The sequence below is a fragment of the Pistacia vera genome, unplaced genomic scaffold, assembly GCF_008641045.1.
Source record: "Pistacia vera cultivar Batoury unplaced genomic scaffold, PisVer_v2 Contig521, whole genome shotgun sequence".
NCBI classification, from domain to species: Eukaryota; Viridiplantae; Streptophyta; class Magnoliopsida; order Sapindales; family Anacardiaceae; genus Pistacia; species Pistacia vera.
In genome coordinates this window covers 1,067,716-1,209,486 of record NW_022196359.1, presented here as the reverse complement: position 1 = coordinate 1,209,486, position 141,771 = coordinate 1,067,716, and the positions used below count along the sequence as shown (strand labels likewise).

At 34.9% G+C, this 141,771-nt stretch overlaps 16 protein-coding genes, 1 non-coding gene and 2 pseudogenes across 20 annotated transcripts in view; 11 read left to right on the top strand and 8 right to left on the bottom strand.

Annotated features, from left to right (window-relative positions):
* The first annotated feature begins 4,276 nt into the window (after window positions 1-4,276).
* Window positions 4,277-7,312, top strand: LOC116106750 (perakine reductase-like). The gene is made up of 7 exons (XM_031393076.1): window positions 4,277-4,421; window positions 4,517-4,684; window positions 5,840-6,040; window positions 6,126-6,298; window positions 6,411-6,507; window positions 6,607-6,760; window positions 6,836-7,312. Exons 1-7 carry the CDS (start codon window positions 4,362-4,364, stop codon window positions 7,030-7,032), a joined length of 1,050 nt encoding a protein of 349 aa, XP_031248936.1. The 5' UTR covers window positions 4,277-4,361; the 3' UTR covers window positions 7,033-7,312.
* A 2,679-nt stretch (window positions 7,313-9,991) lies between these two features.
* On the top strand, window positions 9,992-13,680 carry LOC116106753 (probable aldo-keto reductase 1). The gene is made up of 7 exons (XM_031393078.1): window positions 9,992-10,220; window positions 10,383-10,550; window positions 10,740-10,943; window positions 11,089-11,261; window positions 11,550-11,646; window positions 11,819-11,972; window positions 13,022-13,680. The coding sequence occupies exons 1-7, from the start codon at window positions 10,176-10,178 to the stop codon at window positions 13,225-13,227; spliced, it is 1,047 nt and encodes a 348-aa protein (XP_031248938.1). The 5' UTR covers window positions 9,992-10,175; the 3' UTR covers window positions 13,228-13,680.
* A 153-nt stretch (window positions 13,681-13,833) lies between these two features.
* LOC116106749 (probable aldo-keto reductase 1) lies at window positions 13,834-16,739 on the top strand. The gene is made up of 7 exons (XM_031393075.1): window positions 13,834-14,335; window positions 14,827-14,994; window positions 15,121-15,324; window positions 15,421-15,593; window positions 15,793-15,889; window positions 16,056-16,209; window positions 16,380-16,739. The coding sequence occupies exons 1-7, from the start codon at window positions 14,126-14,128 to the stop codon at window positions 16,580-16,582; spliced, it is 1,209 nt and encodes a 402-aa protein (XP_031248935.1). The 5' UTR covers window positions 13,834-14,125; the 3' UTR covers window positions 16,583-16,739.
* A 19,151-nt stretch (window positions 16,740-35,890) lies between these two features.
* On the top strand, window positions 35,891-35,961 carry TRNAG-GCC. The gene has a single exon. It is a non-coding gene; the product is annotated as a tRNA-Gly (tRNA).
* A 165-nt stretch (window positions 35,962-36,126) lies between these two features.
* LOC116106771 (probable aldo-keto reductase 1) lies at window positions 36,127-40,620 on the top strand. Its single transcript, XM_031393097.1, has 7 exons — window positions 36,127-36,242; window positions 36,703-36,870; window positions 37,259-37,462; window positions 37,600-37,772; window positions 38,099-38,195; window positions 38,605-38,758; window positions 40,109-40,620. The coding sequence occupies exons 1-7, from the start codon at window positions 36,180-36,182 to the stop codon at window positions 40,294-40,296; spliced, it is 1,047 nt and encodes a 348-aa protein (XP_031248957.1). The 5' UTR covers window positions 36,127-36,179; the 3' UTR covers window positions 40,297-40,620.
* Window positions 40,621-41,918: 1,298 nt separating this feature from the next.
* LOC116106757 (probable aldo-keto reductase 1) lies at window positions 41,919-46,123 on the top strand. The gene is made up of 7 exons (XM_031393082.1): window positions 41,919-42,125; window positions 42,601-42,768; window positions 42,991-43,194; window positions 43,364-43,536; window positions 43,858-43,954; window positions 44,322-44,475; window positions 45,741-46,123. Exons 1-7 carry the CDS (start codon window positions 42,063-42,065, stop codon window positions 45,926-45,928), a joined length of 1,047 nt encoding a protein of 348 aa, XP_031248942.1. The 5' UTR covers window positions 41,919-42,062; the 3' UTR covers window positions 45,929-46,123.
* A 58-nt stretch (window positions 46,124-46,181) lies between these two features.
* On the bottom strand, window positions 46,182-48,887 carry LOC116106756 (hydroxycinnamoyltransferase 1-like). Its single transcript, XM_031393081.1, has 2 exons — window positions 48,323-48,887; window positions 46,182-47,128 (listed from the first exon to the last, which is right to left on the bottom strand). Exons 1-2 carry the CDS (start codon window positions 48,869-48,871, stop codon window positions 46,208-46,210), a joined length of 1,470 nt encoding a protein of 489 aa, XP_031248941.1. The 5' UTR covers window positions 48,872-48,887; the 3' UTR covers window positions 46,182-46,207.
* A 3,784-nt stretch (window positions 48,888-52,671) lies between these two features.
* LOC116106761 (peptide-N(4)-(N-acetyl-beta-glucosaminyl)asparagine amidase) lies at window positions 52,672-61,655 on the top strand. The gene is made up of 17 exons (XM_031393086.1): window positions 52,672-52,827; window positions 52,906-52,959; window positions 53,055-53,222; window positions 53,350-53,448; window positions 54,131-54,217; window positions 55,120-55,202; window positions 56,177-56,290; window positions 57,159-57,213; window positions 57,294-57,380; window positions 58,168-58,223; window positions 58,338-58,397; window positions 58,543-58,630; window positions 58,755-59,516; window positions 59,624-59,684; window positions 60,402-60,504; window positions 61,112-61,246; window positions 61,325-61,655. The coding sequence occupies exons 1-17, from the start codon at window positions 52,750-52,752 to the stop codon at window positions 61,404-61,406; spliced, it is 2,172 nt and encodes a 723-aa protein (XP_031248946.1). The 5' UTR covers window positions 52,672-52,749; the 3' UTR covers window positions 61,407-61,655.
* Window positions 61,656-62,574: 919 nt separating this feature from the next.
* On the bottom strand, window positions 62,575-67,034 carry LOC116106765 (PITH domain-containing protein At3g04780). Of its 2 annotated transcripts, none has more exons than XM_031393089.1 (8): window positions 66,959-67,034; window positions 66,505-66,591; window positions 65,777-65,900; window positions 65,149-65,197; window positions 64,998-65,055; window positions 64,838-64,884; window positions 64,662-64,739; window positions 62,575-62,834 (listed from the first exon to the last, which is right to left on the bottom strand). In XM_031393089.1, exons 1-8 carry the CDS (start codon window positions 66,995-66,997, stop codon window positions 62,783-62,785), a joined length of 534 nt encoding a protein of 177 aa, XP_031248949.1. In that variant the 5' UTR covers window positions 66,998-67,034; the 3' UTR covers window positions 62,575-62,782. The 2 variants fall into 2 exon arrangements, with proteins under 2 accessions (XP_031248949.1, XP_031248948.1); XM_031393088.1 differs by lacking the exon at window positions 62,575-62,834 and adding an exon at window positions 63,494-63,753.
* Window positions 67,035-68,404: 1,370 nt separating this feature from the next.
* On the top strand, window positions 68,405-86,613 carry LOC116106758 (probable ribose-5-phosphate isomerase 3, chloroplastic). Its single transcript, XM_031393083.1, has 2 exons — window positions 68,405-69,374; window positions 86,389-86,613. The coding sequence occupies exon 1, from the start codon at window positions 68,542-68,544 to the stop codon at window positions 69,370-69,372; it is 831 nt and encodes a 276-aa protein (XP_031248943.1). The 5' UTR covers window positions 68,405-68,541; the 3' UTR covers window positions 69,373-69,374; window positions 86,389-86,613.
* Window positions 70,677-72,334, bottom strand: LOC116106760. The gene is made up of 6 exons (XM_031393085.1): window positions 72,177-72,334; window positions 71,895-72,074; window positions 71,550-71,633; window positions 71,309-71,434; window positions 71,150-71,218; window positions 70,677-71,023 (listed from the first exon to the last, which is right to left on the bottom strand). Exons 2-6 carry the CDS (start codon window positions 72,058-72,060, stop codon window positions 70,947-70,949), a joined length of 522 nt encoding a protein of 173 aa, XP_031248945.1. The 5' UTR covers window positions 72,061-72,074; window positions 72,177-72,334; the 3' UTR covers window positions 70,677-70,946.
* On the bottom strand, window positions 76,782-77,628 carry LOC116106759 (mitochondrial import inner membrane translocase subunit TIM23-1-like). The gene has a single exon (XM_031393084.1). The coding sequence runs from the start codon at window positions 77,518-77,520 to the stop codon at window positions 76,975-76,977; it is 546 nt and encodes a 181-aa protein (XP_031248944.1). The 5' UTR covers window positions 77,521-77,628; the 3' UTR covers window positions 76,782-76,974.
* On the bottom strand, window positions 85,381-86,246 carry LOC116106747 (annotated as a pseudogene).
* Window positions 86,614-87,695: 1,082 nt separating the features above from the next.
* Window positions 87,696-89,319, bottom strand: LOC116106746. Its single transcript, XM_031393072.1, has 6 exons — window positions 89,190-89,319; window positions 88,914-89,093; window positions 88,569-88,652; window positions 88,328-88,453; window positions 88,169-88,237; window positions 87,696-88,042 (listed from the first exon to the last, which is right to left on the bottom strand). The coding sequence occupies exons 1-6, from the start codon at window positions 89,317-89,319 to the stop codon at window positions 87,966-87,968; spliced, it is 666 nt and encodes a 221-aa protein (XP_031248932.1). The 3' UTR covers window positions 87,696-87,965.
* Window positions 89,320-93,891: 4,572 nt separating this feature from the next.
* Window positions 93,892-95,405, bottom strand: LOC116106745 (annotated as a pseudogene).
* A 19,151-nt stretch (window positions 95,406-114,556) lies between these two features.
* Window positions 114,557-117,257, top strand: LOC116106724 (trihelix transcription factor GTL2). Its single transcript, XM_031393054.1, is given in 2 exon segments — window positions 114,557-115,275; window positions 115,663-117,257. Coding segments are annotated over 2 exon segments (1,890 nt in total). The 5' UTR covers window positions 114,557-114,802; the 3' UTR covers window positions 117,080-117,257.
* Window positions 117,258-130,084: 12,827 nt separating this feature from the next.
* LOC116106775 (serine/threonine-protein kinase Nek2) lies at window positions 130,085-137,369 on the top strand. The gene is given in 15 exon segments (XM_031393098.1): window positions 130,085-130,381; window positions 131,173-131,284; window positions 131,428-131,494; window positions 131,890-131,955; window positions 132,407-132,453; window positions 132,565-132,610; window positions 132,756-132,836; window positions 132,932-132,974; window positions 133,054-133,103; window positions 133,199-133,280; window positions 133,391-133,440; window positions 134,528-134,601; window positions 134,933-134,984; window positions 135,669-136,112; window positions 136,235-137,369. Coding segments are annotated over 14 exon segments (1,857 nt in total). The 5' UTR covers window positions 130,085-130,381; window positions 131,173-131,198; the 3' UTR covers window positions 136,904-137,369.
* Window positions 137,370-138,556: 1,187 nt separating this feature from the next.
* On the top strand, window positions 138,557-140,297 carry LOC116106744 (protein IQ-DOMAIN 14-like). Its single transcript, XM_031393070.1, has 3 exons — window positions 138,557-139,104; window positions 139,192-139,440; window positions 139,623-140,297. Exons 1-3 carry the CDS (start codon window positions 138,733-138,735, stop codon window positions 140,295-140,297), a joined length of 1,296 nt encoding a protein of 431 aa, XP_031248930.1. The 5' UTR covers window positions 138,557-138,732.
* Window positions 140,287-141,771, bottom strand: part of LOC116106777 (multisubstrate pseudouridine synthase 7) — an 8,126-nt gene continuing 6,641 nt past the window's right edge. For 2 of the 3 annotated variants that reach the window (XM_031393100.1, XM_031393102.1), the window contains exons 19-21: window positions 141,495-141,771; window positions 141,249-141,381; window positions 140,291-140,934 (exon numbers count right to left, since the gene is read on the bottom strand). The exon at window positions 141,495-141,771 is cut by the window's right edge and continues 75 nt beyond it. In XM_031393100.1, coding sequence (XP_031248960.1) covers window positions 141,352-141,381; window positions 141,495-141,771 — 307 coding nt within the window. In that variant the 3' untranslated portion in view covers window positions 140,291-140,934; window positions 141,249-141,351. Of the gene's footprint in view, window positions 140,935-141,248; window positions 141,382-141,494 lie in introns of all 3 variants that reach the window. The other variant, XM_031393101.1, reaches the window with a different exon arrangement.

The following is a 141,771-nucleotide window of genomic DNA, read 5'->3' as shown; positions in this document are numbered from 1 at the left end:
TGCGAATGCACCAACCAAAGAAAGTTCTACAGCTACTAATAACATGTAAAACTTGTGGGATTTGTATTATAAAGAGCCATTCAAACTTAGATAAGTCAAGTTTTAATGGTTGTAATATTCTCTTCTGTGCATATGTTGGTCATGATCTTACAGCTGAAGGTGTATATATAGCATACTCTACAAGTTAATTAGTCAATGAGTAATTTGCGTTGGAGGTGTTTGTGACATCCAACAATGCTTGAGAAGGAGAGGTGATGTCTAGTTATTTACTTTATGATCTCTTAAATTGTTTAAAATGTGTTTTGGGTTGAAACCAAGAAGCAAAATTGCGAAATTTGTGCGTCTGAAACTGATAATATATTATAGTAATACGTGCGTATTTAATTTGACAACATATATTCTCGACCAAAGAAAATTATATGCTTGTTTTTGTATTCAAATTAAAACGTTAGCATAGTCGCGTTTTTGACACACATTCTTGACAAAAGAAAACTACTATTGATTTGAGTCATAAATTCTTGACAAAAGAAAACTATATTGAGAAAGATTTTGATTTGAAATCATATAATCTTGACAAAAGAAAAAGTATTATTGATTAACACGTATATTCTTGACAAAAGAAAATTATATTAATTAAGATTTTTTTTATTCAAATTAAAATGTTAGCATAATCGCATTTGTGACACATGTTCTTGACAAAATAAAATTATATTGAGAAAAATTTTGATTTGAAATCATATAATCTTGAGAAAAGAAAAAAAATATTATTGACTAACACGGATATTCTTGACAAAAGAAAATTATATTAATTAAGATGTTTTTTGTATTCAGATTAAGATGTTTACCATAATCAGATGTTTTGAAACATATATTTTTGACAAAAGAAAATTATTTTTTATTATAATGTTTTTGTATTCAAATAAAAACTAAATATTTAGCATTTTGATTATACATGATAAACAAATATAAACTAAAAAACATAAATAAACTTAAAATACTTTAATCTATTAAAGTTAATCACATTCATACTCAGTAAAAAAAAAAACCAAAACAGTAAAAGTAATGTTGTTAGTTGATTAAACGTGTGGATTGTGTAATATCTTCAGGATACGTGAGGTATTCCAATACTTTTGCTCGGGAATATTTTCTTTCTAGTAGTCCGAAACCTTGGCTAACTAAACAATCTGCTTATTATGCAAATAATCTAGTTGGTTCGAATTACACTCCAGTCTAATCTTGTTATTAGTCTTCTGAGCCTAGGTACAGGTTTGAGAGTTACAATATTTTCTCTGAATTATTAGTTGATACACTTCTAAACAGGGACGTTGTCAGAATTTTAGTGAGTGGGTTCAAATATATAGCTTTTCAAAATCTAAGAATTTAATCTTTCAATTTCAAACTCATTTATTAAACTCAACAAAAACATATTCATGATCTTTCATCAATTAAGAAAGAAACAAAAAAGCCCTAAATATATCAAAATTAAACTAAATCCCAAAATCTGTATAACTTAAGATTTTATCAATTCTTTAAACCCATTCAAAATTAACTTAATAACTAACCAAAATTTATTAAATCCAAACTTAAAACAACAATTAATTAACCTATTATCAACATAAAAAAGATTAAATTAAAACCCACATCAAAATATACGAATTTAATCTTTCAATTTCAAACACTTTTATTAAACTCAACAAAAACTCATAGTTTATGATTTTTTATCAATTAAGAAAGCTAAAAGAAAAAAAAATTTAAAAAAAAAAAAAAGAGAAAGAGATGGAATAATCTTTCTTGAGTAATCTAAATAAAGGAATAAAAAAGAGAGAAAAGGAAAAGAAGGGGTTAAGATTATAAATTTAATAATATATAAGAATTTTTTTTTTTTTTTTCCAAAAGTTGAGTGGGTTCATTGAACCCACAATTATGTACGTGGCTATGTGCTTGCTTCTAAATGATAATAATCTCCAGAATATCTGCTAACACAACCAAACGATAGTCCTTAATTCAGCTACTGAAAGCATGTAAAACATTAAAAAAAATGAGTAATACTAGCCTTACAAAGAGACATACAAAAAGTCATATAAAGAGTCAAATTCAACCCTTGAAATAAAAGAAAAAAAGAGAAAAAAAAAGGCAATAATGAATTTCAATAGTTAGATTTGACTCTTTATATGTTTCTTTATAAGGTTAGTATTACTGTTTAACTATTCGTCTTAATTAAAATATTCCCTGTTGAATGCACAATAATATCACATCAATTATTTAATGTAATTAAGCTTGCTGTGTTGATAGCATTACAATTTACAATTAATATTTCTTTAAGTGTAAACACATCAAACCAAGATACGCATCTTATCTTATTCAAATTTACAAATAAAACAAACGTCGATGCCAGGACCTTATAGTCATCCCGTTCTTATTTTTCAGTGCTGGGAGTGGGACCAAACATTTTGTTATACCTGACAAGTAAGCAAAAGGATAATCAACTTGACATTATCATCAACCGCCATTTTTTTTTTTTTTAATGAAAACTTTTACCTTTTTTATAAGTTTAAACATTAGATTTGATAAAACTCCAATCGCTCGGAACTTGTAAACATAAAAAAATATGAGGTAGGTGAACGTAAAAAGCTCGACCAACTGAAAAAAAGAAAACTGAAAATCATCTCAAGTAACCAAAGGTTGACTTTGTCGGGGTTGTTGATCACTTAAACAATAAGAAGCCACGTAGACCCATTTTGGGGTATTACAATAATATTGATTCAGTTAGACGTAACCTATTAATTGGATTAACCAAGATAAAATCGTTCATATTTTTTCTTTCTTTTAACTGTTTATGATTTGTGTGTTTATTGTTATTTTGATTTTCGTATCTCTTTATTCTTTTACATTTAAACTATGAGGGATTCAGGAATTTATGTGAAAGGAAGCATCATAAAATCTCAATATTTAAATAACATTGCATGTAACATAATTAGTTCTTTATAATGCTATAAAAAATGTTATATCTAAAATTTTAATACTGAAAACACGAATCTTTTTTTTTTTTTCCTAGTAATTTTTGACATATCAATGATTAATTTTCCAAGTGTAGAGTAAAAATAAAATAATAATAGTAAAGAAGCGAAAATGAAAATTAAATTATGATTACAGATTGTCCATTAATGCTCTTCAACTAGATTTTATTTGAATTATGATAACAGTTTAATAAAATAAATTAGAAAAATAAAAAATAAATTAGTGTATGATATAAACATAAATAATTGTGAGGTAAGATATATATTATTTTCAAACATGAAATGAAGAAAAATATCAAGGGCATCATGACGTTCGCTGTTTATGCGGGGCTGGTATTTGCTTCTTGGATGCTGCAGACCCTGCTTATGGGATGTGTGGCTGCTGCAGTCCCCTCTCTCGCGGCAGATGTTTGCTTGGCTGATATGTTTTGGTTGCTGCAGTCCCTGCTGTTGTGGGTTAAGGTTTTCCGGGTTTTGGTTGGCCTGCAGTTGTTTTGGCGTTCTTGGGTTCTTTTTGTTGTCTTTGGGGGTTGGCAGATTTGTATGCTCTGTCCCCCTTAAGGGCCTTTTGTATAGACACCTAAGGTTTTCTGGGTTTTGGTTGGCCTGCAGTTGTTTTGGCGTTCTTGGGTTCTTTTTGTTGTCTTTGGGGGTTGGCAGATTTGTATGCTCTGTCCCCTTTAAGGGCCTTCTGTACAGACACCCTTGGCTGCTTTTAGTTGTTTTGGGGTGTGTGATGCTTTGTAGAGAATAGTATTATCCCAACTCTTGTTTGTTTCTTTTTGCGCAGCGGTACTCCTTTCTCTTTTCAGGGGTCGTGCGGCTTGGGGGCTTACCCCTTTAAGTGTAATTCTTTATTCTTTATTAAATTATCAGTTAAAAAATATATATATATCAAGGGAATTACATTTTTTAAAAGGGCACAATTAATTAATTAAGAAATTAAAGGGCTTCTATGAGTTTTCAAAATTCAAGGGGAGCCTGGGTCCCCCTTTTCGCGTATGTAGGTCCGCCAGTGCACGTTAACACTAAACATAGGAGATGCACAAGACAATTCCAGGAAATTTTATGTTAGAATGACAGATGCAATTAGAAAATATACTGGTAGTGAAAGTCATAGAAAACATCAGGATTTGATTCATGGCCACATTTCATTGACTGTTTCAGGGAAAAAAAATTAAATAATTTTATGTGTAAGTTAAAACAATTCCAGTTGAATGAGTCCAAGAACAGTTGCATTTGCCATCTCTATATATAGCTCTACTTCTTGCTCTTCAACTCACTGCGAACCCAAAAAAGAAAATCAAATTTAGCGGTATCAAAAGCAGGAGAGAAAGAACAAAAATGGGTGAAGAGCATAGAGATGAAGTTCCAAGAGTGAAACTGGGAAGTCAAGGATTAGAGGTGAGATGAATGTAAACATGTATATAATTTATTTATACTCTTTCTATGTTTTTGGTTTCTGATTTAATTTTGTGATTTGTATTATTATGTTAAAGGTGTCGAAGTTGGGATTTGGTTGCTCGGGTCTCACTGGAATATACAATGATCCAGTCCCAGAAGAAGAAGCCTTTTCACTTGTCAAACATGCGTTTGATAAAGGAATCACTTTCTTTGATACTGCAGATGCCTATGGAAACAATGCTAATGAGCTTTTGGTTGGAAAGGTTAATTACAGGAATTGCTCCTTAAAATTTTTTAGCAGTTTGGCTGCAGTTAATCTTTTAGGGCAATCCTACCACTACCAGTTTGGTTCTTCCAATTCTAATTGTTGGGTTTGAAGACCAAACTGAACCCAATAACCCAAACTTATAATAAATAAATTAAGTTTAAAATAAAATAAATATTTATTTTATTATCTTTATATAACCACTAGTCTCATAAAAAAAAAAAAAAAAGTTATTATTCTCCTCTAAGAAGTTTCGAATTTAATAAATTCAAATTTTAGTTCTATATTTTTAATATTTTAAAAGGGTATTTCTTTTGTGTTGTCGTCTTATTTATATTGTCTAGTGAATTTTTTGTGTTAGACGACTAAGTCTAGTCGATTTATCACATTAATATTTTTAACTGGAAGCATATTAGGAAAATATATATATATATATATATTTTGTATACAAAAATAATACTCAGTTTGGAATTTAATAAATTCAAACTTTAGTTCTATATTTTTAATATTTTAAAAGGATATTTTTTGTGTTGTCGTCTTATTTATTTGTCTAGTAAACTCTTTGTGTTAGATGACATAATTCTAGTCAATTTTAACTGGAAACCTATTCGAAAAAAAATATATATTAAATATTATATATACAGATCAATTCCGAATGAATATTCAAAGATTTGATGCTATTGACCCCCACCCTCACCCATTAAACCTCTGCTCTAAATTTAGAGGTTCTAAATTTATCCCAATAAAATTTTTAACATCTAAATTTCTAAACAAAAGACACTCATTTCCAAGATAATCCTTATATTTAAAAATAAATAAATTTACTTATTTGCAGTAAATTTAATATAGTATAAAAATATTATATTTGTAATAAATTTAATGTAACTATGCCTAAAATAATTATTTTGAAATAAATTAGATAAAAAAAGTATTGATTTAATGATTTGTAATAAATTTAATTTTTAATTATATCTAAAATAATTGCTTTTAAAATTTATAATCATAATAGATATTACAATATGGATTAGAATGAATTGCCCTATTCTTTTAATCTATATAGAACTTTCATATTGTAAAGCTAATTCTCAGAACAATAAGAATGAATCACGTAAGATTATTTTGAGATTGAGTATTAATTTTTCATATTTTTCAGGCTTTGAAGCAGCTACCAAGAGATAAGATCCAGTTAGCCACAAAATTTGGTGTCTGGCACCAAAAGACTGGTACAATAATATGTGGTACACCTCAATATGTGCGAGCTTGCTGTGAAGCTAGTCTGAAGCGCCTCGGTGTTGAATACATCGATCTCTATTATCAGCACCGCGTCGACACATCTGTACCTATTGAGGATACCGTAAGTTCTGCATGCAGTGCATCATTTCATCGGCAGTTCTCTTTTAGGCCTTAGCTCACATTATGTTAATTTATCTTCTTCCCAGGTGGGAGAACTTAAGAAGTTGGTGGAAGAGGGAAAAATAAAGTACATCGGATTATCTGAAGCCTGTCCTGATACTATAAGGAGGGCACATTCAGTTCATCCCATTACTGCTCTGCAAATGGAGTGGTCTCTCTGGACTCGCGATATTGAGGAAGAAATTGTCCCACTTTGCAGGTTTATTTATATCCGTTAATAAACCGTTCTCATTCTCATTCAAATTTCACCTGCTGTTCAAAATTAAATTATTAATTATCTGTGGTTAATTTGGATATGGTGAATTTTTCAGGAAACTTGGAATAGGAATAGTGACTTACAGTCCACTTGCCCGAGGCTTTTTTGGTGGTAAAAAAGTTGTGGAAACTGTGCCTGAAAGCAGTATTGTGGTATAGCTCTATGCTACTCATCCATTTCTTCCCTTATAAATGTTCATCAGTCTTCAATATTAAATTTTTTATTAATTGGATGTTCAATCTTTCCTGAAGGCATCACATCCTTGGTTTGAAGGAGACAACTTTGAAAAAAACAAAATCTTATATTCGCGCATGGAAAAGTTGGCTGAAAAGCATGGATGCACCCCTACTCAGCTTGCACTTTCCTGGATTCTTCACCAAGGAGATGATGTTGTTCCAATTCCTGGTAAATTCTGTATTTCGAAACAGGATTCTTCAACCTCTCACGTCAGTCTTTAACTCCCTTTTTTCTTTTTTGCAGGAACAACAAAAATTAAAAATTTTGACAACAATTTTGGTTCTCTGAGGGTGAAGCTTACAAAGGATGACTTAGAAGAGATTTCTGCTGTGATTCCCATCAATGAGGTGGCGGGGAGTCGATTCAAAGATGATAATTATCTTCGTGTCTCCTGGAAATTTGCTATCACGCCAACAAAAGAGATTCCTGCAGCTTTTTAAAATAGTTAGAATTTGTATTCATGAGCTGTTAAGCTTGGGATGCATCTAATGGTAATTAAAGAACTGCAGGAATTTGCGTATCTTCTGTGCAACTAATAACTATAAAATGTAAGAATAACCGACGTGGAGTTTGGTTTCTGTTTGTTTTAACAAGCCACTGTCGGGTATCCATTATGATGTTTTCCTTCTTTTAAATAAACCTCCATGGATCGAGAAAAGTATATATAATGTACTTAATATTTATTATGATGTTGAATATATGACTTTTGAGTTTGTTGCCCTTTCTTTTTTCTTACTATAATCTTGTTTGCGTACTTTGCAATCATCATCGCCTCCAATGAATTCCTTCCTCAAAATTTTTTATTTTATCATAGACCTCAAGCAAATGGGAAATCAATCAAACTAAATACCTATATAACTAAGAAGTCAAAATAATCTTATCATTCTATAAACTCTTAATTATGGGTATACAAAATCACAAACCTACCCACCGATGGATAGCCCGATGATAAGAGACGCAATTGGTCTTGGCTTTGTCAGAGATTCCAAGTTCGAGTCCCTATCAGCACACCCATGTATTGACTAATGGGTTGTGGTGGTAGGTTCCTGCAGCCCCTCGAAGAACTAAGCAGGTTCGGCTACAAGTGGACCCGCAATGGCCTGGATATCTCAATTATAAAAAGAAAAAATATATCCCAAACAGCATTAGCATTGATATCATTTTGTCATGCCCCTTTGACCATTTCCATGTTGAGGGCGTGACATTACAAGGAATTTCAAGCAAGTTATCTCCGGAACCAAAAGTTTTTGCTTTACTTATACGAAGTTCTTATAAAATTTCCGAGCACAAGTTTATTATAGAGATCTTAAAAGAAGATTTTTTTTTTTTTTTTTTCAACCCAATAGTAAAATAATTTTGCAAAATATTGAAAATATATTCTTCAAAAACAAACTTGTATATATGGGAATTTTTCTAAAATTCGCAAAATTCTTTTTGAGGTACAAATTTAGATTCTAAATCATACGTGGAAGAACACGAGAACTGAGAAACAATTTAGGAAAAATATTGGTATTTTGAGGGGTCTTAGTGTATTAATGCACGTGACTATCACGTGCCTTCTCTGTTCTGCTGATGTAACGTTTGAGGTTGGGAATTTTACACTTCATGAAGTCTTATCTTCTTTATCGGGCAAATTATTCAGCATGGTGATGCAAAATGTACCAGTAATCTATGAAAAATACAATAACTTTGACCGATGAAGAAAAATTAACGTAGATGCAGATGACTAACATCTTCACCATTGGAAAAAGAAGCAAGTTATAGGATCATATGGGAAAGGCTTCAGGATATTAAGTAGCGTTTTTTGTTTAAATTTTTATCCCATTCTGGATCCTATTTTTCAAATAGCGTTTGGTACAATATTCTCAAAATTTACCCTATTTTTTTTAATTACATTTTAACCCCATAAGTGTATTAATTTTACTAAATACCCCCTGAAAAAAAAGTTTAAAAATTAACAAAAACACCCCCATTAACCCAACTTGTCAGATCGGCAACCACCGTCGGGTGATAGCCGGAATCTGTACAACGGCCAAACTTCCAACCAGAAATGGCCGGAAGTTCGTTGTGGGCCTTTTCCGGCCAGATCCACCACGGATCTGGCCGGAAAAGGCCAGATCTGGCCGTCAGCGACGGCCAAAGAAATGGCCGTCGTTGACGGTCAACGACGGCCAAATCTTGGCCGTCGTTGACCGAAAACGACGGCCACATCTTTGGCCGTCGCTGACGGCTAAAGATGGCCGTCGTTTGGCCTTTTCCGGCCGTCGACGGCCAATACAAACCGTAGATCTGGCCTTTTCCGGCCAGATCCACCATGGATCTAGCCGGAAAAGGCCATAACGACGTGTTACGGCACAGATCCGACAAGTCTGTGCCGTAACGAAATTTTCCGGTCAGATTCCGGCGGTGGTGGCCGGAATCTGACACTGCAGATGGTGGGGGTGTTTTGGTCATTTTACATGTTAGGGTCTTTATTTAAATTAGTAAACCTAAGGGCTTTTTTATAAATTTTTAAAATTTACCTCGTAATACTCCCATATCCAATAACCCAATACTATCCCTAAAATCCTATCCAAAATACTAAACCAAACGCACCCATAGTGTGTTTGTTATTTTGTTTCTCTTTTTTATCTTATCCTACTCAAAATATATATTTATTTTAATATTCTTAAAATTCAATCGGATTCTATTTAATTCAAAATATTTAGATTTTTTAACCTCTAAGTTTGTTAATTTTACTAAATACCTCCAACAATAAAGGTTTATAAATTAACAAAAACACCCTCACCCACACACATATTCCCGACAGCCGACCACCACCATCGAAAGGTGACCAGAATCTGTCAGAATGACACACGACCGGCTGGATGTAGCTGTCGTGCACCAATTTGAACTTTTCTGGCCAGATCTATGGTAGATTTGGCTGGAAAAAGTCAAATCTACGGTCAAAGACATCAAGATCTTTGGCCAGATCTAGACGTTGACGATGATATCGTCAACGACGGCCAAATCTAGCCAGTCGTGCATCATTTTAACGACTTTCGGCTACCCTTTGGCTGTGGTGGTCGGCTGCCGGCATTTAATGGATGGATGGGGGTGTTTTGTTAATTTTTATGAATTTTCTTTAATGGAATATGAGTTTCATGAATGTTCTTATTGATTTTTTTTATTTTTTTATTTTTTGGGATGACAGAAGATGTATGAACCAGCTTACGTCTACTTCAACTAATTCTCCAAAACTTAGAATTACCAATCTGATAAAAGCTTTTATGGTTACCCTTATTATGTTACCTTTATTAGCAAGCGAGGTAGGACTCAGAACTTAGATATATCCAAGAGCCTTTATCAGAGACTCGACTATGCAAAGGTAGTTAATGTTCTTATTGATTAATAAACGAAGAAAGGATGGCCAAACAGTAAATATTATATGCCTCACTATAGAGATAAGGACTGGTTTAGATTTGGCGATTCCCGAATAGTTAAATAAGGCAAGTGCATTGGCTGTTTCTTTACAAATTACAGGGAGAAAGTCTCAAGTTGGTGTCAAGAGCAGAACAGGGAGGAGAGAGCAGAGTTAAAGAAAATGGGTGAAGTTCCAAGAGCGAAACTGGGAAGTCAAGGATTTGAGGTAAGATTTAATGTCCATCGGGGCAAAATGTAAACAATTTGTTTATTCTTATTGCTTTTTGTTATTTCTATTCTTTAAGTATTGGTTTCTTTATTTGAGATTTTGAAATCATAAGGAGGTCTGAATATATTTTTGTTTCTAATATGATCAACTGTCTTAAAGGTGTCAAAGTTGGGATTTGGTTGCATGGGCCTCACTGGAATATACAATGACCCAGTCCCAGAACAGGTTGGCATTTCAATCATCAAGCACGCATTTGATCAAGTAATCACTTTCTTTGATACATCAGACGCCTATGGACCCCATACTAATGAGCTTTTGGTTGGAAAGGTAAACCACATTTACTCCAAAATTCTCCATGGTTGCAGTTATTTTTTTGAAGTGATACAGAAATTAAACTTCCTAATCTCAGTATGGTAGTAACAATGAACTTAATTATTCTGGTATGCCTCCATGTTTGTGTTTTCTACTTGGGATGTAAGAGTGGTTAGTGATTTATTAAATTCTGCATATTTTCAGGCTTTGAAGCACCTACCTAGAGAAAGGATCCAGTTGGCCACAAAATTTGGTATTGTCAGATTCGATAATAGTAAAGTCATAATATGTGGTACTCCTGAAGCTGTACGCTCCTGTTGTGAAGCTAGTCTGAAACGCCTTGATGTTGAATACATTGATCTCTATTATCAGCACCGGGTTGATACATCGGTACCTATTGAGGATACTGTAAGTTCTGCTGCAGCGTTTCTGTTTTTGTTCTCATGAACGTTCATTAGCTGCCCTTACTTATTAATCAATTCTTACTGTGAAATTGTGATCATCTTTGAGCTCAAGTTCAAATTAAGCTAAAAGTGTATATTTTTTGTCCTAGATGGGTGAACTTAAGAAGTTGGTGGAAGAGGGGAAAATAAAGTACATTGGCTTATCTGAAGCTAGTCCTTATACTATAAGAAGGGCACATGGAGTTCATCCCATTACTGCTGTACAAATTGAGTGGTCACTCTGGACTCGTGACATTGAGGAAGAAATTGTCCCACTTTGCAGGTTCTTTATATCTGATAAACCAAATTTCTTATGAAAATTAAATACTTTCCCTACATGCATGTTACAATTCTCGTTTTTACTCAAAGTTTACTTGTAAACTGATTACAATTTGCAGTCCAACATTCTGATTCTGCTTAATTGATTGCTCTTTTTCTTAATTGTCTTAGGATCCATGAACTTTTCCTTGAAACTCTTATAGGCCTGCAATGTATGTTTTTCTGTTTCTAGTTAAATTCTGTAAAATACTACTTAGTTATAGTTGTCGTTTGGTTATGGTCAATGTAACAGGGAACTTGGAATTGGTATAGTCCCATATTGTCCTCTTGGTCGAGGGTTTTTTGCTGGCAAGAAAGTTGTGGAAAGTGTGCCTGCTAAAAGTTTTCTGGTATGCCACTGGGACTTATCAATTTCTTGCCTTATGTGTTTATTTAACCTTCAATGCTTTGTAAATTCAAGTTAACAAATGCATGATTTTTTTGGAGTTAGTGCATTTTGATACTGTCATCTTGTTTCTTATGCAAATAATCTTATTAACTGATAGCCAACCTTTCCTTTAGGAATCACACCCTAGATTTCAAGGAGAGAACTTTAACAAAAACAAGATCTTCTATTGGCGTATGGAAAAGTTAGCTGAAAAGCATGGATGCACCCCTGGACAACTTGCACTTTCATGGATTCTTCTTCAAGGAGACGATGTAGTGCCAATTCCTGGTAAATTGATCTTTCCTCTTTCTCTTCTTCGACTTTACCAAACATTCTCATGGATTTCATGGCAGCAAAAAGTTATTTTTTTCTGTTTTGTTATCCAGACAATGCTGCTGAGTTTTTGACACAATCTAAAAGGCTTCAAATTTTCTTTATATATATAATAAAACCTCTCTATAGTGACACTCTATAGAAGAATAACCTCCATGTAATCATGAAAAATTATAGTCTCAACTTGGATCAATTATAAATAAGAATAAACTCTACATTGTAATAAGTTATAATTTTTCTAGGTCCCATCTTAAGGAACTTGTCTCCATATAATAATAATTATCTGTATATTGCAAAAATTATATGTTATGTTATATTAAAAGTTTAAGATGAAATAAAATATTTATCTAAAGTTATTTGGGACAATAATTTATGTTTTATAGTTGTTACCACATCTTTGAACTTACAGGTACGTAATAACTCGCTAACATGGCACTTTCTTGTCGAAGCTAATGTATTTCTAGATTCTCAAGCATGTTTAGAGTTTTTTGGCATAAAACTATGTCTATCTCTTTTATCAATGTCTATACCTTGGATTTGACATGCTCCATTAATTAATTAGTAACGCAGTCCATACTTTACCTCTATACCACTTGCATTGAGGATAACTAAGTCAAAATAATAATTTTTTGTAATTATACCTCTATTAGGTTATAACATTCTCATAATAATAAAATTAGTTTGGTTTTACCATTATGACTATAGAGATGTTTTACTTGTATATAAATATATATATATAGTCCAATGACCCTTGCTAGTTAGACTATGCTGGAACTGATACTCTACCCTCACTTCATCCAACTTACCCTTCAAGTGATGTGCAATTGTTACACTCAAGTCTCATCTTGTTCATACCTTCGGAGACTGGAATTGGTTTGCAAGAGTTGCAATAATTTTCTATAAATTATTAATTGATACACTTCTAATGAATGAACTGTGAAGACATGTACAGTTGTAACATCATTTTTGAACCTCTCTTCACTTCTTAAATTTTGTCTGTGCAGGAACAACTAAGACTAAGAATCTTGACAATAATATTGGTGCACTAAGAGTTAAGCTTACAAATGAAGATTTAGAGGAGATTTCTGCCGCTGTACCCATCAACGAGGTTTCAGGGAGTAGATTTATAAATGATAATTTTCTTCTTGCCTCCTGGAAATTTGGTAACACACCAGCAAAAAACAGTCCTGCAGCAGCTCAAAGGATCTAAAACTTGCAAAAAAAAAATTGCATGATTGAGCTATTCAGCGGAGGATATACCAATTGATGGTTAAATAAATGCAGAAACTTGCAAATCTCACATGCAAAGGAAACACCTATGTGGAGATCCATTTCTGTTTGTATCAATAAATGATAAGGGAAATGCTAGGTGGCTGTACATGTTTGGTGCAATATGAATTGGATATCAGTTTGTTGTATTGGCAGCAATGATGTTACATTATGAGAAAAATGTGGAGATACAAGAGAAGTTTCAACAAGTAATCACCGTAATCAGAGAAGGATATTCACTTACATCCAAAGAACCTGCGGATTTTGTTCTGATATTTTTTGTGCAGATCCTAAAAGTGACCTTATAGCCTTACTTCCAAGGTGTAATTTGTGCTACATATACCTCGTTAACCTTTTTCTCACAAATTTCCTTGCTATCGTCTGTCAAACAATTATTCCCGAATATAACTATATGATGAGTCAATTAACATTGGCTCGAGCCAATGTTGAAAGACGTCAAAATGTTAAAAAGGTAAAGCCTTTTGGTTCTGCATCAACTGCATCATATAAACCAAGCTGAGCTACTTAGTAATGCAAACAAGGTGCAAAATTGTCACTCTCAAATTAACTGATGAAAGATGTGGATGTATGCAGTGTGCCCAACATTTTTCTGTTCGTCAAAACAGAGGGAATATCCAAGAAGATGTCGAAAAGTAATCAGGGAAAGGATAAGAAAGATGACACATGCACTTTGAAGACATGTTGGTAGCAAACATCATGAATTAACTTTTTCATCTTCAATATTTCATATACATTGAACCTGTGTCATGTGTTTGACTCTTGGTTCTCATATATCTTTGACTAGTAATAGGAAAGAATAGTCTAAACAATAAAATATTATGACCTCAGTAAAGAATGGTCCACCAAAGCCCCCTGTATTTGCTATTTCCTTACAAATTTCAGTCTCTTGGTTCTCATATATCTTTCAGCAAACTGCTAGAGGTCTTAAGTCATACAAGACAGGAGAGGAAGAACAGGTTTTGAAGAGAATGGCCGAAAAGCAAAGAATTATAGTTCCAAGAGTGAAACTGGGCAGTCAAGGATTTGAGGTAAATTGATGATCTTGTCCTTATATTCATTAAAATTCTAAGCTATTTCATCTTTGCAATTCATATTATCTTAGTTTTTTGCTATCTTGGCTTTATTCTTTGAAGTGTTTGTTAATTTCTTCATCTCTAGCTACCTTTTTCTTTTCTAAGTTTATAGGAAATTGTTTGAATTTATTGATAAGCAATTCCAAGCTTTTCATCTTGAACTTATCTAGAAGATTTTACATGAACTCTGATTGGTGTGAACATTTAACTTTTTTCCTTTCCTTATCTGTATAAAATTTGCAGTCAGATGATTGATCTCTCTGCCTACTTTTGTCCGTTTTCTCAATCTAAAGATTGATAAAATTGATTGATCGCAAGTTTTATCCTATTTTTCATTTGAAAGCAAGAGCAAGAGCCAAGAACTTAAACACTTCATCAAAATTGTGCAATCATAAAGAGAAGTTTCTGTTCCTCATCTAATTTCTTTAATATATAATGTCTTAAAGGTGTCAAAGTTGGGGTTTGGTTGCATGGGTCTCACCGGAATGTACAATGATCCTGTCCCAGAAGAAGTTGGCATTTCGATCATCAGGCATGCATTTGATAACGGTATCACATTCTTTGATACATCAGATGGCTATGGACCCCATACCAATGAGATTTTGATTGGAAAGGTAAATGCACTTGCGAATATATTCTCAAAAACAATGCACATTCGTCGGAATGTGTTTATGTTTGTGAAATCTACCTGGCATTTAAGATTTGCGTATGATGATGTTAGTAAATTCTGCATATTTCAGGCTCTGAAGCAGCTACCAAGAGAAAAGGTCCAGTTAGCTACAAAATTTGGTTTTGTCAAATTTGATAATGGTAAGCCCATAATATGTGGTACCCCCGAATATGTTCGCTCCAGTTGTGAAGCTAGTCTGGAGCGGTTTGATGTGGAATACATTGATCTCTATTATCAGCACCGGGTTGACACATCGGTGCCTATAGAAGATACTGTAAGTACTGCTGAATGCCATTAATCATCAATCATTGGCGTTGGTCTTTTAGAATGAAGTTCGAGAAAGCTTATAGTACATTTTCTTCTTTCCTAGATGGGAGAACTTAAGAAATTGGTAGAAGAGGGAAAGATAAAATACATTGGGTTGTCTGAAGCTAGCCCTGATACTATAAGGAGGGCACATACAGTTCACCCCATTACTGCTTTACAAATGGAGTGGTCACTCTGGACTCGTGATATTGAGGAAGAAATAATCCCACTTTGCAGGTTCTTTAAATTCAAGCCTAATCTGCAAAAAATAAAATGAAGTATTCTATGTTGATTCTTGTGCTAAAGTTTCAGTGAATTCAAGTTGTTTGCATCTCTTTCTCTTTCAGTTTGTGTAGTTTTCACTCTGTATTGATTTTCTTTTCTGCTTCTGACAACTAACATAACAGGTCATCTTTGGATATTATGAATGTCACAGGGAACTTGGAATTGGGATAATTCCATATAGTCCTCTCGGGCGAGGTTTTTTCGGTGGCAAGAAGGTTGTAGAAAGTGTGGCTGCAAACAGTTTCCTGGTATGGCTTGGCCACTCATTCACTTTTGGCCTTATAACATCAATCTTCAATGCTTCATTAACTTGAGCTCATAACTACAGTTTTAAAGAGTTGGTTCAATTTGATAATTTCATCTTGTTTCTTATTGGAATAATCTTGATTAACTGATGGTCAACCTTTCCTGAAGCAAATACATCCTAGGTTTACCGGAGAGAATTTGAACAAAAACAAGATTTTATATTTGCGTATGGAAAAGTTGGCTGAGAAGCATAGATGCAACCCTGCACAACTTGCACTGTCATGGGTTCTTCACCAAGGGGATGATATAGTACCAATTCCTGGTAATTGATCTTTCATTTTTTCTCCTCAGCTTCATTAAAGATGTGCTGCTCAAACTAACTAGTATCCTCATCGTGGATTTCCTGGAAGTAAACATTGAATAATCTCTCCACTCTCTATTACTGAAACACATTTTTTTAATCTCTTCTCACTTGAGCTTTTTTTGGAGCAGGGACAACTAAGATTAGCAATCTTGACAATAACATTGATTCATTAAGAGTGAAGCTCACAAATGAAGATTTAGAAGAGATTTCTGCTGCGATACCCATCAGCGAGGTGGCCGGGAGTAGATTAAATGATAACTTTGTTGGTCCTGCCTGGAAATTTGCTAACACACCGGCAAAAGATAGTCATCCAGCAACAAAAAGCAAGTAAAATTTTGATTTTTGTACTGATGAGCTATTCAGCTTGGAATATACCTAGTGATGGTGAAATAAATGCAGACCCAGAAACAGAAAGCTGGAATTGATTCCGTCTGTTTCAATATATGACAAGGGAAATGGGAGGCTAGCCAATAGCCATTGTAGTACAGTGTAGTGTTGAATGTTTTATTTAATGGAAGCTAATTATTTTGGTAGCAACACAACTCTTCCTGAATTAGAATCTCATACACAATAGTCTTCGTCAAATTTAATTAACAGATGAAAAATGTCAGTGCAGTGACCTTACATTTTCCTATTCCTAATAAGGAAGTAAAAGGGATTTTCAATTTTTTTTTTTTTTAAGAAGGATTATTAACTCTTTCTCAATTGTGTTGTACATTGAAATTAAACGAAGATTTATACAGAGAATGGTGCCGCCCACCCAACCAGTGCAAATTAAAATCCTTTTCTTCCCATGAGATACGTGTAATACTTGTGTCCTTTGGTCGCACTTCCATCAGGTGGAAAATCCACGTGGCACATAACAACACTTTAAAATTTTCGAACCTGTATATGTAACAAATATGAGGGTTCATCCGTTCATGTGACATAGGAAAAAAATTGACTGGAAAATATAGGTGGTGTGATAAATAATTCCAGGAAATCGATACACAATGGAAGAAAGAAAGAAAAACCGGATGGGGTTTGTGAAGCTCTGATAATGTCACTTAATAAAAGAGTAATACTATACTTATAAAGAAATTTTACAAATGTATTCATACAAAATGATGTAACAAAAAATGAATGGAAGAGTGAATATAATGAGTTTGACTTTTTGTTTCACTCTTTCATTCATTTTTTACTATCTCACTTTGTATGAAAATCTTTGTAAGATTTCTTTATAAGTATAGTATTATTGTTAATAAAAATAATAACCTATAAATAGGTAGTATACTGTATACATCATAATAAATAAAAACAAGGGAGAACAACTATACCCCACCCAAGGTTTGGCAAAACGACAATTTCCCACTCGTCAAGTTTTAAAACGACACTTTCTCACCCACCGTTATATTCCATTAGAAAAATCCGTTACTATTTGACTATAAAGACGAAAATACATTTTACTATTTAATTTAATATTTTTTTTGTTATTTTATGTCATGCAACAAAGTCAATTACCAATATAAATTTACTTTCCCATTAACAATAACAATACCTTGTAATTGAGCAGTAATAAAAGGTTGTTGGGCGAGTATCAAAATAAGCATTGAGAAAATTCTACAGAGAGAGAAGAAGCAGAAACATGACAAAACCAGATCAGTTTTTTTTTTTTTTTCCTTTTTGATTGGTTCATGTCTGCCCTTTCACTGCTTTACTACCCACACCACACACGCTTTCTGGAACAATGACAACATTTTGTTGAATCAAATTTTTATTTTTCTAGTATTCGCATAGACCATAGTACCCACTACCCAAAAACCTCAAACGCACATGGCTTCTCTAACATCTCTCTTTCATTCTCCATCCTTAATTTCTTGTTGTTCATCATCTTCTTCTTCTCCTTCCTCCACCAAATGTATTCTGCCCAAATCTTCTTCCTTCACCAAATGTATTATGCCCACATCATCTTCTTCTTCTCTTTCCTCCAACAAACCCATTAAAATTTCCAATCTCTAATGATATTATTTAACTGAAATTCATATACATATTTTTTTTAGGAACCCAAACAACACAACATAACAACAAACCCATTGAAGTTTTTTCATCTCTACTGAAATTTAATAATTAAAATTCATATACAAACTCTATTCACAAACCCACACAACACAAAATTCAACATCCGACAAACGCAAAACACATGTTTCAAAAAAAGAATCTTCAAATCCTCCTGCCACTGAAAATCCACAAAAAATAAGCCCCAAAATCATAAACCCACAGACCATAAGATCCAAAAGAAAAATTGTGTGCAAGAAAAGAAAGGGGGTTACGGTGTCAACGTCAGTGTCATGGTCAAGCTAGGATTCTGTGACGCTGCCTTCGGCCGAGATTTGGTTGGCTGTGAGCTGAGTTGGTAGCGTCACAGTCAGCCCAACTCATGGCTGAAGGTTACGATGCCGCCAGCCTAGCTGGCAGTTGCAGGTTACACTAGTGTCACAGCCTCCAACGTAGAAGGAAGAGATGATGGCCAGGAAAAGATGAGGGAAAAAAAAAAAAAGGAAAGAGAAGGAAAGGAAAAAGCATATTTCAATTTTTAAATTTTGACTTACAAGGCTTCATATAAATTGACCATCTTACCCTTCTTCAGAACGGATTTTCTTAACAAAACATAACGATGGGTGGGAAAGTGTTGTTTTAAAACTTAACGGGTGGGAAAATGTCGTTCTCCCTAAAAACAACAAAGTCCACCACTAGCCTCAACTCCTATAAACTAGGCAAAGTAAAACCACTTTCTTTTCATCACTAACTAAATGACTATAGACTCCCAAAATGAGCAAAAGAGCTTCCAAATAAATAAGTAAATAATAACTCTTAACACCCTCCCTTAAACTGATATTTGCAAAAATCAGTTTAGGAACAAACGACTTCAACAATTCAACAACACTACTAAGCTTCCTCTGAAACAATGTCATTTGAAGAGCATACGCCAAGCATTCTTCTAAGCTTCACAAAGGCAGAAGACTTAAGGTGCTTGGTTAACAAATCTGCAATCATGTAGAACTGGATTCTTTGAGAGCTTTATTGTAGAAAGATTATCATAGTAAATTAAAGTTGGACCTTTTTGTTGATTGTGTAGAACTCCAAGTAGCCTTCGTAACCAAATAGCATTACATGAGCTTGATGTTGTAGCAATGAACTCAGCTTTAGTAGTTGATAATGTTACTATTTGTTGCTTCTTTGATGACCAAGTAACAACTCCAAAGCTCATTATAAACACGGAACTAGATGTAGTCTTCCTATCATCAAGGTCTCCAGCATAATCACTATCTGAAAAACCTGTAGTTTAAGCCATATAGTGATTTTCACATTCCATTGTCGAGATGCCTATTTTAAGCCATATAGTGATTTTCACATACGACAAATTGTATTCTCCCTAGTCTATGAAGACCCGATGAAAGTTCCATACAAATTTCCTCATGAAGATCCCTATGAAGGAAAGTATTATGAACATCCATTTGGTGTAGTGGCCAATCCTGGACAAAGGCAACAGAGAGAAAGGCTTGCACAGTGACATGCTTGGCAACGGGTGAAAAAGTCTCCTTGTAATCAAAACCTTCTTGTTGAGTAAAGCCCTTGTCAACAAGACGGGCTTTGTATCTTTTAATGGTATCATCAACGTGGTGTCTGATTTTGTAAACTCATTTACAGCCAATAGGAGTCTAATGAGGGACACGAGGAACTAAATCTCGTGTACAATTATCAGCCAAGGCATTAAGTTCAGTGGCGATAGCTTAACGCCAATGAGAGTGTTGAACAACATCGGAGTAAAATGAGGGCTCTCGTTCAGAAAAAATCTGGTTAACACAAATCCAGTGTGTAGGAGACAATTGGTCAAAATTGACATAATTGGAGGTTGGATAAGTAGTACTTGAGGACTCTAGAATGATGGGGTAGACATAACCAGCTGTCCAAACAAGAGGTCGAATGCGGCGGGAGGATCTCTGTGGGGGAACTGTTTCTTTAGGACAGGAGGCAGTGCCAAAGGATTGTCATCAAAAAAACAGTTTGTTGGTGTATCAGCAATGACTAGAGAAGAGTCAATATGGATGACTGGAGATCCTAAATCTGGTAGAGTTAGTGGACCAAGAATAGGTACCATGGTAAGACAAGGTCCTGGTAGAGATGGTGAGAAGTCATCATCCATGAATGTAGACAAATGTTGAGGAGTTGATTGGCTAGTGTTGGTGTCTTTAAAAGGAAACACATTTTCATGAAATGTAACATCTCAAGAAATGAAGAATTTGTCAGTATCTAGATCATATAGTTGATGACCTTTTTGGAGCATGACATACCCCATAAATATACAACAACTAGCCCGAGGGCCAAATTTGTCATGAGAACTAATAATAGCGAAGTAACAAATGTAGCCAAAGACACAGAGATGGTTGGTGTCAAGAAACTTGCCAAAGAGAACTTCATGAGGTGTCTTTCCTCCAAGCACCCAAGTGGGCATGCGATTAACTAGGTAGGCAGTGTTGACCACACATTCTCCACAAAAATATATGGGAATTTGGGCTTGGTGTTTGAGGGCTAGTGCACTTCTAACAAGTGACGATGATTTCATTCTACAATCCCGTTTTGTTGTGGGGTATAAGTGCAAGAACTCTCATAAAGAATTCCAAGGGAAATGAATAAAGAGCAGCATTGAGTATTAAAAAGTCATGGGCATTATCGGTTTTAATACGTTGCACTATTGTGTGAAACTGTGTTTGTATTTTGGATAGGAAATTACGAATATGGGTAAGGGTTTGAGTTTTGGACTGCATAAGGAATACCTATGTCCCCGAGGAAAAATCATTGACTATTGTGAGAAAAAATCTAGATCCATCATGATTTGGAGTATGAGATGGTCCCCAAATATGAAGATGAACTAAGGCAAAAGGATGAGTAATGGAGGTCGTACTTGTAGGAAAAGTGGTACGCGATTGTTTGGCAAGGGGATAGATTGGACATTTAGGCTGAGGAATTGATGCACTATGACCTAATTTTTGATGGAAAATAAATTATTTTTTTATTGATATTTGTATTACAATGAGAATTTTTATTTTGTGTAATACAATTATTAGACTCTAGAAAAACTTCGAAAAATCCACGAGGTGTCCAATAGTACAAACCATGATGAGCCCTACCCAAGCCCATCAGTTTTCCAGTCAAAGGGTCCTGAAATACACATGTAGTAGGAAGAAAAATTAAAACACATCTACTATCAGTACAAATTTTTTACACGGAAATAAGATTAAAATGAAAGGCAGGAACAAAAATGACATTTTTAAGGATTAAATGTTATGAGAGATGGACATTCCCTATATGAAAGGCTAGAGCACTATTCTCGTTTGGCATGCGTACAGATGTAGATGGTTTGGCGAGTTTAGTGGTTGTAGGGAAAAAATTTGGGTTGCAAACAAAGTAATCACTTGCCCCTGAGTCAATTATCCAAATATTATTCGAAAAAGAATTCAGACAAAAAGATGTACCTGCATAGGATGCCGAGGTATTTGCCTGCGGAATATGATTTAACATTTGAATTAGTTGATTGTATTGTTTTGTGCTAATCAGAGGTGTTGAAATTTGATTTGCTGAAGGCATATTCGTGACTACATGATAAACTGAAGGATTTCTAGTTTTATCCTTGTTGGACGTATTGGGTCGCCCATGTAATTTCCAGCAAGTGTCTCGGGTATGGTTTCTTCGTTTGCAGTAGTAACAAAATAATTTCCCTTTATTATTCTTTGACCCTGGCCCATTAGACCCATTACCATTGGATCTATTTGCATTAGGCCCAATTGACCCGTTTGACTAGAGGCATGTCGTGGCATCATAAGAGCCGCTGGATGATTGTAAGAGAGAGATGACCTTTTGGCTGTCGGATTACTTGGACAAATCCTGGTCATTCATGCCCCCATATTGATATTCTTGTCAAATTGATCCATTCTAAATTATGAATTCAATTTAACAAACTAACTCTTTCACTTGAGTGCCAATGTGGTTTTGCAAGAACTCAACAAAACTTAAGGCTAGAGTGGGTGGAACAACTCAATAACTTCAAGATAGTAGTAAGTGTTGAAAATGATTTATTATGCAATAGGAAAAATCCCAAGAAAAACTGGAGGGGTCACAAACAGTCGCACTTAAAACTGAGTCTCCTTGGACTTTTATCGTCTTGTTTACATAATTTCCTAGACATGCATATAACCATATAACTAGCTACTCACTGTCCTAAACTTAGGATAGGGTGGGTTGGCAGAGTTTGGAGTCTAGCAAAAGCTTGGCCAAAACGAATGTTTTGATACCACATCAGAATAAGGCAAGAGAGGCAAGAGAAGACTAAGCAAAGATTGCCTAAGTATGTTGGAGAGAAAGAATGGAGAAGAATAGTTTTCTATTCAATTGTGTTTTCTTGTATAAGTATACATTGTTAATTTATACTAAAGTGTAAAGGAATAAAAAGGAAATCCAATATTTATCACAATGTCATGATCATACAAGGAAAGGTAACGGAATATTGATATTAAACATAATATCAATCAATCCTTGATTTACTCCAACATATCAATCATTCCTTGATTCATTATAGCATATCAATCATAACTTAATTCACTCCATCAACTATCAAGTAGAGAAGAGAAAAAACAAGAATGGTTGAACAGCAAAGAATCCTAGTTTCAAGAGTGAAACTGGGAACTCACCGTTATTACTATAATTTCGTTGGTTGATGTGGACTTCATAAGTAAAACATGCACATGACCACTCACCTCCTTAAAAAATTGAAATCTTCTAAGATTCCTTCTCTGTTCTCTTAACGTATCGTTTAAGGTATCTTAGGAATTTTTTACTTATGTAATCAAGTCTCATATAAGTCATCTTTCTTTTATCTTATTTCGAAGAGTAATGTTAAATGTACTCAAAAGAGCTTATGAAAATTTAAGATTAAGATTTGTCACTGATGAAAATTTAATTTTTTGGTCTATGTTGGACATCTTGGGTTCGAATCCCCATTTGGGCACTCGCATCTTGCCTAGGGGACTATAGTGGTGGAGTCCTGCGGTTCTTCTCGAGGATTAGGTGGGTTCAACTTGCAAGCAGATCCAGATACCTCGGTTAACAAAAAAAATTAATTTTGACGCAAATCATATCGTATAACTAATATCTTTCTTATGGAAAATGCTCGAAAATACTTCTAAGGAATTATAACTTTATATAATAAATACAAACTTTTATATATAAACTTATTTAATCTTTAAATAATCAAATAGTAAAAATAAAAAATCAACTCAATTAATAAAAACGAAATATATGATAAAATAAAAAATCCAATTCTATACAAAAATTAATACGTATTAGCTTTGCTTTTATTTATAGTCAAAGATGATGGCATGTTGACTTGGCGGGTTCTCTTATCTTTGAGTAAAACTATGCTTACTCACGAACTTACTAACTATTTTACTCATCTTTGTTAAAATTACATATGGTATCCATACTATGTTTATGATACCCGTACTATACTTTATATTTACAAAGGTTAGTAAGATGGTTAGTAAGTTCGTGAGTAAGTATAGCATTATTGCTTATCTTTTGGTAAGAGCCCGTATTGTGAAACATCAGGATTTTGTTTACATCAGAGTTTCTTTATTTAAACAGAAAATGTGTTTCGTGCATACTGTTGATGAATTTTAAACCCTGGAAATTATGTTTAAAGAATGAGACAAGAACCATTCTACCGTTATCAATTCCTGAATGGTCAAGGCAACATTGACGTTTCTGGGTTAGTGTCAAGAAGAGAATAGGTTTGAAGAAAATGTCGGAAGAACAGAGTTATAGTTCCGAGAGTGAAACTGGGAAGTCAAGGATTTGAGGTAAGGATTCATCCACCAGCCATCAGAGGAAATGTAAACAATATGCTTCATCGTATTGCTCTTCCTTGTGTATATTCTTCTAGTGTTGATTTACTTGTTTCAGATTTTCCATTTATAAACTGCTTAATGCTTGCCATGTTGGTAACTTGTGCTTTTGGTAAAATGTAATTACATTTCTTTAGTATTGTTACCACTGGAAAATAAAGGGCTGACGTAGGAAATCACATGATGGGGGGGGGGGGGGGTAGGTGACCTGCTCCTGTCAGAACGGTAAACCCACATCAGGCCTGCCAATAGCTATGGAGCTCCGACGTGTCCTTTTCTCTGCTCCAAATCGCGTAAAATCAGTTTGGAAGGTGGGAAATGTGACATAAAACTGGATTTACTCCTGACAATCACACTAACCCATGGATTTACTGATGATTACTTGCACTCACCTCACTATAAAAAGAGGAAGACCCCTTTATTAAAAAGATTCAGCTATTTTACACCTGAGATCAGCTCTCTCTCTCTCTGTGTTAACTTTGTATTTACTTTTCTTGCCAATCATTTGTAAGTCAGTCCGCTTTTGCGACCTGACCCACTTTATTAATACAAATCAGTGGATGTAGGACTTGCTACCTTAGCATCCGAACCACTTTAAAAGGCTCTCATTGCATTTATTTCACTTTTTACTCACAATCACGTGTGTCTCTTGATCAATCAACGTTACACACGTGTCAATTAGTTGGTGTCCAAAATCACGCATCAACAGTTTGGCGCTAGAATGAGGGCCCAGATTTAGTGTTCATCCTTCATCAGGAGAATCTCTAACCTACTGGTCCTACAGCAATAGATGGCCCACCAATCTGAACCTGAACAAGCTAACCAGCGCGTTGAGGGAGTTCCCCAGACCCAAGGGGATACCCCTTCCAGAATACTTCCATCCCCACAAATTGCTGCGGTGGATATCCCAACAACTTCGCAGCTTGACCCCGCCATCAGAGGTTACCTGGAGAGGTTCGACAATACTCTCCAGACGGTCAACCAAAGGTTGGATCGTCTGGACCAGGGCATGCTCTCTAGAACAGTTGGGGCGGTGCAACCGTCAAAAACGCCTACAGGTTGCGTGAAAGCGTGGCAAAGGGAAATAGCCCGTGCCGCGAGCACTGCAGCGCATAGACGTAAGGGTAAGCAAGTGGCAAAAAACAAGCATACAGGCTCCAAAGGGCCAGCGAACACAAACCGTGCCCCGAGCAGGGTGCCGGCAAAACTGAGACTCGACGAAAAGATAAATCCCGAGCTGTCCCATGCCACGTCGCAGGTGAACCCGAACAAAAGAGCTTGACGGGGCGATTCTCATCACCGCCAGCGGAATGATCCTGATCGCTATCTTAAGGACATTCCTTACACCTCACGGGGCGGTTCGTACCACCGCGAGGGTCGTGAAAATACCCCGCACCATCCATCGCCTTCACACACCTCCAGCCAGCGTGTGTCGAGAGCGGCCGAAAACGCCGGCCGGGGCGAAGAGAAGTCCTACCTCTGGACTCTCCTGAACCGTAATCGCGAGGGCCGGACTCGCGTGGGGGAAAGCAATCCCCAACTGGCTCCGTTGCCGCAAATTGAGGAGTTACAGCGAGCTTTGGACAGGCTGAGAGAGCAGCAAAACGAGCAGGCCTAGGTCGCCTCAGCATCCTCCTTCTCTCCCGAAGTGTTAGTTGCTTCACTCCCACCAGGTTTCAGAATGCCCAACATGCGGCCGTTCGATGGGAACCGTGACCCGCAGGATCATTTGTACGAGTTCAATGACCTGATGGAGCTCCACCAGGTTTCGGATCTTGCAAAATACTATTGCCTGGCTTTGACTCTGACCTCTCATGCCAAACGGTGGCTAAGGTCGCTCCCAACGGGAACGATCAGTTTGTGGCCTCAGATGAGCACGACGTTCCTGTGGCATTTCCAAGCAAATCAGAAGTTTTCGATGCCTTTGAGCTATCTCAGCAATATAAGGCAAGAAAGGGACAAGTCCCTACAATCCTATATCGACCGTTTCCACAGGGAACTCAACAAGGTAGCTCACGCCCCTGAAGAGTCCATACGAACTCTCATAATAGCCGGAGTTCGCCCACAAACCAACCTGTGGAAAGAATTACAGGCTGAGGACGATGTTTCCCTCACCATATTCTACAACCTCGCGGAAAAGTACCTCCGCATAGAGAATTCATTGGTGGCACTACGACGTCACGATCATGGAGCTTCGGGCAGTATGTCTGGTCGGGGAGAGGTAGAAGAGCTGATTGCAAAAGAGATAGTGACGATCAACGAAAATGAAAGAAACCTCGCTACGAGCACAAGAAATCTTATGCCCCGGTTCCTCGTCGCGACCGCAACAGGCCCCAATACACCCCGCTGAACGCCTCTGTATCAGCCATCCTTGATCAATCCGAAGAAGCCAGTCTGCTTGGAGAACCTGAACCCATGAAAACCCCTACGACAGCCAGAAATAATAAAAAGTATTGTCGCTATTATCGGGACAATGGGCACCATACTGACGAGTGCCGAGCCCTGAAACAAGCAATCGAAAAACTTATCAAGAAAGGGCATTTCAAGGAATACATCGATGACTCTGCTCCCTCGAAAGAAAAAGATCGGGGGGAGCCAAGTAAGAAGCATTGCGATCAGAAAGGGGTGCTCGGTCTCAACTTGATTTTCGGGGGACCACATTTTGCTGGAAATTCACGAGGTGCCTAAGAAAGGTATGCTCGTGAAGCTCATCACGACCCCATTAGAGTAATGAGTGTGGATCGGCGACCACAAAAGATTCGTCGGGAGGAAGAGATTTCCTTCTCCGAACAGGATACGGCCAGGTCCACGATGACGCCCTTGTAATCACTCCCCTGATAGGGCGCTATAACACCCAGAAAATGCTGGTGGATAACGGGAGTGCTATGAATATCCTGTTCGCATCTACCTTCTAGAGGATGAATTTGGACGAGGCCGACCTGAAGCCTGCCTCGCTCCCGCTATACGGATTCACAGGAGATCATCTACTCCTCAAGGGAACAATCTCACTCCCAGTCACGCTGGGCGATTCTGACGAAGTGACCAGAATGATTGAATTCTTGGTGGTGGACTGCCCATCAGCCTTCAACGGGATCCTTGGGCGACCTCTACTAAGACAGTTCAAGGCGGTCACTTCAATTTACCATCTGAAAATGAAGTTCCCCACCCCGACAGGGATCGGGGAAGTCAGTGGCTCTCAGCACGTATCGCGCGACTGCTATGTAAAAACAGTCCAGATGGCACACAAAGGAAAGGGCATTCCACGAGATGCACCTCGCCAGGCCATGACGATCAACAGGATCAATCCACGACCTGGCCCGGTTGAGGATAACCTAGACCCTCGCATTCAAGACTGCCCCTCTAGTGGGCCAGTTGAGGACCTGACTGAAGTCCAGATCGATCAGAAAGAGCCGAGCAGGGTGTTAAAAGTCGGTAAAAATCTCAACTCCTAGCTCGCTAACGAACTGACAGGTTTCCTCAGGGAAAACGTCGATATGTTTGCCTGGTCGCATGCAGATATGGTCGGGATCAGTCCGGATGTTATTTGCCATGCGTTAAACATCGACGGTAAGGCCAAGCCAGTTCGCCAAAAAAGAAGAGCAATGGATCCGGAGCGGTATACTGCATTGAAGTCAGAAGTGGAAAACCTCCTCCGGAGCGGATCCATCCGAAAGGCACTCTACTCGACATGGGTTGCCAACCCGGTCCTGGTAAAGAAGCCAAACAGAAAATGGCGGACATGTGTTGATTTTAGCGACCTCAACAAGGCCTACCCGAAAGACAGCTTCCCTCTGTCGAGAATCGACCAGCTTGTGGACGCCACCTCGGGGCACGAGCTGCTAAGTTTCATGGATGCATATTTGGGATACAATCAGATCCCCATGTATAGCCCAGACGAGGAACACACGTCCTTCATTACAAACCGGGGGCTGTACTATTACAAAGTTATGCCTTTCGGCCTCAAAAATGCTAGCGCAACCTACCAGCGGCTGGTTAACCGGATGTTCGTCGACCAGATCGGAAGAACAATGGAGGTCTATGTGGACGACATGGTCAAATCCCAGGTCGCCTCAGAACACATAGGACATCTCGCTGAGATGTTTGACATCCTCCGGTTCTACAGAATGAGACTGAATCCTCTCAAGTGTTCATTCGGGGTATCATCAGAAAAGTTCCTGGGATACATGGTTAATCAGTGAGGGATAGAAATAAATCCCGAGAAGGTTCAAGCTCTGCTCGATATGGAGAGCCCGACCAGCAAAAAGCAGGTCATGAGCCTAAATGGGCGAATAGCAGCACTAAGCCGCTTCATATCTAGACTAACAGATCGTTGTTTGTCATTTTTCAATGTGTTGAAAGCCAATAAGAAGTTCGAATGGACTTCTGAATGTGAACAGGCGTTCCAAAGTATAAAAGAGCACCTCGGGAAGCCGCCTCTCCTCTCTAAGCCTCACCCACAAGAGATTTTTCCTTTGTATCTGTCTGTCTCGCAGTCCGCGGTCAGTGCAGCCTTAGTTCGAGAAGAAGAGAAAGTTCAATGGCATGTCTACTACGCGAGCAAACGTCTGTCGAATGCCGAGATGTGGTATCCTGAAATGGAATGATTAGCTTATGCTCTGCTGATCGCTTCCAGAAAGCTACGACCTTACTTCCACGCCCATACAATCCATGTAATGACTAATTATCCCCTCAGGCAGGTCCTCCAGAAGCCGAAAGCCTCGGGTAAACTGCTCAAATGGGCAATGGAATTAAGTCAGTTCGACCTGAAGTACAGGCCCCGGTCGACCATCAAAGGGCAAGTTGTCGCCGACTTTATTTCAGAATTCTCCTATCTCCCTAACGAGTCGGACCAACAGCCCAGCGAAGTCATCCAAGAGAGCGTCCTGAACCTATCGACCTGGAACCTCTATGTCGACAGATCATCGACCCGAAAAAGGGCAGGAGCAGGTCTCCTCCTGTTGAGTCCCGAAGGGGCTCGCATTCACAGCATCCTACGGTTCGGATTCAAGGTGACCAACAACAAAGCTGAGTACGAAGCTCTGCTCGCCGGATTACGGTTGGCCAGAGAAATGGGCGCAACCACAATCAGCATACATAGCGACTCTATGCTGGTCGTCAACCAAATCCTAGGAGAATACCAAGCCAGGGAAGAGAGCATGGTCCGTTACCTAAAAAAAGCCAAGGCCGCGCTCAAACAGTTCAAGCATTTTACGATCACTCAGATCCCCAGAGATAGTAACTCTGTGGCTGATGCCTTGGCAAAAATAGCCTCGTCGTTGGACTCTGAGGCACTTGATAGCATTCCTGTTCGGTTCATTGAGATCCCGACATGAGTTCAACCGAACAGGCCGTGAATGTAACATAATTAAACTCTTGGATGACGCAAGCTTACAGGTATCTCAAAGACGGGACCTTGCCCGATGACAAGGTCGAGGCAAGGGTCCTGCGAACAAGATCTGTTCGTTATACGCTCATCGGGGATCAGCTGTACAGAAGGGGATTTAGCACCCCTCTCCTCCGATGTGTGACCAGCGAACAAGCAGATTATATCATGAGAGAAATCCATGAAAGGATATGCGGGAATCACACCGCCGCACGGTCTCTAGCGAACAAAGTGGTTCGCCAGGGATATTATTGGCCCCGGATCCAAGAAGATACTCAGAATTTTGTCAAGAAGTGTGATAAGTGTTAGAGGTTCGCGAACATTCCACAAGCCCCCTCTCACGAACTGGTAACGATGTCTAGCCCCTGACCATTCTTTATGTGGGGGATCGACCTCATCGGCCCCATGCTGGTCAGAAAGGGAGGAGTTAAATATGTCGTGGTCGCGGTAGATTATTTCATGAAATGGGTGGAAGCTGAACCACTAGCCGCGATCACGACCAGAAAGCTGAAAGACTTCGTTTTCAAGAACATAGTGTGCCGCTACGGAATTCCTTACACCCTCATTTCGGATAATGGGAAACAATTCGACAACGAGGAGTTCAAGTTCTTTTGCGACGAGCTGGGCATTCATAAAAAATTTGCCTCAGTCGCCAGACCGCAAGCAAATGGCCAAGTTGAAGCTGTCAACAAGACTATCAAGCACACTCTGAAAGCCAAGCTCGGGGCGGCCAAGGGAAATTGGGCCGACGATCTCCCCGAAGTCCTATGGCCATACAGGACAACTACGAGAACCTCCACCTCAGAGACGCCCTTTTCGTTAGCCTATGGCTGCGAAGCAATGATACCGTGGAGGTGGGAACTGGTTCTCTTCGAAGAGACTTGTACGATGAAGTTGAAAACGAAGCACTTGTGAGGGCGAGCCTGGATTTTATTGAAGAGCACCGCACCAAGGCTTCGCTAAGGATAGCAGCCTACCAGCAACGTGCGAAAAGGTTCTTCGATTCAAAGGTCAAGCGAAGAGACTTCCAGGTCGGGGACCTTGTGCTGAAAGAAGTTCTCCTTGGAACCAGGGAACCAAGTGCGGGGGTACTAGGACCTAACTGGGAAGGCCCATACCGGGTCGATAAGGTGATCAGGCCGGGGACTTACCACCTCAAAAGGCTGAACGGTTCCAAAGTACCCCGAGCTTGGAATGCCGAGCATCTTCGACCATACTATCAGTAATCCCAAACTCAACCCTTGTTATAAATTAGTTTGATTTTGTTAAGTTCCCTGTAGTTGTAAAAGTATTATCCTGTTCGCTTACAACAGTTCAAGTTTATTCTACTCGCTTGTAATTCGTGTGTAATATTGCCTATGTAAACGAACTAAATTGCGAATAGCACTCATGTATGATAAAGCGAACAACAATTGAAAGACAAATGTATTCTCATTTATTTACAACAAAAGTTAGGACCCTGTTAAATCAAAAAAGGGGTCTCATTACACTATGCCTGGTCGGTGGGGGGATCCTTCGAAGCAAGACCCGAACCCTCTGCCTAGTTGGACCCCCGGGCGGCTGCTGTTGCTGCTTCATCATCTTCCTCTGCCAAGATCTGCAAGGTCTCTTGCCACCCCGGTGGGAGGTCGAACATGTCCAGATCTGGGTTCTTTGGTCGCAGCGTGTAAATAGACCCGATCGCCCAGTCGGTGGCCTTATCCTCAATCTCCTCAGACTGAATCTGGATTTCCTCGGTCAGGGAAGCAATTTTTCTCTGACTCTCCTGGAGTTCAGCCTCGAGAGCTATCTTTTCGTTTTGAAAGGCCTCTCTCTCTTGCTCCGCTTCCTGAGCTCGTATGAAGGTCGTCTGGAGCTCCTGTTCTTTCTCTCCGACCTCCTTAGAGAGCCTAGCTGTTGTCCTTTGGAGCTCTCTTATCTCCTCCACACATCGCTCAAGCTCTGCTTTTTGAAAGTCAACTTTCCTCATGGCAGCCAACTTCTTATTCAGATGTTTGTTCGCTGCCTCAGCAGACAATGCTCTTTCAGATTCAACGTCGCTCAGGCTCTGTTTGAGCTTCGCGATCTCATCTTTAAGGTCGTTTTCTCCCTTCGCGGCCCCCAGCCGAGCCTTTTCCAGGGACATCCTCATGGCGAGCAAAGCCTGCGAGCAAAAAACAGTTACAGCACAGAAGGTGGACATTCTTAGAAAAAACAAGTCGTTTACCTTGCTCATGTGTTGAAACGACGTGGTCATCAGGTCAACATCGCCTGAATCCGTGAACTGATCATATGACTTCGATAGCCCACACTCGAGCAGGGGGTAGAATACTGGCTGCAGGTACTCAGGCAGGTCCCCAAGTGCGTCCAGCACCGGTGTGTCCTTCTCGGCAGCCACCGTCTCTTCTTCGGGCTCCTTGCCCGACCTCCTCCTAACTTCTCGCCTCGACCTCAGTGGCTCTTCCTCAGTCTCAGTCTCAGACTTTTCGGCCTGAATCTGCTTCTTCTTCGATCGCTGGGCCTTCTGCTTTGTACGAGTAGGTGGTTGAGCGACCTTTTCTGATATGGTCGCTTCTTACTCAGGACGAGTCTGGGGAGGCACGGCAGGTCGCGCCGGTTGTACCGCCGTGGGGCAAGCAGCTTCGGCCTCTCTCTCTCTCCTCGAGCAGGGGAATTTGAACGGTGCTCGTCGGGGCTGTCCGGACTCCTTCGGAGGCATGGTCGCTGCATGTGAATACGTTAGTAACCAAACAAAAATTATCTTGCGACCAGAAGGGCATCAGCGTAACTTACATTCCAGGGACTTTAAAGATGCCTTCTCACTAAGAAAACCGTACTTCCGCAAGTTTGCGATTGTCACGAGCTTCCTCGCGTCCTGGCTTTCTTCAGGAAGAACTCCAAATGAGACGAGCCTGTCCGGGTCGGTGAGCAAGTCCTGGCTAGTCGTCTTGTTAACTGCAAAGTAATGCAGGTCATTAGAATAAAGGAGGCTTACAGCCAATAAACCTAGCGAAGAAAGACCTACTTGGGTTTTGAAAGTGGCAATGGCCATCATAGCAGAAAAAGAAGAACTTCGTCTCGTAGGCCCCTGCGTTGCTGGGATAGCTATGTATCCCTGCGGCGATGGTAGGTCACCGGGAGAAGTAGTAAGAATCCTTGTCCTTACTTTTCTTGAGAAAGTATGCGACGCTGAGCTCCGCTGCCGTTAGCTCGCCCAAACCACACTCGCGGCACCCGATGTACATCGCGACTGCGATGACATACGCGTTTGGCGTCAGCTGCATTAGTGTGATCCCGAAGTGGTCCAGGACCGACCTAACAAAAGGGTGGAAAGGAATCATCCCCCCACCTTGAAGATCTCCTCGGAGATCGCAGCTAGGCCATCGGCAGGATGCCGGGACGACCTGGTGGCGTCGAGGAACACCTCTGCTCGGACGTCGAACTGCCTTTTTATCCGATTGAACTCCTCTCGGGTGAGAATCGAGAAGACATCGAGGGATACGTTCGCGGGGACATCCCGCGAAGACGAACCAGCTCCTTCCTCAGGTCGAGACGTTGAGGGTTCCATTCCAAAAGTCTGCAACATCGACAGACAAGGTCATTTTAGCCATCGTACGTCGCCTAGCACGGCGGCGTGGAACAGTCCCTAAACCCTAACAGTAGCTCGAGCCGCCATTCACGACTCGAACCTGATTCCGGCGTCGCGTCTCTGATGAAACATCAGAAGACCCAACGCCGTTGCACCCCCAAATAAAAAAAAATAAAAAAAATAAAAAAAAAAAAAGAGAAAAAGAGAAAAAGGATCCTACCTTTTAAGGCGCGCGACCGAGGACGGTTCTTGTTTCAGATATCGTAAAAGAAAAAAGTTNTTCGGGAAGAACTCCAAATGAGACGAGCCTGTCCGGGTCGGTGAGCAAGTCCTCGCTAGTCGTCTTGTTAACTGCAAAGTAATGCAGGTCGTTAGAACAAAGGAGGCTTACAGCCAATAAACCTAGCGAAGAAAGACCTACTTGGGTTTTGAAAGTGGCAATGGCCGTCATAGCAGAAAAAGAAGAACTTCATCTCGTAGGCCCCCGCGTTGCTGGGATAGCTATGTATCCCTGCGGCGATGGTAGGTCACCGGGACAAGTAGTAAGAATCCTTGTCCTTACTTTTCTTGAGAAAGTATGCGACGTCGAGCTCCGCTGCCGTTAGCTCGCCCAAACCACACTCGCGGCACGCGATGTACATCGCGACTGCGATGACATATTTGTTTGGCGTCAGCTGCATTGGCGCAATCCCGAAGTGGTCCAGGATCGACCTAACAAAAGGGTGGAAAGGAATCGTCCCCCCACCCTTGAAGATCTCCTCAGAGATCGCAGCTAGGCCATCGGCAGGATGTCGCGATGACCTGGTGGCGTCGAGGAACACCTCTGCTCGGACGTCGAACTGCCTTTTTATCCGATCGAACTCCTCTCAGGTGAGAACCGAGAAGACATCGAGGGATGCGTTCGCGGGGACATCTCGCGAAGACGAACTAGCTCCTTCCTCAGGTCGAGATGTTGAGGGTTCCATTCCAAAAGTCTGCAACATCGACAGACAAGGTCATTTTAGCCATCGCACGTCGCCTAGCACCGCGGCGTGGAACAGTCCCTAAACCCTAACAGTAGCTCGAGCCCCATTCACGACTCGAACCTGATTCCGGCGTCGCGTCTCTGATGAAACATCAGAAGACCCAACGCCGTCGCACCCCCAAAAAAAAAAAAAAAGAGAAAAAGGATCCTACCTTTTGAGGCGCGCGACCAAGGACGGTTCCTGTTTCAGATATCGGAAAAACGCCGATCGTAAAAGAAAAAAGTCGCCGTTTCGCAAAAGTCTCTCACTCGAGGTAAAAAAAAAAAAAGAGGTTTTGGAGGCACCATCTGAAAAAGTTCAGCTTTTATATGGATTACGAAACGACGGTTACCACCCATCGGAACCGAAACGACGCGCTTCTCTCTCTCCGCATTAAATGCGCCCCACGCCACATTCAATGTTGTGGTGAAGGTTGTCGTTTCGGATATATTGCACAATTAATGCTCTGTCAAAGCAACTCTGGGTTAGCACACAATGCATTTAATGCGCCTGACACACGCCTGACACGCGCAGAACGCCTGTCAACGCAGAGACAACCTCATTTAGTTCATCTCTAAAGCAGTAAGGGGTGCCGGATGAGGCTAGCTCGCTTAAGCGATGATTGTCAGGTCGTTCGGGCGAAGTTTGCGTGAAGATGTGTTCGCAAAAGGCCTTGACCGGAGCTCCTTCCATTCAGGTCGGAATTATCCAAATCTCCAATTGCGGAATGATTTAGTTTCCAAGGTTCAATCCTCAAACCTTAGAAACTAGGGGACTTCTGTTACCGCTAGAAAATAAAGGGCTGACGTAGGAAATCACGTGATGGGGGGGTGACCTGCTCCTGTCAGAACGGTAAACCCACATCAGGCCTGCCAATAGCTATAGAGCTCCCACGTGTCCTTTTCTCTGCTCCAAATCGCGTAAAATCAGTTTGGAAGGTGGGAAATGTGACATAAAACCGGATTTACTCCTGACAATCACACTAACCCATGGATTTACTGATGATTACTTGCATTCACCTCACTATAAAAAGAGGAAGACCCCTTTATTAAAAGGATTCAGCTATTTTACACCTGAGATCAGCTCTCTCTCTCTCTGTGTTAACTTTGTATTTACTTTTCTTACCAATCATTGGTAAGTCAGTCCGCTTTTGCGACCTGACCCACTTTATTAATACAAATCAGTGGACGTAGGACTTGCTACCTTAGCATCCGAACCACTTTAAAAGGCTCTCATTGCATTTATTTCACTTTTTACTCACAATCACGTGTGTCTTTTGATCAATCAACGTTGCGCACGTGTCAATTAGTTGGTGTCCAAAATCATGCATCAACAAGTATCAACAGAAATCCAACTCTGTATTCATTATTTGATTTTGTTTGGTGCAAAAATATTCAAAGTTCACAAATTTAAATGGCACACTGCTCATATTAGAGAAACAAATATTAATTCTACCTAGGACAATTTTACACTTATAATATAATCTCACAAACTTTCTTTTATAACTTCGATATAATATTTTGTAATTGGTTTCTATGAATTTTCCTATCTAACCAATTACGTATTAAACAATTATGAATTATCATGCCAAAGTTATGAAAAATAGTTTATAAGATTGATTCTACATCAATAAGCATAGAATCCTCACGGTGATCAATTCTAAAATATACTAACGGTGCGGCAACTTAAAACAAACAATATAGAAAATATTAGAATAATTAGAATTTAAGGTCACTCAACCAAAGAAGCACCAGTGGTCTAGTGGTAGAATAGTACCCTGCCACGGTACAGACCCGGGTTCGATTCCCGGCTGGTGCAAAGGTTTTTTATATATTTTTTTTCGTATAACCATTCATTTTCTGGGTTTGGATATAACTGTTTAGTTCAGTTGTACACTTGTACTTGTTTTAGATTTTTATCATTTTCAGAGTTCGGATATTTTCGGTTTGGAGTTGTGCTTGTTCAAACTGGGTTTGGATATCATTAGTTCAGTTGTACACTTGTTCAAACAAGAGAAGAAAGTTTCAACTTAGAAGATGGCAGAAGAGAAGATAAAAATCCGAGTTCCGAGAGTGAAACTGGGCAACCAAGGGCTTGAGGTATACCTGATTGCCTAAAGTTTTCTCCTTTTAATGATATATTTAATTTTAGATGATGAGGCTCTTTTTTCTTTTGGTTTTATAATCAACCATTTTGTATGAGTTCTGATATGGGGATTTGTGGGGAAATGAGCTCCAGTCTCTTTTCCCATGTATTATATATCAGTTGATCACACTGTCAATATTATTTCTTTATATTATGGTCAAAATCACTTTTTCTTTTTTTATTCATATCTGGAAACTGATCTTATGTCGTTGGTGATAAGTGATAACTTTGTTTCTTAAACCCCATTTTTCCCAAGTGATAACATTAAAGGGCAATGAGATTAAAACAAAATTTAGCCATTCCATTTCCTATCAGCATGTAAATGGTAATTTAAGGCTTACATTTTTTATTTTAGTTTTTAGTTTTCTTTTACCCTAATTGTCTATTTATTATCTAAATTTGTTTGCTTTATAGGTGTCCAAGTTAGGTTATGGATGTATGACCCTGAGTGGAGGCTATAATTCTCCCCTCTCGGAAGAGGAAGGCATTGCAGTAATAAAGGATGTTTTCAATAAGGGTATCACCTTCCTTGATACGGCTGATGTATATGGACAGGGAGCTAATGAAGTTCTTGTGGGAAAGGTTCATCTGTTTCTCTCCTTGTCAATGTATGAAGTTGGTTGAGTATAACTGTAAAATCTTGGGAAAAAACTTTGTTTTTGGGATCATGCTGTAATACCTGCCGGTTAATTATTGAACGGATATTTTGGTAGCAAGTGATGATATTTTATTTGTAGAAGTATGCATAATAGTTTCCATATATAACCAAAACCTAGCTACCTATAACCAAAATATCAGTCCAACAATATAATTGGATCTAAGACTACTCTTTGTTCAGCTGCTTTCTATATGCTTCACTGTCGTTAAGAAACTGATATATAGCTATCTCTGCACATCATTGGGGATACTATAGGATGGAATTTTTTGTTAAAATACTTGGATGTTAACTTGAAGAAGGTTCAATTTTCAGGCCTTGAAGCAGTTGCCTAGAGAAAAAATTCAGCTTGCCACAAAGTTTGGCATTTTAGGACTTGGATCTACTGATGTGAAGGTGAAAGGTACACCGGAATATGTACGCTCAGCTTGCGAGGGTAGCTTGCAGCGCCTTGGTGTGGAATACATTGATCTGTATTATCAGCATAGAATAGACACATCAATTCCTATAGAGGAAACAGTTAGTGATTGTCTCCCTCTTTGAGCTATACCTCTAAATTTATGAAATTTTATCATCAATTACGATATGGATATATCTTTGTAAATTTATTGCTAGATGTTGATGATTGACGGTACTTCAGTTTCCTTGAATTCTAGATTGGTGAACTTAAGAAGCTGGTTGAAGAGGGAAAAGTCAAGTACATTGGATTATCTGAGGCCAGCCCAGACACAATTAGGAGGGCACATGCTGTTCATCCCATCACTGCTGTACAATTGGAATGGTCCCTTTGGTCTCGTGATATTGAGGAAGAAATAGTACCACTTTGCAGGTCAGTTCAAATTGCAGCAAAAACTAATCACAGTTGTGCCTCTTCTTCCAGATACCTTTGAAGAGTGTATGATGACACAAATATTCATTGCCCATCTAGAAGTTTGCATGTTTGTATCTAATGTTCTAATGCCTGCAAATTTGTGTTTTCTAACTTTTTTTACTCTAGTGGATTTCCTGTGGAAAGATGTCTTCTTTGTATTAACTTGCTGCATAAAAAGATTAATTTGGTTGTTGATCTGTCTTCGATGCGGTTGCAAATCATATGTAGTCCAATACGTTTTTCAGAAATATGAGGCTTCTGAGTTCATGCATTTAATCATGCAGGGAGCTTGGCATTGGAATAGTTCCATACAGTCCTCTAGGTCGTGGGTTTTTTGGTGGCAAAGGATCTCTGGAAAGTTTGCCTGCAGTTAGCTCATTGGTATGTTTTTCATCAATATTTATCCCAGTAATTTTGTTTCATTGGATAATGGTTGTGTGAAAGTTTCAGGAAGCAACACTACTGTTTCATTTTTATTCAGTTTAAATGCTCTATATATCCTAGAAGTTGTTGAAATTCTGCAAGAAGTTTCAATTATCTTCGAATCAATAAATGCATCATTACTCCTGAAAATTATTTCCTTTCTCTTAGCAATGAAATCCTATAGTACAATGGTTTTTCATTGCAACAAAATGATCAATTTTGACCATAAGTTGTTGGAAACTTTTTTTTAATAAATAATTCATTGTTTAAATTATGAACCTAAATATTTACCAATTTAAACACTTTCTCCTTTATGCCTAAGAAATTTATTTCACTGTAATTACAATTAGTTTTTTTGTTTTGTTAGAACACACATCCTCGGTTCAAGGCAGAGAACTTGGACAAGAACAAGAAAATTTATGCTTCCATAGAAAATCTTGCTAAAAAGCACAATTGTACTCCTTCTCAACTAGCTCTGGCATGGGTTCTGGGACAAGGGGATGATGTTGTACCTATTCCTGGTGAGTAGCTTTTTTTTTTTTTAATTATCATATGTTGTCATATAGTTGATACAAGAAAAGTAGAAACCATAGTAAATATGCTGTCAAGGTTCTTTTACCATGTAATCATACCAATCCATAGTATAATCCTCCAATTGAAATGAAGAAAATGTGAAGGAAAAATGTCCAGCTCTGTACTGTTACTCAATTTCAAACATTGTTTATAATTTGAAAATATTGCCGCAAATTTTTAGCAATACAGGAAGTCCAGATGGAGGCTGTGGTTGTGTTTCCTTGAAGAAAACACTGGCTTTATGTTTAGCCAAAGGAAAGATCCATATAGAGGTGCTCATACACCCACAGGCCAGTAACAAGACATCTCTTGAAACAACCTTTTATCTCTTTGAAGCACTTCTGAGGACATGGGAGAGGACCATATGTAAACTTCATTTAAATTGACTAATTTACCTTCGCATAGGAGAGCTCATTATTCTGAAACATTGACTCCATACTTAATTACCCAAATAACTTCAATTTTGTCAAATGGTTCATTCAACAGCTCAGTAATTTCCAATGTCACTAATCATTGGGAAGACCTCTTATTTTTGGGCTCCTGAATATCCTTTAGATAATGAGATAGCTGGATTGTTGCTTTATTGGTTTTTAATATCTATTGATTAGATGTGGAAGGATAAACTTAGGCAAAACTCTTACATCCTTTAGAAGTTAGAAACTTTCTTGCTTGTACCTTTGAAGGTGTTACAAGATACCGTGAAATGAATTTGGTTTTGCCTTCCATATTCAGATGTGAACATTATTTTAATGTAATTGCTGAGTATGATGCTGTGCTTAATGGGAAAATGCTTGTCTTTTGCTGGTTCCGCTATCCTGTTAGTTAGTCATCAGACCTGTAACTTCTAGAGACCACATTCACATAAAAAGAACAAAAAAGGTTTCTAGTAGACCATGACTTGGAAAGTTGTGTTTTTTTTCTAAGTTTCAAATAGGGGGTGCTGAATCCTAGTTATCCTGAATTTATTATTGTGAGGGGAAACTTCTACCAAACTATAAGTTTATGCTTTATTCAAGTTCATGAAATCTCCAACTATTTATTTATTTATTTTTGTGTGTGATAGCAAAAATTTCCTACTAAACTTGCTATTAGTAAAACCACCTCGTGTCACTTTAGTTTCTAGAAAAGACAAACACTGATCATGCAATCTCATGCTACTCTAAGTTCCTTGTGTTTTGGAGTTTGTCAGCCTTTGATATGATTTATTTATGTCTCTGATTGTCTTCTTTATAAGCTGTTCACTAATCAAGAGAATACCATCTGAATATTTTTACGGTTGATTTGCTTTTGAGTTTCAGGGACAACTAAGATTAAGAATCTGGATAACAATATTGGCTCTTTGCTGGTGAAACTTACAAAAGAGAATCTGAAAGAAATTTCAGATGCTATACCCATAGCAGAGGTAGCAGGTGACAGAGCTTATGACAGCATGAGAAATGTAACTTGGAAATTCGCAAACACACCTCCTAGAGCAAGCAAGGTCTGAACCAAAAATACTTATAACGCTACCTTACTTTTGGATGAAAAATTTGATTAAGAAAAGGCAAATAAATGCCAAAAATATGTACATAGTTACTTGGTACCTCGCTTTGTGAAATGTTTTCATCATATATTTCTCGGTTGTGGCTTTAAATATATGATGAAAACCCCCCAGTTTATCCTCATACCAAAATGCACTGAAGCCTGATTGTAAAGAAGAATATGAAGTTTGATAGATTACATCCTGAATAGAGCAAAACGTTGTGATAAAAGCATCTCAATTTTTTCTCTTTGAAAATAAGTTCCCAAATTTTGGGTGCAACTTTTGTTCTGGCTTGGGTTGATCAAGTAGTACTTCATAGGCTGATAGTTACAAGTTTTATCAGCAATACCTCTATTGTCTTGCAGAAGGCTAAGCATTAGTCTCAAGCTTACTTGATCTTTTATTCAGAAACTGAAAGCAAACGGCCTGTAGTTTTCCATTGAGGAAAGTTGGCTCCAGACACCATTGCATGATCCTTTCATAAATTGACAATGTCACCATCACCATGCCTGCGAGTCCTCTGCCAAAAGCATCGCCGGTAACAACCCTTCACCTTCTACATGACAGGCCTGGTGCTGTCATGAATGGTCCAGGACATAGTGGATCAATCCCCATGGTGTGTCCCATGCCAACTCATAAATGGTCCAGGACATAGTGGATCAATCGCCATGGTGTGTTCCATGCCAACTCTGATGAGTCAAGGGCCATTCATTGTAAATGATGGTGTTTACTTCCCTCCCTCCTGTAATTCAAGCCATTGAAAAGCTGACCAAAACTCCTCTTCCTTGAGACAGACACATGGGTTCCATTTCTTGCTCATTTATCAGACAGAAGAGACAAATGCACAGTGCCAAAATAACCATATGAATTGGAAACGGGTGAGCATAATTAAAACTAAACCAAACCAGTCCCTATGAGCAAAACTATTTCAAGAAAATTCACTATCCGAGTTCGATTTCCAGATTTCAGCACCACTCCAAACACAAAAGAAAGAACGGTTATTTGATACAATCGTTGCGTCTTTTAAAAATCAGCTGTTTTGGGCGGTTGTATGGCCCTTTGATACGTAATAAATCACTAGCTAATCAAAGTTATCCGACCAGTTTATGCGTAATTCAACTAATCTCCAGGGTTCTGAAACTTTCAGGTTTTTTTTAATCACTGGGGGTATCCGGGTCAACTTATATACACCTCAACTAATCTCTGAGACCCTAAAACTGTCGGTCAGATAAGAGTCTCAGTGGTCATCCCTCTTAATGTTTGGGGGGATCGAACTCAATAACTCATAGAACCTTATTTTACTCTTTTATCGTCGGGTCATCTAGTGGTTGTTATCAACAAAGTTTTTTTCTTGTTCGTTTTAGACTAATCCTAATCTTATCTCGTTTAAGCTTTTATATAATATCAAAAGACCAAAAAATTCTTGCTCCTTTTGATTTGAGATAACTACAGTTAAAATTCGGGGTGTCAGTATTAGTTTCAGAAACAAGTGGGTCGCCAAGTAATCATTTAGAACCTTAGTGGTGTGAATGAATTTTCTCTGATTCTCAACCAACGTACTGAATACACAACTACCACCAAAAGGAACCTTTCTCACACCTACCACCTTCACCTTCCCCACTCCATCAAACTCACCAACTAACAAACCATCTCATTGCTTCAGCTCAAACTTGTCATCAAGCTCCAAAGCAATCAACCGAAACAGAAGAAAGCTAGCCGCAACTTAGAAGATGGCAGAAGACAAGAACAAAGTCCAAGTTCCAAGAGTCAAACTGGGAACCCAAGGACTTGAGGTAAATGAATTCTCCTATCACTTCTTTCAACAACCATTTTACTTGTGGATGTATTTGAATACTCGCAAGAATGTATATTTCTTTAGTTAATGCTTCTGTGAATCCGAGTTCGTTTCAGTTAATGGGCAAAGATTACAAAATTTTCCCTTCAGTCAATTTGCAAAGATTGTAGAATTTTCCCTCTCTTTTTTTATTCTTGGTGATCAAACATTTTGGATTGAGTTTTGATGTAGGGTTTTATAGAGAAATGAGCTCCTATTCCTCATATGTTTAACATATCCCATCGACAATCTTATTTCTTGACAGTAAACTTCAAATGACATTATTTATTGATATCTGCTAGTTGATTTTAAGTGGCATCATTCGAAGTGATGCGATTTAAAATGCTATGTAATTAGAACAAAGTTTAGCTATTTTAGATATTTCAATGCCCATTTGATGTCAAAATGTACATGGCTTGTTTGTCTTACTATAGGTCTCAAAGTTAGGCTTTGGGTGTATGGGCCTGACCGGCATGTATAATGCTCCGCTCTCCGAAGAGGATGGCATTTCAATAATTACAGACGCCTTCAGTGAGGGGATCACCTTCTTTGATACTGCTGATGTATACGGAGCCCATTCTAATGAAGTTATGGTTGGCAAGGTTAGTTTTTTTATTGTGAATTTATTGAGGTTGTCATTTATAATAGCTTCAAATTTTCACATATTTTTGCTTCTACTGGTTAATATATAAAAAAGGTAGAATCTCAGAGAATTACCTTTGTTGTGGTGCTTTACATATGTTTTACTCGAAGGATTGAGGATACTCTAAGATGAAATTCTTTGTTAACTTTTTGGAAGTTAGTGAAAAATGTTCAACTTTCAGGCCTTGAAGCAACTGCCAAGAGAGAAAATTCAGCTAGCCACAAAGTGCGGCATTGCAGGAATGACACCTACAGGTATGATTGTGAAAGGCACCCCCGAGTATGTGCGTTCATGTTGTGAGGCTAGTTTGAAGCGCCTTGGTGTGGAATACATTGATCTGTATTATCAACACAGAATAGACACAACAATTCCTATAGAGGAAACTGTGAGTGATATTTGTCATCTTCTTTCAGCTATACCTCATCAATCTTTTGAAATTTTGTCATCAATTACAATATTGAAATACTTTGAAGACTCATTATTCCATTTCAATGATGGTGGGAACTAATTGGTAGAATATGTTACAAACTGCTTTTCTTTTTCCTTGATTGTAGATTGGTGAGCTTAAGAAGCTGGTGGAAGAGGGAAAAATCAAGTACATTGGCTTATCTGAGGCCAGCCCAGACACAATTAGAAGGGCCCATGCAGTTCATCCCATCACAGCTTTACAAATGGAATATTCACTTTGGACTCGTGATATTGAGGAAGAGATAATACCACTTTGCAGGTTTGTTTAAATTGCTTTGCAACCATCCTACTTAGTATCTCTTCTTCCAGAAACCTAAGAAGAGTGTGTCGTAACATATTGATCTATTCCCATTTAGAACCTTATGTTTTTGTATCTAATTTTTGGGAACATAAGAATTTCCTAAATCTTTTACTCGAGTAAATATGCTGTGGAAAGTTTTCTTCTTTATATTAATTTTCTATGGAAAAAGTTTAGTTTGGTGGTTGATGAGTCTTCAGTAGGGCCTGCTGTAAATCCTGTATATTCAAATATGTTGTTTAGAAATATGAGGCTCAAGTTTAGATGCGTTTAAGCATGCAGGGAGCTTGGCATCGGAATTGTCCCATACAGTCCTCTTGGTCGTGGGTTTTTTGGCGGCAGAGCTGCTGTGGAAAGCTTACCTGCAAATAGCTTATTGGTATGTTTTTCATCAATATTCATCCCGTGGGTTTGTGTCATAGGAAAATGGCTGCATGAAAATTCTCAGGAAACAACTCTACTTCAGCTTCATTTATATTAAATGTTCTGCATATTCTAAAAGAAAGTTATTAAAGTCTTTCCAAGGAGTTGCTATTAGCTTCAAAAGTGTCATTACTCCTGAAATTTAATTCTTTTCTCCTCAGAAATAAAGTTCCGTATAATGGTTAAAGAGTTTTCAGTGAAACCAAAAGAACCTGTTTGACAATATTTAGAACCATTTTCAGAATTATTAGCAAATCAAAAGTTCTCCCTTTCTGCTCAGAAAATTATGTGACTTAATGACAATTAGTTGTTTGCTTTTTAAGGCCTCACATCCTCGTTACAAGGGAGAGAACTTGGAAAAGAACAAGAACATTTATACTCGTATAGCAAACCTTTCTGTAAAGCATAACTGCACTCCTGCTCAACTAGCTCTGGCATGGGTCTTGGAACAAGGGGATGATGTTGTACCTATTCCTGGTGAGTAGCTTTCTTTTTCTAATTAGTAGATGTGGACAGTGAATATAGGAGAACCACAGTAAAATATATTGTCAAGGTTCTATTACAATACAATGTTGCCAATGCAGTGTAGATTTTTGAAGCCACTAATTGAAAACATGTTCAGAAAAAATTGGTCCAGGTTTTCACCGTTATTCATTTTAAAACTAATATTTATAATTCATTAAAATGCTGCTGCAATTGAAAGTCCATATGGAGTTTATGGTTGTGGTCCATTGAAGAATTCATTGGCCATATGTTTAGCCGAAGGAAAGATCCATTGAAAGCTGGACATACACTCACATGCCAACTACAGGACATCTCATCTAACAAACCTTCTTTTCTCTCTTTGAAGTGTTCTTCAGACATAGGACCATATGTAAATTTCATTGAATCTGACAAAATTAGCTCGGTTTAGGGAAGTTCATTATGCCAAACCCAGTAACTCCATAATTGTCAAATAACTTAAATTTTGTACAACTGGATATGATGGTACAGGCAACAGGTCTGTGATTTTCAATGTCAATTATCATTGGAGAGAACTCTTTTTTTGGACTTCTGATTAGCCTTTTGATAATGAGATTGTTGGATTATTGCTTAACTGGGTTGTAATATCAATTGATCAAATGTAGACGGGTAACTTGGTATAAAACTTGCCCATCCTTTTGAAGAAGTTATAAACTTTCTTTCATGCTTGTACCTTTAATCTTTGAAGGGTGTACAAAACACAATAAGATGAATATAGTTTTGCCTTCCATGTTCAGAATGTGGAAATTGTTTTACTATAATTGCTGTGTGATACTATGCTTGATGGGCAAATACTTGTTTCTGGTCCCCCGTTTCATGTTAATTAACTGTCAGGAACTTAAAAACTTATGGCAGACCACATACTTTGAAAGCTGAGTTGTTCTAGTTAGTGCTGACTCCTCATCTTCCTGAATTTAGTATTGAAATAATAAAAACTTACTAGTTTATAAGTTTATGCTTGATTTCAGGTTCACAAAATCTGTACTTTTTTTCTTATTTTCATTTATTTATTTGTGTGTTTGATAGCATAAATTTCCTAAAAGATAAAACTGATCATGGGATACCATGTTATTCAACGTGTCTTTCGATTTAGGGGTTTGTCAGCCTTTGATACAATTTAGTTTTGTCTTAAATTGTCTTTATTATATGTTGTTTATCTGACCAAGAGAATACTATCTGAATATTTTTACTGCTGATTTGCTTTTTAAATTAAATTTTAGGGACAACTAAGATTAAGAACCTGGAAAATAACATTGGCTCTCTGCTGGTGAAACTTACGAAAGAGGATCTGAAAGAAATTTCAGATGCTGTACCCATAGACGAGGTAGCGGGTGACAGAACTTATGAAAGCATGAAGAATGCATCATGGATATTTGCAAACACACCTCCAAATGCAAGCAAGGTCTGAACTTAAAACGTTTATGGATGCTACTTATCTTTCTTTCGGATGCAATATTTCATGAATAAGAGGGAAAAAAAATCCAAATTATATGTACCTAGTCACTTAGTATCATGTTTTATTAATGTTTTGGACAACTATTCTCGATGTGATCACTTTCAATGAGGAATGAAAAACCTCCAATCATCTTGAGGCTAAAATTCAGAGAAGCTTAATTTATATTGCAGAAGACTAAGCATCTATCTCAAGCTAACTTTTTCTTTTATTCACAATCTGAAAGCAAATAGTCTATACTTTTCCACAAAAGAGGACTTCTGGCTCTAGGCACAAGATAGCTTGATCCTTGCTCAACTTGGCAATCTCTTCCTCTGGCAACGTCACCGTCACTGTTCGTGCACGTCCTTCTGCCGAAGGCATCACTAGTATCAACCCTTCACCTTCCACATTCCCCACATGACAGGATACATGGACAGGCCTGGCACTGTCAAAGATTGCCGAGTACATCACAGATTGATCCCCGACAATCATGTGTTCCATGCTAACACAGGTGAGTTCAGGGCCATACATTGTAAATGGTGGTGCATACTTCCCTCCCTCCTTCTGTGATTCAAGCCAATGTAAAGCCGACCAAAATTCTTCTTCTTTAAGCCCCGACACATGGCAATGCACCAACTCTGCCATGCGTCCTAAGTCGCCACATTCTATTTCTTCCGCGTTTATGGACAGAAGTGAAAAATATAAAGCATTGCCAAAATATCCATAAGGAAGTGGCTCTTGCAATAGCCTTCTAAAGTCTACACAGACAGACAGGGAGTGTGTACGATCATTTTTAGAACCCTTTAAGTGCAGAATCCGCGTCGAAAACAATGCTGCTAGCAGATCAAATGGGTTGGCATGAGGGCATTTGTCATGGATTCTTGATATGCACTGCTTGATGATGGAATCAGAAAACTTGAAAGTGGCTGTGGCCATTTTCACTGGTGGGGTATGTGCCTGTGATTTTGCAGCCAAGTAATTGGTTGATTTGGTTTCAATGTTTGTAGACGGAGGTTGAGGTGTAGGTGGGTGGAAGGACGGCAGGTAGGCAATGGGTTGACGGCGGTTGGCCTCGGACCATGCTTTGAGGAGTAGAGCAAGGCTGGTTGAGTCTGCATGCATGTGGGTGCAGCTAACTCCAATGGCTAAACCTCCTCCTTCAAAATCATTAATCTGCAAATTGATTTTACAATAATAATAAGAAAAATATTACGTTTATAACTCAATCTCACAACCTTCTCTTATAAGTCTAATGTGGTAGCAAATTGGCAATGTTACGTGAACTCTTACCACACCCAAGGTACTACTAGAAACAGACAATTGTCATAAGAAACAATTATTCCTTATTAAAGAACGATTATTCCTTCCATGAGAAACGGTCATTCCTTCGTAAGGAAGGAATGACCCTTTTTTTTTGTTTAGTCAAAATTATTTTAGTGTTTGGTGTGATGAAGGCTGACGTGACATTGTCAACTCAACTGTCACGTCGGGATTATATGAAAAATTTATAAGAATAAGTTTTAAACGTAACATTACTCTCATAATAATTGATATAACACATAATGAATGGATGACTTTATTCTTATTGTAAACAAGAATCTTAGTATCCGCTTGAGAGTTTCATGGTAGTTACTATAAGGGTAAACCACCGTAACGGTTTTGAGGGGTTTTTAATTGCGGTTTTTAAAACACCCAACCTGTGCTTAGGAGTTTATTTTCAAGCGGTTTTGATAGTTTTTTTAAATGATAAATTTACATATATGCCCATAAAATTTACACCAACTTCAATCAATACTTGGGAATTTTGTTTTTTCAATTACAAGGTAAAGGTTTTTTATTTGTTTTCTACTTATTAGTATTTTATAACTTCAAATGTAATAAAGTCTCCTTATTCTTCTTCGCCGTTCTTTACAGCATTTAGAATGATTGAAAAATTATAGTTTTACATCTTCAAGAAAGCATCTATAAATGAGATTTTAATATTTTTTTTTTTTTTTATGTTTGTTTAAAATTATTTTATATTTAATATGATTGGAGACGCGAATGATATGGTTAATTTTTTTAATATAATTGGGATAGTTTTGTAGTTGGTAAGGTATTTGTGGAATAAAATTTTAAAACCAATCAAAACACTCTAATTTGGGATGTTTTATAAACTCCTCAAAAATACACTGCACTGGTTTTGGGGGGTTTTTGAGCCAATCAAAATCAGTGCATAAAAAATCTGATAAATAATGGTTTTATAACACTTCAAAACCAGTTTAATTAAAAACCGCTCCAAACCAGTGAAAAAATCCTCCTAAGCAAACCCTTATAAACTATTTGCAACAAAGAAAATCAAACCCGGTCCAACTAGAAATGCATTACCTGAACCCGGAAAGGGGACCACGTACTAGGAGACTCAGGCATGTCCTCCCACACCGTTAGATCTCTTTCTTCAGACCCATTAGCAGATCTCAGCCATTCATCAAGCGTGACACCAACTCTAGCCCTTAAAACCCGAACACCCGCATCATTACACTTAACCTCCCAATTACCGGCCCCATCTCGGGTCAATCGACCCGTAGCAAGCGGGTAGAGAGACAAAACCTCCGATAAAGACTCCCTCATGGGGTCCACGTCAAACGACCCAAGTGGGCTTTTCTCATAGTAGAAGATGAGATGGATCGTGTGGCGACCCATGGCGTGGCCCAATTGGGTTAACGGGAAAGTCTTGACCGCCCCGAACGGCCTGCTGGACACTGACGTTAAAATGGAGTGAACGTTGACCCGACTCCTTCCGTCCTCCATTTCTGACAGAGAGATAGAATTTAGAATAGAAGTAGAAGAAGATGGCGCGAATGAATTATATAGTGGTGAGGTGGTGGGTGGCAGCCGGGAATTAAAGAGGGTGCAGTGAAGTTTGTTGAGGTTCATTAATGGCGGGTTGGCTTTATGCACGCTACGCTGCATGTAGAAGATGAGATTACTTCAAAGTGGGGTCCTGTGGTGTTATTATATTAGAAGAGTCATATTTGTTGTACAAATTTCTTAAATGATTTGAAATTACAGATAAATTAAAAGAAATTATATCATTACCTATATTTTAATGAGTTAACGATTTTTTCACATCTAAATAATGATTTAACGGTACGATTCCACTAATAAATTTTTAAAATATCACTTTATTAGTTAAATTTATATTTTCGTGACGAATAAAAAGTAAATTTAATCGAGATTGTTAGGGTTATTGAAGAGAGGAGGCTGATGAGTTTTTTCGTAGTGAAAGGTTAAATTTTGGTGGTTGAGATTGATCGGAATTTGATTTGAAAGCAGTGACAAATTCAGAAATTTCACTCTATGGGGCAAAATATAAACCCAAAAAAAAAAAAAAAAAACAATCATAACTACACTTTTTTTTAATTACGATGAGCTTTAATAAAAAATTATAAAATACAAATAAATATCTTCAAAAAACACAATTTTTGTAAATATAAAACAATTTTTTTATAATTGTCCTTGACGAGTTTTCATATTCTAAAAACGTTGGATAATCATTTCATTGTCAATTGTATCAAATACATCTTTCTCAATATAGGTGACCAAGTAATCATTCATCCATTGATCTCCCATTCGATTGCATAATCGATTTTTCACAAAATTCATGGTCCAAATTGTTGGGGTTGTTGAAGAGAGGAGGCCGATGAGTCTTTTGATGGTGAAATGTTAGATTTTGGTAGTTGAAATTGATAAGAATTTGACTTAGGAGTAGTGACGGATTCAGGAATTTCACTATATGGGGGGAAAATATAAACCCAAAAAAAAAAAAAAAAATCAATCATAGCCACACTTTTTTTTTCATTATGATGAGCTTCAATAAAAAATTATAAAATACAAATAAATATCTTCAAAAAACACAATTTTTGTGAAAATAAAACAATTTTTCTACAATTGTCCTTGACGAGTTTTCATATTCTAAAAACGTTGGATAATCATCTCATTATCAATTGTATCAAATACGTCTTTCTCAATATAAGTGACCAAGTAATCATTCATCTATTGATCTCTCATTTAATTGCATAACCGACTTTTCATAAAATTCATTATAGAAAAAGCCCTTTCAACAGTCGCAGTCGCAACTGGTAAAATCAATGCAACTTTCACAAGCTTATACACCAACATATGCAAAATGCTTTTTTTTTTAACTGAACTAAATTCCTAGCAAAATCACTAATTCCTTGTAATTCAACAAATTCATCACAAAAACGTATGTCAATAACATAAATCTCAGCCTAGTTCTCAAGTACCATCAACTCAAGTGGAGAAAAATCAAATGGATAAAACTGACCAAACCCATTCTTCCCTCTCTTCTCTTTTTCCTTTTCCTTCGCTTCTGCTTCCTTTTTTCTTTATGGGTTTTTCTCTCTTCTTCTTCATTTTTGGCGAACAACCTAGTTTATATATAAAACAACTTATTTGAATTATGAAACTACCCCAATATTCTCTTATTCTCACCATGACCTCGTCACATTAGCTTTCTTATATAAAAATGCCCAGATTTCTCCCCTCAATTAAATGCAAACCCAACAGCTCTTATTCCTTTCATTTTCACTGCTAATAAAACTTTTAAAGCCTAACAGATCCCTTGAATAAAAGTAAAAATTACAAAAAACACGAAATATATATACATTAGGATTAAAAATAGGGTTTTACAAAAACAAAATCCAAACTTGCCATGGGGGTTGTTCTGTTCCCAAAATCTCATAATTATATAAGTGTAAAATTTAAATAAATATAAAATATGAACTTTTTTAAAAGTTGAGTGGGGACTGAAGTCACCACTAGTCATTAATAGAATCTGCCATTGCTTGGGAGGGACGATTGTATAAACCCTAATCGGTCGATTGTCGATGATTAGCGGGAGTAAGGTTTGAGGTGTTTTGGTGAATGATGATTGAGGAAGAGAATGTTGGTGGTGTAAGGTCGCAACAAATGCGGGTGTCAAAAACATAATATAAATTTGAGTAGTAAAATGATATTTTAAAAGTCTGTAAGTAAGAAAGTGTCATTAAACCATTATTTGGGTGGGGAAAAGTCATTTACTCATATTTTAATGGTGGCAAGTGAGAACTACCTCTTAGAAGTCGAGTGGTTCGATATGGATTGTTGGGTGTATTACTCAAGAGGTCCTAGATTCGAATCTCTCTTCCGTTGCTAATAGGGATAACCATCACTGAAACTCTTACCCGATCAATAGTTCTAAGGTCCAGCATGATTAATTGAGATACGCGGACACCTCCAAGCATAAAAAATGATATTAATAATAATGGCATGTAAGCATGCGGTCCGTGCGGAGTTATTCTAGTTGGTTTTTAAATTCAGGCGTTGATTTAGGTTATGTGTTCAGTGTTTGGCATAAAATAGTACTGATTCAATAAGTTCAGTGGAGCATAGAATGATAATGACTTAATGAGTGGTTACCTGTCTCTTTAAGCAGTGGAGCTTGTCTTGGATAATAGGAAGTTGATGGAAGGTGTCCCCATTTTCCATTTTTTCTCGCCGCCTTCCCATTCTTAAATAAGGTGGTAGTAAGTTGTAGGTTGCAGCTTACAATCATATGTGAATTTGGGTTCTTTGACTTTTCTCTCGGTCCACTTTACTTATGGGCTGCCTTTAATATGACTTATTGGGCTTCACTTCATTCTTTCACCTTGGGCCTCGGCCTTATAATTTTGTTTTCCACCAATAATAAACATTTTAAATGGTGTTAACAACTTTTTCTCACCCAAATAATAGTTTAATGACACTTTTTTACTCATATACATTTAAAATATCATTTTAATACCTATATTTATATTTTGATGATGAACAAAGAGTAAACAGACATTTAAAATATCACTTTAATACCTATATTTACATTTTGATGGTGAAAAGAGAACCAACTTGGTTCAATTTATTGAGGTTTTTGAAGAGAGGAGGCCGTTGAGTCTCTTGGTAATAGAAAGTTGGATTTTGATGATTGGAATTAATAGAAATTTGACTTGGAAAGAGTAGTTTTGCAAAGTCTAATCACTCGATTGTCAGCGATTAGCAGGGTCGGTAATAGTGGGGTTTTAGTACTTTTAGTGAATGATGATTGAGGAAGAGAATCGTGATGATTTGGGGTCACAATGATGCTAAAATCAGAAATGAAATATAAATTTAAGTAATTAAATAGTATTTTAAAAGTACATAGATGAAAAAGTGTTGTTAAATTATTATTTGGATAGGAAAAAGTGCGTTTACTCTTCTAAATAATATATAATTAATAAAGAATTTAATTATATCTTAAATTTTTAATAACATCATTAAGGGCGCCAGACACACTCAAACAACTTTGCATTCGTTGAGTCGATATTACTCTTATATTAAAATTTTGAGTAACACTACACTCACAAATACTTCTTACTAAATTTCTCTTACAAACGTCATATGTCAGTTCGTAATTGATTAGTTTGTATAGATTCTACTTGTCTAATAATGGGTCTATCCGATCAAGTCAATTACAGATTATCACGTGTGATTAGTGAGATTAGTGAGTGCGATTAGTGAGATTAGTGAGAGGTGTTAATGAGAGTCTCGACGAGGTTAGTATTATCCTAAAATTTTACCCGGGGGAAACATTTTGAGGATATTTTTGTCCTTCTATGTGAAAATTGGATAATCATATTCTGAAATTTTTAAACAAGTAAAGTAAACTACACATATTCTTGACCAGATTTATCTCTCTTATAGAAAATCGCTCAGACGACGTCAAGTCACACATTCCGACAAAAATGGTTGCTCGGAAATTCTCCGTTCGCCACCACGAGTCCTCCTTCGACGTCGACTACGACACAGATGACGGCGTCGAAGTCTCTTTCTCTCCCTCTCCCTCTCCCTCTACCTCTAAATTCTTTCAATTCCTCTCTAAATTATCCTTTTTCTTACAGGTTTTCAAATTCCAGCTATTCTCTCTCACTTCTATCCCTCCCGACCAGCTCAAGGTCTCAATTTTCCTTTCTCTGCCGGTTTTCTCTCTATGTTAATGTGGTTAATGTGTGTTGATTGGATGATCAGACGATTCATTTTTTTTTATCAGATTGTTAGTGATGATGACCATCAACGGCCTGTGTCAGACGACTCTGATCTTCTCTCAATTTGTGATGATCTCAAGTTAGTGTCGATTGAAGAGGAACTGGTTAGTAACAGTGCTAAAGAGCAGGAAGAATTGCTGAAGTCCGATGAGGAATTGGCGCGAATGTTGCAGGTTTTGATTTGTTTTATCAGTTTGATTGCCTTGAGTTGTTATCTGTTTCAGTTTTGATTTTCGAAAGCTTTTTTTTTTTTTTTTTGTGAGTTTTTGGGAAAATGTTTTGTTTGTTTTGGTGTTTTAGGCTGAGGAGGAAGCTCTTTTGTTACAACAGTATGTTGTGGATGATGATGGTGGGGATTTCGAAAATAGGTTACGGCCTTATATTACTCAAGTTCTCATGGTAATTCTGATATATTACGACTTCTTTATATATGTACATCATACTTGTAATATTATCATAGGGTTTTACTATAGTGCCGGATAAATCCATTGTTCCAATCGTCTAAAAGTCAAGGACCGTTGGAGAGATTCAATGGTCCAGCTTTGGTACCCCAGCAACATAACAACTCCCTTCGGTATAATACTTGTAATATTATGAGTTACAACCTGGAATTTGGACCATTGGATCTCTCCAATGGTTCAGCTGGGACTGGCGGGGTGGAATGGGGCAACATTAACCCCCTGCAACTTACCAACTCTCTTGAGTATAAGACTTGTTTTAGATGAGTTATAACATGAAATTTTGGAATGTAACAATGTACAAGTTGGTTTCTAATATTTTGATGTTACAAAGATTTTAAAGTGAAGACAATTAAAAGTTTGTAATGTTGACCTTGCTTTGAGGGCATCAATTAAAATTGTAAGGACTTTATTCTTTTTTCCTTTTTGCAACTTCAAATTTCTAATAAATGGTTTTTATTTTATATGGAAAAGAAATAACCCTACTTGGCTTGGTTTAATATCAAAGAAGAACCTTTAAATTTTGTTTTCGTTTTTGATTTTCTTTTCTCTATGTAGTGACTGAGCTTAAGGGTTATTGTTCTGATGTGAATCATTGGCAAATTGATTGATTGTTTTTGTAGTATGAGGACCCAATACGGCAAGACGCGGCTAGAAAGATTGTTCCAGTAGAAGAGCTTGAGGAAAAATCATTTGTTGCTTTGGCAAAGGTAAAACTATGCAGTCTCCTACAAATGGGAACTAATCTGTTGGATCATGGTTTTTCACAGAAATTGTGATGGAATTAATGTATGTGACAATGCTTTGTAGATGCGTAGTGTTGCTTACTTATAACTACATTTGAAAGTTTTAAACTGCTCATTCATGTAAAAATATAACTACCTCTGAAAGTTCTAAACAGTTCATTCACATTAAATGAAGTGCTTGACAAATAGTATTCCTGTAGCAAATGGAAATGATTGCAAAAGTTCATCTTGTTTTACTTATCTCTCTTTTTTTTTTTTTTTTTTCTTTTAAAAGAGTGTAGAAGCTATGAAATTTTATCAAGTATGTGGAGAGAGATGGTTCAGAAAGATTATGGAGCTGTAATTATTTGTTATGTATGTATGTGTGTTGAATTGTTTCAATGTGATGTTTGTAGAAGATCTCAGAGCCATATTTGCTTGATATGATTGGTATAGAAAGGTTCTCAAGGTTCTGTAGTTTGCTCAGGAAGATATGGAAGTTGATATGGTTTATTTTTGCTTCACCGGTGAGCTGGTTTAGTCAGAGAAAGAGTTTCGGCTTTTGGTTGTTTATTTTCTGAAAATATTGTTTAGGTAGGTTGATTTAAGATATTAGTTTGCTCTGTGTTATGACCATCTGTTAATGCTGGTAAATAATTCCAATGTTTATTAAAAGTTACTCTTTTAACTGAAATTTATTATTAACTTTCTGTCATAGTTTCATATATTTGTTAAATAAATTCTGTGACGACATTATTAAAGATAATACAAGTCCACTGTTGCTTAGATTGAACTAACATTTAGCTATGTACATGGATCATTCTGTCTCTATAATATATCCTGCGAAGATATCATCGTAATTAATAATTTTGATATATATGTTTTAGGAGGGGAACTTTGAACCATCAATAATTGAACAACGTCATGCTTTCCTGCTACAGCTGCTTTTCTGGTTCAAACAATCCTTCAGGTGCTTTTTATAACTTAAGCTGGTCTTATTTTGTGTTTTCTTTACATGGTAAGTAGAAAAAAATTATAATTAACAGCTTATATATATATATATATATATATGGGAAGTTTTCAAGAGAGTTTCCTTTTTATTACCTTTTTTTCTTGCATTTGTTTTGGGAACTCAGGAAGCAAAGCCATATTTGAAACCTCCTAGTTCAAATAATTTGAATAAGTCTAATAATACCACTTGTTGTAGTATTAAAGATCCACAGAAGGAAAACCTACATTCCATACCAATATTACACCTCCCTACATGTACAAATCAGTCATTTGCAATGCCTTACTGGAAAATTTCACTTAGTAATGTTAAATCCTGTCTTTTTATATTTCTTGTCTCTTGTAAATATTTTCAGCTTTGGGTCATCAGGCTAAGGCCAATTAAAGTTTAAAATCCTTTGACCAACAAGTTATGTAGGTGTATGTGATAGTGATGGTGTTTTATATTGTCATTATCACATTGTGTTTTTCTGATTGCAAATTTAACTTCTAGGTCACATGGATAGTATTTTAACTTTTGGTACTTTTGAGGAGTGGATGATTGCTAGTCTAAGTTGATGTTTTATAAATGAAAGGTATTTATTATTTATTGTTAAGTAAAAGCTGCATATACGCGTTTTAGTCTTTCCATTTCCTCAATCTACACTACCATTTTCCTTAATTTCTCTTTTTCTACATTTTTACAATGTTTTCTTCAAGAATTCATTGTTGCCCTCCTCCGTGATTAGGAGTTGAACTTACCCTATATTCCAATTTTGGGTTTCTGGTTGGACCTAGCTGCATGATATGTGTTGATGCCAATTTTAGTTGTCATTTAACTTGGCGCCGCCAAGTTTGTTTTGTAATTCTGAGTAGTCTACAATTCATGTTCTTTTTTACCATCCATTACTGACAAGATGGATTTTGCCTGTGTATTTTATTATTCTAATACTCTAGGTGGGTCGATGCACCTCCCTGTGATGGTTGTGGCAATGAAACTACAGCTATAGGTATGGGTGCTGCACTTCCTGCAGAGATCCAATATGGAGCACATCGTGTTGAACTCTATAGGTCAGTGTAGAGAATACTTTTACTCTTAATTTATTATCTTTTTGTTTGAGTTTGAATTCATACATATTCTAGATTCATAATTTTTCATTGTATGTTTGGCAATCTCTCATGAAAAGATCTATATCTTTCTATAAATATTGGCTTCCCCTGTTTTATCTGATCTGCAATCGCATCTACTTCACCCTCATAGCACATAATATCTGCTAATGATGTCTTGGTCCAGTTTTTTCTATTTTGACAGCTGCTTTCTTTAAATTTCTTTTTTTATCATGGCATTATTGTGATGAACAATCTAATACAAGAATGCTATATTAGATATGTTATTTTTCAGTCGGTTAGAATATGTGAATAAAATTGGTAAAACAGTTAAGTCATTATTGCTTTTTCATATCTGGAATTTTAAAATCAAATGTTGTTTGTGTTGCTCGTTAGAGCTTTTTTATTGGCTGGATTTTCCTTAATTTCCTTCGTTTATGATCCGAAGAAGATTTCAATTAAAAAACTTGTCACTTGCCTTTATTTCCTAGAATGTCTTGTTTTGACAAGATTGATGATTTGTGTTGCATTGAGGCTTTTCATGTTGCAATCCAGTTGTGAAGGCTATCCCATTTTAGATAGCAACATCCCTTTTTATATTCTAATTCCTTTATTTCTTTCATAATCCGCAACATAGTCTTTGATAATGTAACAGGAAATACAAAATGCATCTCTAGAAAAGCACTGCATGGGTCAATTAGTCCTTAATTTTTTTTCTTTTTTTAAGTTTTCCTTGCCACTATTTTGCTTTTGCATTTTTCTCTCTCCATCTTGACATATTTGTTAGTACCTTCATTGCATTTGATGTGTTGATCATTTTTATGTGCTCCAGCTGCAAGTTTTGCTCAAGGATTACTCGTTTTCCGCGGTATAATGACCCTCTAAAGGTATTTAAATTTCTTGGCCAAATTGCAAATTATAGATTTCATAAAGTGCTTAATCGTCTTTCTCTATTTCATATATGCAGCTTGTAGAAACAAGAAAGGGGCGTTGTGGGGAGTGGGCCAATTGCTTTACACTTTATTGCCGAGCTTTTGGCTATGAATGTCGCCTGGTTAGCAATTCTTTAGTTGTTAATTCAATTTGGAAATTAGGCTTCTTAACTCAGCGCTTCACAAAATTAATTGCTCTTTCTTCAGGAGAATTAATTGTCTAATTGGAATAAGACCACTAGTTTTTTGGAACAAGAAGAATTTTTCTCATGATACATAGTATAGCCTTCTTTTTGTAGCTTTGAGTGGCAAATGGGAATTTAGCAGACTCTTTATAGTTAGTACATGTTTCATGAATGGGAATTAACAGACTCTAGTGACACATCATATGGATATGGTAATTGTTTTGAGATACAGCTCCCTGATGAATTTGTACTCTGCTTTGTGTTGTCAACTAATGTAGAGGATGATATTTCTTATTATTTGTCATATATCTCAATATATTCTGTCTACATCTACCACATTAATATAATATTAAGAATCTTGGAGCATGTAAAAACTTTAATCACCCCCCTTAGAAAAACGAAACACTGTATGGTTCAGCCATGGCCCTGTGTCCTTTTATGTAGTCATTAGACTAAATTGGCTCTCTTGCACACCTGCATGTTGCATTTACAGAAGTTTTAGAGATATTTCAATGTTATGACTTCTTCTAAGAGCCATGAACTAAACTGATTTGTTTGAGGAATGTAAACTTAAGAAATTGCAGCTTTTTGGCACAAACATATTGCTCTGTTATTTGGTACTATGTCGGTGTCATAAGAAACTTAGTATTCATTTATATGTGGAACAACTTGAAGCTTGTGAGAAAATTATGTCACTAGTTACTAACTATAGTTTTATTTACAGATCCTGGATTTTACAGATCATGTCTGGACAGAGTGCTTCTCGCAGTCTTTGGGAAGGTAGACTTCATATATAACATTTCTGTTTTGTATTTTCTTGAGTACATCCAACAGTGACTAGGATTAGCTAAAATACAGAGTTAAATGATTTTTTGACATCTATTACTTCAACAGATGGATGCATCTTGATCCTTGCGAAGGAATATATGACAGGCCATTGTTATATGAAAAGGGGTACTTCCAATTTCCTGCTTTAATTATATATAGGGAATCCCTTGCGAAAAATATTATACTTTATGAATCAACTCTGTCACCCTGCATCCTGTTCTTGAATAACGTGTTATGCTCCTTATCAACATCATAAATGTCGTTTTTGTAGGTGGGACAAGAAATTGAATTATGTCATTGCTATTGCAAAAGATGGAGTTTATGATGTCACTAAACGTTACACCAGGAAATGGCATGAGGTACTTATAGAAGTAGTTGTAATATTTGCTAACCGATTTTTTTATGACAGTTTGCTTTCTTTCTTTTCCTTTTGCAAATTCATGATGTGATTTTGAGAGAAAAAATTCTTTGAAAAACAATTAGGTTCTTTCTCGACGGAATATTGCCAGAGAGGAAACAGTGTCTTCTGTTCTTACTAAGTTGACACGAGAATGTAGAAGAAACTTTGCATCTGAGGTTCTTTGTGCTCTTGAAGACCGTGACAAATCTGAAATGGAAGCACTTGAAAGATTTTTGCATTCTGCAGATGATAGTTCTGTCTCTTTACCTGGAAGACAAAGTGGGAACAAGGAATGGCGCATTTTAAGATCAGAGATTGGTGCTGATGACAATTGCTCTTTGAGTTGCTCTTCTTGCCCAGTTCGAGTGTGCATAGATGAGCATGTGACAATAATTTATAATGCTTTTTCTCCTGTCCTTTCTCAAATTGTTGAGAATGATATTTCTAAATCAAGAGCAATCGAAGTACTCACGAGTTTTAAAGGAATACTGGTGGATCTTAGGAAGGCACCCTATAAAACAAGGAGAGTTTCCTTGAATACCAATTGTAATGATGGACTGAAGGTTCTGCGTCAGTTGGTGCCCTCTCTTGGGCAGTTATTTGAAGCTCTTTTTTTGAAGTGTAAGTTGGATGCTGATGGAAGGCTTGACATAGGCTTGGCTGGTGACCCTGTTAAAACCTCTTTATCACTATCTGTTGTGTTGGATGCTTTGGATGATATGATCCATGATCTTAACAGTTGCAATAACTTAAATAGAGATTCTCTTTCTCTGCCACTTTTGAAGTTAAACCGAATTCATTCTGGTTCAGTCTTAGCAAGCGGAGAGGAGATTCCTTTTGGGATTGTAAGTAGTATTTGACTTGTCTATTTTATTAGTTCGTATTTAAGAGCTTTAGAGTTTGTGCCTCCCAAGTTTTCCTTCATAAATGTTCACTTCAATGAAATCGTCAGGCCATATCAGCTTTTGATGGAACTCGGTCATCTAAATGGGAAGAACCAAATGGTGCTAAAGGTATTGCAAACCAAATAAGTATCTTGTCCTTTGTTGCCTTTATATAAGCCAAATCAAGCTGAAAGTGATCAATTGATTCAAGCAGTATTTCTAGTCTTTAGACTGGAACTCTCAGATATATGCTAGGCGTTTTACTTAATTGATAATATTGCCTTAAGTTTAATTTTGGTTTTGATTTTTCTGAAATGCTTTCTGGTACAATTGTTAGAGCGCTCAAAGATGATATATTAAAAAAGCCAATAATAAAAGAAAATTCTAGATGGTTCAGTATAATCCCTTCCATTACTTGACAGTTGGAAACCCATGAATATTTTACTAGAGTCAAAAAGGCTAAGATTTTGTGTTTGAAAGCGGTAAATATTTCTGCTTCTAGTTGTATTTTTCCTTAAATTTATTGTAGTAAAATGTGATTCATGTGAATAAACCCTGTAAAAACAACTATGTGCAGATGGAATTCTATATCAGAAAACTTCTGCCTTCGATTTTTTGACATACCATTCTTTTCATCCTCTTGTAATTGCATTGGCCTGTTTCTCTCTTTTCTTAACCTGCGAAAAATAATAAATCAAAATATAATAATACCATTGGCATGACTGTAGACACATGCACTCCAAAAGAAAACACCCTTTCATTTATATGTTGGTTGCACAATTTTTTGAACCTTGCTTGTGACTAAATTTTAGTTATGTTCTTTTGTAACTGAATTTCATCATGTAGGTTGTTGGATAATATATAAACTAGCAGACAACCAGAAGCTCGAACTTGTGGCATATGAGTTGATGTCGGCCAATGATGTTCCAGAGAGGGATCCAATGAATTGGTATGATTTTAAGAATGTAAAACCTTGAATTTTTTTTAATTTAACTTTCATATGCAAGCTTACGAGATATTTTTACTATCATTGTTCAGTGATTTGATTTTCTTGTGTTCTACCTCTCGTTAAAAAGGACCCCACGTCCTGATGTCCTTACCTGTGGTCAGTATTTTTGCTAATTTGATTTTAAACTGCCTGGTTTATTTTGAAATAAACGACTATCTGTCAACAAATCACAATATCTTTACGAGTCCATAATATAAGATTGTTTGCAGGACCATCTCTCTTTCCATGAATGAATGTTTAGCTGCAGGTTCATTTTACACTATCTGTCACAAGCGCAATGTTGGTTTATCTAATATCTTCAATTCCAAAGTGTATATGACAAAACAATAATTACTTTATGCCTTTAAAACCCTTTCACTTCAATCTTATATTCTAATGCTCGCACATTCTTGTAATTGAGTGGCCAAAATTTCCCTTATAATGCTTGAAGTTGGTTTCCCATAAATTTATTTATGAAATGATATTCCGAACTTGATTTTCACAAAGGGTCAACTCTAGTTTTAAGAATTATTGTCTTGCCCCTGATGCTTTGATTCCTTCCTTTCAGGGTTCTTCAGGCAAGTGGTGATGGGGGATCTAGCTGGCGTCTTCTGGATAAACAAACTTCTCAGATGTTTGAAAATCGTTTCCAGCGTAAAACATTTAAGATTAAATCAACTGGTTTTCTATCAAATGCTTTCAGGTAAATTATTTTCTTAAGATTCCTTTCATATACACATCTATCCGAGTTCTTGAACCTTAAGATTGTCTCTACTGACAGGTTTAGGTTTCTAGCAGTTCGAGACACGTCAAATCCTCGATTTCAAATAGGTAGCATTGATCTGTATGCAAGCAGCAGTTAACATGTATATGTAAATCACCAGCTAAAGTGAAACTTGAGGCGTCACATGGATTTAATTTAACCCTTTTCATATGTTATTTCATCAGTATCTTAATTTACTGAGCCTAATCCATGAATCTGGCTTCTTGGTTGTGGGTGATATCCTCTTCTAAGATTTCTTTCCCAGCGGGTTGCCACTTGCCAGTACAAAGAAATTATACGGAAATAACTGGTGTTTCATATATTCTATATTTAAACTTTAGTTGTTGTATGTTGTACCAATTCACAATTCTTTCGGGAAATGGGTATACATATGTTTAACTATTTTGGATATGGAGCAGTGTTTTAAAACCCAACTGGGGGTGAAATCCGGCAAAGTGGCCAGGTATTGATTTATCTGGTGAAATCGGTGTTTGAACTTGAAATCTAACAAAAATACCCTTAAAATTTTTATGTAAGTCCCATAAGTTTGAAATCTTGCAAAAACACTACTTTCAATGTTGATAAATTGGGTCTGTTTACGGTGATGACAGCACTCCCAATCATCACAAAAACACTCCCCTTAACCTCTTAATCAAAATCCATCCTCCCCAGCTTGTCTCCCCAATTGTCGACAACAATGGGCTTTTTTGGCAACATAGTTTTGCAATTTCTACTTGATTCACCCACTGGAAATTGTTATTATCACCACTATTACACTCACTGGTCATTCCTCTTCAAAAGTCTTAACATTCCAGCCTTCAATTGTTCACATATTAATGTCTTAATTTCTAAAGTTTTAAATGAATAAGAAAATTTGTAATCCAATCCGATGAAGACCCTAAGTCTCAGAAGAACCAATTGAACCAACCGGGCTGAGACAAGTTTTAAAACACTGATATGGAGTAGTCTTTAGTTTAGATCAATGACAAACGGTGACTCCATTATGAAGCATTTACCCTCTGGAATGGTCAATCCACGATGGCCATTGCGTGTGGCTTAATTTCTTTGAAACATTGATGAACTTTCTCCACTGATTGTAATGCTACCAACTTCACAGTCTCTTTTTCCCCAACAGTTAACTTGACAAATTTGTCAAGCAATCCACCCTTCAAAGTTTTCACCAAATTCATATTGTAACCCTTTTGAGTTCCTGTGGTTTACTGTTTCACTCTAATCAAACTTTATAAAATAAAGAACAAAGCAGAAACTGAATGTAAAATTTGCCCAAAAAATGAAAAATGAAAAATATGGGTCAAGCCATGTAACTTTTCTTCATGCATCAAACTGATTTATCCTTCAGAATCGATTTAAGTTTAGAAAAAGCAAATGAGAAAGCTAAACAATGCTTCCAAGCCACAACCCATACAAGTTTCTCACTAATTCATTCATTTCTTTTTGCGTTCGTTCTTCTCAGTGTCAGTGGCCGTCTTCGATCTTCTTCAAGCCCTTCATGTCCGTTGTTTCAACCCTGTATCATAAACCAAACCATCAATAAACTTGTAATACAATTAACTAGCATCCTTCTATTTTATCAATTCCTTAAATATATGTATACTGAGATATGGCGAAAGCTGATGAATCCATTAAATGATAGGATATTCTATAAATAGCATGATTTTGTTCTTAACAAATAAACGATTAGCTGCATCTAAAAAATCCTGCCTAAAATGTTGAAACTGCAATCGAAAACAAAACAAAAGTATAAATATCTATTTGCCAAATGTAAAGAATGCATGAGAAATATCTGGAACGCATAAAGCCATTTCATCAAGAATATCAAGCCTTTTGACAAANAGACAAGTTTTAAAACACTGATATGGAGTAGTCTTTAGTTTAGATCAATGACAAACGGTGACTCCATTATGAAGCATTTACCCTCTGGAATGGTCAATCCACGATGGCCATTGCGTGTGGCTTAATTTCTTTGAAACATTGATGAACTTTCTCCACTGATTGTAATGCTACCAACTTCACAGTCTCTTTTTCCCCAACAGTTAACTTGACAAATTTGTCAAGCAATCCACCCTTCAAAGTTTTCACCAAATTCATATTGTAACCCTTTTGAGTTCCTGTGGTTTACTGTTTCACTCTAATCAAACTTTATAAAATAAAGAACAAAGCAGAAACTGAATGTAAAATTTGCCCAAAAAATGAAAAATGAAAAATATGGGTCAAGCCATGTAACTTTTCTTCATGCATCAAACTGATTTATCCTTCAGAATCGATTTAAGTTTAGAAAAACCAAATGAGAAAGCTAAACAATGCTTCCAAGCCACAACCCATACAAGTTTCTCACTAATTCATTCATTTCTTTTTGCGTTCGTTCTTTTCAGTGTCAGTGGCCGTCTTCAATCTTCTTCAAGCCCTTCATGTCCGTTGTTTCAACCCTGTATCATAAACCAAACCATCAATAAACTTGTAATACAATGAACTAGCATCCTTCTATTTTATCAATTCCTTAAATATATGTATACTGAGATATGGCGAAAGCTGATGAATCCATTAAATGATAGGATATTCTATAAATAGCATGATTTTGTTCTTAACAAAAAAACGATTAGCTGCATCTAAAAAATCCTGCCTAAAATGTTGAAACTGCAATTGAAAACAAAACAAAAGTATAAATATCTATTTGCCAAATGTAAAGAATGCATGAGAAATATCTGGAACGCATAAAGCCATTTCATTAAGAATATCAAGCCTTTTGACAAAGGTTTGACACTGAATCTAAAATGAAGTGCAATCTTGAAATTTACAAAGCATTGCATCTAGAATTAGGTGTGCTCTAACACGGGTGATGTATTTGGTGTATTGTTTGTGAAAGGTACTGCCAAACAATTTCTGTGGCATAATCATTTTCACAGCTGAATCATCAAACGTGTGGCTGGTCAGTAGTAATAACAATTGGTATGTAGTTGACAGTGTTAAGATCTACATTTAAAAGAAAACAAAAATATTATATATATATATATATATATATATATAGAGAGAGAGAGAGAGAGAGAGAGAGAGAGAGAGAGAAATATTTGGTTTCATATTGCTATCAGTACCATACCAAATAACTGACTGACCAAAGAATAAGTTACATTGATTCACCATATAGTACCTTAAAACAATTTGAAAGACATTGACAAGATATGAATATAAAACAACAATAAAATATATGATTTCAAACTGAAGACAAAGATTACTTCAGTGGCCATACCCTAATTTCAGCAACAGAACAAGGGCAAAATATGATATGAACCAAAGACAGAAAAATTGGGAATGCAATTCAAAGATTGAAGAAACTTACGTTGTTCCAAAAAGGGCAATCTTTTGAACTTTTGTAACATCAGAACCCGCCTGATTGTCCTCAATAAATATTGTCAAGCTGATTCAAATAATTAAGTGAGACCAACTGACACTTTAATAAAATATCATGATAAGAACTAGGAAGGTATTTTATTAACGTATAAGCACGGAGCTTACCTACGAACATTCTGAAACTTGACAAACTTTAAGACAACTGGTTTTCCCTACACAAGAATAGATATACATAAATTGTGTGCCAATTATTTTGTCCCAAGAAAAAGTTCTTTCAAACAACAGCAGACTAGCATTAGAAGCTGAAGTGAACATGAAATGCTACCTGGAGATTTTCTGGGGTTAAGACAGCTGAGTCACTTGCAGGGAAGTCATTGACATTACTGTCATTACAAAATCGTGAAATACAACATAAGACATCATTACCTTTCCATAACAATTAAAATAATAAAAGATAATTGTCTGTTAAACATTACCTAAATCCCATATGTTCCCTGTTTGAGAAAAGTTTCACAGTCTTGGGACCTATTAAACAACCTTCATATCAGTAAATATAACCACACAAAAAGAAACATTGCATCAAAATAGCACTTCATGGTTGAAACTTTTTTTTTATTTAAATACTACTAGCACATCACTAATGAACAAATCTAAAGGACCCTAATCCTTAAAATTAACTTTAAAAAGTTGAGACAGCTGCAAAGGTCAAGACATTGGATTGCAATATTTATGTCACATGTCCACCAATTACACTACACTCTGCTTGTATGCTACCCTCAGAAAGAACAAATTAAGTTTTCTATCCTATAAATATAATGTATGTATAACAAGAATGGAGATGAAGCATATTACATATCTAGCCTTTTACTCTTTCACACGATCTTGGTTCCTCATCATAAGAAAAGAGCATTGACAATGATGATCTAAGTTTGATGGCTTTTAACATTCCATACTGTTGTATGCTTGTAATTTTTTTTTTCTCTCAACCAGATTGGACAAGTGAGAAAAAGATAAGATTCTGTTGTGTACTATACTGTTTTGAAAGTCACAAAGATAATCCATGCATGCACATAAAACAAACATATTTGAAGAATTGATAAGCACCTTCTTCTTCAGGTCCTTTGATGACAAAAGAATGAAGTTTAACGACTTGATTGAAAGGAATATAAATCAGAAGTTGCTCATCTGCATCACTTTCCAGATTCAATCCATCATCTTCCCTGTAACCCTACTTCACAAGAAACTAAATTAATCATAGCTTTACAACCCTCAAACTATCATGAAGAAGTCGACCAAGTAATATAGAATACCTCCAATCTTGCTAGAAAGACATGAAACAAGAAAAAAATAGCTTACATAAATGAGTGTGATGGAATGAAAATAAATATTAAAAATTGGAATCAAGTAAAACTGGATATGCCAATTTCTAACTATTCTAAAGAAGACAACCTCTACTTCCAAGCAATTTCACTTCTATGGCAAGATTCCACACCGCAAGACACAGGTTAGTAGATATTGAACTAATACTACATAAAACCCAACAATATATATATATATATATGCTACAATATGGTGAACTAAACTTCCCATATCCTCACAAATATATAAAAGAAACTAATATATTCAGGTTTTTAGTTCCTTATTGTCATCATGACCACGAATCGTGAAATTTCAAGCTGAATTGGCAATCAAGATATTTCAACATAAAAGAATAAATTTTTGTTCATGTATTATCCAGTAGTATTCTTTTTATATGCTACAGTAGTAAAAATTAAATAACTACCCCAATTTATAATCAAGAAAGAAAATAAAATAACTTTGAATGTAATTACCTGTTTAAGAGCATTGGGCAGAGAATGAGCAGTATTTTGGTTAAGGCATTCAACTCCGGACCAATCTATGAAGTCCAATAGATCAACCTGATCATGCAAACCAACGTAACAATCTTAATAGACCCTTTCTCTTAACAACCCAAATATTATAGGATTAGAAAATTACAAGTCTTTAATCCATCACTCGAAACTCAAAAAACCCAGAAGCCAGATACCAAGTTTCACATAAAATTTTCTCGGCAGCCAAACAAAATCATATCTTGCCAAAAACCCGACATCATTCTAACAATTTCAGCGCATCCTGCTTATCACTAAGCAAAAAAAAACCTGTACGATAAGAAAAGAAGAATCTTGCCACTATGGCTCAAAACCCGAAAACCCCAGTTGCCAGATTCCAAGTTTTAGCATTAATTTCATAGGAAAAAAAAAAATTAAAACTTATAACATTACTTACTTGGCCTCTTAGAATTGCGTTGGCTGATTCACCAGACATGGCTTACGAGTTATTCGTGAAAGAGGAAAAGTAGAGTCGAGGGAAAAGTGGAATGAAATAGAGAAATGTTTTTAAGATGGATTAGGACAAGGATTTTTTAGATGCTTTCTAGGTTGACAAGAAATTGAATTGACTTCTACGACACCGTTTTAGATTTCCTCTAAAACGCATCGTTTTGGTTGGATTTGGGCCATTTGAGTATTTTCGAAGTGAGACCAGGGAGATGATCCAACGTGGGCCAGCAAGCATAACAATGGGTTTAAGGTTGAATCATAGGTGTGGAATACCCCACCAAACAACTTTCCTCTCAATCTCTAGGGTTAAAATTTTCAATTTAGGTCTATTGAAGCATCACATGACCATCTTCATTATATAAATCTTAGCTTAAATTTAGTAGTAGAATAATGCCCATATCATATTGTTAATATTAACTCAAGTATTTCAAATCTAATTCTTGTTTTTATATATAGGATGGATATACATAAAAAAGGTGTCACAATTATACTAGATCTATTATAAGTCTAATTATCCTTTTAAAACAAAGGTTAAAAAATATATTTTGAATATATTTTGCTAACATTTTCGGTCATTACTTTTTTGATGATTGAGACTATTCTCTCAAGATTTTAAAGTTAACAACCAGATAAGTCTCTAATGATCATCTTTATTAGGAGCTTAGGTGGATCGAACTCAAGTCTTATTAAGTAATACACCTAAGAGTCCAAGTTGACTGCTCAATCACCTAGTGGCGATTTATTGAAAATGTCTTTGTTTTACGAATAATACTATATTTATAATCTAATCTTATAAACTTTCTCTTATAACCTCGATATGGTAGCTCATAATAGGTTAACTCGTAAATGGGTTCTACCTATCGAATTGTGAGCTCACCAATTGCAAATGTCACATCAAGATTGTGAGAGAGTTTGTAAGATTAGATTCTGACTCAATCTTTATCTTTGTTTTACCCTTATACTATCCCTTGTAATTGATAAAACTTGTATTTAGGGTATGAGAGTTAATTAAATTTCTTAAAGTTGGAGGAGAAACAGGTTTGACACCAAACCTCGGAATAGTAATATAATTGAGTAATATTACACCAACGATCATTTCTTACAAACTTTCTCTCACAACCTGACGTGGCAGTTGACAATTAATTAGTAGGACCTATGCAAGACCCATGTAAGACCCGTTATGAACTAACTAATTATGATCTGTTACGTTAGATTGTGAGAAAAAGTTGGTGAAAGTGGTTTATTGATGTAGTATTATTCAGGGTAATTTGACTCTTGTTTTGAGGTCAAAGAACAGCGGCCATAAACAAAAAAACTAGTAATCTTTACACAATCCCACCAACCTAAAGTCACCTTTTCCAGTTTGGAAAAGGCCAGGACCAACAAACTAACAGAAAACCATAGAGACAGACAAGACAAAACAAATCCCATTCCCACCTTCCAATTCTCATCTAACAAAAATCACCCACCCATCCATCAAACTCCCACCCAAAACACTCATTTCTCTCCACCGCAACAACAACCACCACTATGGCCTCCTTATCCCTTCTCTCCTCTCTCCACACTACTTCTCCCAACCTTATCCTTCGCCCCCCTAAACCACTTAAACTACGCTTCCCCACCTCCCTCTCCATCAGAGCCCAAGCTGTCCCCGCTCTCACCCAGGATGACTTAAAGAAGCTCGCTGCTGATAAAGCTGTCGACTATGTCAAATCCGGCATGGTTCTCGGCCTCGGTACCGGCTCCACTGCCGCTTTCGTCGTCGACAAGCTCGGCCTCCTCCTCAAAACCGGCCAATTAACTGACATCATTGGAATCCCAACCTCTAAACGCACCGAAGAGCAAGCGAGATCGCTCAACATCCCTCTCACTACACTTGATGAACACCCCGTTCTTGACTTGGCCATTGACGGAGCTGACGAGGTTGACCCTGATCTTAACCTCGTAAAGGGTCGCGGTGGGGCCCTTTTGCGTGAGAAAATGGTGGAAGCTGCTTCGAAGAGTTTTGTTGTTGTTGCTGATGAAACAAAGTTAGTTAGTGGACTTGGCGGGAGTAAACTGGCAATGCCAGTTGAAGTGGTTCAGTTTTGTTGGAAATATAATTTGGTTAGGCTTCAGGAGATGTTTAAAGAAGTGGGTGCTGAAGCGAAGTTGAGATTGACTCCAGAAGGGAAGCCTTATGTGACTGATAATTTTAACTACATTGTTGATTTGTATTTTGAGACGCCTATCAGAGATGGGGTTGCTGCTGGGGAGGAGATTGGGAAGCTTGAAGGAGTTGTGGAACATGGGTTGTTTTTGAATATGGCAACTGCTGTGATTATTGCTGGGAAGAATGGAGTTGAAGTGAAGAGCAAGTGATGGTGATGGTGATGGTGAGGACTTCAAAATCTGGTCTTTATGCTTGATTTTGTCTCTTCTTCTTTTTGTTCAGTATTATTATGATGAGTTTGGGACTTTTTTTTTTTTCTTTTTGGTTCTCTAATTGTTAGATTGGGAAGCTGGGGGTGTTAGAAATTTTGTATCTTGAACTCAAATTGGGATATATATGTGCAATAATTGAAGACAGATTGTTTTATGGCCTCCTAGTTTGGATATTACTTCTATGAATAAGTGATGAAGTCGTTTCATAAATTCATTTTTCTTAACTATATGTGTAATGAGGAAATAATATTCATTCTGTTGAACAGTTGTGATAAATTGCAACAATTGAGCATATACTTTTTATGTTGTTAAATTTCTTTCCAAGATCATGCAATGTTGAATATTGAAGTAGGTATTTTTACTTTATGTTGTGGTATTGGTAACAAAATGGGATTGGGTGTGCATTACATGATAATAAAGATTGGGGTAAGCATAGTTATGTGTAGTGGATGATGAATGCGGAAATAAAATTTTAGGGGGAAACTAAATATGGTTATATTGGGGAGCCTCTTAGATCCTTCAATCATTGATAAGATGTGGAACAATGCATGAGTTGGTTCATTATTGGCTAAAGTCTATAGACAGCATCTCAGTGAGAAAATTTTGGTTGAAAATGAAGCTGTAACAAGGAGGATGAGATTGTCTAGTTTATTGCAAGAACATGTAATCTGATTGACAAAGAGATCTGAGATTTTTTCTTTATCAAATGTTGAATGCCAAAAATAGGCTCCTTAAAGTTGTGTCTTTGAATGCTCAGCAGGAATGAAACTTGTAATTTAATTATTTGATTTTGATCACAATCAGGTATGGGACATTGAAGTCTGTTATATGTTCATGATTTTACCTTCCTCTTTTCTGTTTATAGCACAAGATTTTGATTGTTTATGAGGGCTTAAATGAACCCATTACAGGAAGTCTTCTATTAGGCCAGAAAGTGAAAGTAGATATAACAAGTGAATGGCTGATAATTTCTACTTGATATCTCTCTTTGACATTAATATTACCTCTTAAAATTTCTCCTCTAAAATAGGTCACTACTTTATCTTGGGGTCATTAGCTCATTACAGTCAATTGCCTCAGAAGACATATGGTTTATATATATGAAGAAGTTTTGTTTAAACTGATTGTTTCATTTGAAGTTATCTCAATCTTGTTATCTTCTCCCCAGACAGTTCATTTGATTTCCAAACAAAAAAGGATGACAAGAGTAAGATATATAAAGCATAATTCAAGCTCAGATATGATACATAAACAAAACAATCATTAATGATATGATACATAAACAAAACAATCATATATACTTAAAACTCTAATTCTATAGTGTTCTGTATACAACAATCGTTCTCCATCTAGGCCAGTACCTGACTTATTTATTCAAACTGAATTTATAAACAAGAATACGCATGAAGAATTAAAAGAACGATGCACCAAATGAATATATCCTAGTATGGTAAAGTCTCCACGAAGAGACTAGAGTCTGGTAGCCTAGATCTGACCCATCAGATTGTATCCTACTTCCACAGAGCCATAGCAATGAACATCATCAATATGGTCATCAAATGGAACTTTCCCGGTAGAAGTGAGGTACCTGAAAGCAAGAGAAGGAAAAAGGATCAGAATTTGATCATTGGATATACCTTGGCTTTGGATAATGTTTCATAATTTTTCAGGGGAAGAAAAAGAAGTTTAATGTCCGATTTGCAGTCCATCTCACCGTGATTTGCACTTGTTTGATCATTTGAAGCTGTAATCCCGAGAGCCGAACAATCAGATCCCAGTGTACCTAAGAATTCGAAATTGTTTCTCAAATTAGTTTTTCAGATTGTTAAATTGTTATGTATTTGTTAGTAAAACATCATGTTTATGTTCTTACAGTTGCTGTAGCATGGATAATAAGATATGTTGAGAAGATTAGAGAACCCAGGATTGCATTCACATGTGTGTTTGTAAGTGGTCGTCTTTTTGCATGTGCCTTCTCCACAGTAGACCCAATTGCAAGCTACAAACAGGTACAACGTGAAAGAAAAAATGAAGTGATGACTGGGAACACAAGATAAAGAAACATAAAAGATTGAGGGGATGATAATGAGAAGAGATGTTCGTATGTGGTTTACGGTCAAAGGTAGAAAAATTGGTAGGAAATGTTTTCTCAGGAACTGGTGGTGGAGCTGGCTGGCAGGTACCATAGTTAAGAGTACCTGAAAAGAACCAAAGAAAAAGTCGATATTACTTCTTGAAAAATTGCAAATTTAGTCTCTGATGTCACTCCAGTCTTCATCTAGCTGCACATAAGGTACTGAGCACTCTTAATTTAAATATGAAATATTGTTTTGTTTACAGCTTTGTAAAGGATTGTTTGTTAATTCAGAAAATATTCCGTGCATATAATATCAGAAAGATAACATGGCAAAATCACTTCCCGTACAGTTTAAAGACATTAAGTACAAGAAAGAGCTTACAGTTTGGAATTATGCAGGGGAGGAAAAAGTGACGAGATCTTTTAAAATCAAAATCGTATATGTCATCATCATCCTCAGCTCTCTTCCAACCAGGTTCACATTCACAGACATAGTTGTACGGAAAAGTGGCATTTGATTTGCATGTTCCCTTTCCACATTCCACCATGTCACAGGGATTCTCTGTAATTCACAAAAGCAACAAGTATCTGTACATGTAAACCCTGGATTAATTGATAATCATGCAGAGAGAGAGAGAGAGAAGAGAGAGAGCAGATGTTGTACCAGAGAATGGAGGATAAGCTGGAGACAAATAATGAAAACCCCAGCCGTCCCCATGGCCCCCACCCCCCCGCCCCCGAGAGCAGTCATAGGTAGCAACACTACGAGACAGCTAGAAAAGCCTGACTCTAAAGAAGACATTTTTCCTTTCGCCAAGACAGGAAGAGAGACTCTGCAGAGAGGCTGAGGCAAGTCTTTATATTATTACATATTCAAAGACACACATATAAAACTAAAATTGAACTTCTCTTTGCACATAAATTATCTTAATTTCAAAGATCAAAGTGAGAAATTTGACATTTGGAAGCTTCTGCAGAATTCAGTAATCAATTCTTTTCTTATGTTTGAAATTTTCCATTGTTTATTGTTTAAATATTGCAGTTTGAATATGTCAATCAATTATTGGTGTTCTTAATATTATCATATTGGAATTTCTTCTCTGTCACAATATGCTTCGATCAAAAATGCTGTCACATTCAGGTAGATTACACATACATATTTATTCCCTTAAATGTTCTTTAATCTACTAAATATATCTAGTTTTTTACAAGTTGAGAAGGGTTGTTAGAATTGTGAGTTGTATGTAAACTTCAACATATTTAAAATGACAAGAGGTCGGCACGACATAGAGTTTCCTAATTCTAATAAGGACTGAAGGTAAATGCCATGTGGAGCAATATCTTCTCTTATGCTTATGCTCAAGTTTTTGAATTTCGTTGTGGAGACTATTATATCTATTATAATGTTTTCTTGAAAAACAAGATTACTTGTTTCTTAAGTTGCAAGATTCATTCCTATTTCGCATTATCAGATGGCGACGACAGACGAATTTGCAGATGTTGCGAAACAATCACAATGTTTTCTTTGTTTATTATGTTTGTCTTTAGCTATACCATGCAACAGTACCTTTTAGAATAGATGAGTATTCCTTCATCAAGAACTATCTTTTGTATGAGTAAACAACCTCATATTTTTTCTGCATTCCATTTTTCTCTCAGGATCTACTCAAATTCTTGATTCATCATATCAGTTTTGACACAAACTGGGATTGGGAATTACAATGATATGAGCCATAAATGAAGTCATAAACTAGACAACTATACAAGAATTGCTTTGTACTGCAAAATTTGAACTTGGAAGTCTTTTCTACAGGTCTCAACCACATTTCAACAGAATTTCTTTCACACTAAACAGAAATTTGAGTAAAAATCCCAGATATAATGTCCCGGATGAACATTTGGACTTGAATGTCATTAGGCATACCAAGTCAACACATGATGGCATAGTGGAGAATTAACAAACACTAGTCACCCTATCAATAATTTTAAGCATTATTTTTGAAAAGAAGAGTGGTTTTTTTTTTTTTTTTTTTTTTATATGTAGTTGCGTACAATCCAGTAGTTATCATATCTGAAATTGAAACATGCAATATTATATAGTAATTTTCAATAATTTATTCTGTCGTTGAATATTGCAAGTTTATCATTTCATTTTATATATTATTGCTCTGTGAATGAATAGGTCAAGAAATAGATATATTACAAAAGATTAAATAATATGAGTAGTTAGTTAGTGACATACCTAAAATTTAGCAAATGTATGAATTCTAAAATTTGATGTGTTTAGTGCATATAATAATTAAAAAATCACAGTTAATTTTATATAATTGTGAAAGGGTTGGTGAATTAGACGCCAAATTATTTTAAGATTAAACGATTTCTTCCCACCCAAGGTTTGGCTCAATAAATTTCCCACCCAAAAGTTTCAAATACCACTTTTCTCTCAAAGTTTACATTCGTAATATCCAAATATATTTCACTTTTTCAATCGTGTTCGGCAAGTTACCAGGAGCTAAGTGAGAGGGGTTTTTGTAGGCTAGTAGATTGAATAGTGGTTACCGATTGAATATTCGCTGTTGAATCAGTAAAAAATCAGCTAAGAAAGAAAAATCTAGCTTTGGGTGACCAATAAACGAGATCAGGTGTCGGAGTGGGAGGGGTTTTGTAAATATGAGACTAAGATTCAAATGGTGGGGACGAGAGAATTTTTCGCCCGCCCGATCGGCCGAAATCGGCTTTCAATAGTAACAAAATATTACACTTGGGTGAGAAAGTGGTATTTTAAACTTTTTGATGGAAAAAGTTGTTTACTCATATTTTAAATTAACATAAACTACATGTGTTCAATTAATTATATTATTCTAATTTATATTTTACTTTCTAAAGTAATGGTCTTGAGAGTAGTTCTCCTTGCGATTTGTTATATTTTTGGATCAGATTAGACTTTGAAGTTATTAAAAATTTAAAATAACCCTTCGGAAGTCTACCTGAATAGAGTGGTGTTCATCCATTAGGAGTTGGTGGAAAGGTCCTATAGTTTAGAGAAAGACATCATCACCCCTGAACTTTTGGTTGGTTACCTTAAGGTCTTGCCATTTCAAATACTAGTAAATCTCCCCCTCAAATTGATGGACTTTAGTGAGAAGCGTTAGGTTGTAATAAAAAGACATTACCCTCGAAAGTTGTATAGGAAATAAGTTCTCTTTCTCTTTTCTCTCTTTTCGTAGAAGCCAAGCAAATGATTTTACCATAAGAAAAAGTCAAAACAATCAAATACAATAAGAGTTTCAACGAGTTAGGGAAATGAATGGGTAAGAGTGGTGGCATGAACATGAATTGAGTTGCATGTAAACATAGAGAGTAGTAGATTTGCAACGAGGTATTTTCAATTTCCATGCTGGGTGTTTTGGTGTGGTTAGAGAGTGACGATGCTGCTGGATCGATGAATGTTAAGGAACTCTCTTTTGCCCCTCAACCGTTTATTGCTCACTAACAGAAGTTTGGTTTAGGGGGGTGTATCCTAGTATATGAAACAACAGGGCTAGATGACCTTAACCTCAGGAGGGCAAATGATTAAGTAGTTCGATAAAGACTCTTAGGTATATTATTCAAGAGGTCATGAGTTCGAGTCTCTCTTCCATTACTAATAGGGGTAACCACTGGAGCTCTTACCTAACCGATAGTTCCAAGATCCCGAAGGATTAGTTGAAATACGCATAAGCTGGTCTAGACACTCTCAATCATATAAAAAACAAAAAAAAGGTTTGTGCTAGTTCTCATTAATACATAAGCAACTAAAAGACCGTAAATTGATGAACGAGATACAAATTACTATTAAATGGGCTTATAAACTTGCAATATGTATGTAGCATCTTTATACTAATAAATCAGAAAGCAAAAGCAAAAACTCAAAATTAAAAGAACCTTATCTAACAGTGCATATTTATAGATGACAAAGATAAAATAGGATAGAGTGGTTGAGTATATATGATATATGCATGGCTTGGCCTTCTCCTGAATATTTCCTGGCAGTAACATGCAACCTTAACTTAATCTAATTAGAATCAAGTCAACCATTGTAATTATCTTCTGTACATTACTCTAAAAAGAATTGGCAGAACTATTCATTGTTTTCACACTTCTTGTATATTTATAAAGAAACAACACGTGGATATATACCTAAAACGTAAGACTAAGTTCCATCTCAAATACTATGTATTTATACATATCGAGAAAAAAGAATGGTAAAAGCAAAAAGGAAAACTAGTTTCAATTACCAAATGCAGTTACCACCGAGTGTAGGTGCACATTTATAAAAACAGAAGATTGTGCAAGTAAAAGCACTTTCCATGAGCTCTCTTCGACAATAATCGTAACATGTATTGTGGCTTTCTTGACGAGCTTCTCTCTCATAAATCAACTCGATACTCACAATAACTACTGCAACAATGCAACCAACTAGCACCATGCAACTATTTTTTCTGCAATTCATCTCTTAATTAATCCTCAGCTTTCTTGTAGCTTTGGAGATTGGGGCTTTACTTTCTTCCCGAAATAAGGACACAACCATTGATCATCTTCATCTTCAGCTTGGGGCTGCACTTGGTAGTTTTCTGGGGAAATTTATATATTCATCAAGGACACAGTGAAACATAAGTTACAAAAAATTAATGTCAAATAAATGTTAATGAGAGTTACATAATTTACTCATTAATCCTCTCTCAAACTATCAGTTCTATTAATTACATCAGTTAATACACTAATCGAATCAATAAATAGAAATCTATTTTTAAGAAACAACTATTCTTCTCATTCATCAACAAAGATTATCTGACAATTATGTAACATCAACGTAGTAGAATTTGGTTTACCTTATATTTAATTATGAGCCACACCATAACACACAAAAAATTAATCCGAAGAAAATACCAGATTCTTAAACTTAACAACATCAGTAAAAACAATGCTTTAATTTAAGTATTTAGTAATACTACTTGATAAGCTTTGATTAAGTTACCTAAGGAAGTCACCATTACTGCAGCTGCTGGTTCTGCTAAAAGCTCCCTGACTGCCAATCATTCTTATTTTAGTCCAACTCAAAGAGCCATTGTCCTCAACTTCTCAATCAAATTCATAGCGCACAAATTTAAGTGGGAGAAAGAAAATCAAGTCAAGTCTGCATAAAAATAATAAGCCTGTAAACTTCTGCACAATCTGCTATATAAATTCCAATCAATGTCAGGGATAATTAAAATAAAACAATCAACATTGTAATCAAGCAAGTTTTACAAACAACATATAAATAATTAACATAGCCACTATCTGGTTAATAATTTAGCAATTCATTGAAATCAAAATTACAGATACAAGATTTTTCGATTAAAAACCAAGTCGACAAATTTCATTACAAAATCACCCATCAAACCTAAACTCTCCTAAAACCCCCGAATGACCGATTCTGTTTATATGGGCACATATCTCTTAACAGCCTGCTTCCCAGCCACTGCAGCCGCCGCCGTGACGCCACCAATGGCCCCCGCGATCGCCGCTGAACGGACCCCACCCGCAGCCCGATAAATGGCCCCAGTACCAAGCCCAGCCACAACAGTGTTCAACAAATCATCTTTATCTCTCAAACTCACCAACCCACTTTCCAATCCAGCGAAAATCAACCCAAGAACACCCAGCGAGTTCCCGAACCGCCGACCCACTTGCCCGCCCGAGTTAAGAACACGATTGACCCGGAGCTTGAGCGAGTCAGAGGGCTCGGATTGGCGCAAGCCGTGAACGGAGCCTTTGATGGCGCCCACAAGGGCGCCGGATAAGTAGCCGCAACCGGTGTAGTATTGGAGATTCTCGCCCCAGGATCGGCGAGCATTTAGGGACTCTTCGGGGAAGAGGTATTCGGGGGAAGTTGGGAGATTGTAGAGGTTTTCGATGGGTATTTGGAATTGCTGGTAGGGGTGGTATTGACGGTGCTTTTGTTCTTCGTTAGCTGAATCTGCCATTGAAGAGGAGTTGATCTTGTCTTGCGCAGGAAGTTGTAGGGTTTAAGAGAATGCTTAGTTTTGGTTTAGTAGAAAGGTGTAGGCCGTAGGGTTTAAGGTGAAACAAAGGTGGGCTGGAAGGAATTTTCGGAGTTGATTGCGTCACGGTTTTGGTTTATAATCTAGAATTATTAATTAATTAATTGATTAATTAATTTAGATTGAAATTAAATATCCAAGTGATATACATGCTGATGCCATTTACTTAACCCTCATAATAACCATGATATTATTATGAAAATTAATAACTCCAGTTATTAATTTGAGAGGGAAAACATATTCTAATTTTAAAGAAAAAGTTAATATCTGAATAAGTTTTCTCTTAATCTTTTAATTATTTGAATAATTCTTCTTAAAAGTTCTCTTGAGTATGCAGTTAAATATATTAGAAATAAACAGTGAAGATTTCAAGAGAATAAACTTTGTTAAAACCAGAAATATTAGTAATTTTTCTCTACCTTATAATGTACATAAATCTCTCTTTTATAGAGCTTCCAACTTCAAAATGAATTTAATTCGATAAAAGGATAAAACAAAAGATAAGCAATCTAATAAGAATTCACCATTAAGGTCAAATAAGTTAAAATAATAGAATCATCAAGAGTGTCGCCAAAATCTTGAACAACCATGTATCACTTTCGCTTTTTTTTTTTTTATATACATTAGCGTGAACGTATTGGTCTTTTCTAGTTTACCAAATCTTCATCCTTTCGGGTCTCATTAAACTGATTTGCGCCTATCTATAGGTTCATGAAGTCTCCAAAAGTGCAATTTCCTTGGGCTTCTCGGTCATGCTATGAACTCTAGTACAGTCTTTTTCTTCCTTATGGTGGAGTTCTTCTAAAGCATAAGAGCCCATAGTTGCCTTGCTATCTATCAGCACCTGATACCATGGTTCTCCTACTAGAAACTCTCACGTATGCAAAGGCTGAATATTATAGTTTTCTTGCAATGAGGAAGTGATCATGCAAGTATTGGTGTTCACCCATCAATTTAATACGTAGAGGGTTTGTTTCACTACATCTGACATATTTGAAGGGCCGTCTCAATAATATTTGTGACCTTAGGCAAGAGTTACTTTAGTGGCCTTCTAATAATATAAGCATATATTAAAAAATTATTTCAAATTTATTTTTCTTGCCTTTTGAAATGCAAAATCACTAATTAAATTTTTATATTCAAGTTTAGAAACCAAATCTTTTTCAATTGATAATATAGACAAATTACTTAATCTTTCTTGTGACATAGTTGAACGCAAATAAGATTTTATTAACTTTAATTTTGAAAAACTTCTTTCTGCTGAAGCTACAGTAACAGGAATAGTTAATAGTATTCTATAAGTTATCCATGCATTTGGAAAAGAATTCACCTTTTTTATAAAATCTAGTATCTCAAGCGGTGTTTTAATTTCCACGTTTATAATTTCTTTTAAAACTTTTAATTCTGAATATAAATCTAAACCATTAATATCAGAGAGCATGACATGTTTTAAAAAGTTTTCAAGATTTAAACAATGTTTCTGCAAACTACCATCATCAAGCAATTTTAACTTTTCTATATTATAAATGAAACCAAAGTTATTACTATATATTTTAAATTGTTCAAACCCACTTTGAAGTGAGGAAATGGCATAATCAACTAAATATGTGAAATAATTTATTCTAAAAGATTCATCAGCAGACAATTTCATCTCTACGTTTTTATTCTCATCAAATTGTTTTTTTCTCTTTATTATACGTTTTTCATGAAATTTTAGTTCTATATTCATTTGCTTTGCAATCTCTTTAGTAGAAATCATAGAAGATGTAAACCCATTTTCTCTATATTTTTCAAAAAATGAAACAAGACATTTCAACTGATCTGTTGCAACAATAATGTCCATATTTTTAGATTGTAAATATTTACTAACCGTATTAATAGCAAATAACAATTCATACCAAATATTCATGCCTAATAGACGTTCAAAATTTTCAATCTCATATGTTACTAAAGAAATAGCTTCATTTTTTGTTTTAAGATCTTCACTAGTTTCTACTAATTGATATCAAGCATCTCTTATTTGTGGAGCTTGAAATTTTATTGCTTTAACACTTTCAACACGACTTTCCCAACGTGTTTGTGATAATGACTTAAGTGTCAAATTAGAAACATGGTCTTGCAAAATTTTCCATCGTTTTGTAGAAGAAGAAAATAATGAGTATATACATTGTGTCACTCCAAAAAATGTAATAGCATTAGTACATGAATAGCCATATTACAAAGAACTAAATTAAGATTGTGACAACCACATGGTGTATAAAATGCTCCAGAATTTATATATATCTAATAATCTTTTTTTGCACACCTTTATTTTTACCTTTCATATTAGACCCATTATCATATCCTTGTCCTCTCACATTATTTACATCAAGTTCAAGATTTTTTAATGTACTTTTGAGAATATTAAAAAGACCTTGACCAGAAATATCATCCACTTTTATAAAATCTATAAAGTACTCTTCTATTTTTATTGGACTTATTGAAATATCTACACATTTTAATATAAGTGACATTTGTTCTTGATGACTTGTATTTGGGGTACAATCAAGTATAACTGAAAAATATTTTGATTCTTTGATTTTTTTTAATAATGGTATTTCTTATTTCTAATGCTAAAATATTTATCAACTCATTTTGTATATTATGACCAAGATAATGAGTATGAATTTCTCCATTTTGAATACGTCTAAGGTGTTCTTGCATTATTGGATCAAACTCAGCACGTTTTTTTAATCACGAAAATATTCCGTGTCATATAATATCAGAAAGATAACATGGCAAAATCACTTCCCGTACGTTTAAAGACATTAAGTACAAGAAAGAGCTTACAGTTTGGAATTGCAGGGGAGGAAAAAGTGACGAGATCTTTTAAAATCAAAATCGTATATGTCATCATCATCCTCAGCTCTCTTCCAACCAGTCACATTCACAGACATAGTTGTACGGAAGGCATTTGATTTGCATGTTCCCTTTCCACATTCCACCATGTCACAGGATTCTCTGTAATTCACAAAAGCAACAAGTATCTGTACATGTAAACCCATGTATATAATTGTATATCATACAGAGAGAGAGAGAGAGAGGCAGATGTTGTACCAGAGAATGGAATAAGCTGGAGACAATAATCAAAACCCCAGCCGTCCCCATGCCCCCAGGGCCCCCACCCCCGCCCCGAGCAGTCATAGGTAGCAACACTACGAGAACAGCTAGAAAAGCCATGACTCTGAAAGAAGACATTTTTTCTTTCGCCAAGACAGAAAGAGAGGCTCTGCAGAGGAGGTTGAGGCAGTCTTTACATTTATCTATATATACAAAGACACACATATAAAACTAGAAATATTGAACTTCTCTTTGCACATAAATTATCTTAATTTCAAAGATCAAAGTGAAGAAATTTGACCATTGTGGAAGCTTCTGCAGATAGAGTAATCAATTCTTTTCTTATGTTTGAAATTTTCAATTGTTTATGTTTAAATTGCAGTTTGAATGTCAATCATTATTGGTGTTATTAATATTATCTATTGGAATTTCTTCTTCTCTGTCACAATATGCTCATAATCAAAAGATGCTGTCACATTCAGGTAAGATTACACATATTTTATTCCCTAAATGTTCTTTAATTCTACTAAATATATCTAGTTTTTAACAATTGAGAAGGGGTTGTTAGAATTGTGAGTTGTATGTAAACTTCAACATTTTAAATGACAAGAGGTCGCACGACATAGAGGTTTCCTAATTCTAATAAGGATTGAAGGAAATTGCCATGTGGACATAATCTTCTCTTATGCTTATGCTCATTTTTTTGAATTTCGTTGGAGACTAATATTATCTATATATAATGTTTTCTTGAAAACAAGATTTACTTGTTTCTTAAGTTGCAAGATTCATTCCTATTTCGCTTATCAGATGGGCGACAGACAGACTATTGCAGATATTGCGAAACAATCACATGTTTTCTTTTGTTATTATGTTGTCTTTAGCTATACCATGCAACAGTAACTTTTAGAAATGATAGAGTATTTTCCTTCACTCTCATATTTTTTTCTGCATCTCCATTTTTCTCTCAGGATCTACTCAAATTCTTGATTCATCATATCAGTTTGACACAACTGGGATTGGGAATTACCATGATATGAGCCATAAATGAAGTCATAAACTAGACACCTATTACAAGAAAATTGCTTTTCACTGCAAAATTTGAACTTGGAAGTGCTTTTCTACAGGTCTCAACCCAATTTCAACAGAATTTCTTTCACTAAAACAGAAATTTGAGTAGAAAATTCCAAGATGATCATGTCCCGGATGAACATTTGGACTTGAATGTCATTAGGCATACCAAGTCAACAACATGATGGCATAGTGGAGAATTAACAAACAAGTAGTCACCCTATCATAATTTTGAAGCATTATCTTTTTGAAAGAAGATGTTTTTTTTTTTTTTTTTTTTTTTTTTTTTTTTTTATAAAATTGTATTGTTACAATCCAGGTAGTTTCAAAGCTGAACGTGAAACCCAGTTAGGTTCAATAAATTGAAACATGGAATATTATAATATAATTTTCAATAAGTTTATTCTGTCGTTGAATATTGCAAGTTTATCATTTCATTTATAATATTATTGCTATTTGAAATGAATAGGTCAAGAATAGATATATTACAAAAGATTAATATATATATATTGGAGGAGTAGTTAGTTAGTGATCACCTAAATTTGAACAAACGTACGAATTCTAAGAATTTGATGTGTTTAGTGCATATAATAATAAAAAATCACAAGTTAATTTATATAATTGTGAAAGGGGTTGGTGAATTGACCCCAAATTATTTAAGAGTAAACGATTTCTTCCACCCAAGGTTTGGCTTGATAACCTTTCCCACACAAAAAGTTTCAAAATACCACTTTTCCTCCCAAAGTTTTGCATTTCGTTAATATCCAAAAATCGTCACTTTTTCAGTCAATTTTCTGCAAGTTACTAGGAGCTAAGGTGAGAGGGTGTTGTAGAGTGGAGCCAGTTCTTGAATGGTGGTTATGATTGAATATTCACTATCGAATCAGTCGAATCAGTTAAGAATAGAAAATCCTAGCTTTATGGTGACCAACAATCGACGAGAAATCAGATACCGAGTGAAAAGATTTTGTAAATATGAGATTGGAGGTTCAAATGGTAGTGACAGAGAAAATTTTTCGCCACTCGTCTCGGCCAAATTTGCTTTGGTAATAACAAAATATTAACTTTGCGTGGAAAGTGTTATTTTGAACTTTTTGGATGGAAAGTCATTCAGGCAACCTGGGTGGGAAAAATTGTTTACTCAATTTTTAAATTAACAAAAACTATGTTAAATTAAATTAATATTATTCTAATTTTATTTTACTTTCTAAAGTAGGGTCTTGAGAGTAGTTCTCCTTGCGATTTATTATATTTTTGGATCAGATTAAGACTATGAAGTTATTAAAATTACCCTTCGGAAATCTACCTGAATAGAGTGGTGTTCATCCTAAGTTTTGGAAGGTGCTAAGTTTAGAGAAAGACATCATCACCCCTGAACTTTTGGTTGATTATCTTAAGGTCTTGCCATTTAAAATACTAGTAATCTCCCCCAAATTGATGGACTTTAGTGAGAAGCGTAGGTTGTAATAAAAAGACAGGACCCTCGAAAGTAGGAAATAAGTTCCTTTCTCTTTTCTCTCTTTTCGTAGAAGCCAAGCAAATGATTTTACCATAAAAAAGTCAAAACAATCAAATACAATAGAGTTTCAACGAGTTAGGGAAATGAATGGTAAGAGTGGTGGCATGAACATGAATTGATTGCATGTAAACATAGAGATAGTAGATTTGCAACGAGGTATTTTCAATTTCCATGCTGGGTGTTTTGTTGTGGTTAGAGAGTGACGATGGTGCTGGATCATGAATGTTAGGCAACTCTCTTTTGCCCTTCAACCGTTTATTGCTCACTAACGGAAGTTTGGTTTAGGGGGTGATTCTAGTATATGAAATATAGGGCTAATGACCCAAACCTCAGGAGAGCAATGAGTTTGTGCTAGCTACCTTTGAGTGATTAAGTAGTTCGATAGAGACTCTTGGATATATTATTTAAGAGTCATGAATTCGAATCTCTTTTCGATTACTAAAGGTAGCCACTGAAGTTTTTATCCACCGGTAATTCCAAGATCCCGAAGTATTGTTGAGGTACGTATAAGCTAGTCCAAACACTCTTAAAAGAAAAAAAAAAAAAAAAAAAAAAAAAAGGTTTGTGCTAGTTCTCATTAATACATAAGCAACTAAAAGACCGTAAATTGATGAACGAGATACAAATTACTATTAAATGGCCTTATAAACTCCATATAATGTTACTCTTTATACTAATAATCAAAAAGCAAAAGTAAAATCTCAAAATTAAAAGAACCTTTCTAACAGTCATTTTTAGATACAAAGGTATAATAGGATACAGTGGTTGAGTATATATGATATATGCATGGATTGGCCTTCTCCTGAATATTTCCTGGCAGTAACATGCAACCTTACTTAATCTATTAGATCAAGTCAACCATTGTAATTATCTTCTGACATTCTCTAAAAAGAATTGCAGAACTATTCATTGTTTTCACAGTTCTTGTATATTTATAAAGAAACAACACTGGATATATACCTAAAACGTAACTAAGTTCCATCTCTATACTATGTATTTATACATATCGAGAAAAAAATGGTAAAAGCAAAAGGAAAACTAGTTTCAATTACCAAATGCAGTTCCACCGATGTAGGTGCACATTTATAAAAACAGAAGATTGTGCAAGTAAAAGCACTTTCCGTGAGCTCTCTTCGACAATAATCGTAACATGTATTGTGGCTTTCTTGAAGAGCTTCTCTCTCATAATCAACTCGATACTCACAATAACTACTGCAACATGCAACCAACTAGCACCATGCAACTATTTTCTGCAATTCATCTCTTAATTAATCCTCAGCTTTCTTGTAGCTTTGAGATTTGGGCTTTACTTTCTTCCTGAAATAAGGACACACCATTGATCATCTTCATCTTCAGTCTGGGGGCTGCACTTGGTATTTTTCTGGGAAATTTATATATTCATCAAGGAGACAGTGAAACATAAGTTACAAAAAATTAATGTCAAATAATGTTAATGAGTTACATAATTTACTCATTAATCCTCTCTCAAACTAAGTTCTATTAATTCAATCAGTTAATACACTAATCGAATCAATAAACAGAAATCTTTTTTAAGAAACAACTAATCTCTCATTCATCACAAAGATTATCTGACTTTATGTAACATCAACGTAGTAGAATTTGGTTTACCTTATATCTAATTATGAGCCACACCATAACACACAAAAAATTAATTCGCAAGAAAATCCCAGATTCTTAAACTAACAACATCAGTAAAAACAATGCTTTAATTAAGTATTTAGTAATACTACTTGATAAGCTTTGATTAAGTTACCTAAGAAGTCACCATTACTGCAGCTGCTGGTTCTGCTAAAAGCTCCCTGACTGCCAATCATTCTTATTTTAGTCCAACTCAAAGCCATTTCCTCAACTTCTCAATCAAATTCATAGCGCACAATTTAAGTGGGAAGAAGAAATCAAGTCAAGTCTGCATAAAATAATAAGCCTGTAAACTTCTGCACACTGCTATATAAATTCCAATCATCAGGGATAATTAAAATAAAACATCACATTGTAATCAAGCAGTTTTCAAACAACATATAAATAATTAACTAGCCACTATCTGGTTAATATTTAGCAATTCATTGAAATCAAAATTACAGATACAAGTTTTCGATTAAAAACCAAGTCGCAAATTTCATTACAAAATCACCCATCAAACCAAACTCTCCTAAAACCCCCGAATGACCGATTCTGTTTATGGGCACATATCTCTTAACAGCCTGCTTCCCAGCCACTGCAGCCGCCGCCGTGACGCCACCAATGGCCCCCGCGATCGCCGCTGACCGGACCCCACCCGCAGCCCGATAAATGGCCCCAGTACCAAGCCCAGCCACAACAGTGTTCACAACTCATCTTTATCTCTCAAACTCACCAACCCACTTCCAATCCAGCGAAAATCAACCCAAGAACACCCAGCGAGTTCCCGAACCGCCGACCCTTGCCCGCCCGAGTTAGAACACGATTGACCCGGAGCTTGAGCGAGTCAGAGGGCTCGGATTGGCGCAAGCCGTGAACGGAGCCTTTGATGGCGCCCACAGGGCGCCGTAAGTAGCCGCAACCGTGTAGTATTGGAGATTCTCGCCCCAGGATCGGCGAGCATTTAGGGACTCTTCGGGGAAGAGGTATTCGGGGAAGTTGGGAGATTGTAGAGGTTTTCGATGGTATTTGAATTGCTGGTAGGGGTGGTATTGACGGTGCTTTTGTTCTTCGTTAGCTGAATCTGCATTGAAGAGGAGTTGATCTTGTCTTGCGCAGGAAGTTGTAGGTTTAAGAGAATCTTAGTTTTGGTTTAGTAGAAAGGTGTAGGCCGTAGGTTTAAGGTGAAACAGGGTGGCTGGAAGGAATTTTCGGAGTTGATTGCGTCCACGGTTTGGTTTATAATCTAGAATTATTAATTAATTAATTGATTAATTATTTTAGATTGAAATTAAATCTCCAATGATATACATGCTGTAGCCATTTACTTAACCCTCATAAAATACCATGATATTATTATGAAAATTAATAACTCCAGTTATTAATTTGAGAGGAGTGTTTTTGAATATGGCAACTGCTGTGATTATTGCTGGGAAGAATGGAGTTGAAGTGAAGAGCAAGTGATGGTGATGGTGATGGTGAGGACTTCAAAATCTGGTCTTTATGCTTGATTTTGTCTCTTCTTCTTTTTGTTCAGTATTATTATGATGAGTTTGGGACTTTTTTTTTTTTCTTTTCTTTTTGGTTCTCTAATTGTTAGATTGGGAAGCTGGGGGTGTTAGAAATTTTGTATCTTGAACTCAAATTGGGATATATATGTGCAATAATTGAAGACAGATTGTTTTATGGCCTCCTAGTTTGGATATTACTTCTATGAATAAGTGATGAAGTCGTTTCATAAATTCATTTTTCTTAACTATATGTGTAATGAGGAAATAATATTCATTCTGTTGAACAGTTGTGATAAATTGCAACAATTGAGCATATACTTTTTATGTTGTTAAATTTCTTTCCAAGATCATGCAATGTTGAATATTGAAGTAGGTATTTTTACTTTATGTTGTGGTATTGGTAACAAAATGGGATTGGGTGTGCATTACATGATAATAAAGATTGGGGTAAGCATAGTTATGTGTAGTGGATGATGAATGCGGAAATAAAATTTTAGGGGGAAACTAAATATGGTTATATTGGGGAGCCTCTTAGATCCTTCAATCATTGATAAGATGTGGAACAATGCATGAGTTGGTTCATTATTGGCTAAAGTCTATAGACAGCATCTCAGTGAGAAAATTTTGGTTGAAAATGAAGCTGTAACAAGGAGGATGAGATTGTCTAGTTTATTGCAAGAACATGTAATCTGATTGACAAAGAGATCTGAGATTTTTTCTTTATCAAATGTTGAATGCCAAAAATAGGCTCCTTAAAGTTGTGTCTTTGAATGCTCAGCAGGAATGAAACTTGTAATTTAATTATTTGATTTTGATTACAATCAGGTATGGGACATTGAAGTCTGTTATATGTTCATGATTTTACCTTCCTCTTTTCTGTTTATAGCACAAGATTTTGATTGTTTATGAGGGCTTAAATGAACCCATTACAGGAAGTCTTCTATTAGGCCAGAAAGTGAAAATAGATATAACAAGTGAATGGCTGATAATTTCTACTTGATATCTCTCTTTGACATTAATATTACCTCTTAAAATTTCTCCTCTAAAATAGGCCACTACTTTATCTTGGGGTCATTAGCTCATTACAGTCAATTGCCTCAGAAGACATATGGTTTATATACATGCAGAAGTTTTGTTTAAACTGATTGTTTCATTTGAAGTTATCTCAATCTTGTTATCTTCTCCCCAGACAGTTCATTTGATTTCCAAACAAAAAAGGATGACAAGAGTAAGATATATAAAGCATAATTCAAGCTCAGAGATGATACATAAACAAAACAATCATTAATGATATGATACATAAACAAAACAATCATATATACTTAAAACTCTAATTCTATAGTGTTCTGTATACAACAATCGTTCTCCATCTAGGCCAGTACCTGACTTATTTATTCAAACTGAATTTATAAACAAGAATACGCATGAAGAATTAAAAGAACGATGCACCAAATGAATATATCCTAGTATGGTAAAGTCTCCACGAAGAGACTAGAGTCTGGTAGCCTAGATCTGACCCATCAGATTGTATCCTACTTCCACAGAGCCATAGCAATGAACATCATCAATATGGTCATCAAATGGAACTTTCCCGGTAGAAGTGAGGTACCTGAAAGCAAGAGAAGGAAAAAGGATCAGAATTTGATCATTGGATATACCTTGGCTTTGGATAATGTTTCATAATTTTTCAGGGGAAGAAAAAGAAGTTTAATGTCCGATTTGCAGTCCATCTCACCGTGATTTGCACTTGTTTGATCATTTGAAGCTGTAATCCCGAGAGCCGAACAATCAGATCCCAGTGTACCTAAGAATTCGAAATTGTTTCTCAAATTAGTTTTTCAGATTGTTAAATTGTTATGTATTTGTTAGTAAAACATCATGTTTATGTTCTTACAGTTGCTGTAGCATGGATAATAAGATATGTTGAGAAGATTAGAGAACCCAGGATTGCATTCACATGTGTGTTTGTAAGTGGTCGTCTTTTTGCATGTGCCTTCTCCACAGTAGACCCAATTGCAAGCTACAAACAGGTACAACGTGAAAGAAAAAATGAAGTGATGACTGGGAACACAAGATAAAGAAACATAAAAGATTGAGGGGATGATAATGAGAAGAGATGTTCGTATGTGGTTTACGGTCAAAGGTAGAAAAATTGGTAGGAAATGTTTTCTCAGGAACTGGTGGTGGAGCTGGCTGGCAGGTACCATAGTTAAGAGTACCTGAAAAGAACCAAAGAAAAAGTCGATATTACTTCTTGAAAAATTGCAAATTTAGTCTCTGATGTCACTCCAGTCTTCATCTAGCTGCACATAAGGTACTGAGCACTCTTAATTTAAATATGAAATATTGTTTTGTTTACAGCTTTGTAAAGGATTGTTTGTTAATTCAGAAAATATTCCGTGCATATAATATCAGAAAGATAACATGGCAAAATCACTTCCCGTACAGTTTAAAGACATTAAGTACAAGAAAGAGCTTACAGTTTGGAATTATGCAGGGGAGGAAAAAGTGACGAGATCTTTTAAAATCAAAATCGTATATGTCATCATCATCCTCAGCTCTCTTCCAACCAGGTTCACATTCACAGACATAGTTGTACGGAAAAGTGGCATTTGATTTGCATGTTCCCTTTCCACATTCCACCATGTCACAGGGATTCTCTGTAATTCACAAAAGCAACAAGTATCTGTACATGTAAACCCATGTATATAATTGTATATCATACAGAGAGAGAGAGAGAGAGGCAGATGTTGTACCAGAGAATGGAGGATAAGCTGGAGACAAATAATCAAAACCCCAGCCGTCCCCATGGCCCCCAGGGCCCCCACCCCCGCCCCCGAGAGCAGTCATAGGTAGCAACACTACGAGAACAGCTAGAAAAGCCATGACTCTGAAAGAAGACATTTTTTCTTTCGCCAAGACAGGAAAGAGAGGCTCTGCAGAGGAGGTTGAGGCAAGTCTTTACATTTATCTATATATACAAAGACACACATATAAAACTAGAAATATTGAACTTCTCTTTGCACATAAATTATCTTAATTTCAAAGATCAAAGTGAAGAAATTTGACATTGTGGAAGCTTCTGCAGAATTCAGTAATCAATTCTTTTCTTATGTTTGAAATTTTCTATTGTTTATTGTTTAAATATTGCAGTTTGAATATGTCAATCAATTATTGGTGTTCTTAATATTATCATATTGGAATTTCTTCTCTGTCACAATATGCTTCAGATCAAAAGATGCTGTCACATTCAGGTAAGATTACACATAACATATTTATTCCCTTAAATGTTCTTTAATTCTACTAAATATATCTAGTTTTTTACAAGTTGAGAAGGGTTGTTAGAATTGTGAGTTGTATGTAAACTTCAACATATTTAAAATGACAAGAGGTCGGCACGACATAGAGGTTTCCTAATTCTAATAAGGACTGAAGGTAAATTGCCATGTGGAGCAATATCTTCTCTTATGCTTATGCTCAAGTTTTTGAATTTCGTTGTGGAGACTAATATATATCTATATATAATGTTTTCTTGAAAAACAAGATTTACTTGTTTCTTAAGTTGCAAGATTCATTCCTATTTCGCATTATCAGATGGCGACAGACAGACGAATTTGCAGATGTTGCGAAACAATCACAAATGTTTTCTTTGTTTATTATGTTTGTCTTTAGCTATACCATGCAACAGTAACTTTTAGAAATAGATAAGAGTATTTCCTTCATCATAGAACTATCCTTTTGTATGAGTAAAACAAGAGGCCTCATATTTTTTTCTGCATTTCCATTTTTCTCTCAGGATCTACTCAAATTCTTGATTCATCATATCAGTTTTGACACAAACTGGGATTGGGAATTACCATGATATGAGCCATAAATGAAGTCATAAACTAGACAACTATTACAAGAAAATTGCTTTGTACTGCAAAATTTGAACTTGGAAGTGCTTTTCTACAGGTCTCAACCACACTTTCAACAGAATTTCTTTTCACTAAAACAGAAATTTGAGTAGAAAATCCCAAGATGATAATGTCCCGGATGAACAATTTGGACTTGAATGTCATTAGGCATACCAAGTCAACAACATGATGGCATAGTGGAGAATTAACAAAACACGTAGTCACCCTATCAATAATTTTAAAGCATTATTTTTTGAAAAGAAGAGTGGTTTTTTTTTTTTTTTTTTTTTTTTTTTATATGAAATATGGTATTGTGTATCAATCCAGTAGTTCTCAAAGCGAACGTGAAACCCAGTTAGGTATCAATATAATTGAAACATGGAATATTATAATATAATTTTCAATAAGTTTATTCTTCGTTGAATATTGCAAGTTTATCATTTCATTTATAATATTATTGCTTTTGAAATGAATAGGTCAAGAAATAGATATATTACAAAAGATTAATATATATATATGGAGGAGTAGTTAGTTAGTGACACCTAAATTTGACAAACGTACGAATTCTAAGAATTTGATGTGTTTAGTGCATATAATAATAAAAAATCACAAGTTAATTTATATAATTGTGAAAGGGGTTGGTGAATTGACCCCAAATTATTTAAGAGTAAACGATTTCTTCCCACCCAAGGTTTGGCTTGATAACCTTTCCCACACAAAAAGTTTCAAAATACCACTTTTCCTCCCAAAGTTTGCATTTCGTTAATATCCAAAAATCTCACTTTTTCATCATTTTCGCAAGTTACAGGAGCTAAGGTGAGAGGGTGTTGTAGAGTGAGAGTTATTGAATGTGGTTAGATTGAATATTCCTTTCGAATCAGTAATCAGTTAAGAATAGAAAATCTAGCTTTATGGTGACCAACAATCACGAGAAATCAGATACGAGTGAAAGATTTTGTAAATATGAGATTGGAGGTTCAAATGGTGTGACAGAGAAATTTTTCGCCACTCGTCTCGGCCAAATTGCTTTGGTAATAACAAAATATTAACTTTGGTGGAAAGTGTTATTTTAACTTTTTGGATGGAAAGTCATTAGAACTGGTGGAAAATTGTTTACTCAATATTTTAAATTAACAAAATACTATGTTAAATTAAATTAATATTATTCTAATTTTATTTTACTTTCTAAAGTAGGGTCTTGAGAGTAGTTCTCCTTGCGATTTTTATATTTTTGGATCAGATTAGACTTGAAGTTTATTAAAATTACCCTTCGGAAATCTACCTGAATAGAGTGGTGTTCATCCTAAGTTTTGGAAGGTGCTATAGTTTAGAGAAAGACATCATCACCCCTGAACTTTTGGTTGTTATCTTAAGGTCTTGCCATTTAAATACTAGTAATCTCCCCCAAATTGATGGACTTTAGTGAGAAGCGTTAGGTTGTAATAAAAAACAGACCCTCGAAAGTAGGAAATAAGTTCCTTTCTCTTTTCTCTCTTTTCGTAGAAGCCACAAATGATTTTACCATAAGAAAAGTCAAAACAATAAATACAATAGAGTTCAACGAGTTAGGGAAATGAATGGTAAGAGTGGTGGCATGAACATGAATTGAGTTGCATGTAAACATAGAGATAGTAGATTTGCAACGAGGTATTTTCAATTTCCATGCTGGGTGTTTTGTGTGGTTAGAGAGTGACGATGGTGCTGGATCATGAATGTTAGGAACTCTCTTTTGCCCTCAACCGTTTATGCTCACTAACGGAAGTTTGGTTTAGGGGGGTGATTTCTAGTATATGAAATAGGGCTAATGACCAAACCTCAGGAGAGCAATGAGTTGGCTACACCTTGAGTGATTAAGTAGTTCGATAAGACTCTTGGATATATTATTAAGAGGTCATGATTCGAATCTCTTTTCGTTACTAAAGGTAGCCACTGAGTTTTTATCCAACCGGTAATTCCAAGATCCCGAAGTATTGTTGAGGTACTATAAGCTAGTCAAACACTCTTAAAAGAAAAAAAAAAAAAAAAAAAAAAAAAAGGTTTGTGCTAGTTCTCATTAATACATAAGCAACTAAAAGACCGTAAATTGATGAACGAGATACAAATTACTATTAAATGGCCTTATAAACTCCAATATAGATGTACATCTTTATACTAATAATCAAAAGCAAAAGAAAATCTCAAAATTAAAAGAACCTTTCTAACAGTCATATTTTAGATACAAAGTATAATAGGTAAGTGGTTGAGTATATATGATATATGCATGGATTGGCCTTCTCCTGAATATTTCCTGGCAGTAACATGCAACCTACTTAATCTATTAGATCAATCAACCATTGTAATTATCTTCTGTACATTCTCTAAAAAGAATTGCAGAACTATTCATTGTTTTCACAGTTCTTGTATATTTATAAAGAAACAACACTGGAATATACCTAAAACGTAACTAAGTTCCATCTCATCTATGTATTTATACATATCGAGAAAAAAATGGTAAAAGCAAAGGAAAACTAGTTTCAATTACCAAATGCAGTTACCCACCGAGTGTAGGTGCACATTTATAAAAACAGAAGATTGTGCAAGTAAAAGCACTTTCCGTGAGCTCTCTTCGACAATAATCGTAACATGTATTGTGGCTTTCTTGAAGAGCTTCTCTCTCATAATCAACTCGATACTCACAATAACTACTGCAAACAATGCAACCAACTAGCACCATGCAACTATTTTCTGCAATTCATCTCTTAATTAATCCTCAGCTTTCTTGTAGCTTTGGAGATTGGGCTTTACTTTCTTCCGAAATAAGGACACACCATTGATCATCTTCATCTTCACTGGGGGCTGCACTTGGTATTTTCTGGGAAATTTATATATTCATCAAGGAGACAGTGAAACATAAGTTACAAAAAATTAATGTCAAATAATGTTAATGAGTTACATAATTTACTCATTAATCCTCTCTCAAACTACAGTTCTATTAATTCAATCAGTTAATACACTAATCGAATCAATAAACAGAAATCTTTTTTAAGAAACAACTAATCTCTCATTCATCACAAAGATTATCTGATTATGAACATCAACGTAGTAGAATTTGGTTTACCTTATATTAATTATGAGCCACACCATAACACACAAAAAATTATTCGCGAAGAAAATCCCAGATTCTTAAACTAACAACATCAGTAAAACAATGCTTTAATTAAGTATTTAGTAATACTACTTAATAACTTTGATTAAGTTACCTAAGAAGTCACCATTACTGCAGCTGCTGGTTCTGCTAAAAGCTCCCTGACTGCCAATCATTCTTATTTTAGTCCAACTCAAAGCCATTGTCCTCAACTTCTCAATCAAATTCATAGCGCACAATTTAAGTGGGAAGAAGAAATCAAGTCAAGTCTGCATAAAATAATAAGCCTGTAAACTTCTGCACACTGCTATATAAATTCCAATCATCAGGGATAATTAAAATAAAACATCACATTGTAATCAAGCAGTTTTCAAACAACATATAAATAATTAACTAGCCACTATCTGGTTAATATTTAGCAATTCATTGAAATCAAAATTACAGATACAAGATTTTTCGATTAAAAACCAAGTCGACAAATTTCATTACAAAATCACCCATCAAACCAAACTCTCCTAAAACCCCCGAATGACCGATTCTGTTTATGGGCACATATCTCTTAACAGCCTGCTTCCCAGCCACTGCAGCCGCCGCCGTGACGCCACCAATGGCCCCCGCGATCGCCGCTGACCGGACCCCACCCGCAGCCCGATAAATGGCCCCAGTACCAAGCCCAGCCACAACAGTGTTCACAATCATCTTTATCTCTCAAACTCACCAACCCACTTTCCCAATCCAGCGAAAATCAACCCAAGAACACCCAGCGAGTTCCCGAACCGCCGACCCCTTGCCCGCCCGAGTTAGAACACGATTGACCCGGAGCTTGAGCGAGTCAGAGGGCTCGGATTGGCGCAAGCCGTGAACGGAGCCTTTGATGGCGCCCACAAGGGCGCCGGTAAGTAGCCGCAACCGTGTAGTATTGGAGATTCTCGCCCCAGGATCGGCGAGCATTTAGGGACTCTTCGGGGAAGAGGTATTCGGGGAAGTTGGGAGATTGTAGAGGTTTTCGATGGGTATTTGAATTGCTGGTAGGGGTGGTATTGACGGTGCTTTGTTCTTCGTTAGCTGAATCTGCCATGAAGAGGAGTTGATCTTTGTCTTGCGCAGGAAGTTGTAGGTTTAAGAGAATCTTAGTTTTGGTTTAGTAGAAAGGTGTAGGCCGTAGGTTTAAGGTGAAACAGGGTGGCTGGAAGGAATTTTCGGAGTTGATTGCGTCCCGGTTTGGTTTATAATCTAGAATTATTAATTAATTAATTGATTAATTATTTAGATTGAAATAAATTCCAAGTGTATACATGCTGATACCATTTACTTAACCCTCATAAAATACCATGATATTATTATGAAAATTAATAACTCCAGTTATTAATTTGAGAGGAGAAACATATTCTAATTTTAAGAAAAAGTTAATATCTGAATAAGTTTTCTCTTTCTTTTAATTATTGAATAATTCTTCTTAAAAGTTCTCTTGGTATGCAGTTAAATATATTAGAAATAAACAGTAAGATTTCAAGAGAATAAACTTTGTTAAAACCAGAAATATTAGTAATTTTTCTCTACCTTATATGTACATAAATCTCTCTTTTATAAGGCTTCCACTTCAAAAGAATTTAATTCGATAAAAGGATAAAGCAAAAGATAAGCAATCTAATAAGAATTCACCATTAAGGTCAAATAAGTTAAAATAATAGAATCATCAAGAGTGTCGCCAAACATCTGAACAACCATGTATCACTTTCGCTTTTTTTTTTTTATATACATTAGCGTGAACGTATTGGTCTTTCTAGTTTACCAAATCTTCATCCTTTGGGTCTCATTAACTGATTTGCGCCTATCTATAGGTTCATGAAGTCCCAAAAGTGCAATTTCCTTGGGCTTCTCGGTCATGCTATGAACTCTAGTACAGTCTTTTTCTTCCTTATGGTGGAGTTCTTCAAAGCATAAGAGCCCATAGTTGCCTTGCTATCTATCAGCACCTGATACCATGGTTCTCCTACTAGAAACTCTCAGTATGCAGAGGCTGAATATTATAGTTTCTTGCATGAGGAAGTGATCATGCAAGTATTGGTGTTCACCCATCAATTTAATACGTAGAGGGTTTTTCACTACATCTGACATATTTGAAGGGCCGTCTCAATATTTGTGACCTTAGGCAAGAGTTTTTTAGTGGCCTTCTAATATTAAGCATATATTAAAAAATTATTTCAAATTTATTTTCTTGCCTTTTGAATGCAAAATCACTAATTAAATTTTTATATTCAAGTTTAGAAACCAAATCTTTTCAATTGATAATATAGCAAATTACTAATCTTTCTTGTGACATAGTTGAACGCAAATAAGATTTTATTAATTAATTTTGAAAAACTCTTTCTACTGAATAGTTAATAGTATTCTATAAGTTATCATGCATTTGGAAAAGAATTCACCTTTTTATAAATCTAGTATCTCAAGCGTGTTTTAATTTCCACGTTTATAATTTCTTTTAAAACTTTTAATTCTGAATAAATCAATAAACCATTAATATCAGAGAGCATGACATGTTTTAAAAGTTTTCAAGATTTAAACAATGTTTCTGCAAACTACCATCATCAAGCAATTTTACTTTTCTATATTATAAATGAAACCAAAGTTATTATATATATTTAATTGTTCAAACCCACTTTGAAGTGAGGAAATGCATGAATCAACTAAATATGTGAAATAATTTATTCTAAAAGATTCATCAGCAACAATTTCATCCTACTTTTTATTCTCATCAAATTGTTTTTTTTTCTTATTATACGTTTTTCATGAAATTTTGATTCTATATTCATTTGCTTGCAATCTCTTTAGTAGAAATCATAGAAGATGTAAACCCATTTTCTCTATATTTTTCAAAAAATGAAACAAGACATTTCAACTGATCTGTTGCAACAATATGTCCATATTTTTAGATTGTAAATATTTACTAACCGTATTAATAGCAAATAACAATTCATACCAAATATTCATGCTAATAGACTCAAAATTTTCAATCTCATATGTTACTAAAGAAATACTTCATTTTTTGTTTTAGATCTTCACTAGTTTCTACTAATTGATATCAAGCCTCTTATTTGTGGAGCTTATTTTATTGCTTTAACACTTTCAACACGCTTCCCAACTGTTTGTGTAATGCTTAAGTGTCAAATTAGAAACATGGTCTTGCAAAATTTCCATCGTTTTGTAGAAGAAGAAAATAATGAGTATATACATTGTGTCACTCCAAAAAATGTAATAGCATTAGAACATGAATAGCCATTACAAAGAACTAAATTAAGATTGGACAACCACATGTGTATAATGCTCAGAATTTATATCTATCAATATCTTTTTTGCACACCTTATTTTTACCTTTCATATTAGACCCATTATCATATCCTGTCCTCTCACATTATTTACATCAAGTTCAAGATTTTTTAATTACTTTGAGAATATTAAAAAGACCTTACCAGAAATATCATCCACTTTTATAAAATCTATAAAGTACTCTTCTATTTTTATTGGACTTATTGAAATATCACACATTTTAATATAAGTGACATTTGTTCTTGATGACTTGTATTGGGGTACATCAAGTATAACTGAAAAATATTTTGATTCTTTGATTTTTTTTAATAAGGTAGTTCTTATTTCTTATTTCTAATGCTAAAATATTTATCAACTCATTTTGTATATTATGACCAAGATAATGAGTATGAATTTCTCCATTTTGAATACGTCTAAGGTGTTCTTGCATTATTGGATCAAACTCAGCAATCATTTCAATTAAACTCAAAAAATTTCTATTATTTTCTTGATAAATCTTCTCATTTGTACCAGGAAATGCCAAATTATTTTTTGAAAGATTTTTTACAACTGCAATAATTCTTAATAGTACATCCTTCCAATGCTCTTTCTCTTTATTTATTTTCTCTTGTAAATATTTATCAATTGTTTTGTTTTTAAGCAATCTCATCTCAACATCACCCAATGTTCATATTTATAGCATGTTCATTATTTGTTTCGTGACTTTTAAGCTTGACACTAAGATTTTTCTAATCTCCACACCCTTCACTTGCTAATTGAATTGTATTTGCTTTTAAACTAAATAATTTACAACAAAAACAAAATACTTTGTTTAATTCTTTTGAATATACTAGCCATTTTCTATCATGTTTTTCTCCATTTGGTAATTTTCGAATGTAATGAATTATAGAAAAGCGTGTAGAATTTTCATCTCTTGGAAGATCTAAAATTTGTCTAATTGGACATTTCTCAACTACTAAATCACATAAGTTTGTATCTAAATTATTCCAGTGTACCGGGTCATAAATATTTTTAATAGTTGTTTCATCTTTATCATTAATATTTTCATTTTTGTCGAATGAAATTTATTCTCCTAAATTTTCATGAGACTCTTCACTAGTATTTGATGAATTTGAATTGTTATCTTTAAAAATTTCATCATAATTTTCAATTGATTTTTCATTTAAACATTCATTTGGTTTTTCTAGCATTTGGTGTTTTGTGTTAATAACAAATTTATCCAGTGCACCTTTTTGGGATTGAATTAGTTCTTCTATTCTTTTTTTTTTTTTTTTTCTAACCTTTTTCAAATCCAGATTCACACTTCCTAGTAGACATCTATATTCAAAGAATAAATACTTTAGAGCTCTAAATATTATTTTGTTAAAATAAAAATAATTATAAAAATTAAGAAGGAACTTTAGCACCTGATTTATGCTCCTGATTTTGCTTTTTGTTGTGCTGATACTCAAAAATCTTATATTATTACCTTGCATAAAAATAATAATGTAAATCACTTATTCACTTGATCAAATATAAAGTAAAATCAGTTGAGAATGCTAAAAGTAAAATGATTTAAAGCTCTTAATATTACTATGCATAAAAATAGTAATATAAATCACATTCACTTGATAAATTTACGTAATAGAGATGAGAAAGGAGAGACAAGAGAGTAAACTGAGTTGAGAATAATAACAGTAAAAGATGAGAAAACTTTAAATGAAATGAGGTTTATCTAAGAGATGGTGATTCCGATTTGGGGGAGAGAGGAGATGTGATTTGACATTTGAGAGTTGGAGAGTTGCGTGAAGGTGTTTCAATTTTCAACCAAAAAATGAGTTGCCAATTGTGTTTTAAGTTTAGAGATAGGCATGGCTGATCGGACATATGGTGGGATTGATGGGAATTGAGAAATTATAAATATATTAAAAAACTCTTAAAAAAATAATTTTGGGTAGAGATAGTCATAGGCGAGTACATGGTGGAATTGATGAGAATTGAAAAATTATAAATATATTAAAAAATCATTTTAGGCAAGGGCCTCACCTGCCTAGGGGTTAAGTCCAGCCTGCATATTTGGGTCCATCATTACTTCTTGAACATCTGTTTCATTGTATCAAGCCATCCCTTGTGCAAAAGGTTGCTGCAAAACCCTTTTCTGAAGATTTTCCATGGGATGTACAATTCATAGTTCCATTAGGATAGACAATTAACCCTTGAACATGATCTACCACGTCAGTCTTTCTTAATTTTACTATTAAATCAATCAGATTTTCGAGTCTGAGAATGGTCATGTCAAAATTTATTGGTATTTTCTCATTACCTCGACTTTTTGAATCTTTGCTTAACAAAATGAAGTTTTTCCTTTAAATTCTTCTTCTTCTTCGTAAAACAACTTATTGGCTTCTAACCATGCTAACCTCCTGGCTAACTTCTATAAACAACTATTGAGCTCTACATATCCTTGACCCATTGCCAAGGCAATTCTACATTGAGCTTCCAAGTTTTCCCACAGCATTTGACTTGCTGAAGTTAACTTCAAGTTTTCAGGAAAGCCAAATCTCTCACAAACATCAACGTTAACTATTCACTGCTATGAAATCACCACGCTTGCAATGTGAGAAGACGAAGCCTCAGAGATTATAGCTTTGTGCTGTGGACATTGACTACGTTCATGTCATATCTTTTTACAAGACCAACATAAATTTTTGTTGTTCTAAGTCTTCTAGTTATTTTCCTTCTTAGAAGTCTCCAAACGCTGGAATTTTGGATTCCTTCCTTCAAAAGTATTAGAGTCATGGTCTTGACTCTTGTGTTTGTCTTCTTGAACCTACTTAGGAGTAGTATCCTTCTAAACCGAAGTTTTTCTTGAAGGGCAATCTCTCCTCAGATGTCCTTTTCTCTTGCACTTGGAACATGAGAAGGGATTTCCAGCTATCATTTTGTAAATGGATTTGAGTAATTGAATGTTCAAGAATAGACCTGGACAAAAAATCAACCACAAAATTAGATATATATATTCAAATTTGATTCTATCCTTAGCAAACCAAACATGTCATCTATTTAACCTAGTTTTATCATCCTTTAAAGACAATTTCATAGAAGATTTTAAATATCTAGAATCTATCTTTAAAGTAAATTCTTGACTCATTACGAATATCAAAATTTTTCAATACATTCTTTGGCTACTAGAACTTCCTTTTTGTGCACATAATAGTTTATTTAAGCAGTTGAGAATTTTCCTGATGCAAATCGAACAATTCGTTTGATATTATCAGTATTTCCCTTGGCCTTCAACACACCTCCTCAATACTGATTAGATGCATCACTTTCAATAATAAGTTTGTCATCATCTTCTGGGATTTTTAAAGGTTTCAATTGCTTTGTCATGTTTTTATCCACTTAATACAATTAGTACGTTCAAGCATCCAATTCCATAGCACTTTGTTACTAACTTTCAGCATTAAACCATTAATTACATTTGTGAGATTAGGAACATATTCAGGCATGTAATTGGCCAATCCAATAAATTTTTGTAGCATCTGTTTGTCTTCCATTTCGTTAGGAAAGTCCAACAATTTCTTCGAGATATGTTCTTGGAGTTGAATTCCTCCTTCGCATATCTCTACGCCTAAGAACTTTACCTTGTTCTTACACCATTCTATCTTTCGTTCAAACATAATAATGACACTATCAAGGAACCTTTTGCTTACTAGTTTAAGATGATTTTTATGCTTTTCCCTAATTTTACTGAATATCAGTACATTATCCATATAAACTACACAAACAGGTTAGATAAATCAGAGAAAACCTTAGCCATATTCCTTTAGAATATTGATGGTGCATGTTTAAGCCCAAAAGGCAAAACTATCGATTCAAAAAATTCTTTTGGACAAGTGAATGTCGTCAAAGGCATGCTCAACAACTCCATTCTAATATGCCAAAATCCTGATTTTAAATCGAATTCTGAGAAGACTTTTCCAAACCTTGCTTTGTTTAATAAAGCTGATTTGTTAGGTATGATAAAAGTTTGAAAATACACATTTACTCAGTGGTTTATGGGATTATTGGTGAGAAATTAGGTTTAATTCAGTAAAGTTGCTTAATATTTTCATAATTGTCTTTTATGGGTTCACGGGTGTGTTTGAGTGTTTTTTAGGTTATTACTGCTAAATGTTATGCTCGAATGAAAAATCATATTAGCAACAGAATGAGGGACGAGTAGAAACAAATGGATCAAGAATCGGAGTTGAATTGAAGAAGTTATAGAGCTTTAAAATAAATAGGAAACTCTAGATTACGCTCCAATTTGAGCATACCTTGGTATTTTGATAATATCTTGAGTTGTAGACCTTGGATTAAGACAATGCTTGACTTTTGCAAAGCTAATTTAAAGGGCTACATTTCATATGTTTACCACTTCTCCAGATTCTATCGTTATCATGCTACAAAATCACCATCTCTAGAATACTGGGGAATGATTGCGAGATTTGAACTAAAGAAGAGAAAATTGTCACCATGCCGCAGCACACTTAGTCCAGAATCAACCGTGCCACAGCATAGTGCCGGGGCATAGTCATGACAACTGGAAATCTTTCTTCTGTTTTTTATTAGGAAAATAGGGTTTAAGAGTCCTAAACTAAATAGAATTAAGGAAAATAAAACTCTAACCCTTGTGGGATATAAATAGAAGTATTTTAGCATTATTTTGGGGAATTCTCTGGGGAGAATAAGAGAAGGAAAACCTATAAAGAAGAAAAGTGTCAGAATTTCTGGAGCTTTGATTCACAATATAGGAAAGTTCTTCTTATTTCTCTCTTATAAACTCATGTTGATTATTTTAATAAAAATGATTGTTTCTTTCATGTTTATTATGAACTAATTTCATTTTCTAAGGCTAAGATGTAGCCCAATCTCTTGATTATGTGTTGATTTATTTATGTTGATTTTTATTAAGATTTCTTTCTAAATTTTATTATTATGCCTAATTATTAAGGGCGCAAGAATTGAATGAATTAATGGACTAAGTTGAGATCGAGAGATGATGCTTAGTTGATCTATGGTAGCAAAATCATAGATTGAGCGAACGCTAGAGATAGATTACCACGACTTGTGAGGTTTTGGTAAACTCCATAGAGTGTAATGATTTCCAATTGCTTAAATTTGATTAGAGATAATTCAGGTTAGTAATTAGGAGTTAATTTGATAATTTTTTAGAGAAATTTATTGGAAATTTAGGGAGTTTGACCTTTAGGAAGAACTTAATAAAATTAACATAAGTGATCAATACATATGAATAAGAGTTAGTGTGAAATATATGCCTTAGGTCTAGTCATCTTGCATCAAACCCAAAGATTTATTTTAGTTGATTTCTTTTAATTTCAATTGTTAATTTAGTTTAGATTTTCCTTGATAAAAATTGCAATTAATCAAATAGTAAATTGATAGTAAATTTTGGTAATTGATAATAGTAATTCCCTTGGGTTCGACATCTGTATTCTTACACTTTATTACTTGCATGATTTCGTACACTTGCGAAAATCCCAACAAGGTATCTTACAAGCATCTCCAATGGTTTTATTATTTAGTTGCACATAATCGATAACCATCTGCGTTTTTCCTCTTTCACGTTCAATTCTATTCATAACCATGAATATTGGTGAAGAGTGAGGGCTTTCACTTTCATGTATTAGTTGCTTATTTAGCAATTCCAGTATTTGCTTGCCAAATTCCTCCTCAGCATCAAGAATGTAAGGATAAGATTGAGTAACCACCCGATCATCATCCTTTTTTAATTTTAGCAAAGCATAAACACTGTTCCTTTCCTATAATTTTAATGGTTGATCATCAAAGCTAGGGATGTAATCGAGCCAAGTAGGGCCGAGTTTTTGGCTAATCGAGCTCGACTTGATTTCTATAGGAACGAGTTCGAGCTTGAACCTGAAAATCCAGGCTCGAGCTCTAGCTCGAACAATTGAGAGGGTGCTCGAGCTCAAGCCAGCTTCAGCTCGATCAAAGCTTGGTTACTATAGTCACCCACCAGATAGCTTCAACATTTTTCAAGAAAAACTTCATCACCAAACATACTTTCGTCAATGAAAAAGTTCCAACACATCAATCTAAAACTTGAATTTCAATCAATCTAAAAATGTAACTAAAAAACCAAAAGAAGTTGGAAAGAAGATGTTGGCGTCGTCATGGTTGTCGAAGGCCCAACATGGTGTGCTCTCGGAAGAACTTGAATATGTGGTCCACTATCAAAAGACATTAGCTTGATTACACTGCCTCCTTTTCCCAAAAGGCAGCCAACTTAATTGGAAAGCACAAGTAATCTCAAAATAAATGTTGAAGAATTATTCCTTTCCTCATCACCTCCATCTGTGCTCATGTTCTACTGCAAGTTTTTCAAAAACAAGTAACAAAGCCTTCTACAAATGTGAAGTTTTGTTTTCAGATTTAGAATCAGCCAAAGGAACTAATTCCTTGTCTCCATCATTTTTAGCGGTGGCTGGCCATGGGTAGTTAATAATCCTATTTTTCCCTATGATTTTGCATTGAATTCCAATAGGATTTAGGATACTTCTCATACAATTTGGGCCATAATTGCTACTTAATTCTATTAATTTTTTTTTGCAGGCCTAAACGATGATTTTGAGCATAAATAATGGTTTTGAGCGTAAGTCGTGTAACCTGAGCTTTGAAACTTGGAATGACCTAAATTTAGAAGCTATGGAAAGCTAAGAAGCAGAGCTACAACTTTTATGTTTTGGGTTTTTCCTAATTCTAACTGAAAGATGGTGAAAACTTGGCTTGAAGTCATGAATAGTATGTTGGGAACTAAAGAAAAACGTCTTTAGACGTGCTTCAATATTTTGGCCATAACTTGTAGACCTCGAATTGGACTGATTCTTGAACTAGTAGAAATATAACTGAAAGGGATACAATTAATATGATTACCACTTTTCCAGATTTAGACGTTATCATGCTCAAATTTGTCATATAGATATCAGTATCCAGTCTACCATACAAATACGCAGTGACAACGTCCATGAGCCTTTTGAGACTGATAAACTAATCAAGTATTGAAATGTGATTGCATCCATCATTGGTGAATACGTCTCATTGAAATCAATTCAGCCGTAAAGGTGGAATTTAATGATAATGAGTAAATCCAGCTGTAAAGGCGGAAACAAAGATTAAAGAACACATATAAGATCAAGGTACTTACTTTCAATAGAGGTGCAACGTTGCACTTGTTAAGCTCTTCGTACTGATAATATGTTGTAATTTTAGTGGTGCAAGTGTAATAGACTAGACGTACTAAATATGAAGAAAATAAAGCTGAAAGGGGGTTGACTATTTGCTTTTCTCAAATGACTATGACGTAAAACTGAAAAAGGGCAGGGGGTATTTATAGCCAACACCCCCCTCCTCCACTCACCGCCTCAAAGCTAAGGTGGATGGACATTTTACAACATACTATTTGTTATACTTAATGTTTTGAACACAATGTTCAAAGATGGAATCCATTGACATGTTTTTTGTTCCAAGAAAGTAAGAATAATAATCAAGAAATTTGAATGCATCAACTTATGGAAAAGGGAGGACGAAGAAATAAGTAAAGAAAAATTGAAAAGGAATATACAAGAAACACATTATATTGTGACAAAATTAATTTTGTCAAATGTTATTTTGTCACAAGTAATATAGGTATTATGACAAAATAAATAAACATTACATTAAGTATGACAAAGGGAATATACAATGACTAAAAAACATATTGTCATAATATTTTATCACAATAAAGAAACTCATAAGAAATATAGTAAAGAAAAACGTTTTTATTATAATATTTCCTCACAAATTTTTGGCGCCAAATTTTGGCGCCCAGGTAAATTGTTTATTGTGACAAACATATTTTGTCATAAAATATTTTAGTTATTAGATTTAATTATACATGCTAAAACTACAAATTATTTTGTCATAAAAGAATTTATTTATTATTACAAAAAAAAATTGTCATAATATATGTTGAAATAGTAATATTAATGACAAAATGTTTGAGTCAAAATTAAAATGTTGAGATAAATTGTTTATCGTGACAAACATATTTGTCATAAAAAACTTTAGTTATTATATTTAGTAATACATGCTATAATTACAAACTAATTTGTCACAAAAGAATTATTTATTACTAATATATATATAATATATATATGTTAAAATCAAGATATTAAATATGAGTCAAATTAAATGTGATATAAAATCAATAATTCTTTTATGACAAACTAATTTGTCACAAAAGAATTATTTATTTTTATTTTTTATTTTTAAAAACTCGAGAAGGCCAAAAAATTGTAAAAAAATACAAAATCATTAATAATTTTATAAATGTAAATATTATGTACCATTTTCGGCTTTAATAATAAAAGAATACAAATCAAATTCAATTTGAATACAAATTACACAATAAAATTCTTAAATTATACTAAACTAATCCTAATGTTACTTGAACAAGAAATATTATTAAAGATATTTGTCATGTCTCATGAATCTTTCAGTACCTATTAGAAAAATACAATTAACTAGTTTACAACTTGAAAATAATATGTTATTGATGTTGTGAATCTTAACTTGATGTTTGAAGAACCACTCCAACAAGTGCAAAGCACGAGAAGTAGCAAACACGTTGATTGGCTTCATTTAGATAACTTATTCAGAATGAAAAATAATAACAAAATCGATTGTAATATTAGGGTTGCACGATTTAGTTTCTGCATATTTTTCGCTCTCTTTTCTCTTTACTTCTCTTTGCTGAAATGGTCGGAAGGAAAGAAGTTGTTTATTTATTTATTTAATTATTTATAGTTAAAAATTAATATTTACTTTTATTTATTTAATTAACTCAATTGTACGGTATTTGTATTTTCTTGCCTTTTGAACCAAACTTGACTTACTATTGCGTGAACAAATCAAAGCCCTCTGATGTAATGTTAATAGAAAAATGCCACGGATACCGATGCTTTGCACCGAATTTTTACACTGAATGACATGTCTACTAAATCAGACGAACCATTTATCACGTTAACAAATATTCTGCGAATGAACAGTCGTCCATCAAATATGGACGACCATCCATTGTTATTAAACGGCCGTTTATTTGAAATAGACTCCCGTCTATATTATATGGACGACCGTCCACCTAGAATGAATGTTCGTTCATAATTTAAACTAAAAAAATTTAGCCTAAATTGTTTATGGACGCTCGTCCTCTTATGAGGACGACTGTCCATAGTTATGGACTCCTGTCCATATATTATGGACGAGAGTTCTTTTAGTATGGACAATCGTCCATAGCGTCCATATAATTTCAGATGAAATACTCACTTTTAAAGTATAAAATTTTGAGATAAAATAAAAGAAAAAAAAATAATTTTAAGTAAAAGTATGGATGCCAGTCCACTCATTTGGATGGCCGTCCCAGTCAAATTTTTTTTTTTTTTTTTATTTATAAACAAAATGCAAAGCAAGAGAGAAATGAAACATGTTTTGGGAGGCCTAAATTTTTAAATATTTTAATTAAAAATTTCAAAGAAATTTTTTTATTAAACTAAAATTTGGGTATGGACAAAAATTTAATGAAGTTTGTCCAATTACTTTGAATATTGACAAAAAATGAATGAAGATAACTATAATTATTTTTGGATTGAGACAAAAATTGAATATAAAATTTTTTAAATTAAACAATTGACAAGTGTCCATCTAAAAGGGACATTTGTCCATTTATTATAAATTTTTTTGGATGAGCGTCTATCTTATATGGACGTTTATTCATAGTAAATAGATATGGACGGGCGTCCATTATTTTTCTTTTAAATTTTTTTGGACGGGTATTAGATAGACGTCTGTCCATAATAAATGGATATGAGTGTCTATAAATGCTGGACAATAGTTCATTTATGAAAAACTCTAATATGGCCACGTCTGATTGGTTGTTATGCCCTTCGGTACAAAAATTGGGTATAAAATTTTGGTGTTGTAGCATTACTCATGTTAATATGCACTCGAAAAATTGGGGTTAACGTATCGTAAAGACATAAACTTGACGAAACAAGCTCTTCCTCACGTCGTAAACATCAACGCCCAATCTTTCATACCCTCAACTTCACCGACACAGCAAGCGCATACTCACAACCGGCGTCTCTAATGACAGGGATCTAACCACAAAGCTTCTGTCTCAAGTTGGAAATCACCAAGACTTCGATGATGCAAACCAAATCCTTTCTTCTTCTCTTGAGCCGACAACGTTTTCTTACTCTACTATTATCTATGCCTACTCGAAACAAAATCTTTTTACTCAATCGCTCAGTGTTTTCTCTCAAATGCTCTCTCACGGTCACCTAATGCTTGTTGCCTGCTATTCTTAAGGCTTGCACTGGATTGTTGTCACTGGAAAGGGGATAACAAGTTCATGCAATGGTGTTTGTGTACAGGTTTAATTTAGATCCGTTTGTTCAGACTTCTTTGGTTCTTATGTACGTTAAACGTCAGAAGAACATTGGGACGCTCACAAAGTGTTTGATAGATTAGCCCAACCGGGCGTGAAAACTTTTAGTGCTCTGCTTGCGGCTTACGCGCGACAAGGGTGCGTGGATGTAGCGAAAAAACACTTTAACGACATGGTTCTTTCAAGAGTGGAACCCGATGAGTTTACTTGGAATGGTATGGTTGCAGGGTTTAATAACAGTGGACATTATGAAGAGGCGGTACTTTTGTTTCAAAGGATGCATTTTGAAGGATTTACGCCTGATGAGCACAGTGTTTCTATGTTCTTTCCGCTGTGGGCGACTTGGAGAATCCCGAACTTGCAATTGGTTTTGTGAATTTGATAAAATTAGTGTTAATTGGAGCTTGATTGTTGGAATTGATTGTGGTTGTGTTACGTTGCCGTGAGTTTTGTGTTTTTTTTTTTTTCCAGCCGCCAATCTTCCCAATTGCACCATCACTGCATTTTCGAAAGTTGGTATACCAACTCTCGAATGTGTTGACTTGTTTTTGAGGCAGGGCAATTTGCTGGTGAAGTTAGAGCCTCTAGATTGTTGTTGTTCTTGGATGAGTTCTAATAGGCTTTCGGTTTGCTGTGACTGCCAATCAAGTCTTTGTTCTCAAGTGACATTTTTTTTATTTTCAAGAGGTAAAAAGAATATATAAGAGGAATCAGCACTAGGGAATAGCTGTAGTTCTTGGAAAAATTCCACTGTAAGGCAAAATGGTATAGTGAAGGAGATAAAGTGAACTTTCGAAGAGTGGCTTATGTTTGGTATGTGAATTCATGAATAATAGATGTATTGGTATTTATCTGAATTTAGTTTTAATTGAATGAATAGAGAGAAGAGATCTTCAACAACTTGCTTGTTGATGGGAATATGATGGAAGCGGTATAGCAGATTTCTGATGTCACTATATCTATAAGCTCATAGATTTTGCAATGGAAATTTTGACATTGATACTTCTGCTTTCTAATTATTGTTATTCTTAATGTTCAATTTGTTGGTAAAATTGTGTGCAGTCCTAAATTCAATCCTATAGACCATGTGTCTTTAACTTGTTTTTGAGTTCTATATTCCTCTAGTTTACTACTATTGTATCTTAACAATATAAAACTTTTTCTTACTTTCTTTGCAGGAGAGTACCATTGCCCCGGGCTAAATAAAGTTGTCACTGAATTTACTAATATTGTTGCTGTCAGGACTACAGGGAAGGTGTTCTGTTATGATGTATGTTTTTTGGATTGTCGTCACTTTTAGTGATATTACTTCAAGTTCATGTATATAGTATGTAGATAAATTCTTCAGTTTTGTACTCTTGTCTTATAAGCAATCAAAGAATTTATAAGAGCTTCCAACTGATGAACCTTTCATCAAGGAAGACCTTATAGCAATTCAGGTTATTAGTTGTTCTGAGCATATGATGTTTAACTTGTTGATTGCATGGTAGTGGCATGAATTTTATGATTTACGAGGACTTTTTTTGTGGTGTGCTTTGCAGAATCCTAATGCTCTTGATTTTGATCTTGTTAAAAAAGGTCTGAAACTTGATGATGAAGGTGAGCCATACCATTTGCCACTCTTGTAATGTCAATTTTAAATTTTTCTTTTCTTTTTTTCCTTAATGATTGCAACATCTTGTTTTCCATTCTCTACAACTAAAGAAAATGAATTCAGATCCAACCTATAACATAAACATTGCTGGAGATATCAAGCAGATGTTACAGGAGCTTGGAACTGAGAAAGGAAAACAAACTGCACTGCTTATTAATTATCAGCTGCCTTTAGAAATTATCAGCGGTGGAGAAGGTTCTTGTTGATGACAATGAAGAAGAGGAAGGGAAGGCCAAAGAAGAGGAAAATGCTGAGGATGAAGATAAAGTTAACTCTTTTAAATATCAGCTGCCTTAAGAAATTATCATTATTGATATAACACGCCTATATTATTTTGACAATAAAAAATTTGTCATGTAAAAGTATTTGTATCAAAAATTATTTGTTATGCTATTAAATTTTTTACAAAATTATTTTTGTCACTATACAATTTTTGACAAATAATATTGTCATATAGATAAACATGTGACAAAATAAATATTGTTACAATAAAGTCAATGACAAATAAATTTCTGTCACTATTAAAATTATGTACAAATAATTTAGTCATTATTCACAATTTTGAGAAAATCAATTTTAGCATAATATATTATTTTTTCACCATAAAGCTTATCATTTGGTCTTTAAATATAAATAAATTATGATAAAACATTACATATAGTGATAAAAATTGTTTTCTATTATTACAAATCATTTATCACAATAAATTAGTTTAAAATGACAAATTATTATTATCACAATAAATAATTAGGCTATGGTGATCAAACTTTTTTTTGTCACCATACACTTAAGAGTACGACTGTACGAGCTTAATGTGACCAATCTGGTGAACAATACAATTCCTCACATTAGCGAAATGGTCACGATTTTGATATTTATAGTAACAAATTATTTTATTGCGAAAAGCCTAAATTCTTGTAATGTAACAAAATAAAAAAATTTAATACTTACATACTCTTGATCAAACTCCTTCCATTGCATAAATTGTATATAAATATTTAAGCTACGTTTGTTTTATTATTTTTTCCTATCCTATCCAAAATATATATTTATTTCATTATTCTCAAAATTCAATCTTATTCTATTCAACTCAAAATATTAAAAAATTTCAACCCCCTAGGTTTGTTAATTTAACTAAATACCCCTAACAAAAAAAGTTTATAAATTGACAAAACACTCTCATCCACTCACATTTGTCAGATTATGGCCACCACTGCTAGAAGGTGGTCAGAATCTACCGTAATGGCACACCCCAACTAGATCTGGCCGATAGCGCATCGATCTAGCCTTTTCGAAAAATGGCAGATCTACGGCCAAAGATATGGCCATTGACGCCACATTTGGTCGTCGTTAAATGCTAGATCAGGTTACTACCGATCAGAGCCAACCAATAGTACACCATTACAGTAGATTCCGGCCACCTTCCAGTGGTGGTGGCCAGAATCTGGCAAATGTGGGCGAGTGGGTGGATGAAGATGTTTTTGTTAATTTATAAACTTTTTTGTTGGAGCTGTTTAGTTAAATTAACAAACCTATGGGTGTTTTTGTTAATTTTAAATCCTATCTCATAATAACAACCTAACTCAACTTTTTAGTTTTTAAAAAATACTATTCAAAATAATAAAACAAACATAGCCATATATATATATTTTTTAAAATCTCTTTAAATACCATTTAATACCGAAAATAGCCTTGTTTTTTTTTCCTAATTTCAAACTTAATTAGGTTTTTTTTTTTTTTTTTTTAACATATCTTTTCCCAATTTAAACTGAATTAGGTTTTTTTTTTTTATACCCATGGTTTTTAATTTCAATTTTGAAACTTACATTTTTCTTCAAATTTATATTCAGCTTGTTGTGTGACTACTTTATCTATAGCTTCAGTAAATATTTTCATTAAATAAAGAAATAGGGGAGAAAAAAGTTTCAATATTTAAAAAAAAATGAATTTGGTTTATGCAAGATTAAAGCTTAAAAATTAAAACAAAAATAAAACAAGATAGATGTATTTGAAATTATTAGTCATTTTCAATCATTATTATTAAGTTAAAATTGTCAAAATAAATAAACAAGTGGGATAGTATCAATATGATGGGAGCTAAAAATCTTTTTTTTTTTTTTTTATGTATGAGTGTCCAGTCAGCGTACGCTACCTCATAATCTACCGAGACCATGAAACTACCGTCAGATAAAAGTTCATGACTACCCCTATTAGCAATCAATGAGAGACTTGAATTGAAGACCTCTTGAGTAATATACCTAAAGTCTCTATGAACACCTCGACCACCTATAGTAGTTAGCTAAAAATCATTTCCCTTAAACGAGTCCGATGGTACTCTATATACTATCATGGGAGGGAACTACATTAACCAATAGCTGAGGCTGAGCCGAAAGTCTTGTTGTAAGATGGTTAAAAGCATAATGGATGAGCATCATTTCTGCCTACTGATAAATATTGCAAACTATCACTTTCTAAATGAGTGTGAACATTGCTGATTTAATTAGAGCTGTAAACATGTCGTCTCTAGTTGAAAATCTTGGAGACATGTCCGGTTTTCATTTTATAATTCAAGTAAATGTACTTTTCAAAATTTTCTAAACACATGTCATTTTCAAAATCATATTTATTTTATTTTTTTTCTTTTTAGTTGGGGAACAGCAAGAATATATCCGAATTCATGTGAACTGTGAACCTCCAAGTTTTTACATAGACACCCGATAGGAGGAACCTATGGTTTTGAAATGGAAAACTAAACTCACCTTATAAATTGATGTACGTAGGAAAACCTTCATAAAAGTAAGTAGACATCGCATTAAAAATACAAGTTTTTTTTCATATCTTATCAAATACCAAAGTTTAATATTTGTAAATCATTTAATACACAGTTAGATTCAGCCTTTATGTTGTAGGATAAAAGATAGAATAAGGTATGTAGTTATTGCACTTAAGATTCTGTACCATAATATAATATTATAATTATATTATATAATATATATATATCTATATATATATAATTATATATATATATATATATATCTATATAGATATATATATATAATAATTGGATTGTCTGAACCAGCTTGCACACACTTCAACTAATCTATGGGATCTTTTAAACACTCTAAAAATCCAAAAGACGAGATAAGCCACAATGTTATTGTGGTAGGTGGCCCCAAGATTTGAATCTAATAACTTAAGGGAGTGAGCAAACCTCCTTGACCGTCAGACCATTCCCTTGGGATTACCAGAATTAACTTTTTACAATAGTATGTCAATTACAAGGTGTAAGTGTTCCATTACAGGGTCCCTTTGCTTCTTTCACTAAACCTCAGAGGTCTCCACATAAAAACCTCAGTGAACCTTTATTACCATGAACAATTTATTCCTTTAGTGAAGAAAATTTATCAAGTTCATCTTTTTTTTTTCACTTTCATCTAGTTATAAATAATTATTAATTTGCGAATGATAATACCCACTTCTTAAAATGATTGATACTCGAACAAGCTCGAATCAGAATAAGATCTCTACACTTGCATATATCAAATCTTAATTTCATGAAACATTTAGCCACTAAAAGTAGGTTATTAAAAGCGTGAAGAAAGAGACACTTGAGTTCGAGTCTCTCCAGGCACTAATAAAGGGGGTCACTGAGGTTCTTACTTGGTCAACAGCTCCAAGACTTTGAATGATTAGTTGAGGTGCGTGCAAACTGATCCGGACATTGCCAATGATAAAAGAGAGAGAGAGAGAGAGAGGACTACCAAAATTGAAAATCTTAAAGAAATTCGTAGAAAAGTTAGCAAAGATTGAGAAAGAATTATAGCGGATGTATGAACAATGAATGAGGAGCAAATGAATTAATTGAGAAAGGAACGTATTGGGACAGAAGCTGAGGTGCCAATATATGTGTACAATCAACTCTATTATGTATTCCTTCAAAGCCAAGGTAGACTCTGCAATCAAATTTAATTCCCAACAGCCTCTAAATTAAACTATTTGTCTCTTCTTTTGGATTTCTTTGCACTTGAATACAAATCTTTTGTTTTTGGGGGCATACTACTCTTGTTCAAGTTCAAACATACCTGTGTTTGAGTTTTTGAATCCAATTTCAATTGGAATCTCGGAATGCAAGACTCATGAGATTTTTATAACATTCTTCTTCTTTATAGTGAAATTCTATCTACAATAGCAAAGTGGACATAACTCTTGTATTTTCTCATTTGTTTGTTTGTTTATTAGTGCTTTCATAGGTATTTAAGAATAGCAATTAACATAATAAAAATTAAAAAAAAATCCCATCAACATGCATCTACCAATTTGAAATGTGTTTTTTTTCCAATCAGTTTATTTACTATCATTGTTGAATGATTATAATTGAACTTAGTTTGAAGACTTTAATGAATCATGGAGGTTCTAGTATGAATATACATCAAAATTCTCAAGTACAGATATCCTCAAATGTGTAACATGTGGATCAAAGTTCAATAACTGGCTGTTGTCATCGATTATATTTATATAACAGAAGTCTACAATTTTCTTAAACTACAATTTTCATTAGATCGAGTCGATAAACATTTTACAGACATTGAAAAAACACTAAAGACAAAAATTCAAATTTTCTCATATTGAAAACCGACATAGAAAAATTACCTCTGGGTAATCGAGCGATTCGATAGAGACTTTTAAATGTATTACTCAAGAGGTCCTTAATTTGAGTCTCTCTTCGGTTACTAATAGGGGTAGTCACTAGAGCTCTTACCCGGTAGATAATTCCAAGGTCTCAAGAAATTAGTTGAAGTACGCGTAAATTGGTTCAGATATTCTGGTCATTGAAAAAAAAAAAAACTAACAAAGAAAATATCATTTTAGTTTATCAACATCATCTTATAAGAGTTTAGATTTTAATAACACATTGGCACTTGAGAATTTGTGTATATATGCTTAAAAATTGGTCAATTTTTACATTAAGAATTTAGAAAGATATTAACAGGTAGGAAGTAATTAACTCATTTAATTAACATAATGAGTTATGGGGATTAGTTGAGGTGAGCGGAAGCTAGCTCAGATACTCCGGTCATCCAAAAAAAAAAATTAATTAATTAATTAACATAATACAAAAAGTAACAAATGAATTGGGTCAATAATAAGAAAATAATTATGATCAATAAATAATGGTGTCATAAGAAATAAATACCCAGAGAGTGGAAAAATATTCTCTTGGGTAGATCCAAAAGTACTCTTCATCACCAGAGGTGAAGTGATGGAAGTTCCTAAAAAAAACCCATCAACAATAAAAATTAGAAAATGAGATGATTATAAAAGTTAATATGAAAATTGATAAAAGGGAAAAGGGCCCTTAAATTTAAGAGGGTGTAGAAACGTGTAATGTAGCCCCCAGAAGCATGTGAAAATGCCTCCCCTCCCTCTTCCTTAAAGAATTGGTCCCAGTCTCTGCATGTCTTCACGTGTCCTGACTCCTCCCATCCCCATTGCTGTTAATTACACCATCAGCTTCTGCATAGGATTCTAAGGCCCCATATCAACATATTTTGATTGATATTCATATTTATAATCTTAAATTTTTAAGTATCATTTTCTAGCCTCTGTGTCCCTTACTCTCAGTCATGGCATGTGAGATGCAGCCTCCAATCAGCCAACAGTGAGTTAAAAAGAGTTTTAGACTCTTCTGATGATAAGACAAAGTCCTTGATAAATGAGAGAGAAACGGAGAGAGAGAAGAAGAGTTTGGTTTGGTTTTCTTTTAATTTGTAGTGTTGTTTCTATCATTTTGCTAATTCACAGTGACTGTTGTGAGTGAGAAAGAGCAAGAAAATCTTGAGAGAAAAGGTAAGAAAAGAAAGAAAATCTTAAAACACCTAAACATGTTTGATGGAGTTCCAGCTGAACAGTTGCACCAGTTCATAACTTCATCAACAAGACCTTCTCTTCCTCTCCCTCTCCCTCTTTCTTTTTCTTCTTCAGCTCTTCACCTCCATCATCACCATCATGCCTCCTCCAACACCAATATTTTCCCTACTTTTGATCCTTACACTTCCACCCCTCCTCCTTCTCAACAGCTACTACAGCTCCCCCACCATCATTTTTTGCACCCATTGCACCACCACCAGCAGTATTCACCAACCCAGAAAAATCATCAAGACAAACAAGAAAACAACAACAGCAGCAGCAGCAGCAGCTTGGTGGCGATGAATTTCGAGATTGAAAGAGATAGATCGATACCGGAACCGGTTGAAGTTGATCCAACTTGGTCTAATGAAGAAGTGCTTTCACTGTTGAGGATCAGATCTAGCTTTGAGAATTGGTTCCCCGAATTCACTTGGGAACATGTATCAAGGTACTTTTATCCTTTCTGTGCAATTCGTTTCAATTTTTATCCTGAATTTTTCTTGTTTGGTGAGTGCAAAATAAGATGAAGCTAGGGTTGAAGGTGAATTATTTATATATGCATGGGATAAACATACAGTGACTCTTGAAATCATGGAATTTTGTGACTTGAATGAGTTGCAGTAGTACTTTTAGCTGTTGGTTTCTTCATGAACTTTACCCCAGTAAGCTCAATCGGGATCTTCAATAATTTTGAGCACAACCACAGAGAGAGAATAATTAAAGAAAGAAGTCCCTGCTGGCTCCTATATATTTTAATAAAATTAAGAGATATATTAAAGCAGAGAGAATAAAAGTTCATGGTCATTTTGGTTTTATGTATTTCTGGTGTTTGCAGGAAGCTTGAAGAGACTGGGTACAAGAGAAGCGCAGACAAGTGTAAGGCGAAATTTGAAGAGGAGAGCCAATGCTTCAACAACATTAATTACAACAAAAGCTATAGATTGTTCAGTGAATTTGAAGAGTTTTATCATGGTCATCAAAACTCCCAGGTGGTTGCTCAAGATAAGAACCAGAAGATGGAGAAGTCGCGAGAAGAAGAAGGAGAAGAAGACGATGAGATGGAACGTGATAACTTGGATGAAGATTCGAAGAAAGAGGAGATAAGTGTGGAAGATGCACCTGAGGATAATGAGAAATTGGTGGAGATATCAAAAGGCAAGAAGAGGAAAAGACAGAAGAACTTTGAGATGTTTAAAGGCTTCTGTGAAGACATTGTGAAGAAGATGATGGCTCAACAAGAGGAGATGATGAATAAGCTTCTTGAAGACATGATGAAGAGAGATTAAGAGAAGGTTGCCAGAGAAGAAGCTTGGAAGAAGCAAGAGATGGATAGGATTAATAAGGAACTTGAAATTAGGGCTCATGAACAAGTCATTACAGGTGATAGACAAACCACCATAATCAAATTCTTAAAGGGCTTCACTACCTCTACTGGTTCTTCTGAAACTGAAAGTCGTCTTGATAAGGTACTAAACACTCTAAATTCTCCCACTTCATCTTCCTTAAATCTTGCACAAAACCCTAATGCTCCACAAAACAATCTAGAAATGCCCACTTCAGCTAGCCATCAAATTTCAGTTTTTTCTCCAAGCCAAAGCAGTCCATTGACATCCACTTCACTACCTCAGCCCTCAGCACCACAAAACCCTATTTTAAATCTTGCTCCAACCCAAAACCCTAATTCTCCAAAATCCCAAAACAAGCAATTACCACCCACTACTTCGTTCTCAAAACAAAATGGCACTCAAATTAATCATGGAAGTAGCAATGATAAAGAAGACCTCGGCAAGAGATGGCCTAGAGATGAAGTGTTTGCACTGATAAACCTGAGATGCAGCCTCTACAACAATGGAGAAGACAAAGAAGGAGCGGCGGCGGGAGCGGCGAAGACTCCATTATGGGAGAGAATTTCACAAGGGATGTTAGAGCTTGGATACAAAAGAAGTGCAAAGAGATGCAAAGAGAAATGGGAGAACATCAACAAGTACTTCAGGAAAACCAAGGATAACAACAAGAAGAGATCACTTGACTCAAGAACATGCCCTTATTTTCATCAATTAAGCACCTTGTATAATCAAGGAACAGTTGTAGCACCACCCTCCGATGGCACGGAAAACCGCTCCTCCAGCTTACCGGAAAACCACAATGCTTCTTCTTCTCAGGGAGGTTCTAGTACGACTGATTCAATTGTTGAAGGTGAGAAAATTTTGGTTCAAGCTGAGCCTCCTGCAGCTTTCGATTTTGATTTCTAATATTAAATTTTATGAGAATTTTTGTGAGTGTAGTGGCATTTTTATCACTAAATGAGTACATTAGACAGTAACTTTTATTGGAATTTTATGTTATATGTTTTTTGTTTGAAGTTGTATTGTAGTGACAGTGAGCACCGACAAGATATATGAAAAATGATGAGTAAATATTAGAGGAGAAGATGTGTTTTGCTACATGAAAGAAAGACATTCTTCAGACTGTTGTTACCAAATAAAATAAAACAATACGGTGGGAAATTTGGAATCTTTTTCAACCAAGGAATTGCTCGTCTTGAAATGACTTCATTTTTTTATATCAGAATCAAGAAACACATAAATGGCCAATCATTAATGCTATTGCCACTCCATTTCTCCCTTTACACTTTATAGAAATGGAGTTAATGAAAAGAATACAGAAATCAGAAGCAAGAAATATAAATACCGACCTCTCCCCTTGTGGCCGAATGACAAACCCTTTAACTATTATGGTTGGTTATACCTAGGGGGGTTTATGTTCAAGTCGCAGGAAAGATATCTATCATATTTGTGCAATTACCTTAGTCTACTGGGCTTACAAGGTAGTCCTAAGGATTAGACAGACTCCAATATAGATTTGGATACCTCATATACATAAAAATAAAAAGAATACATTTGTTTAGCTACAAAAATTAGAAGCAAGAAATATAAATACCAAATAATGTTATTGCCACTCCTCTTCTTTTAGAAATGTTTAAGCTTAATTTATATACTTTGGAGAAATTTGCATTAATGGAACGATTGCTATTAATTAAATTTTATAAATAAGAGTATGATCATCAAATTTTATAAAGATGGGTGATGTAAGTTTCTAAATTTAGAATAACTAATTTTATAAAAGAATGAGATGTGATAGTCTTGAACTTGATGATGAGGACTAGTGTTATAAATCAGGCACCCAATAAGGTTTGCTCCTTTCATTGATTTCGCTGAGTTCCAATCACTTTGAGACCATCTATCATATTTGTGACTTATTTAGGCTTGTAGGGTATTCAATGGGCTCCGAAAATTAGTTGAGGTATACGTAAACTAGCCTAAACACCCCGATCATCAAAAAAATATTTTTTTTTCTTGATATTTCGATGAGAAATTGCTATAACCACCAAAAAATTTAACTCAAGCCTGGTAACATCAAGTGCAATTAAAAATTAGAATAGAGGTTGTTATTAAGAAAATAATATTATTACAAAATTAAGTGTAATATATATATATATATATTCACAAAGAGTTTCAGTTGTCATCCCTATTAAAAGTCATAGGAACTTGTGGGGATTACCTAGGGGTTTAAACGAGCTAAGCCGAGCTGAGTTTTGGGCTAATGGAGCTCAACTTGTTTGCTTGTCAAGCTCACCCAAAAAAACTCTCCAATCCTTCATTTTTTTTTTTTTCTTTCCATTCGAGTTTTTTGAGCTTGAACTCATCTCGATATTGTAGCCAAGTCAAGCTGAGTTGAAGCCGCTCGCAAGTGGCTCAACTTGGCTTGGCTGACACTCCTATGATTATTATCAAGAGAACTCGAACTTGGGAGACTAAGCTAGATCTTCCTTTATTCTTTTATCATCAAGTCACCCAATGACGGTTATATGTGTGAAATAATTGTAAAGAGGTATATGTATAAGTGATTTTTTCATGGTATTTTAGAGTATGTGATTAATAATTTGAATGAATGAAATAAAAGTGGAAATAGTAATAAACAGGAGAAGCTAAAATACAAACTATGTAAAATGACAACTCAAATACAAAGGGGACCTACCACATGACCCCAAAAATTACTCTTTGTACGCTGAATATCAACAGAATACTTGAAACAGTAAAAACTGTGCCGTTTTGTCCTTATAATCCACTTTGTAACAACTACTGCCTTCAACTTGTGCTTTCGTGGGTCCTCCTCTCTTATTTTATTATTATTTCTCTGTGCAGAGAGAGATTCATTGATGTACTGCCAACTACACATCACCATCACATGTGATGCTCTGTCTCGTCTGTAAGGGCGTCGCCAGCCAGCCAGGATCGTGATGAGTTGGTGCACGTGCGTGCATCATTGTGGGGTCCTTTCCATCAGACGGCTCTGAATGATACGTGCGTGTGTGTACGTATGGGTTTCGGTTTGGGTGTTTCATTTTTTTTTTTTTTTTCTTGGGTTCTGGAAAAAGTCAACATGATCAAGTGATGTCCTGGGTTTTGACTTGTGTTTTCTTTTTTCTTAACCCTTTGTAACTGCTTATTGATTACAATGATTTCAGTGTAAAAAGTTGACTTTTGAGTTTTGCTTATCAAGATTCTCATATGTATCCTTTTTCATGCAGGTTTCCTGTACTGGATCATGGGTTAGTATTTTGTTGTTGGACTTGGATCAACCCACAACCCATGGACCAAAACTCTTGCCCCAAATACTCTCAGGCCCATCATTTTAAAACCGAGCTCCCGAAATGTTATATCAAGTCGGATTGATGAACACGAATCAGACTCATTTAAATAATTTTTTTCAAATGATACTAACCCCAAACTTATATGTGTAATTTCTTTTAGAAAATCGGAATCATAAAATGTTTATGTAGTATTTGACGTAAATTTCAAGTATATTAAGACGTATGAGTTTTAAACTCAAATATGTTCAGTTTAACTAAGTAAAACCATTGTGATTGACCACTTTTTTTTTATATGGATTTTTTAGTGTATTATTCGATAGGTTTTGAGTTCGAATCTCTCTTTGGAAGAAGTAACTACTGGAATTCTTACTTGATAAATAGTTTCAAGGTCCCGAAAGATTAGTTAAAATATTTGTAAGTTGGTACGAAGACTCCTCAATCATTAAAAAAAAAAAATAATAATAATAATAATAATAATAATAATAATAATAATTGACCACTTCACATAGCCCAACGTGTCAACCATAACAGTTGATATCACAAATTTAATTAAAATGTGAATAAAATTCTCCAAATTTTTAAAAGTTTGATAAGACCGATGAAGGAAATATTGACAAGGGCTTGTCCGTAGCACTTCCTTTTTCTCCACCAACTCTTGTTTTATTTGAGCCCATTTAGGCGTTGTTGTGTACCACTCAACCACGTTTCCCCCGTTTAAATTTCAACTCACTTGACCTACACCAAACCTTTCTCTTCCCTTTCAATTTTGGCCTTTTATTTTATTTTGATTTTAAAAAAGAGGGAAAAAAAAAAAAAACCTTCAATTGATCATCTTTTAGAGGAGTAATGCTACACGCACCGAATGACGTGACACAATATATTACTCGACGATCATGATTGCGTTACGTCATTTGGTGCGCATCATTCGATAATTATATTATTTTCTCTTTTAAAGAGCCTAAATTAGAGTAGAATAACCACCACCGAGTAGTCTAATGGTAAAAGAGCAAAGGAAGATATAATAAGAGGATGAATCTTATTCGGACGATAGTTTTAAGGTCTTAAGGGATTAGTTGAGATGCATGTAAACTAGTCCGAACACCCTCGATCATAAAAAAAAAAAAAAAAAAAAGAACTAGGAGAACCAGGAGCAACCGCCCAAATACTTGAGACAATAACATAATGCACAATCTTTAAGATAGCATTTTCAACACTTTTTCACTCCACCCGCTTGGAGTATAATTTATAGTAAGCTTTTGGTTCTTTATATTTGTTTCATTAAGTTGGCCTTCAATAACCAACAAATATCCATCTCTCCAAAGTTTGTTGAGATATAAGTCCAATTAAATAGAGCATGCTATCACAAGTCACATAAAATAAAGTAAATGGGTTGTTCATCTCTTCACGCTTAATATACTTTTATTCATGCGTAGTTATACTTTAGCTTTTAAGGGTTACTATCATATACGCCGATGTGATCCATTAATTCCATACTCACCTACGACCACGAGTCACATTCACGAGTATAAAAAAGTATCGTATCGGTTTTGTTAACTTCCTGAAAGCAGTAGATGTTAATAAAATTAAACCATCACTTAAGAGTTATGATAATAGGTTATTACTACATATGCAAATTTTTTTTATACAAATTGAAGTATACCCTGTATTTAATTTGAAGATGGAGATTGAGTTTGTAAATTGTAAATTGAGATTGTGTTATTTTTTTTATTGAATTGGGTAGTTTTCCTTTTACACGAATGATGTTATAGAAAAGGTGTTATGTTCCCTTTTCAACTTTTTCTAATAAAAGAGTGTGATGGGTAGCTTCAAAAAGTAGCTCTCCAATAAAGGAACAAAACAACTAGTTCCTACCCACAAAACTTATTAGTCCCACCTTAATTATATTCATTATTGGGAAAAAAAAATTGTTGTTTTCTGAATTTAAATGTAATTAATATATGATTTAGATGTTAAACAACATTCTCATTAATTATTTATTTTATAATTATATGATCAAAGAGCCTTTAAGATAATCTTCAATATTCCTAACTACCCCCTTGGCACAATATATTAATGAAGTTAGTCTCTTACTTGTTAATACAACACCTACAAATAATAAATATATATATGAGCCATTATGAAAAAAAAAATAATAAAAAAATAATCTATGTATTATGAATGAATTAGAGATCAATTTTTCATACAAACCCATCTATACAAAGTGATGTATTTTAATGTGATTGGGTACTTTTGAATTAGAGATAAACTTAGCAATTCAAGTAGATGATATGTCAAACAAGTCAAATTGTTGCATCAGTTTGTAGGGAATAATTTGTATATAGAGCATTTTTCTTAAATATATAAATAGGATAAGTAAGAATTTGTTTGGTATAGATTTTAAATGTAGTTTTCTATTTTTGAAAAACAAGAGATAAAAAAATATAACCCCAAGGGAGCCTGACGGTCAAGAAGGTTAGCTCTCTTCATTAACTTCCTATGTTCGAGCCACCTACCACATTTGTAGCTTACTTTGAAACATTGAACTTATAAGGTGTTCAGTGGGCCACAAAGATTAGTTAAGATACGCATAAGCTAATCTAAGCAGTTCGGTTATAAAAAATCTTATAATAACCGAAAAGTTTTCAGAAATAGTTTTCGAATACCATCTTAAAATTTACTTTATATTTTATAAATTTGAGAATAGTTTTGCATAGTCAAATATTAAAATAATCAAATCATAATTTAAAATTTTTAATTATATTTTAGTTTTAAAAATCAATCGACTTAAATTTGTATTATAATTATAATTATTTATTTATTTATTTATTTTTGGTGAATTTAGTTTTATCACCCTTAATATGGTTAGGAGAGTGGCCCACATGATGACCATGGTCAAAGGGACCATGATAATGTTACTCTCCGGTAATGGTCAATGGGCATAATAGTGTTAAGATATTAATTAATTAAATAAATAAATCTACCCACTAATGGAACCTTAATGATAATTATGTTTCCTTAAATGAAGTAATTGAAATGAAATGATAGAATAGACAAAACCTTCTCCCTAACTACCATGTCTTGCAATTCCATTTTCTTGTAAAGTGGTCTTTACTTCCATCCTCATTATCACCATTTTTTTCATTTTCATGGTCCATCTCCATGCATATGCATCATACAAACAACTCTCTCTCCTACAGCATGAACCTTTTTCTTTTTACATTACTTTTCTTACAAAATATACTATAATTTTGAAAAAAAACAAAATTGAATTTATATATGTTGAAATTTTGATAGACAATCTTTAATATGGACAAAAAAACTAAACGATTAATAACATTGTGGCTTTAAGTGTTAGTCTATTGGTCAAAGAGGTTTGCTCATTTTTTTAAGTTTTTAGGGTCAAACTTTGAAGTCACCTACTATAATAACATTGTGGTTTACCTGATCTTTTAACTTTATAAGATATTCAATAGACCTCGAAGATTAGTTGAGGTGTACGCAAGCTGGACCGAATACCCTAATTACAAAAAAAAAACTAAACGATTAGTTACTGACCTTTGATCTGTATGTCAAAACTTCAATTGGAAAATTTAAATATTGATAAATGTTACAATATTATTTTTTTTGGAACCCTTCGTTATAACAAAAATCATTTATTAGATAATTCATAAATAAGGGCCGATTTCTTATTCTACATAGGAGTAAATATTCACTTCTTTGACTATAAGAAAATATAATCTTAAACAAATACAAAATGTACAATAGGAAATATACCACTAAAACTATAACTTCGTCGGATTAGGAGTTTGCAGAAAACACCTAAGCCATGTTGAAATGAGTGGAATGAAAGTAATATGAATGCAACTTAATAGAATGAAAGTAATATGAATGAATAGAACGAGATTACTTTGTTTGCTAGCAATAAAAAATAATGGAAAAATAAAAGTTTGCTGTTTTTGGACTAAAATGCCCTTAATTTATTTTATTAAATAAATATATTTTAATTTTTTATATTAATATAAAATTTTAAAATAAAAAATTTCCAAAAATCTTAAAAATTCTAAACTGATCAACCCCGACCAAACTCGTAAGTTGGTGAATTTGCCCTATAATTCTAGCGTCAACATCAGTGCATGAGCAATCACTGGCCAACGATCTACCTATCTTGATAGATCCCAATCATCAAAAATCGGCTTCATAACATCACACGCAATGGCCTTCTATCATGGCCGTTACGTGTGATGTCATGAAATGAGTATTCAATCAAGTTCAACTCTTCATATTTATTTAATCATTAATGTTTTAATAAAATAATTTAAGTTTAAATAAATTGATTTAGGGGTAAAATGGAAAATAATAATTTAAAGAAAGGGTATATTAGGCATTTTAGCCATCCAATACTAGCTAATGGATGGCATTCCTCCCAAATATGGTTTGGGAGGAATCCAACTCCACGCTTTTTTAGGGTCTACTTGGGAGTTTTTTTTTTTTTCCACTGGTTTTGAGAAATTTTTAATTAGACTGGTTCTAAGATGTTTTAAAACCATTACTTGCCAGATTTTTTATACACTGGTTTTGATGGGCTCAAAAACTCCTCAGAACCAGTGTAGTGTATTTTTGAGGGGTTTATAAAACACCCCAAATCGGGGTGTTTTGGTTGGTTTTAAAATTTTATTCCACAAATACCATATCCACTATAAAATTATAAAATAATTTTAAACAATCATAAAAAAAATTTATTAAAATCTCATTTCTAGATGCTTTCTTGGAGAAGTGGAGTTACAATTTTTCAATCATTTCAGATGTTGCAAAGAATGGCGAAGAAGGATAAGAAGACTTTATCACATTTGAAGTTATAAAATACTAATAAGTAGAAAACAAATAAAGAACTCTTACCTTATAATTGAAAAAACAAAACTCCTAAGTACTGGTTAGAGTTGGGGTATTTTTATGGTCATATATGTAAATTTATCATTTTAAAAAACTGTTAGAATAGCTAGAAAATAAACTTTCAAGCACAGGTTTGGTGTTTTAAAAACCGCTACTAAAAATCCTTTAAAACTGTTATGATGGTTTACTTTCAAAACCATTATGGTGGTTTACCGTCATAACAGTTACCATAAAACTCTCATGCGGACCCTTAAGGAATAAGATTTATATTCCTTATACAACCATATAAAGTATAAACCAAACAAGGAATAAGGTTTCATTCCCTTGTCCATTCATCCCAAACAAACATGACCCAATTTCTAAGAATCTCCACCTTGTTTTTACAAACGAAAAACTCTTTGAACCTTCCATCCTCAAGTTGTCGACCTTCATTCTTAGGTCATTGCAGAGAATCACCTTAAAGCTACTCAGCTCTACTCCTTAGCCACGAACATCATCAAAGAGGCCGACTAGTGAAAGACCCTTTTAAAACAACATAGTATGTTGGAATTACAAATTCAACTTCATGTATTTAACTTTGTTTTTGATAATTTTATTTTTATTTTATCTTTGATCTACAAATTGTAGGTGGAATTTGTAGTTTTTTTTTTTTTTTTGTCTTGATTTTGAATCAAATATCGAATTTAGAAGATAGTTTTGCACATCAATTGTGTATACAATTAATCAATTACAGTACAGTAAAGATTGACTTACAACTCAACTTTACAAACTTTCTCTCACAACCCTAATGTAACAGTTCGTAATTAGACACGTGGAATCTATAACAGGTAAGCAGAACCCATTTACGAGCTGCCCAATTACAAACTGTCACATCAATGTTGTGAGAGACGGTTTGTGAGATTGAGTTGTAAGTATAGTATTGACAATTATCGTATTGGGGTTTGAATTTTTTAATTATTTTATTATGAAAAAACTTAATTAGGTGGATTCTTAAATCTGAACGAAAATAATTAGATTTAAAATATTTGAGTGGATTTAATTGAGAAATATATAATTTTTTTTTTTTATTTTAAAAGTTCTTTCAAATAGCTAAAATGTATTTTTCTATCAATTTCCAAATCTTTTAATATTGTTTAAAGTAGTCAACAGCTTTCACTATTTTAGCTAAAATGTATTTTTCTATCAATTTCCAAATCTTTTAATATTGTTTAAAGTAGTCAACAGCTTTCACTATTTGAAAAANACGTAGGAGTAAATATTCACTTCTTTGACTATAAGAAAATTTAATCTTAAACTAATACGAAATGTACAATAGGAAATATACCACCTAAGCCATGTTTGGTTTGTGGATTATAAATTAATGGAATTAAAGTACTATGAATGAATAGAACGAGGTTACTTTGTTTGCTAGCAATAAAAAATAATGGAAAAAAAAAAAAAGTTTGTTGTTTTTGGACTAAAATGCCCTTAATTTATTTTATTAAATAAATATATTTTAATTTTTTATTTAAATATAAAACTTAAAATAATTTTTTTTTTTTCAAATTTGTTCCAAAAGGCTTAAAAATTTCAAACTGATCAACCCCAATCAAACTTGTAAGTCACAATTTTGTCCCACAATTCCAGCGTCAACACCGACGCATGAGCAATCATTGGCCGATGATCGACCTATCTTGACAGATCCCAATCGTCGAAAATTGGCTTTATAACATCACACGCGATGACCTTCTATCATGGCCATTACGCGTGACGTCATGAAATTGGTTTTTGGCGGTTGTGATCTATCTAGATATGTAAATCCTTAGCCGATGATTGCTCACATGCTAACAATAATGTCAGCAGTGTGACAGAGATTCACAGTCCAACGAATTTGACTAACATTGACTGGTTCGAAGATTTTCCAAAATTTGAAATTTATTAAATATTTTGAAAATTTGGAAGTTTTTAAACTTCATGTATTTAACTTTGTTTTTGGTAATTTTATTTTTATTTTATCTTTGATCTATAAATTGTAGTTGGAATTTGTAGTTAAATTTTTTTCTTTCTTTTTTTTTTTTCGCTCTTGATTTTGAATCAAATATTAAATTTAGAAGATAGTTTTTTAGCATCAATTGTGTGTACAATTAAACAATTACAGTATAATAAAGATTGACTCACAACTAAGTCTTACAAACTTTCTCTCACAATTCCAACGTGGCAGCTCACAATTGATCAACTCGCAATTTATGTAGTGTAAAAAATATTTTTTTTTTTTATTATATCGTGCAGATGTGTTAATTTTGAGTAGCTCACATGTCAATTCAAATATTGGGTCAATTTTTTTTTTTATAAAGTTTAATTTAATCAACTCTAAGTTATGCTTCCGCATAATAAAACATGAAATGATACACTTAGGGCTACATTCAAGTTGGTACAACAAAAAAACAAATAAATTCTATCATATTATATAGCTTATGGATTTTTTAATAAATTAATTAAGGTACTTTTTGTTTTTATCTTTAGTTTAATTCTTGAACAATGCAATGCATTAAAGAAATAATATATTGTGACAGCAATCTATGAGCTGGTTAATTATTAAAAATAAAATGACAGAAAAAATTGTTGTTGTTTTTTTTTGCATAATAAAAAATTATGGGAGTGCTTGATTTGTAAATGGAAAAACAAATTTCATAAATAAACAAGTTATATTAGGAAAAATAGTCTCAAAATATATTCATTTTAGTTAATATTTTTTCTTTTGATGACTAAGGTGTCTTGATCAGCTTACACGTATTTAATTTATCTTTTAGGATCCTAAAACTACCAGCCGAATAAGAGCTCCAATAGTCACCCCTATTAACAACCGAAGAGGGACTTGAACTGAGGATCTCTTTAGTAATACACACAAGAGTCTCTATAGAACTACTCGACCATCAAATGGTTGGTTTATTTTGTAAAATTGATCGATTAATTTTTGGCGTGTGATCCTCAAATTAAAATTTTAGGACATCTAAATTAGATAATATTTAATTTAAATTCACATCCATTCATCTATTACAATCGAATGGGTGGAAAGTTTTTAAGATGAAGTATCTCTAGGTGACCTAGTGATTCAATTGGGACTCTTACGAGTATTATTCAAGAGATCATTAGTTCGAGTTTCTCTTCGGTTGCTAATAAGGGTAGTTATTAGAGCTCTTATCTGACTGATAGTTCAAGGTCTCCAAAGATTAGTTGAGATATGTATAAGTTGATCAAAACGCCTGATCGTATAAAAAAAAAAAAAAAAAAGTTTCTAAGATGATAAAAGAAAAAATAATAGATATATTTTCTCTCAAAATTTATTGGATTGTTAGTACTTTTTATATTCAACAATCAGCGTCTCAAAATCAAAGAAAAAACAGAATAGGGGAGATTGTATTACTTTTTATATTCAACACTAAACCGACTTGCCAACCGGACATTGAACTTTCACAAAACGACACACCGCGTCTACCAAGGCAGTAGCGTCATTTCAAGTCTATAAAATTGAGGATAACAGGCCTCGTGATTGAGGACACTCTTAGACTCGGAGTCTCCGTTTGTAGATCGAGAGGAAATTGATGTGGGCTCCACCCCTGTTTCCTTTTTGTCGGCCTTCCTCTCCTCATTTATTGTTTTTTTATCTCTCTTAAATAATTTTATCTATAAAATTTGTTAATCTCTAAATATTATTTAAAATATTTTAAATGTTAAATTAATTAATTTCGGGTGATATCAAAAACGTGATTTCTTTTAAATGCAAATAGAATGACTTAATAATCCGTAAAAAATAAGAATTACGGTCAAATTTTCAAAACCAACATTCATTTATTACAAAAGAATCAATCATGTCAAATAGATTTGATTAGAGTTTTTTTTTTCAAATAATAAAACCATTAATTACAATAATATTATAACATGGTTTTTTAAATTTATAAGGTGTTTAATTAATCCTAAAAATTAGTTAAAGAGTATAAAAATCAACTCAAACATCTCGATTATCAAAAAGGCAAAGATCAAACATATAAGAATTACGTTCACATTTATGAAATTAATGAATGCATATAATAAACTTAAAAAAAAAGTACAATTACTAATGTTCATAAATAAAAAAAATGAGGTAAATTAAAAAAAAAAAAGCTGACAATTTACTGGGAAACAAACACCTCCTTCACCTTCCTGCTTTCAAATTTTGCAGGCTTTTTTTAACCTTCAATACTCTCCTTTTCACATCATGTTTTTTTTTTAAAATCAAACATACCAAAAAAAAGTCAAAGAAGAAAAAATAAATGAAAAATAAAATAAAATAAACATTCAGCTTTATCGTAAGTAACATGATTCTGGTTTTGACCGCTTTACAAAAATGTTAATATAATATTATTTTATTTTGATTGTAAATCTAATATTTAGTACATTGTATTTGCCTTTATTTATCTCGAAAACCATATGTAAATATGTAATGCACATGAATATTCTTTCTTCAATCAAGACAAGTAAGATATTGTCAAATGTTTATCATGTGTCTTCATCTTCATCTTCATCTCTTCACAATTCCTATTTATTATTTTATTTTCTAAAGAAAAAAAAAATTCTATTATTTCTAATTTAGGTATCAGTTTATCTATATTCCATGGTTCTCCTTGTTTCGGATGATCTACCTATACGAGAATCAAAGAACAAACATTTTTGTTTTTCTTTCAACTTTTTTGGTTATATATATATATATATATATATATATATATATATTTTTTATCATCAAGAGTATTCGAGATAGTTTACGCATACCTCAACTAATCATTCGAGACCCTAAAATTGTCGATTGGGTAAGAGCTATTGACTACCTCTATCAATACCTAGGGAGACTCAAACTCAGGATCTTATTTAATATATATATATATATTTTTTTTACCATCAGACCACACAGTGGTAGTTAAAAAATGAATAATTGTACCTTCTCTTATCGTCAATTTTAAGAATAAATAACTATCCTTCTCCGACTTTTGATGGCGCAACCTAAAAAGGGACAATTAGTGCATTCCACTTAATGAACAAGGTTATGTATGGTAAGTCATGACCGTTGACCGTTGGATGTTGAAGATTTTGTTCTATGGTAGGTCATGAATCGTTTATATCGAAGACATCTTTACGCTAACGCCCCAAGAATACGAATATCCCTAGAAAATATTTTGTTAAATAAGGTTCTACGACAGATAGTTATTATTGGATATGGAAGATATCTCCAAACTAATGTATTCCACTTATTGAACAAAGTTCTACAATAGATTTACAACTGAGTAGATATTAAAACAGGGTTTTATAATAGATAGCAACATTGTATATTTTAAAGGTCGTTGATATAACTAAAATTTTGAATTAATAATGTTAATGTTTTTATCAATCCGGGGTAAATTCTTGACACTCATTCATGTCATGAAAGTTCATTATTGCTTCTCTAAGATGAAAAATATGGAAGAAAAAAGAAAAGTACATTAAAAAATCTGATTTATAAAATAAAATAAAATAATTGCCAACTACAGAGCGTGAGTGTAATTGTCAGGAACTATTCAACAATATTATATTCCAATAATTAAGCTTTCTAATCCAGACTTTGTTTGTTTCCCTAGAAAATATAGAAAATAGAAAATGTAGGTAGCTCCATGCCTTCCCTCAACAACACAGCTCCCCTTAATAAACAAATCTTTCTCTCTCTCTCTCTCTCTCACTAAAGACTCAAACTTTGCTGCTTTCCTCTAGCTTGTTTCTTGTTTCTTCCTCTAAATTACACTCCACTCCTCTCACTCTACACTTTTTTACTCCGAACTCCAATCTCTCCCCTCAACTTTGTCACTTTCTAAGCACACACACCAATGGCTGAACAGCTGCTTCTGCTTCCTCTGCTTCTGTTTCCACTTAAACGGTGTGTCGTTTGTTAGTTTCTTTGCAAATGCCGAAGCCTGCTTCATTCCTATCTTCCTGATCTCTTCGGATCAATTATATCGTCTACATTCTGGTACTTTTCTTTCTATTTTCTATATTATAATTTTCATTTTCAGCCTCTTCAACCTACATTTGTTGTTTTCAGCTTCTGCTTTGAGATTAAGTTTTTTTTTTAATTTTTTTTTTTTAATTTCAGAATGTGGTATTTATTATGCAATTTTATTATTATTTTTTTTTTTGGTTTTTTAGTTAAATTTTAAGCTCAGAAATTTGTGGTCTGTAACTACTTTTTTCAGTTAGATATTTTATTTCTCTTTCTCTTTCTGTTACTGTTTTTATATATATTTTTTTCTTTCAATTTTCTCTTTATTATGAAGCTGAATTTAATGAAGCTTAGTGCAACTGAATGTCTGAGTTCATGCTTTAAAACTTGAGATTAGATTACAAGTATACAGTTTTTACACCATAAAATCATTAGTTTTAATGCGTAATTGCTCTGAATCAGGCAATGTGCTATGTTAGGCTCTATAATTTTCCATAATTTCTTACAAGTTTGATTTAAGAAAATTGGGTTTTTGATAGTTTGCGGAAAAAAGACAGTGCTTTAATAGCAAAATTTGAGTTCTTTTTTCTTGGCTTTTAAGGGTCTTTTTAGTTTTTTAGTTTTATCTTTGAAGTGATACTTCTACATGTTCTTCTCAAAATTTCTGAAGAAGATTTGTTTGCCTATAAGGGTACGCATTTGTTGAGTAACTTAGATTGATAGTATAACTTCTCTTTGTTGTACATTTATAATGTACTTTTTGAGTATTTTGAATATTCTGTGATTTCTCATGGCAATGAAAGTCTCTGGTGTACGTGCAGGAAAGGTTTTCAAGCGGACCTTTAAAATGGAGCAGTATGAGATACTAGAACAAATTGGGAAGGGAGCTTTTGGTTCAGCTGTTCTTGTGAGGCATAAGCATGAAAAGAAGAAGTAAGAATGAGCCACACTTTTTTTTTAAACTTCTTGTCAGTTGCTATACAGAGTTTACTTGATAGAGAATTGAAGTATGATATTGTGATTCATCTTTTGATGGTTGGTTTATGTTTTCATTCTGCTTCTTTGGGTATATTAAGGTATGTGTTGAAAAAAATTCGGCTTGCCCGTCAGACTGATAGGTCACGTAGATCTGCTCATCAGGAGGTTGGTATTCTTTAATATGATTTGTCTCCATCAACTGTTGATATCTCATTGTTGCATTATCTCGACTGCATTTGTATCTTCATATCGTATCGCAGAAGTTTCTTATAGTACAAAATACATAATGTAGGCTTTGTTGTTGCCTTTCTATTTTTGGAACAACCCAAAAAAAAAAAAAAAATTAAGAATAAAGGTACAACCTGATTTATTTAGCTGTGCAAAATTTGTATCCTTATACAAGGATTCATAAATTCAGAACTGGTAATGATGAGTTCTGGTGACAGAATATGTTGAAATTGAACTTGATTAAGGTAATTCCATTTTCAGTTGGTTGTCTTGTATCTTTGATGGGAAAATTTTTGTTGAGCTTGAAACTGACCCTTTTCTGCTTCTTATAGATGGAGCTCATTTCTAAAATACGAAATCCTTTTATTGTGGAGTACAAAGATTCTTGGGTAGAAAAGGTATGCTATACCTGTATTATTTAATTAAATTCTGAGCAGCCATATGAGGCTTTATTATTATTATTAATTTTTTATGTTGTTCTTTCCTTCCCTTACTGCTGATAAAGATTATAGTTGTCTCCCTAGTTTACTTTCAGTTTTTACCCCATGTTTTAATCTAAGACTGCGCAACATTTTGCTCAAGTTAAATGATCAAATAATGTGAATTAAATCTAGCAAATGCAATTATTTTTTTTTTTTTTTTTTGCCACTTTCATGTAGATTGGTTAACCAAAGACATTTTGTTTGTTAAACCCAATTGCTCCGAGGAATATTTTAAACCTGTCCCTAAAGGATCACTTCTGTCATAATTTGATCACCTAAGACTAAGCTCTCATCTGCAGCTATGATGGCCATCTGACTGTTTACTTATGGACTAATGTTGGTTATGATTGATGCCATTGGTTTTCAGGGTTGCTATGTATGCATTATCATCGGCTATTGTGAAGGAGGAGACATGTAAGTTTTCTTTCTTCCTGATGTTGAGATATCTGGTATAATAGTTGATCTGCTCTGGCTTGAGCCTCGAAAAACTTCAGCTGTTTATGCTGTGCTTTTCATGTGATACAGGGCAGAAGCTATAAAGAAAGCTAACAACAAGCTTTTTTCTGAAGAGGTTTTTTCCTTTTTAAATTATCTTTTCTCCATTTCTTTTGGCCTCTTCTGGCAAAAGTAATTTTAATTTCCCTTGTATTATCATAAAACATCTACTATTATCAGAAACCCTTGTATCTGATGCTTAAATATTGCACTTTTAACAGAAGCTCTGTAAATGGCTTGTTCAACTCCTGATGGCGCTTGACTACTTGCATGCAAATCATATTCTTCATCGTGATGTCAAGGTCAGTTACTTATTGTTGCAACCTTCAAGAGAATACTACTACCGGTCCAGTTGCTTGAAGTCACTCATACTGATTGTATTTCATGAATCTTTCAGTGTTCTAATATCTTCTTGACTAAAGATCAAGATATTCGTCTTGGTGAGTGTCCTTTTGTTTCTCGTCCTTCTCTTTTAGAGGTTTATAATTTTGCCTAAACAAGTGGTGAACAACCATGCAGGTGATTTTGGTCTTGCCAAGATTTTGACTTCGGATGATCTTGCTTCATCTGTAAGTGATATGCGTTGGATTAGTGTTCTTAATTCTGAGCTTCTGCTTGCTTTCACTTTGACTTCATTAATGAGGATTGTTATATTTCAATTCAGGTTGTGGGAACGCCGAGCTATATGTGTCCTGAGCTTCTTGCTGATATACCTTATGGTTCCAAGTCAGATTTATGGTCTTTAGGTAAGTTCACGACCATGTCTAATATGTGTGCAGAAGTTATTTGGCCTTAGTTTATTATTGAGTTCAGAGGCTGTGTATGTAATTATTTATCTTCAATATCTGTTACACAGGATGCTGTATATATGAAATGACTTCACATAAGCCTGCATTTAAAGCATTTGTAAGTTTTTGGACCCTGTCTTATTGCTCTGTAAATTATAGAGCTTGTTACTCTACTTCTTTCATGTGTGTTTACAGTTGAAATCTTGACTCACAAGTTATTGCAATTTATGTATGTGTAGATACCTCACAAATCTGATTCTTTTATTTAAACAGGGGATAATGGGATGTGTTTTTCTATTTTTGAATGCAGTCAAGAGTTTGGTTTTTAATGTCTATAATGTTATTTTTACCCATTTCTTGCCTAGGACATACGTCTTTGTTTTGGATAGCAACACTCATGCTTAATGTCTCTTTAGCTTAGTGTTTCTTTGGACTGACACAATGGATAATATCTGACTAAACAAATGTGGGTAGCTACTCATGACTTTGTAATGAAGTAGCTATGGTCATGCTGTAATTTGAACTCTCACGTTTTCATTCAGACATATAGTTGGGTTAACTAGGTCTGACCACAATTGGTGAATGTGTGTAGCAACTAGCATAATTTGGAAATGAAACTTTTGTTGCTAAGTAGATCATGTTGGCCAAAGTACAGATGATTTAACTTTGTATAGAGCTTGTAATGACATAGAAAGAGTAACATGCTTACTAGCCCTTGCACCTCTTTAAGTAATTGAATTCACCTTTTGGTTTGTTAGGGAACCTAAATAATAGAGGTTGTGGTTTTACTTGTATTATAAATAAGGTTATATTTGCACAAACAAACAATAAGCTCATTTTAATAATATAGCACCATATGGAAATTCCTGTAGTTTGCTTGGGAAAGAAAAAACAGAGTGCTTTAACAGCTGTCGAACTAGCTTCAGGCACCTGAGGTTCTAGGCTAATAAGTTGACTATTCCAAAATTCTTGTTTGTCAAATGAAAAAGAATTCAACCATAAACCATGCAGCTCTATCTTTAATGTTTTTGAATTTATTGCAGACTGTAGATGTTCCCTTGTTCATGAGAGTAATATCAGTATAAGTAATACCAGGAGGCTTTCCTGTACATTCTGTATTTAACTATCTTGGACATCGGCAATTCTGTTATGAATTTTGTATATAATTTTATTTTCTTTTATAAATGATTTTCTGTTTTGAGCAGGATATGCAAGCTCTGATCAACAAAATTAACAAATCAATAGTGGCTCCACTTCCAACAAAATACTCTGGTGCCTTGTAAGTTCTCTTCCTTCTATTGTAATTGCTATTTCCTATTCACGTCAATTGCAAGATGATACTTCCTAAATGGAAGTTGAATATGCTTTCTTGGATGAAAGACATTATTATTATTATCAAACAAACCAGTCCTGTGCACTATATGAGGTTAATAATTGGTAGCAAGATTGGTTGAGGATAACAGGAAGTTGCAAATGATTTTGGGGTATTCAGTTTTTTAATACACATTTTACGTCTCTGTTTTCACCCTTCATTTAATTTTATTTAAAGATGTTGACTTTTATGTAGTGAATGCTATTAGTCTAATCATAATGCTCGACTTTGCTTTCAGCCGGGGTCTTGTTAAAAGCATGCTGCGGAAAAATCCAGAGCTTAGGCCAAGTGTATGTATACTCTCTCTAAGCTATCTATGCTTAACTAAAAGCATCTTAGTACATGATGATACACCAACATCATCTACAAAGTTCTTTACAATGATTCAATCAAATGCTAGGCTCACCATGTTTATTTGATGTGTCATATTGATGCCTGTATCCTTTGTGGTAAAATCCCTCTGTGAATGGTTCTTGAGAAGGAAGAAAAATGATATTGTGTTTACTCATTTTAAAGTGAAATGCATATCACTTGCTTCACTTACTTCATGTTTCACATATAACACTTTATGCCCTCTCTCTACAATGAAGTGAGATGTCAGAAATGTTCTGTGATATTTCTGCTGATGATTAATTTCAGTTCTTAAAAGATCCAGAAGCTAACTATACTTATTAGCTTTTCTGGTTCTCTTAGTTTGAAGTGAAATTACAGTAGAAGAAACATTCATAAATAGAATGAAATTGGTTGTTTGGATGTGGTGTTATTGGTTCTCTTAGTTTAACTGCACACACCCAGGTAAAAGATCATCCGCTTGTGATATGATGGTGATACTTTTGTTTTCTATGCTGCATCTTCTGTTTTTGTCTATTGGTACCCTGGAAGCAATTATTTGTTTATATATCTGCCATCTTGTGAGAATACTGATGGTTTTATATTTATCAATTTTCCTCTCATTTGAAATTCTAATATGGCAGGCTGCAGAACTGCTCCGGCACCCACACCTTCAGCCTTATGTTCTGAAGGTTCATCTTAAATTAAATAGCCCTAGACGCAATACTTTACCCGGCCACTGGCCTCAGTCTAATTACATAAGGTCAAGATTTTCATAGCTAGACTATGTTCCTGTGGCCTCTTATCGGACAAAGCGACATTCATTCAGCAATGATAGGAATTTGAATCCAAGTATATCTGGAGCTGAGCAAGATTCTGTCTCTTTTACTAAAGGAATACGTGATACTCCAGGTTATTTGAGTCAAAGGTTATCAGCATTATCTGTTGAAAGCAGCCATGAAGGGACTGTCATCTGTAAGCCAATTGCTTCAAAAATTCCAAGTGTTACCAAGATTCCAAGGCTTACTCCAGCGAAAGCTTCTGTTGGTCATAGGAGACAATCAGAGCCCCTAAAGAAACATGAATTTGTATGATCATACAAAACTTTCTTATGTAAACATATACACACAAAGATCTCTCCATTTCCTAGAGTAATTTTTGTTAGTTTCATAGTTATGAGTTCTAATATTTCAATTCTTTATTTACGCAGCATCCTGTTTCACATACTCCAACAAAAAAGGCTGTACCTACAAATCGCAGAGCATCTTTACCATTGCCAACAAGAACTGCAATTCAAGAATCGCTTTGCAGGCCTAGTACTGGTATTCTTCATCGTGTTAAATCTCCAGATGTTTCTGTTAATGAGCCTCGAATTGACAGGATAGCTGAATTCCAATTAGCATCATATGAAGACCCTTTCTTTCCCATCCCTAGAACTTCACCAACCTCTGCACAAGGCTCTTCTGGCTCACCACAATATGTTGACCGTTCTATCACAAAAGACAAATGTACAGTTCAGATATGTGATAGAGCCTCTGCTCCCAATTTCACTGAAGCATGGCAGGGAATTCAACACAGCATGTTTCAGGTGAATGAAGCGGATGGAAGCAACTCATCCGATCAAAATGCAACAGCAGGAGCTTCCAGCCGGACCTCATCAGACACACGATGCCGTCGGTTCGACACCTCATCATACCAGCAACGTGCTGAGGCTTTGGAAGGATTGCTTGAATTTAGTGCAAGATTGCTACAACAAGAAAGGTATGATGAGCTCTGTGTACTACTAAAGCCATTTGGACCTGGCAAAGTTTCACCTAGGGAGACTGCAATCTGGTTGACTAAGAGTTTCAAGGAAAATACTCTCAAGCAAGAAGATTGATTAACACCAACAATCTGCAGCCACTTATGTACCATATATGGAGCGGTAACAATCTTTAGAGTTCTGAGTGTATTTGTTTTTTTTCGTCGATCATCAAGGCACTAGGAACTTAAGCAAATGCTAATCCTTAGGTTGTAGTGGATTTTCATGCCCCTTCCATATATCTCAGTCTCAGGTCTCCTGATTTTGATTAACATGGATAATGTTGTATAATAGGTGATGGATACAAACTCTTAGTTTCTCAAATTGAGGGTAACTATGGCTCAAATGCAGTCACTAGACTTGTATTATAATCTTTTATCTTCATGAACATTTCTTTCTATGAATTTTTGGAACTCTTCCTCTCCCGTTTTCTTCACCTAGCCCATTTTGATCATGAGCCTGTAGATTCCCAGGTCCTAAATTTTGTTATTTTTGTATTTTATGTAAGTTTGAACTTGAATGCTAGAGTTTATTTTACATTCAACGTCCATGGCCTCCACTCAATGGGTTGTTTACAGTCTTATTTCAATCTGTTTGAAACATGCAATTATTAAGAAATTACCCGTTTTGTAATTAGCTTTTATCTCAAATTACTTTGAAGTCCTCCTTTTAAACTACACCATAAGTTTGAGCTAATTTTTTTATTGATAGTAAAAACTAAAAACTAAAATTTCTACACTTATAACTTGTTTATACAACTCTGATATGACAATTTATGATTAGTCAGTTCACAAAAGGTTTCATTTGTTCAAATGCGAACTACCACATCAGGGTTGTATAAAAAATTTGTAAGCGTAGTTTTGTTGTTAGTCAAAATTGTTAATTAACATGATAGTGCCAACTCTACTATCACATTAGAAATAGTTTTTTTGTAGAGACGAATAACCATTCCTAATGATTGCTCTTTGACTAAACACAAAAGGTCATTCTTTAGAGACGAACCACTGTTCATTCATAAGGAATGATTGTTCCTTTATAAAAAACAATCGTTTCATTCATAAAGAATGGTTGTTCCTTTGTAAGGAACAACTATTCCATTTACAATGAACGGTTGTACCTTTGTAAGAAACAATAATTCCTTATAAAGGAATGGTCATTCGTCTTTAAAAAACGACCGTTCATGTTTAGTCAAAGTTACTTAGTGCCTTGGGTGTAGTGGGTGTTAACATGACAGTTGTTAACTAAAGAGAATGTTATGAGATTAGATAATGGACATAGTATTGCTCTACTGATAGAGATATATGGGCTAAATGCCTAGTCAATAACAAAACAAACTTCGATCCATTAAAAAAATATTGATTCTATGGCCAGGCTAATCACTTTAATAAACTATTCTTGAGAAGGGAAATCTATATTTTTCTTGATGTGGACAAGATTCAATTTTAATAGATCAACCCACGTCTACACTAATATGAAAAGAAGAATTGAGAAGACTTTTCTGCTTCGAAGGAAAAATAAGGGACTAAATTGAGCAACTGGGAAAGTTTGCTTGCCTTTAGTAATATATATTAACAGAAGAAAATGATCTTTTAACTTAAAAAGAAGAAAACAAAGGGACTAATGGAGCAGTTGGGAAAACTCCAACAAGGTAGAGGAATCTTTGTTCAGAAAGTGGCAAGTGGCTCAATAAAGAGAACTTTTGCAGGCCTAGACCAATATATATTTGCCCAATACCACAATCTACTTGACAGAAAAGGTCAGAAAACAGAAGAAGAAGAGTATAAAATATAGTATTGAGACATGCATGCATGAGTCAACATGACAGAAGTTTTGTATATATTAGACATGACCAATTTCCATGCACAATCAGTTCTAAGTAATTAGCTGGTAAAGATACAATTTTAGAGATGGGAAAGGCAAGCAAATGGATGATAAACTTCTTGTTAGGAAGAAAGGATCAGGAGAAAGACAAAAAGAAAGATGTTGTTTTTCTTAAAGAAAGTGTGCTACCAAGTCCAACACCCCCAAGTATGAAGAGGAGATGGAGCTTTGGAAGATCATCAAGCAAAGAGAAATCTCATAAGAGTTCCAAATCCCTTGACTTGATCACCACAAGCTCAGTTGTAAGACAAGCCATATCGGAGTTGCAGAATCAGCAGATCAATAACAATTTGGCTTTGGTTGTGGCGCCACCAAAACCTGCAAGAGGTGGAATAATAAGCAAAGCAGTTAAACATGCAGCTGCCACCAAAATTCAAGCTGCTTATCGTTCTTATTTGGTACTAATCTGAACTTGTATATATTTCTATGAATGCGTAATAAATAAGTGAAGTGTTAATATATGAATGGTTTGAAATGTTTTGCAGGCAAGGAAAGCATTGTGTGCTTTGAGAGGACTGGTGAAGTTGCAAGCACTGGTAAGGGGTCACATAGTGAGGAAGAAAACAAGTGCTGCTCTTCGAGGCATGCATGCGTTGATGTCGATTCAAGTTAGAGCTCGGTTTCAGAGGCTGCAGATGGCTGAGGAATCTCAGCTTGTTGTTAAAAGCCAATCTTTAAGACACAGCACACATACCCCTCAAGACATTGGAATTGGATTCACAAGAGCACACAAAGTAAGCCTTGCTATTTCTTTCCCATCCTGCATATTTTCCTTAGAATGTTAATTTTCCAATCACCCAAACATGGGGTATATATAAACAATGGAGTTTAAAAAATGACAAAAAAGAATACACAGCGACAGTTTTTTGTGTTATGAAAACACTAACAGGGGATTTATGATTTTGACTGTTGCCAGGAAGCAATTGACACAAATATTTATGAAACACATGGGATTTCCAAGAGGAAATATGGCTATTTGAATCATGCACAAATTGGGAGGATAGAGCATGGTGTCACCACATTTTTTTCAGGAGAGCTTTCAATCTCAAAGCGAGAACATCACCAATATGAGGAGATCTCTTTCTCCACAGCACAGAACACTCCCAGACATTATCAAAAACTGCCCAACACTTTCCCGGGAAGAGCCTCTTTCAGCAATCAGCAACCAGAATATTCACATGCTGTGTATAATGAACCAAATTACATGTCCAAGACAGAATCTTCCAGGGCCAAGGCTAGGTCACATAGTGAACCAAAACAGCGTCCCAAATGGAGCATGAAACCGAAAACAACCAAACGAACAGCTTCGCTGGATCGAACCAATGTCCTGGCAGACCCTCAAACACAACGGTCTTCTCCATGTTCAACCAATGTCTTGGCAGACCCTCAAACACAACGGTCTTCTCCATGTTCAACTACGGTTGTTCACGAAAACCAGGATCCTTGGTTCATCAAGCTTTATAGATCAAAGAGGATCATCAGGGACAGTGAGTCTGATGCCAACAGCACAGCAACCAGTCGTTCCAAATACTGCAACTCTCTGATGCCATATGAGGCAAGTTATGAAAGAGACTTACTTCACTGGCTATAGACAGCTTTTGTTGAATCTTTGGTTGCCTGATGTGTTGATTTATTTGACTGCTGCCCCATTTGACCCTGTACTAATAAATCATGGCTTGCTACCTTGACACTGCTCGGACGATTTTAGGAAGAGAGAACAGACGATATACATGACAACTGATTCAAGTTTCAATAAAAGAACAAGTTGAGAAATTTAGATGGTATTGTGGAAATAAACAGGAGAGTAGAGATCAATGGTTTCTAACTCATAAATCAAATGTCAAAAGTATTTACACCATGACCAACATCTTATAATAAACTTCAGTGCTAGCATAAGAGTAAATCTGTTTTCAGGAAGCAGAACAGCTGCAGTTATGGAGGAGTTGATGAATTTCAGGAGGAAAAAAAAAATCAAATGCATAAATATAAAGATTATTAATGAAACAAGTTCCAAATATTCGCCTTGTTATATATATAAATATGTATGTATACACACACACACACAGGGTAGTTCAAGAGAACAATATGTAGCAACAAAAGGACGAATACAAAATTGTATGTAAGAGGACACAATCTTCTTTGTATTGCCATTTGTATATCTGGGACTCCATGTATCTCTAGCATATACCAATAACAGTGAGTTCAGTAATGTATAATCTCCATGCCACCTGCATGTGTACGGAATTCCATAAACAAGAAAACATATGTTACATGCATGTCTCATGGAATTGGTAACAACTAAACTTCATCGACTCCAATTTCCTTAAACAGGAGAATGTACAAAGTCAAATAACCAATATATGGCTTTGTCAATTGACTGATGTGGAAAAAAAAAAGCATAATCTTTCAAATTTGTGTTACTGAACCAAATGGTAATGCATTTAAAACTTTACTGGGCATCAAGTTAGGAAACTTGGGGAGAAAAAAACCCATAAACTTCATCAACAAGGTAAAATTACTAATACGTAGAACAAGACTCTACCTAATTTCCTCGCACTTCATTCTTGATTCTCATGGATTACAATCTTTCTAGATAACACATCTGACTGTCCCAAATAACTAAATCTCTACAAGAGGTGATGTGCTCACTGATTTAATGTTTTGTGGAATGCAACCTGAAAAAGACAGGAAAGTGGAAGTTAGGCAAACAGAAGGAATGGTTTAGTTGAAATGTTTGATTTGAAGATTAATGTCATAAAGACAGACAAAAGGAAATGAAATCACATACAGATGTTGATGTTTTCAGAAGCTCTCTTATGGCCATTGTGGCATAACATGAAGTCGGAAGAGTAAACCCCAACTTGAGTGCCATCTGGACTTCCTGAGAATCAGACCCATGAAGCGATTTGAATTGTGGCACTCTTAACTCTCTGCCGCAATCTGCTTCATTATCGTCTGTTGAAAGCTTTATTACATTTTCTAAGCTTTCAAATTGTTCTATGCAATCAGAGGGATCCTTTTTCTCATCTCCACCGACCAGTTCCTCTTCTTTTATTATGCTCAGA

Bases quoted from the DNA above. Each gene is read 5' to 3' on its own strand.
- LOC116106750 (XM_031393076.1), top strand. From the start codon at position 4,362: ATGGGTGAAGAGCATAGAGATGAAGTTCCAAGAGTGAAACTGGGAAGT. The intron at 6,299-6,410 runs GTTTATTTATAT...TGAATTTTTCAG, and splicing joins GAAATTGTCCCACTTTGCAG to GAAACTTGGAATAGGAATAG. The intron at 6,508-6,606 runs GTATAGCTCTAT...TCTTTCCTGAAG, and splicing joins TGCCTGAAAGCAGTATTGTG to GCATCACATCCTTGGTTTGA.
- LOC116106753 (XM_031393078.1), top strand. From the start codon at position 10,176: ATGGGTGAAGTTCCAAGAGCGAAACTGGGAAGTCAAGGATTTGAG. The intron at 10,551-10,739 runs GTAAACCACATT...GCATATTTTCAG, and splicing joins ATGAGCTTTTGGTTGGAAAG to GCTTTGAAGCACCTACCTAG. The intron at 11,973-13,021 runs GTAAATTGATCT...TTGTCTGTGCAG, and splicing joins CGATGTAGTGCCAATTCCTG to GAACAACTAAGACTAAGAAT.
- LOC116106749 (XM_031393075.1), top strand. From the start codon at position 14,126: ATGACCTCAGTAAAGAATGGTCCACCAAAGCCCCCTGTATTTGCTATT. The intron at 15,325-15,420 runs GTAAGTACTGCT...CTTCTTTCCTAG, and splicing joins CGGTGCCTATAGAAGATACT to ATGGGAGAACTTAAGAAATT. The intron at 16,210-16,379 runs GTAATTGATCTT...TTTTTGGAGCAG, and splicing joins TGATATAGTACCAATTCCTG to GGACAACTAAGATTAGCAAT.
- LOC116106771 (XM_031393097.1), top strand. From the start codon at position 36,180: ATGGCAGAAGAGAAGATAAAAATCCGAGTTCCGAGAGTGAAACTGGGC. The intron at 37,463-37,599 runs GTTAGTGATTGT...CTTGAATTCTAG, and splicing joins CAATTCCTATAGAGGAAACA to ATTGGTGAACTTAAGAAGCT. The intron at 37,773-38,098 runs GTCAGTTCAAAT...TTAATCATGCAG, and splicing joins GAAATAGTACCACTTTGCAG to GGAGCTTGGCATTGGAATAG.
- LOC116106757 (XM_031393082.1), top strand. From the start codon at position 42,063: ATGGCAGAAGACAAGAACAAAGTCCAAGTTCCAAGAGTCAAACTGGGA. The intron at 43,537-43,857 runs GTTTGTTTAAAT...TTAAGCATGCAG, and splicing joins GAGATAATACCACTTTGCAG to GGAGCTTGGCATCGGAATTG. The intron at 43,955-44,321 runs GTATGTTTTTCA...TTGCTTTTTAAG, and splicing joins TACCTGCAAATAGCTTATTG to GCCTCACATCCTCGTTACAA.
- LOC116106756 (XM_031393081.1), bottom strand. From the start codon at position 48,871: ATGAACCTCAACAAACTTCACTGCACCCTCTTTAATTCCCGGCTGCCA. The intron at 47,129-48,322 runs GTAATGCATTTC...ATCAATTTGCAG, and splicing joins GGTCCCCTTTCCGGGTTCAG to ATTAATGATTTTGAAGGAGG.
- LOC116106761 (XM_031393086.1), top strand. From the start codon at position 52,750: ATGGTTGCTCGGAAATTCTCCGTTCGCCACCACGAGTCCTCCTTCGAC. The intron at 53,223-53,349 runs GTTTTGATTTGT...TTGGTGTTTTAG, and splicing joins AATTGGCGCGAATGTTGCAG to GCTGAGGAGGAAGCTCTTTT. The intron at 59,517-59,623 runs GTAAGTAGTATT...TGAAATCGTCAG, and splicing joins AGGAGATTCCTTTTGGGATT to GCCATATCAGCTTTTGATGG.
- LOC116106765 (XM_031393089.1), bottom strand. From the start codon at position 66,997: ATGTCTGGTGAATCAGCCAACGCAATTCTAAGAGGCCAA. The intron at 65,901-66,504 runs GTAATTACATTC...CTTGTGAAGTAG, and splicing joins TGCCCAATGCTCTTAAACAG to GGTTACAGGGAAGATGATGG. The intron at 64,885-64,997 runs GTAGCATTTCAT...ATTCTTGTGTAG, and splicing joins TAACCCCAGAAAATCTCCAG to GGAAAACCAGTTGTCTTAAA.
- LOC116106758 (XM_031393083.1), top strand. From the start codon at position 68,542: ATGGCCTCCTTATCCCTTCTCTCCTCTCTCCACACTACTTCTCCCAAC.
- LOC116106760 (XM_031393085.1), bottom strand. From the start codon at position 72,060: ATGGTGGAATGTGGAAAGGGAACATGCAAATCAAATGCCACTTTTCCG. The intron at 71,634-71,894 runs GTAAGCTCTTTC...GGTTCTTTTCAG, and splicing joins CCCCTGCATAATTCCAAACT to GTACTCTTAACTATGGTACC. The intron at 71,219-71,308 runs GTAAGAACATAA...TCGAATTCTTAG, and splicing joins TTATCCATGCTACAGCAACT to GTACACTGGGATCTGATTGT.
- LOC116106759 (XM_031393084.1), bottom strand. From the start codon at position 77,520: ATGGCAGATTCAGCTAACGAAGAACAAAAGCACCGTCAATACCACCCC.
- LOC116106746 (XM_031393072.1), bottom strand. From the start codon at position 89,319: ATGGCTTTTCTAGCTGTTCTCGTAGTGTTGCTACCTATGACTGCTCTC. The intron at 89,094-89,189 runs GTACAACATCTG...TGTGAATTACAG, and splicing joins AGCTTATCCTCCATTCTCTG to AGAATCCCTGTGACATGGTG. The intron at 88,043-88,168 runs GTGAGATGGACT...TCTTGCTTTCAG, and splicing joins TCAAACAAGTGCAAATCACG to GTACCTCACTTCTACCGGGA.
- LOC116106744 (XM_031393070.1), top strand. From the start codon at position 138,733: ATGGGAAAGGCAAGCAAATGGATGATAAACTTCTTGTTAGGAAGAAAG. The intron at 139,105-139,191 runs GTACTAATCTGA...AATGTTTTGCAG, and splicing joins CTGCTTATCGTTCTTATTTG to GCAAGGAAAGCATTGTGTGC. The intron at 139,441-139,622 runs GTAAGCCTTGCT...GACTGTTGCCAG, and splicing joins GATTCACAAGAGCACACAAA to GAAGCAATTGACACAAATAT.